The 144,179-nt window shown below is 34.9% G+C and overlaps 4 protein-coding genes and 1 long non-coding RNA gene across 8 annotated transcripts; 2 read left to right on the top strand and 3 right to left on the bottom strand.

Annotated features, from left to right (window-relative positions):
• Positions 1-17,665: 17,665 nt before the first annotated feature.
• LOC123560294 (keratin-associated protein 6-2-like) lies at positions 17,666-19,277 on the bottom strand. Its single transcript, XM_045352513.2, has 3 exons — positions 18,868-19,277; positions 18,310-18,416; positions 17,666-17,744 (listed from the first exon to the last, which is right to left on the bottom strand). Exons 1-2 carry the CDS (start codon positions 19,208-19,210, stop codon positions 18,319-18,321), a joined length of 441 nt encoding a protein of 146 aa, XP_045208448.2. The 5' UTR covers positions 19,211-19,277; the 3' UTR covers positions 17,666-17,744; positions 18,310-18,318.
• A 5,335-nt stretch (positions 19,278-24,612) lies between these two features.
• On the top strand, positions 24,613-25,551 carry LOC128548728 (uncharacterized). The gene has a single exon (XM_053524115.1). The coding sequence runs from the start codon at positions 24,613-24,615 to the stop codon at positions 25,549-25,551; it is 939 nt and encodes a 312-aa protein (XP_053380090.1).
• A 3,333-nt stretch (positions 25,552-28,884) lies between these two features.
• LOC123560305 (sulfur globule protein CV1-like) lies at positions 28,885-30,035 on the bottom strand. Its single transcript, XM_045352522.2, has 2 exons — positions 29,698-30,035; positions 28,885-28,996 (listed from the first exon to the last, which is right to left on the bottom strand). The coding sequence occupies exons 1-2, from the start codon at positions 30,032-30,034 to the stop codon at positions 28,899-28,901; spliced, it is 435 nt and encodes a 144-aa protein (XP_045208457.2). The 5' UTR covers position 30,035; the 3' UTR covers positions 28,885-28,898.
• A 6,358-nt stretch (positions 30,036-36,393) lies between these two features.
• On the top strand, positions 36,394-42,685 carry LOC123524739 (uncharacterized). The gene is made up of 2 exons (XR_008367378.1): positions 36,394-37,132; positions 42,299-42,685. It is a non-coding gene; the product is annotated as an uncharacterized LOC123524739 (long non-coding RNA).
• Positions 42,686-53,005: 10,320 nt separating this feature from the next.
• Positions 53,006-142,645, bottom strand: LOC123546745 (protein crumbs-like). 4 transcript variants are annotated; one of them, XM_053524748.1, is made up of 30 exons: positions 142,402-142,645; positions 134,358-134,948; positions 123,294-123,518; positions 122,564-122,680; positions 121,748-121,884; positions 120,635-120,848; positions 118,994-119,174; positions 116,355-116,487; positions 115,327-115,483; positions 114,492-114,836; positions 108,382-108,687; positions 104,956-105,093; positions 101,764-101,959; positions 99,837-99,951; positions 97,946-98,159; positions 96,217-97,272; positions 93,845-94,538; positions 92,584-92,696; positions 91,231-92,035; positions 86,709-86,841; positions 82,980-83,057; positions 80,664-80,820; positions 79,713-79,826; positions 73,230-73,364; positions 72,044-72,271; positions 67,631-67,744; positions 66,513-66,746; positions 65,642-65,787; positions 62,840-62,921; positions 53,006-59,533 (listed from the first exon to the last, which is right to left on the bottom strand). In XM_053524748.1, the coding sequence occupies exons 1-30, from the start codon at positions 142,466-142,468 to the stop codon at positions 59,394-59,396; spliced, it is 7,365 nt and encodes a 2,454-aa protein (XP_053380723.1). In that variant the 5' UTR covers positions 142,469-142,645; the 3' UTR covers positions 53,006-59,393. The 4 variants fall into 4 exon arrangements, with proteins under 4 accessions (XP_053380723.1, XP_053380725.1, XP_053380724.1 ...); XM_053524750.1 differs by lacking the exons at positions 134,358-134,948; positions 142,402-142,645 and adding exons at positions 127,691-128,061; positions 132,010-132,145; XM_053524749.1 differs by lacking the exons at positions 134,358-134,948; positions 142,402-142,645 and adding exons at positions 127,691-128,061; positions 131,931-132,120.
• Positions 142,646-144,179: the final 1,534 nt, after the last annotated feature.

The following is a 144,179-nucleotide window of genomic DNA, read 5'->3' as shown; positions in this document are numbered from 1 at the left end:
TTAACTAAATCGTTAAATTCAGTGTAGTTCGATCGCCTTTTCAGGCCACAAACGTTCAGAGATCCTACTTTGAGTTTGTCGGTTTTGAAGTTTTTCTAGTTTTTATTCACATAAGCACTGTTCTGGGCATTTGTATTGGGTTTAACAGTTTTTTGAGTATTATTTTCGAATGAAATGTTCAGGGCATCTCCCCCAGCACTCTAAGTATTGTTGGTTGTAGAAAGGTCAACTCCTACACTGTCTGTGGTAATAGGAGCAGAACCGCGCGTCGGTGTGACACGCAGTGAAGCCGTTGATACAAATTGATTTGCTCCCTTCCGGGATTCGAGTTCACGCATCGACTGGCTGTAGGCATCAACGTGATCAGCCGGAGATTCGGCCAACATATCGCTCTCCGTGTCACTTTCAGAACTGTCGTTTGCTTGCGTTTCCGCCAAAACACTGAACGCGTTACTCGTGGTCACGTGGTTGCGAGTCAACGGACGCTGCACGTGCGATTGGGTCTGGTGATTATGCGCCGCTTCTGAATATGAAGAGCTTACTGTCGTTCGATCAACTTGTCTCGATCCTTGCATAACGGTGCGCCATTGTGGAAATTCATCTTGAACTACCTTTTTCTGCACAATGAGTTTCGCTGGATAGCCGATATGGACAGTTTTTGGAGGGTTTTTCGATCTTTCCGCTTTGTATTTAGGCCAGATGCGCGACCTTGCCTCCATAATCTCGTTGGATAATCTCGATTTATGCCAAAGTTCGATTTACCTTTCAGTTTAAAAGCGCATGACAAAATCTTCTCAACATCTTGGTGGTCTCTGAAACAGACTATAATTGGTCGTATTTTGTCCGTTTTAACTGTTCCGAGTCGGTGGGCGCGCTGTATACAAATACTGTCGGGGTCAATATCTAGTTCATCTTGGAGGAATGTTTTTACAAGAGAAATACAATCTTCCGACAGGTAAATTTCATCGATACCACGGAAAACTAAATTGTTCCTTCGGCTTCGAGCTTCAGCATCGATGCTCTTATATTCTAGTGTTTTCACACGCGCATTTAACTGGTCATGGGCTGAAGCTAGGGTTTGAACATTCCCTTCCACGCTGGCAACACGCGCACTTAAGTTATTTGTACATGCTAACATCTCGAACAATGTGACAAGTTTATCATCCGTGGACAGAGATTTGAAGTCTTCGGTTGAGAATGAATTGAACTTACATGTTTCCTGATAATTATATGACCCATCGGTAGAACGCCTCTGCCTTTTAGAACTTTGTTTAGTTTTCCAATCATATGGGCTGAATCCAGTGTCCACGTCACCGCGTGTGAGTGATCGTTAAGTGATCAGAAAGATCGGACAGTGGGATGTTATAAAAAAGTGATGCTTTATTTAGATTAGAAAGTCAATCGTACTCTACAATAAGGAAATCTAAGGTAAAATACTCCTTTTATTTCGTTCACTGAAGAAAACATGGCGGACATATTTTTGTAAAAGAGCGGTGCACGTGTGATTCGTGTAACACAGTTTAACGACGTTTTCTTAGAAAACTAACTCTCAGCTCATTTACGCTGACATATCCTTTATTGAAGAATATATATATTGTATATATATGAGAGACTTACGGTACCAAATACTTACCCCGAAAATTTCTATGCATTTTCTTCTAGTGCACTACTGGGACCATTCTCGCATACCAGAGGTCTACCGTGGTTCCCCGGATGAACCTCTGGCACATTTCGCCGATATTTATGGTTTGGTTACTTTACAGGTAAAACGTTTCAGCCAATCAGCGTCGTTCCGCGACAAATCGTAGCGAACCAATCAAAATCGTCCGTGAAAAGCGTGACCGCGTCCTTTCCATATTATCGAGGGAATACGATGTCCATTTACGACGAATATTATTATTTCTTGATGTAAATCTCTTAACGTCGAATTACAGTAATAAATCTTTATTTATCGCAATCATGGAATACAGCCTTTATCCATCGTAAGCAAGTATCTTGTTTACATATTTTTTGAAGTTTCAATTCGGAGTTCCAAATAATGGCGAACAATGATTGGCTGAAACCACTCCCGATAGTAATTACGAGTGCGCATGCTCACCAAGTAAACGATGGAAATAAATCAGAGGTTTGTCTCGGGATTTTGACGAACCTCTGATGGATGAGAATGTACTGGGACATGTTTTTGAGTGTCATTGATACTTTATAATTGATTCGGAGATACATTTTTTTATTATTATTAGTTTCTTTTTGATCCCCGTGCATTTCTCGCGTTGTTACGACAATTTCAGTTTTACATAGGAATTTTGCATTGTCAAAATAGCATAGGCCATAATGTAGCAGTGAATAAGGTATAGGCAGTCGTTAGTTGAAAATATTTCACTTAATGAGCACACGTGCTACGCCCCTGTGATTGCATTCAAACGCCAGCCAATAGTTTATTCACTGATATAAATAGGGACACATTTATTATATCTTAAATAAAGAATAAATACTCGGTAGCCGGGTTAAGCCAGCAAGGAGAAAATTGCAATGATCTACATGATAAGAAGCAACGCTGCTGAATTTTCAGCACTATCAAATGACCCATAATATTTGTGGGATTTTCTTTGCGTCAAAAATATAATATGAACCACACCAGTTTCTTTTTGTGTGTAATATCATAGTTGTGTGTTTAAAACATGCAAAGTGACATCCGGAATGCGATCTATTAAATGGCATGACTTATATTGGAAGCAGACACGTATTTTCAAGAGAGACTGAATGTTATGTACTAGCTGATTACTAAGCAACGTAAGCATAAGTGTCAGGTAGACAGGCTCCCGTCCCTATGTTTGTTCTTATTTACATATATTAGTTTTCTTCATTAAGAGGGAAGTAACTCCAGAAGGTTGTTTCTACATTGAGATTTTTTATTGCCCCTGGCTCCTTGTATGGTTCAGCCATCAGATAAAATTGTGCTATTTTAGAGGCGTAAAATTTTCTTATAAAATGTTTCTAGTATTTATATAAAAATAACCATGCAGCCAGGGAGCCAGGCTAGTGTTCAGGCTCAAAGCAACAAACGTGTTTATTTTAAAGACACATATAGTAAGCAAAAAAAAAAAACAACATAAAATGATTTTTTTTTTTCAGTTTTTATTTTACCATAACTTAACGACAATAAATACATTGCAAATATTGCAGACGACTGTGCTGTGATCAGAACGCACGTGCACTGTGTGGCTGATTACTGCTCGAGAAAAACCAGAAGGAGAATCTGAAAAGAACCAACTGAAAATTATAAAAAGTGCAATACCCATTTTGAAATGGGAGGTTCGACACGGCATTAGATGTTTATCAAATATAATTATATTATAATAATATAAGATTAACTACTGCATTTTCAGGAGTTCTTTAAAGCATGATTCGACAGTAATTGAAAAAAGTAACGTTGAAAGATTGTTCATTGTACTTGTATATATCATTTATCACCTTTTTAAAGGCATGCGGATATATTGAATGCAGTAAATAGTATAATGTTGGAAGACTGTACACGGATATCTTGTATATACTGCCCAGAGACACCCTTGTATATATCATTTATCACCACTTTAAAGGCATGTGTATATACTGAACGCAATAAATAGTATAATGTATAAAAACTTACATATTATAATTGGTTTAACCCTCGAGTGTTGAGTTGAGGAGGATAATCTGGTCCTGGTTAGATGTGTTGAACAGGCGTGGGAGAAGGAACAACAAGAAGAACAGAGGTACTGAAAAACAATATGTATAGATATATTGAACCGCTCTGTTGAAAAGGTTAGAAATAATAATTCTAATTCAGTCGACAATTTCTATAAAATATCAATTAAATCGATATTCCATACATTTTAAGGTCTACACGAGAGTAAAACTTTGTACTCACTAAATCACTAATGTTTTATTTGAAATGATTTTTTTTTTTTGATTTTCAATTACTTAAGAAATAAAACGATTGAAAATGAGTCTTTATAAATCTCATGCGTGTTCCTGTATAACAATGAATTTAGAAAAAAATGATTCATGTAAAAAAGCTTTTGAAAAAGACGAAGATGTAAACTTACAGAAGGAGCCAATACCGCTTCCGCCCTTTGGCATAGCTGGGACTGGGATATAAGCTGCCTTTGCTACACCGTATCCTTTGCCGTATCCGGATCCATAGCCAAGTCCGGATCCATATCCTGAACCGTATCCGGATCCATATCCTGAACCGTATCCAGAGCTATATCCTGAGCCGTAGCCAGAGCTGTGTCCCATGCTTTGATGTCCGAAGCTCCCGCCACCCATCTGTCCTATACTTCCAACGGAAGCCATACCGAATCCGTCGTCATTGTTGCCCCATCCATTGTTATTATTATTGTTCCAGTTATTGAATCTTTCGTCGGCGAATACCATACCGACGACGGCGGTCAAGGCGACAGTGACGAAAATTGTGATCTTCATGGTTGTTCTATGAAATAGACAATTCGCAAAAATCTGTACTCTCCTGTTTTCTGTGATGTTAAGAAGTTTTATCAAAATAAAGAGAGGAAATACTCATTTTGCAGTTATATGTTTAGAACAAAAACACAAACGCGGATTTTGCAATGGATACATTATATTCGACCGAATACTTTTATTAAAAATAACTTTTGCTTTATGTATCCTGTATACATAATACTCAGTATATCTTAGCTCTAATTATTCGTATTTAGTAAAGATGTGGTTGATTTTTTAAGTCAAAACACTTTAGCCTAAGAAAGTAAAAATAAAAAACAGATAGTGAAATCCTTTTCTTTACATGTTTCATTTTGGTAAAAGTAAATATTTTGCCTTTTTCTATTTTGTAAAACATTTTTCATTAAAAATTTCTTCAAAATTATATTTACAAAATTACAAAATAAATTTTAAAAAATTATTAAATACACTACAAAAGCAAACTTACGATGTTTTTGGTTAGACGTTCTTTGGCAGAAGTGATTTTAACACGGTATGAGCGAGTTTAAATAGCTAAGACTAAACTGAAGGTGGACACGACACCGGGACATAACGTAACGTAATCAACTCAACCCGCCAGACAGCCGGATGTAGCGAGGCAGTTAATGTTCAGATTGCGTTACGTTTTGACATATTTAACACCCTTGGCGTTTTTAATTATTTTCGAGTTTGTACCTTGTGATCCAGTTTTGTAGAAGAAAATAATATAACTTCATTTTTTTTTTCAACTTTATTGTATGCATTCAGTGCGTATATAGTATGAAGTATATATATATTATTATTATTATAACAAAACGGTTCAGTACGTAACTGCTGTATTAGATAATTACATAAGACAACTTTGGTGAATTTATCAGAAAATGATATCTAATAATAATAATGTGTCCTTCAAAAATACCTACATATAAAGTACAGTTTCGTAGCATTACAAAATATATCTACAATTCAATCGTTGCCAATATCGTTATTGCAAAAGGCACATCTTCTTTGACACTTCTCCAGCGCGATTATATGGAGATGATAAATTGTATTTTATGTGATGTATTTACCAGCGGACTCTGTTGGGAGAGAACTCGGTATTTGGCTTACCGCCTAGCTAAAATAGTTCATTGAATGTCCAATGGTAACGGTTTTAGGCCAGTTAGTAGTATACTAAAACAAAAAAAAAAACAAAAAAAAAACACCACCATTTATGAAGAAAGCTGCTGATAGAAAGTGTGTTTGAATAGACTACAAGTAAATTTTCCAGGCACACACAGCCGTAAAAATATTGTCAGCGGATTGGGAAGAGATAACCATTACTTATTCGACATTCAAAGATTCTTTTTTTTTCTTTTCCGAGGCAGATTTAACTGAAAACGGTTTTTAAATAGGTTACAAGTAAGTTTCCCAAAATACAAAATATTTTCCGCGAATCGGGAAATATGTAATCATTGCTTATTCTCATTCATTTTCTTATTCAGGGGAATTTAAGTTAGTTTGTATTGTAATATGGTGCTATTAACTGAAAAATATGTTTGAACAGTTGTAGAACGTCAGGCCATCAGACATATTTCAGCTTTAGAATGTTGGCGTCCATATTTAATATTGTTATATGTTTTATTTCCCAGAATATCAACTATCAATATAAAATTTTGTATCTATTTTTTTTATTTGAAATGAATACTTGTCCCTTGAAAAAGTAACAGGAGTAGCAAAATATAAAGTTTTGAACAATTTTAAAGGACAATGATACTTGAACCGGGTATGGTTCGCATATATATTCTGACACGATGCTAATATCACTTCATAGTCATCCATTTTAAAATCCAGCAAGTAGTAAAAGCTATCAAAGATTTATGTTGTTTGTTTGCAAGCGTATTTGTAACCCCAGAAGACTGTTGGTAATGCTAGCGGATACAGAGGGCTTCAGTCCCAGAAGCTTCACTGATTCTTTAGCGTGCCAAGCGTAAAACACCCATACAAGAGACTAATTTCATGTTACTAATTTTTAGTTGGAGGAGCGGGGACTTGAACTCACGACGACCCCCCCCCCCCCTCCCCCACCGGTAATTTCGAAGGCAAACAGTATTACTCCTAGACACCTGTGTTAAGATGTTTAAATATATCCCTCTATACATAAAGGGGAAGTGAAAGGAATGAAAGTATTGCACCTGGTGCATGTGTATTGCACCTGGTGTGCACTCAATAAAATAAATTTTGATCTTACTAATGCATATCAAATTTCTTTTGAATTGAATGGAAATTGTAGGAGGAGTTGAAGAAGTGTGGCAGATGGACTGGCGATGGATTGACGGGCTAATGGACGGACAGTTAAATAAATGTATGCCTCTCGGGTCTTCCACACCGGTAGCATAAAACACGAAAAACGCTTTTATGAATTTAGTGAACAAGTCAGTAGAAAATATAGTAATGTTCTTCATAACTACTCAGTCAAGTGTTATTATCAAAGAATACATCACAATTTGTTTGAAAATATAGCCGTATAGATCGCACGTGCCTTAGACATTTTATCATTAAACATTCAAATACTTATCTTATATAACTAAGGCAAGTCTAGAGAAGTTTCGTCTTAAAATAACCACTATTTAGGACATGCATAATTTAGTTTTACGAAACCGTTTAGAGTATAAATCAAATTTGACATTCCTAGGTTTCGTCTTGAGATAAAAAAACGCAAGAGATAGTTTGGGGCTTTTCCTTAAAAGGGGTCAAAGGTAACATGACGTTGGCAAATACTAACTGAAGAGCAATAACTGGGAGAAATCATAAACAAAAGCTAAGGTGCTCACTTTCACATGAAGAATATACGTAACATTCCTACCGTTTTATGATTCTATGTCAAATACGTTCTGCGTAACACAAATGTAAAGGGTCGTCATTCTGCTTTTGGGTGAAATCCTGGACCGCAGGTGCACAACATCGCATGCTGAATGGTATTCCTTCATGAGATATGTGCGATAAAAAGCCTGTCGAACGGACAGACGAACAAAGGCAATTTCCTTTAAGAGAGTGAGAAAATAAAAAGTAAATAGTTACAAGAAACTTGACTCACTACCACCTTATGCTTTTAGCATACATGCGCTATCTGCAGTTCCTATACGAGTCAGAGTTTCAATAGGTAGACAGCTTGGACCATTTTTGTCCTGAAAGAGATATACTGGTCTTCATCCTATGAATTACTGAATGGGCAGTGTGAAAATGGCATGTGATCAAGTGTTCTGTATGTCTTATACTTTGACCTACTTTTCCGAAACAATTATCACACCAGTATCAACGTTTGTTTTTTTGCAGAATTTTTAATTTAACTTTACTATCCTCTTCCTATATGTATTTATACACCGTGCTTAAAGACACTTGCTGCAGTTTTTTGTATGAGAGCTGGGGCAAAAATTTCCGAATAATAGAATATGTTCAAACTTTGTATACGAACACAGTTTCATGTTAGAAACAGAAAAAAGGGTAAAAACAGTCATAAGTCACCGTGCTTGTTTAGGAGTTATCTGCCCTTACAACTGGATTTTTCTTCAAAATTGCATATTCAAGGGCAGATAACTCCTGAACAAGCAGAGTGACCTTCGATTTTTTTCATAATTTTGTTTCTAACATGACACTGTGTTCATATACAAAGTTTGAACAAATTCTATCATTGGGAATTTTTTACCCAAAACTGCCGTAACCTCCTTAAAGTTCAGCTGCTCCTCGTATATCTGCAAAAAGAGAAAATCTCGTTGGGCTCATCCTTACAGCTTAATATACAAGATTCTACGTATTTTTACATGAACATGAATTTGCTAACTTGATTTGATTAAATTAAATATGTATTCTAGTTACTGTCTTCATTTCTATGAGGGCTGCTCCAAAATGCGCCGAATGATATACTGTTAGAAAAGTAAACAGCAGTATAACTGACCTCGTTTGATTGTGGTAATAAATGTTACAATTAGACCTTTGCTTGGGGTTAAATAAAAATGTATTTGCATACGAACTTTAAACTGTATAAATGTTCAATCTACTGTACACACGCATACACGCCCGCCCGCACGCACGCTGGTACGCCCGCAAATCTTGAAAGTGTATTTCTGACGTCTGGCTTTCTGGTCAACACTTTTCTAATTATTGTAAGACCACAGTAGTGTTGTATAGATAAAATGTTGCCATTAACACCCTTGTTCACTTTGTTTTACAACTTATTTCCATTTTTCATCAAAGTACGTAATTTCAGATAAATCTGGAGTTGTTTTTGATGGCACAGATAGTTTATATTTCTTTTTATAAAAAGGCTATGTGTTCGATTATTTGCCACTTGACACTATTCGTTTGTTTCGTATTTCTCTGTTAAAAGTAAATTATTCTTTGGAAATCCGTCATTAGAAACCCCCTCACACACACACACACACACACACACACACACACACACACACACACACACACACACACACACACTGTTATCATATGTTTCAACACAGGGGTGCTGAGTACAGATTAGAATAGTTCTCTTCTCAGAAATACATTTTTGAAAGTTTCGACCAAATCTTTTGAAAACTGTTATCAGTCAGGATTGAATTTAGTTTAGCCATTGCAAGTCAACTCACCTTTTATCATTCATAGGAATTCTTGATGAATTTGTTCATCTTTTATTTTTTTCATTACTTTCACATTGTCATTTGATAATGTTCTTTGGTGCATTATTGTTCGGTATTGCTGGTACTGTAACTATAGTAGCTATTATGTTTCCACTTTTTGTCTTTTTTTGTAAGGCCATTTCGCCTTGACAAATGTCACAAGAGCTGAAAGTAATATTATAGGATAAACATATTGAAACCTTGATCACCTTGATTAACAATTTACACATGCCTTCTCAATAATAATACAAAATAAATGACAGGTTACATAACATTTGCTCTCATTTTGTTGAAAATATGCCCCTTTTAGTCAACAAAATTCTGTTTGCGATTGTCAGCAAGTTAGTATCTCAGTAACAGCACATCACAGCATGTCAATTTTCTTGAAATTATGCATCTTTTTGTACGTAGCCATTTTTCTTCTTCAAATTTTGTGATTGATATTTTGTTTGTCAGCCAATAGCCTAGTAACTACACATTGCTTCACAACCTATACCAACTAAATGATACAGGTTCCGTAACTCTTTCTGTATATTTGATAAAATCACTCTTTTTTGTACTTAGCCATTTTCTTCAACAAATTTGCGATTGTCAGCTAGCTAACATAATATTAAAGTCAATGTTACTTTAGACTTTTCATTGTCATTATGATTCCCGTTGTATGAACTAAGTATTTATTAGCTCAACTATTTGAAAATTTTCAAATAGTAGAGTTTTTGTTGCCATCAAAAACTTTCGTCGGCGTTCGACTAACGAAAGTTTTTCTTGTAAGCAAATTTCTTTTGGTAAGCCTTATCACACATATAGTTAGCATCATGAGCTGACCTCACAGGACAAGACCTCTAGTTTTGATTGTGTCAAAATTTATGCATTTTTATGCCCCCACTTTGGGAGGGGTGGGGGCATATAGATTTGCCCTTGTCCGTCCGTCTGTCCGACCTTTCGAGAATGTTTTGTCGCGCCTAGCTCCAAAAGTATTTGACGTAGAGTCACAAAACTTTACAGGAATGTTGGTCAGCATGTTCAGTTGTGCACCTGGGGTTTCACGTCCGGATTCATTCAGTCGTGTAGGAGTCATGGCCCCTGACTTAGTAAAAAACTGGTCATTTTAATGTTGTGTCGCGCCTAGCTCCAAAAGTATTTAACCTAGAGTCACCAAAGTTTACAGGAGTGTTGGTCAGCATGTGCAGTTGTGCACCTGGGTTTCGCGTCCGGATTTAGTCAGTCGTGTAGGAGTTATGGCCCCTGACATAGTTAAAAATTGGTCATTTTAATGTTGTGTCACGCGTAGCTCCAAAAGTATTTCAAATAGAGTCACCAAAGTTTACAGAAATGTTGGTCAGCATGTGCAGTTGTGCACCTGGGGTTTCGCGTCCGGATTCATTCAGTCGTGTTGGAGTTATGACCCCTGACTTAGTTAAAACTGGTCATTTTAATGTTGTGTCGCGTGTAGCTCCAAAAGTATTTGACCTAGAGTCACCAAAGTTTACAGGAATGTTGGTCAGCATGTGCACTTGTGCACCTGGGGTTTCGCATCCGGATTCATTCAGTCATGTAGGAGTAATGGCCCCTGACTTAGTTAAAAATTGGTCATTTTAATGTTGTGTCGCGCGTAGCTCCAAAAGTTTTTGACCTATAGTCACCAAAGTTTACAGGAATGTTGGTCAGCATGTGCAGTTGTGCACCGGGGGTTTCGCGTCCGGATTCATTCAGTGCCCCTGACCTAGGAAACAATTGTCATTTTAATGTTTTGTCGCGCGTATGTCCTTTGTCATGTAGTGGGGGGCATCTGTGTTCCATGGACACATTTCTAGTTTATCTAGAATTTGGCATGTAAAGCAGGTTTCTCAAAAACTACCGGGACAGATGTTTTAAAAATTCACACATATGCTCGACATTAAAAGACAATCTTACCTGACAAGTTACATATTTATATGTACATGTATTGTGTGTAACTTTTATTTTGTCAAAATGGTGCCACTTTTTAACATAAAATCTTTTTCACAGTTCTGTATGTAATCATGTTTGTTATTATATAGCACCCCCCCCCCCCCCCCCCCCACACACGCACACATCCACATTACTCCCCACCTACTACATCTGAACCTTGTGTACTCGTCATACAGAAACACCAACATGAACTGCATTTTGTATTTTGACACTTTTCAAATCTGGATATTTTTTCTTGATTAATGTCCTCTTAGTGCTTACCAATATTACAAATGCATCTGTACCTTGTGCACTCAGCTCCTACAGATTATATCCAATTTTAGATGAAACTTGGTATACATCAACAACTTGGATTTAGACATGGGCATAATGTCAAAACTTTCATACCTGATTTTGTATAGATAAGGATTTCAGGGGTGATGTGTCATACATGTCCTTTTTTCCTCGATACAAAAGCAGCTTCTAATACTGTTAGCCATAGCTACTTGATTTTGAGAGTTTATCGTACAGGAATAACAAAACTGTCTGAATGTCCATACCACTTGAACCGTGGAGACTTGTTGATAAACAGTTCGTCTTTCTTTCTTTATATTATAGTCTACGTCATTCTCGGCTGTTGAGCTCAATGTTTCTGATCGTTTGACTCCCAAATGTGTGCTTATTTTCTGCTTTTGTTACGGGGTTGTCATATACATGTATTTGATGCTATTCAACTTTCTCGGACTCCTCACTGTTTGGTAATACAATGTACTTGAAAGGTTTCTGTCTTGTTTAGGCTGTAGTATATATCTCTCACAATTTTAAAAATCTTCTGTCATTCTAAGTAAAATTTCCGTATCTATTATTATATAATCTGCACAGGCACTTCATTGCATTCGATGTTTCCAATTAAACAACCAAATCTTGAACATTTTAGCCGATCAAGTAGAGGGTTCGCGTAAAGTTTGTACAAGTCAGTCGGCGGCTGATGACGCTACCTTTACCAACTCCATGTTAAATGATGAGGGGTTCCGATCTATAAGTTGACCATTTAACCATACTATGAGCTCTGGAATGTATGCTATGTAACAATGACACACTTTAACAACAGATGTCTCCGAAAAGAAACAATTAGCAAGACGACAAGTAACTGTTAAGACTGTAAAAAGTGCAAGTCGGTTTGTAGAACCAGACGAATTACAGGGGAAAAAATGTGGAAAAGAACCGTTAACCAGTCAGTTACACAAATTTGAACAGAACATTCATATCCAGTGTAAATATTTAAAGAAAGAAGAAAAAACAACAACTTTAAAACTATGTGTATAGGTTAGGTATGCCTCATCACTGGTGGCAAATACATTTTATATCAATACATGAAGCCAATCGAATACTAGTCAAATTGAAACTTACGCGTGGAGTTTATATTCTGCAAACCAACAGGGCAATGTTCAATCAAAATACGATTGATGAAACATGTAAATTATGCAAAAAAAAACCCCAACAAAAACACACATACAAGGACATTAGTGCATTTTATACAGAACTGCCCATTGCTTTCTGTTACGCGAGATCCTATCTTGAATGATCAAACATGAAATCCGCAAACTTAGTTCTTCATTACGAGGGCTCAGAGCGGAACTAGTCTAAGTGTATATAGAAATAGAAGCAGATAGACTAGTTTCGCTCTGAGCCCTCGATTATCTGAGCAGAAGGGATAGATATTATCACAGACTATACACACCTAAATATTAAGAAATCATATCCTCAAAAGTTCAGAAATGCGGAATTACAATGTAGAACAATGAGAGTATAGGGTAGCACAAAACTGCATCGTCCAAGCTATCTCGTATAGAAGTTCAGTTCAGTGCTAAAATCTAACACAATCTAATTTATAACTTAATATTTCTTTTTGTGGACGAGTAAAGAGGCACTTGTGTGTCTATTGGATTAGACGTGAAATCATAAGACATTCACGGTTCGTCTTCAAAAACGGTCAAGGCTAGGAATACAGAATACATTCATGTTGATGTCCTTGTTTTTGATATTTTCTGTTTCTATCCTTGATCATCATTATGCAAGCCCGCAAATCCACGTTACTCCCAACATATCACATACATGACTCCCCATGCCTAGTCCCACCCCCTCCCACCCCCACGAAAAAAAAAAACCCAAACAAACTTGTCTTCATATTTCTAATACTGCAATATTGTTTCGTAGAATCCCATCAGCCCTTCCACTTCTCTTTCTTTCTTCCTTTCTTTGTGTTTCTAAACTATATTGTTTTCACTTTTAAAATTGCTTAAATATCTTCTGTTGTTTCTTACCCCAGCAATTTCCATCCACCAAATAACACACCCTCAAAATTACCCCAAAACACATTGCACCCACAGAATGTTCATTTATACATTTGTTTCTGGTCGTATTTTAAAAGTTCCACAATGCTAAAATATTTTATGTTAATATTTTATATTAAAATAGACAAAGCAGCTGTCTACAATAGTGGATATGCATACCTACATACTGTCAGAAAAACTCTACTTTCGATGCTGCGCACGAACTTATATTGTCATAGTCATAGAGGAAGGTAACATAAGATTTGATTCAATAAAACTTTCCACTATGAGAATCCAATATTCAAATTTATTGATGGAAGTTACAGAAAATAGGATATAACAAGACATAGATTCATTTCATATATTCAAATTTTAGACAGAAAGATGATTCTCGCATAGATGGGCCTCAAAAAACATTAGTTGTGAACAATGGGTTCAAGACAATCTAACACAATATTCTTTAATATACTTATTGTTGGCCAATTATACTGAGTGTGGTTACATAATAGCTTCAGTGCTGAAAGTGCATTTACATTTTCTCAGGACATGCATATAGTTAAGCAAATGGAACGATTTTTTTTTAAATCTCTTTTGTTCATGTAATTTTGCTTCCAGAGACAGTAGGACAGAATTATGGCAAATGAGAATCACAAAATCTTTCATTAATATTACATTGCATCTGCACAATGCATTTCTGAACAAATGTTATATTATACTACCCTTATATCCATGCTGAACTCAGTTTGTATGTAATTGGTATCATATTTAAATTTTAGACGCAAACTGATCAATTACATTACAGTTTCAGTCAATACCCTGTTCCAGTATGCTTTAGGAAATACATGTTACACGTTTTTCGGCGAACGCCGTCTGAGAACGAATTCGTTACCTATGCCACGTGACTTCAGTTTGCAAATCAAACTACTTGATAACGCATTATAGATAATTTATCAAAATGGAAGATTTATGCAACACTCTGTCTGATTGGACGAGAGTGTCAATTTCTTTCACTCTGTTGATTGTGCTACGCTGAGTGAAATGTAGACAAAGCGTTTATCCTAAACGACGCTGTTCACAGTTTTAAAGCTAACTTTGGCTCAGTATATTTAGCAAGAATATTGATATATCTCAAAATGATAAGTAAGTTTAATAAATATGATAAAAACCTGTTCAAATACCAACATATATCAAATTAAAGAAAGAGCTGAATACGGTCTGCGTATCACATGAATAAGGGTGTGATAAGAGTCTTTTATGTAGAGAAGTGCTTTTTAAAAGATTTTCCTTGTTACAATTGCCGTCTGTATATGAAAAGGTTTCTTGCTTTTGTGACTTATTCAGATTGCATATTAAAATGAGTACTTGTTTGCTTTGATATATTTGTTATAAATTATTTAACTGATTTATTATATGAATATTTTTCTTTGGTATGGTATGCAAATATTGAACTCGGTTGAAATCTGTTTTATTATGTATATGCTATATAATGACTGAATCTCATTACACTGAAATAAAGGTACGCTGCATACAGTTTATCTACGTGATATGACTACAGTCAAACTTTGCTTATGAAACAGAAATATTGAAATAATTACAATTGTATGTTTTGCTTGACCTTCACTTTTTTATAGGTGTGACGTCATTGTCCAAAGATTCATGAATAGCGAATATGCATTTGTTAAAGCGGGATCAGTTGGCCTATTTTAGAAATTAATAAAAATAATAAATAAAAAAATCCTTTGATCTTTTCTCATGTATTCTAATCAAACTTGATTTGTGGCATCTTTATTAGGCCCGCAGCCAACTTTGTTCAGCTGGGACATTTGACCCCTTTTAGGGGCTGCTAGAGCTAAAACTAGAAATGCCTTTATACAGCGTCTCATGAACAGCTTGGTGGATCTTTGTCATACTTGGTCTGGAGCATCATCATAAGGTCCTCTTCCAAATTTATTTATATAGGAACTTGGGCCCTTTAGGGACCACTATAGCTAGAAGTAGATATGCCTTTCTTCGCATTAACCACTAAAATGTAATGGATTCTTATCAAACTCGATGTGTAACAATATCGTAAGGTCTCCTGCTATTTTGTTACAAATGGGGATAGGGACCAATTTAGCTAAAAATATAAACACGTTTAATGACCTCTTCTCATGAACCGCTTCATGAATCTTCATCAAACTACTGCTGTAATTATTCGTCTAAGGATAAACGAAACAAAATTGCAACCCTACGAAACCTTTGCGAAAAATTAGAACCATTTAAATTGTTAAAGTGCGGTGTTTAGTTTTGCAATTGGAAAAATGTTAGATGAAAGATGAATGTTAGATGAAAAATTCATAAACTTCTTTCCTGGTTACAATTCGCCGACCATCATTTTTAAAGATATTTCTTGTTTCATTTATAATCTTTTATACAAGGAGCATTTTTTATAGTTATCAAAGTTTCAACTTATGAATGGGTATATCTAAAATGACATTCTGTGTTTATGTTTGTACAATAATTTGTATTTTTACAATGTGGTATACATGTACATTCTAATCAATTACAGCTTAAATATAGTCCAAACATTCCCTTCGTATTGCAGGACAAAGTTCGACTGGGCAGCATTTGACGGGACGAGGTACAGTATTTTGTGTACAGAATGAGGACGCTTTATAGATTATGAACAATTACTCGAAAAGGCTTTTCTTTCGACTCGAAGAGATGAAACAGTATACGTGAGGCGATTCCATCGTCACAGATTACAGCAGGTTATTAATTGCTAAGGACGAAAATCTGACATTGTTATACCAAAGAAAACAACCCTTTTCCGTTCCAGGCCATGAAAAAAATCAAGAATTTCGATAATTTTGAACATAATGCCTCAGCATGATTGTTTTTTCCCTCAAAAATCCAGCTAATAAGAAATCATTTTACTTAGTCTTCAAAGCATATTTTCTGCTGAACAAAACGTTTGGATTTCATAGTATATGTTTTAAACAGCTGCTTGGTTGAATCTTCATTGATATATATGCTAGCACGTATTTCATCTGTTAACACTTTGTCCATTTACTAGTTTTTCGCTGTTTAATTATAAAAAATTGACCGTCTTCTTTCAAGCCAAGTTTAATTCATCTATAATGTATGTGGCACCGTTAAATGTCGCAACACTGCTAAATGTCACAACCACCGCTAAATGTCGCAACCACCGCTAAATGTCACAACCACCGCTAAATGTCGCAACCACCGTTAAATGTCACAACCACCGTTAAATGTCGCAACCACCGCTAAATGACGCGACACCGCTAATATCGCAACCACCGTTAAATGTCGCAAACACCGCTAAATGTCACAACCACAACTAAATGTCCAAGCACCATTAAATGCCGCAACCACCGCTAAATGTCACAACCACCTCTAAATGCCGCAACACCGCTAAATGTCGCAACCACCGTTAACATTGAAAATTGGTAAAAGAAAGTGAATACCGGTATGGAACATTGTGAAAATCCCAGCAAGGCTGTTGATTTTTTTTCATCCCCTTTCGGAGCTGTTTTGTACTTTTTTGTACTTTATCAGTCTGATCACCTCGGACTTTATGGTACGGAGGATTGCTACTTTGCAAAAAATAATGTGTCAATTTACAACAACGGCCACTTTTTGTTTGCATCTATTTAAAGTAGCCAGTTGCCATTTTGGCGATTCCACCAGAAGAATGTTTTGGATGATAAATCAGCGGATACGTGCGAATGGGGAACACATAATTACTTTTCACCTGAGAATGATGTGCACTTATTATTGAGCTGTAGTCGCATGTATTTAAATGACATATAATAGGGTTACTATAATAGTGCCTTGATCTGTAATGTTGTTTCCGGCTCGAGCGGATTTTGGCAGGCCAGGATCCCACGAGACGCTTGCTTCGCGTATGGTCCGCCCTGGCAAAATCCACGAGATCAAGGTACTATTTTAATTACCCTTTTGTTATAAACATATACCTATTTCTAGTGTTATTTCAGTCAAAATTTACTATACTTTTAGATGAATAAGATTGAAAACTCGTTTGAAATTAACACATGGAATGTCGAGACGCCATCATTAGGTCATTTCCATTGAATATTTTTCCGTATTCGTTGGGAGCTGAATACAGGGTTTTGTATTTGTTAGTGAAATATATGCTGTATGACCCCGGGAGTGATCATATTGAAAAAGGATGTAAATTTTCAAAGCAAAGCAAGATCAAGCTTTTTTTCTATTTTTATTTTTACATAATGTAATAACAATAAATACGATGTAAATATTGCGAAGGTTGGCGCTGTGATCAAAACGCACCTGCACTGTGTGGCATTGGTAACTGCTGGCGAAGCATGTGGTGAATAATCTGAAAATAACAATTTTAAAATGATAAATCATGACTGCTCGAGCGGTAAGAGAGACATAAACAGTGGAATTTGAGCTTTAGCACATGTTCCTTTACTTACACCTTTCTTTGATGCAACTATAGATTGTCGCAAATTTAGAAAAATGAATACAATTTAAGGAAAAACAGTGTCTTTAGATAAGTGGGCGAGTACCTTAGCCTAACAATTTAAAGAAAAAACAATGCATTTAGATAAGAAGTGGCGAGTACCACTGCCTACTGTTATTTTGTATGGTATCAATTATTTCCATTATTTTCATTTAGGTCATATGGCAACATTTCAAGCTTGTTGACAGTGGAAGAAGACCACAGGTGTCTCCCGGGCATTTTTATGCATGGACGGGCACCCGGCTAGAACCACTTAAGTAAGCTGGATGGCTCCCTCACATGAAGAGTTATATACCCAAAGCCAGGCTTTGAACACTCATCGGCGAGGGCAAGTGATTTGTAGTCAAAGAACTTAATCGTTTGGTCACAGAGGACCATCTAAGACTTTGAAATAAAACACATGTAGTATAAAACTTACATAGATGATTTAACCCTCGAGTGTTGAGTTGAGGAGGATAATCTGGTCCTGGCTGGAAGATCTGTTGAACAGGAGTGGGAGAAGGAACAACAAAGCAAAGATGGACACTGAAAAACAAATGGAATGAACATCATACAGCAATCTTCACTTAGAACTTATAAAACATGTTATATTCAACAACAGTATTGCCAAGTTTGATGAAAATGCGAAAATGCCACCGTGTTCACTTTGTTTGTAAGTTACCCAACAAATGCACAAAACTGAAACTTTGGCTTATATGACCTTAAATAGCTTCGAAGTACCAGCTTCTTTGTTTCTGATACAAATGTGCTATTAATAACAGAATCTACTGATAAGAGAATTTAATACAAATGTGCTAATGATAAGAGAATCTGATATAAATAAGCTATTGACTAAGGAATGTCGTTCAAACAAACTATTTATAAGAGAAATTGATACTAATATGCTATTGAAGGTAGAAACTGGTACAAATATGCCTTTAGGTTGACACAAACCCTGTTGAAAACATCAAGTGTAGAACAAAAGAAGCAAACTTACAGAAAGAGTTGCCAGAGCCTCCGGTCTTGGGCATAGCTGGAACTGGAATGTAAGAAGCCTGTGCTACACCGTATCCTTTTCCGTATCCTGAGCCGTATCCTGATCCATAGCCTGAACCGTATCCTGAGCCGTATCCGGAACCGTATCCTACTTGTTGTCCGAATCCTCCGCCACTGATCTGGCCGATACCTCCAAATGAAGCACCACCGAATCCTGAAGCACCACCGAATCCATCGTCATTGCCCCATCCGTTGTTGTTGTTCCAGTTATTGAACATTTCGTCGGCAAATGCCATACCAACGACGGCGGTCAAGGCGACAGTGGCGAAAATTGTGATCTTCATGTTTGTTCTGAAAGACAATAATTTGAAAGATGAACCCGTTTCCCAAATGTTTCACTTTTCACTTCACACTGAGTTTCAGGCTGTATTCATCCGTATAAAGCCAACAAAATATAAAATGTAAAATATGAGTACTGCGTTATCCACGCGGTTGGATATTGATGAAAAACGGAAGTTAAAGATAATGTTGCTGTGTTATAGCAAAATATTAGAGTAATATCACTTTTATATATATATATATATATATATATATATATATATTTTTTTTTTTTTTTTTTTTTTTTTTTTTTTTTCATTTTGAAAGAAGTTACTGTCAGTTCACTTGTTTGTTTAAACTACAACTTGTGTGTAATAGCAGCTGTCTTACGATAAATAAAGCCGCGAAAACATATGACCAATGATGCAATTAGTAAAAAAAAAACAGTAAAATTCAGATAGAAAAATATTTCGTTCAATGTCTTTTTTAAACAAATTCGATATTGTATGCTACATCAGGTGGTAATTTCCAGTAAAAATATACACATTTAAAGTGTATCAATACAAATGTTGAAGATAAAACTTTTAATTCTAACCATCACAATTTATTTCTTTTTTTATCTATTCATGTGCAGTAACGCAGCGCATTCACTAAAAGAATTGTTTAAAAAACATGAAAATTTTAAAGTATTATTTATTTCAAAATTAAGATAAAAAAGTAAAATTTTAAGCATCTCAATATAATTTTATAAACGTATAACTAAACATTTTATCGGTAACTAAAGATAATTTCTAAAAAAAGAGTCAAAATTGGAAAACTTACGATGTTTTTGGTTTGACTTTCCGTTGAAGAAGTGATTTAAACTCGGTCTGAGCCAGTTTATATAGCGAGGACAATTTTAGACAAACCCGACACTGCGACGTAACATATCCTACCCAGCCTTCAGACAGCCGGACATTGCAAGATATTATGGCATATATTTTGAAACGTCTTGACAGTTTTAACACCCTTGGCGTTTTGAAAAGTCTGATCGAAGTCTTACGTTAAAATTAAAAAAAATCTGTAGATACACAAAATATGAATGGTTAAAATGAAATGAAAGAATATTTATGCAGATACGTTCTCAGGGCATGTTCCAAAAATGCAATATTCTGATGTAAAAATAAAATGTTTTACTTTCTTGGTGAGAAAAGACTTTTAAAAAATGTTTCATGTCTAAATTTGGTTTATTAGCGTTTAGCCAGTTTTGGACTGGAAACTAAAAAAGAATAATATTAAACAGACAGAAAAGTACACACACCAGTATATAAGTAATAGATGTGCAAAAATCATACAATTGGCAAGATTATCCTTTCTGCTATGGAAAATTACATCAAATTCCATTCGATTGTACTTGGTTAATTTTTATCTTGTGTACAACATAGTTTGAAGACATTAATTTGGGTGTTATTTATAAGTAAATACATGATATAATTCATAAATAATAAATAATAAATATATTTCTTAATGCAGAAAACTAGTAAAAAGATAAGCAAATCAAAAGAAACACGAAAAGTAATTAGAAAATGTAAAAATGAAAGTGCGGGAAAGCAAATGACATAAAATGAAAACAAAAAATACATTTACAAAGATTCTTTTTCGGTGTAAATATTGCACTTATTTCAACATTGTTTTGTATTTTGGTGTTAAAATATAAGCATTTACTGTCTGAAAACTAGCCATTGCAAACAAGTACATTTCATGCCATGTTATTGTTATTCTCGCTATAAAACAATAGCGGGGTATGTTATATTATAAAATAAATAAATCATAAATCATATATTTGATTTTACAGCAGTATGCCTTGCCATCTTGCACTAATGCCTTTTTAAACAGGAATACAGCGATAAAATAAAAATGTTGATAGTCTTGGTAAATTCACAGTGGTCCTCAATTCATTCCACAGTGTACCTATATTCATTCCACACTACACTCGTCATTTGATCTTTACATGTTTTGTTGTTTTCATTATATCTTTAAAATTATACCGCACTGAATGGCTTGCCAGTCAAAAGTCAAAAGTATAGTCCGAGGTCAATAAGTGTTTAATTACATGACATTATAGAAATTAATTTTCAAAGTCTTATTTTTAAATTCTTGACTTCTTAAATAAGTAAACATTGTGTTGAATATAGATCGGTCATATTGTACAAACTTTGGACCGGGAGTTTATGTATGGAGTCGTATAATTATTGTTGACGAAAAAAATGTACGACTTCTGAATGCAGTGGAAATGTTGCTCGACTTTCGGAACGCAATATAATTCTGCTAGAGAATAAGTGCATTTTTCTCGGCGCGAAGATAATAATCTTTTTATAACATATATATTTACACACATTGTCATAAAATTGTTCGATAGTATTCAATGTACCCAATATGAAATTCAGACGTCAGTATGAAAAAGAAAAATGACGTTTCCGGTTCCACTGTAACTTAACGGAATGTAAAAACGGGTGTGTAATTATAAATTGTATGTATATCCTTCGTTTCAATTAATGAAAATATGTCATAGTATTTTACTAAAAATACTTCAACTTAATACAGTACGGTGTCCCGTTAGGGCAATCACCGTATATTTTGAGCTAAAAACTGTGAAAGAACGATACTACGATGTAGAAAATCAAAACAACGAAAATAAATTGTTAAAAAGTCGAAATTATTTCGTATTTTCAGCATTGTACTTTCGACCATTCATCACCGTAGTTTTGTTATTTCGACTTTTCAACATTGTTTCGACCACACAATATGCGGTGATAGCCCTAATGGGACACTGTGATATAGTATAGTGCTTTAGTTGTATGTTATGTACTGTTTTTCCCGGAGTTATTATTGTGACAGGGAAAAAACAATTCTTGCACAACTTCAAGACTCATAGATGTAAAAAAAAAAATAGGAGCGAGGAGTAGGGGGAAGATTGTTTAATATAATAATAGAGGTAATTTCCTCAAAACAGGTGTATTTTTTTTTCATTTTAAGATCGTATATAAGAATTAGTATTTCAGATGCAAAACAAGTTTTAATTGTCTCAATATAAATATATCAAAGTCACTTAGTATCGAATTGCCACCCCGTATTATGGCTCCTTCAATAGCAGCATCGTATATAGCTCCAAGAGGAGTTTATAGAAGAATTCTAGACGGAGAAATCTGTATAAGGAGAAGTTATATACGGCGGTGATGGAGGAACTATACACGATGAAGCTATAAACAGCGGGGATAGATGATCAGAACACGGAGAAGCAACATATGGATAAGCTAGATACGGCGGTGACAGAAGAACTACATACGGACAAGCTATATACGGCGGTGATACAGGAACTATATACGGAGAAGCTATATACCTAGGTGATAGAAGAACTATATACGGACATGCTATATACGGCGGTGATACAGGAACTATATACGGAGAAGTTATATACCTAGGTGATAGAAGAACTATATACGGACAAGCTATATACGGCAGTGATACAGGAACTATATACGGAGAAGCTATATTCCTAGGTGATAGAAGAACTATATACGGACAAGCTATATACGGCGGTGATACAGGAACTATTTACGGAGAAGCTATATACCTAGGTGATAGAAGAACTATATACGGAGAAGCTATATACGGCGGTGATACAGGAACTATATACGGACAAGCTATATACCTAAGTGATAGAAGAACTATATACGGAGAAGCTATATACCTAGGTGATAGAAAAACTATATACGGACAAGCTATATACGGCGGTGATACAGGAACTATATACGGAGAAGCTATATACCTAGGTGATACAGGAACTATATACGGACAAGCTATATACCTAGGTGATAGAAGAACTATATACAGAGAAGCTATATACCTAGGTGATAGAAGAACTATATACGGACAAGCTATATACGGCGGTGATACAGGAACTATATACGGAGAAGCTATATACCTAGGTGATACAGGAACTATATACGGACAAGCTATATACGGCGGTGATACAGGAACTATATACGGAGAAGCTATATACCTAGGTGATAGAAGAACTATATACGGACAAGCTATATACGGCGGTGATACAGGAACTATATACGGAGAAGCTATATACCTAGGTGATAGAAGAACTATATACGGAGAAGCTATATACGGCGGTGATACAGGAACTATGTACGGAGAAGCTATATACCTAGGTGATAGAAGAACTATATAAGGACAAGCTATATACGGCGGTGACATAAGAACTATATGCGAAAATCTATTTCGTATTTACAGAGTAATAATTCGTTTGAGACAGTAAAGTTAGCGCACTGAATAGCGCTCAGGTTTCAATCCCTTGTCATCGCGTTGTACAGTTTGTGTTTCTATGTAAAAAATTACGCGTTCTAAATAAATGTTGAACTTCCTTAACAATAACTAGTATGAAATATACAAATGAAAGATATCAATCGAATGTATGTGTAATTTAAAAACAATGTTTTTGTATGATTATAAGACTCTTTTTACTTCAGTATTGCATGTAGTAGAATCGTCCGGTTCGCTGTGAAACAAAAAAGATGCGATAGTGTAGTCTGCTGAGAAGTGAACCAGTTTTCATTGACTCTTTGAGAAGGCGATTCCGTTCATGTCTCTTTATTGCGACATTCCGACCCTCCTCACGCCGCCCCTCCTCATTCCGCCACTCCACTCCTCATTCCGCCCCTCCTCATGCCACCTCTCCTCATTCCGCCCCTCCCCTCCTCATTCTGCCCCTCCTCATTCCACCACTCCCCCGACTGAATGATTGCTTTATCCATTAAAACACTAATATTCTGTTTTAAGTTGTTATGCCTTTATATGGACTGTTTGTCCATTTACCCCCGACCTCCATGTTGCTCATACACTCTTAACGTGTATGCAGAATCCTAACATATCTGTATCGGTCTATCTGAGTAAATAAGGGTTTCTGCGACACAAAATGTTTGTTTGGGTCTCTTTATTACTAAACTGAATAATACAGTTACAATTTCTGTTGTATTTGAATGAAAATTCAACTGTGTGGTTTCAGTCATTATTAAATTGTTTATAGCTTTTTACTTTCTCACGCTACATGTATTGAAAGCTAACCTTTGGAGCTTTCATCCATCTACTATGGACGACTTCATCAGCCATCACTAGTATTCTGGTATTCTGGACAATTATAGCGAAACACAGTCCAGTCAGGTCATACTATGCTAACTCCACCCAGGCCCATTCTCCTGGACATACTGGTCCCGGTGACCTCAACATGTGAAAGGTAACAGCTATGTTATTCCCTGTAGATTACCTGAAAGAAATCAGAGAGAATAAAGAAATTGACTTTGTTTTAAGTTAGCACCTTTATCCGACCACTGAAACTGCTCCTAAATTCAATGGCCTACCCAAGGTGCACAAACCCAACATGCCCTTGCGCCCAATTGTGAGCAGTGTAGGATCAATTATGTACAACAGTGCCAAATACCTTGCAAAAGTTATGTCACCACTTGTGGGGAAAACTAACCATCACATTAAGAATTCAAAACATTTTGCAGGGATAAAAGACAAAACGGTGAATGAGGATGAGATCTTCGTGTCAAATGATGTAAGTGCGTTATTTACAAGTGTACCCGTGGGCAAGACATTGACGGTCATTAAAGACAAACTCTCTACAGACACCACCCTTTCTCAAAGAACACCGCTATCAGCAGATCGGGTAACTAGACTGTTAGAACTTTGCCTAAAATGCACCTATTTTGTGTACGATGGACAATACTACCTCCAGATTCACGGAGCTGCCATGGGATCGCCGGTATCCCCCATAGTATGCAACCTATACACGGAACATTTTGAGTCGTTGGCACTTTCAACAGCACCCACCCTCCGGGTTGGTGGTTCCGTTTTGTGGACGACACTCATACCAAGCAAGCAGCTGAGGCAGTATGTTAATGAATTTACAGATCACATCAACAGTATTGACCCGGATATTAAGTTCACCATAGAGAAGGAAGACAACGGGACTTTGGCATTTTTAGATACGAACACTGTAAGACTCATTGATGGTCATTTGAAAACAACAGTATTTCGGAAACCAACACATACTGATCAGTATCTGGATTTTAACTCAGCGCACCCAGAAGAACACAAACTTGGAGTTATAAGAACTTTACACCAAAGGGCGGAAGTGGTGACCTCAGATCCTACAGATCTAAAGGCCGAAATAAAACATGTGAATAAAGCCCTAAATGTGTACAATTACCCAAGATGGGCAGTTAACAAAGTTAAGAAACATCTGTTGAAAAGAAAAGACCAAAGTAGAAGGAAAACATCGGATAGAAAAGACTCAAAGGGAAGTGTCACATGAAAGGAAAGAGTGAACATCTGAAGAGAATTTTCAATAAACACAAGATAAATGTGTGTTTTAAACCACAGCGCACACTTAGACAAATTCTTGTAAACAAATAAAGAAGAAATCAGAGGCCGAATTTACCATATAAAATGTGACGGACATGAAAAGTAACAAGGACTACATAAGTGAAAAGGAACGAACACTGAGAGCAAGATTCATGGAATACAGACGACCTAGTTCTAGTAGTATCGAAGTATCACGCCACATACATCAAGAAAGCCCAGGTCACGCTGTCTCATTGGAATCCGTGAGTACTCTTGACCGGGAACCCTCTTGGTTTGAAAGAGGGGTCAAGGAGGCGGTGAACATCAAAGCATACAAACCGGCGCTAAACAGGGAGGGGGCTGTTTCCAGTTATCGCACATGTGGGACACAGCATTAACATCACTCACGCCCTTGGGTGGTGTTAATCCTAATCCCCAGTCAGTGTAAAGAAGATCAATTGGCTGATGAGGATGAAAGCTCCCAAGGTTAGTTTTCAATACATTTAAAAGTAAAAAGCTATAAACAATTTAAAAATTTTAATTGTAAATTGCCGATATTCAAGATTATTGTCCAAAATGATCTTCAAAAATGGTTTAGTTTCTCAAACTTTAGAAATAAAAACTAAATAGCTGGAATTCTTGATTACAGCAAACACCGGGACTCTTTTTGAACGCCTGTAAAATAACGTACATTTTCTTGATGAACATTATAAAAATCTTTCATACATACATTTATTGCGGTAGTATTTGCTAACCTTTAGACAAAGTGTTGCTTTAGACCTCGGTCAACAATTTCCTAATGAGGGTCAATAGACCGCATAGATCTAATTTGGTTACTTGAAGATATTGATTGTTGTATCTTTGATCTTGCGAAATTATCTAATACTTGCATATTTTAATGTTTTGAAAACACTTAAATTATGGCACAACGGTTCACTTTTTCACGTGTAACTTAAACAAAGCAATGATGCATGCTTGCCTTCTCTAAATTATGTATGAGTTAGGTATGCCGTGTAAAATGCAAGCTTTACACAGAGAAGCTCGTTGGAATTATATCAAAATAATCTATAAAAATCAATAAAAATGGCAGTAGAACTATAGATCGATGCATGATATGATTCATATGAAGATGATTCATATGAAATGTGATTTCAGCGTACGATGGATGTCATAAAGCATTAGCTTATAACGGCTACATAAAGTATATATTAAATTGTTAATATAGTTCTTAAGTTCCTTGCTTGTTTAGCTTACTTTTTTCAAATCTATCAAATCATTTTTGAAGAAAAGTTAGAACAAACAGTATAACATTTGCAACGTGTGACGCGTAAGGTCATAATATTTTGTCCACTGAAAAAGTTTTGCTAATCAATGCAAGGCTGATCTGATCGCCAGGTTTTGGGTCACCTTAAACCATTTTTTTTTTAATTATTGAAGTGTGTAAAATAGTACAAATTTTCATTTTCAAATATTATTATTGTTTTATGTAGTTTTTTAAAAAAAATATTTAGTTATTTTTTAATAAGATACTTATGGATTAGCAAACAAAACTAGTTCGGTTATATTGTCTTATAGTTTTGTAAAAGCATTGATGTAGATATGACTGTGCAATAATCTCTTATACTAGCAGTTCCAACATGGAACGGCGTACAACATTTGTAATAACTGTTTATTTGTTGTAGGTATTACGATGAGAATAAAGATTAAATTTTGTAAGCAGATCTCATTTCACTGAACGATTGACACCAATAACCAATTTTAGAAGATGTAGATTGTGATATTATCAATCAAGTAATTGGCGTGATAATTTGTTGGAAGGTTGTATTTAGCCAATGGCTGAAGGTTGAGTTTCAACATACTATCATTATGCAACTACGTGTTCACCCTCTTGATATGAGTGATCAAAATATCTGAATTCAGTACTCAGTCTGGCCTAGTAGGCCTAGAATTTTCTTATTGGGTCCGATAATGAAAAGTCATTTCTGTACCTTTTCCCTATTTTGATACATTCAATGTAATCACATGAAGTACCTTTTTATCTTAAGATTTTTCTAACCTTGTTGCTCGAATTCGACAAGAATGCATGAATATCTATACTGAATTAATCAAAAGAATAACGTTTGATATTAGCGTTTCTCTTAAAAGCAGGTAATAATATATAATAAAATTTCAATAAATGATTATTTCTAGTAGGAAACTGGCTCAGTGAAATAATCATTTCCGCATAAATAAGTTTCTAAAAGAATATACGAAAACTGAAAAACGATGTAAAATAAATGTTGCTTAAATGCGATTGATCACCTTTAACCGGCAAGTGTTGACCAGCAGGCTGATCATGGTCTGCACTGTTCGTTATTCAGTCAGAAAATTTTCAGTGAACAACCCTGTGAATAATAAGTGGTACTGCCCAAATTGGATGATGGACCATTCCATTTTAGAAATTTAGCAGGGTAAATGTTAAAGTGGTTTTCTATAAATCAGATGCACGAGTACTTTGTCTTCCACCATTGTCAGCTTCGAATAAAATGAAGCTGTTCGATATTCAGTATATTTATCTATTACATAGACTGACCTTTTAAAAGAAAGACAATATATAGATTTTTTTTTCGTTTTTATTTTTATTTTCAACGTAACGATAATAAATAACATGGATATATTTGCAGAAAATGGTTGCATGATCAAACTGCACGTGAACTGTGTGGCACTGGTAACATCTCGTGCGGAACGAGATAAATTGATCTGCAAAGAAAAAAGATTCTTAACTATGAAACCAAAACAAGCAAAGAAACACTTCAGAGATAAAGATTAAAATGATTTGAATATCATAATTACTATTGTCACATAGTTTAGAACGATATTTACATGATTTAAATATACTATAAATAAATATTCAGGTTTTAAAACATCAGAGCAAGGATTATGTCCCGGCAGCATATGTCGGCTCTTTGTCAAAGAATAGCAAATTCGGATAGCATCGGTAATTATAGTATGTATCCAAAAAAAAAAAATACACGAATTTAATATTTATCACACTCTCGATAAAGACAACTTAGAAAATAAAACATTGAAGGAAGACAGTAAGAATAATTCGACTACTTGATGATGAGTTGACGACAGTGAACGAATACATTTTCGGTGCATCGGCTCATTGGCAATAAATGGCCGTGCGAAATCTATTTTACGGAGTCGGAAACGGCGCACGTGTAATTGATAAACATGTTAACTTTATGAAATATCAGCTGTTTGATTGTACATGAATGTAAGTTCTAAAAGACTTTGAAAAGAATATGCTATTCATACTTACAAAATATAGACTTTTTAACCCTCGAGTGTTGAGTTGAGGAGGATAATCTGGTCCTGGCTGGAAGATCTGTTGAACAGGAGTGGGAGAAGGAACAACAAAGCAAAGATGGACACTGAAAAGAGAAGAAAACATTGAATGGTAATGATTAAAGCATTGCCACTAGTTTTTTTTTCAAGTTAGAACATACCCTCTGCTAATTGTAAGACCATGAAAAAAGGCCCAAATTTTAAGTATCATATCTTGGTCCCAATATTTGAAACCATACTTCGAACAATAGTGTTCTTTTTCAAGAGAGTGATTTCTTTAACTTATACTTTCTTACAAAACAATGTGAAACACAATATTTAAAAACGAATGACTACGATAGATTCTAACATTTGAAGGCAGTGAAAAAACAGGCATATGTGAACGTTCCAATGCTGAACCCGTAATGAACATCGGTAATTTCCGTCGATTTAATTTTCTCCGTGTATGACTTCGGTATTTTCCGGCTGTTACGGAAACTGTTGCTTGTGTGTCGAAGGATGCCGAAATAACAGACAAGAATACGAAATCGCACGGAAATTGCCGAATTTCATTACAGCTCTACTACCTTAACAACTAGATAAATCTGTCTTAAATATAGAGTACTAGAGCACTATGACGAGAGAAATGTTGTTGTTTACAGCTTAAGGGAAAAATCCAAAAAGACAATGATATGTATTTCTTAATCTAGCAAACATACAAGAATTACAGAGTTATTACAAAAGACCAGTTGGTTCAAGAAAAAAAAAACACCGATAAGATAACAAAGTTAGCAAGAAAATAACTTACAGAAAGAGTTGCCAGAGCCTCCGGTCTTGGGCATAGCTGGAACTGGAATGTAAGAAGCTTGTGCTACACCGTATCCTTTGCCGTATCCCAAACTTTTGCCGTATCCGGATCCATAGCCTGAAGCGTATCCGTATCCTGAGCCGTATCCAGAACCGTATCCTACTTGCTGTCCGAATCCTCCGCCACTGATCTGGCTGATACCTCCGAACGAAGCACCACCGAATCCGTCGTCATTGTCCCATCCGTTATTGTTGTTCCAGTTATTGAACATTTCGTCGGCAAATGCCATACCAACGACGGCGGTCAAGGCGACAGTGGCGAAAATTGTGATCTTCATGATTATTCTGTAATAAAATGTAAGAGCAACTGAGGACTTACCCTTTAGTCCTAAAGGTCGATACATCGTAAGAAATCTCAATCAATTATTTGAAGAAGTAAAAATAATTGTACCGGATTATAATTTATATATCAAAAAATAACTTCTTAAATCTAAATCATTATAGTCATATAGATCTACCATATATTACGTTTTTAAACGTAAATGATCATGAACAAATCTTTCTTTTTTTCGTGTTGAAATATTAAAGAAAAGAAAAAAAAACATGACAGAGAACTATTGGATTTGACGAGTTCTGATCATCAAAAGTATATTTGTATCAAGATGGGAAAATAAAAATGTAAGCTAAACAATGCCTTTCAGACGTTTAATATATCTGCAGGTTAATTTTGCTTATTCTTTCAATCTTAGGTAGAGATTGGTCTATAAAAATGAAATAAAAAAACAAAACGAAAAACAAACTAAAACTAAATGTAAATGAAAACAATCTTTGAAATATAAATATAAATAACTTACGATGTTTTTGGTTTGACTTTCCAATGTAGAAGTGATTTTGAATTAGTCGTGTCGGCTTTTATAGCGAAGACAATTTTGAACTAGACATCCGGAAATTATATAACTGCCTACCCCGTCTTCATACAACCGGACATAGCGAGCAGTTAGGACATCATTTTGCTGAGTTTTTGACAGGTTTAATACTTTAGGCGTTTCAGTCCGTCCAGTCGGAGTGCCGATGTAACAATATTTGACAATTCACCAAATGTGTATTGAAATGAATTAGCAGTGAAAACAATTGTCATTTTTTCTTATGTATTTGCTAAAAAAAATTACAGAGATTTTGGCTGCACACTATAAACATTAAATTGTAATAAAATGTTTATCATTTTCCATGAAAAATTTCTAAAGCGGTTACTTGAACTGCAATTCGTGGACAATTCCTTGTATCATTTATGAAAGTTTATCCGACACAGGTCCCGTGTACTTCTTTTTTTTTATTAAATGCGGCTTGATGATACAAGATACAGCTTATCATTCTAGGTGTAATAGTCACATTGAAAAATCTGTCTGGAATATTGCTAACTGATTTCACATATACAAACAGACCTTTACAATAGTTTTAATAGTATGATAATTCAGTTCAAATAATTTTATTATATATGTATATATATATATATATACATATACATGTATAGTTTCTTGTTACATACAAATATCATTAACATAATTATAGCGACAAGTTTACACAACACAAAGATCACAAATATCATATACATTAGAAAATAAGTAAAAGCCAACACCGCGTAATGAAATGAAAATGAAAATACGCAAGGTTGAAACTCAAAGTATGTAACATTTCTTAAATTTGGAAGAAAACAACTATGTTTATAAATGAAAACAAAATGAAATGTTTTATCATGATAAAGTTTGATAGACATATGAGCTGCTGACGCCACAAAACAATGGGTAAAGTTTGAAAGTTAACCAAGAGCCCGGAAAACGTAAGTAAAGTTGTTGTCCTTGTAACCACGGTCTTTGAGCCACTTATTAAAAAACAACAAAAAAAAAAAAAAAAAATAAAAATAAGGCCCTTCTTCATGTGGTACTTAGACATTGTATAAAATTAAAAAGCAGCAGCTATTACACTTTTCTGACTTCGGATCCGTAAACGAAAATACTTGGGAGAAAATAACTCTGGTCTATGTCGTATTGAACTTTGATTCACTGACATAAAAACAATATATGGACCATCCCCGAGTGGTCCTTAATTAGCCGTAAATATATAATAATAGGCTAATAATAAATATGACTTATGAAATCCTGTATGACTTTGTGTCTGTTTAAAAAAATCGGTGTTTATGCCCGTGCGATCTGGAGCAGTGGAGCCAGTAACTCAATAAGAAATAAGGTAATTTTTCATCCATTCGTAGATTTTGAGGCTTTCTGACATTTCCCACTTGTTCCCGTGTATAAAGCTGATTCGTAGTGTCGTCCTATTCAAAAAGGCACGACTTTCTCTTTAGATTAACATTTCATAATTTGATATGGAAAACACAAAATGTTCTAAGTGTATGGATCGTCATTTTGTCTAATCTATTTGTGTCAGTTCGATTCCTCACGATTTATAAGGTGAGTGTTCCTCGGTTATTTTCGTTTCGAAAGAAAATGTAAGCAATCGAGTGGACGCTATCTACATTCAAGCCGTTCAAGGTCAATACTGCTTAAATATTTTATTTTTCATTTACAACAAAATCTAAGATGTAAATAACTCGCAATATCTTGAAAAAGGAGATCCATACTTCTTGTCTAGAGACACGGATCCGTACAGCAATACACCCCCTTTTTGAAAAACTGCACTCAAAAAGTGAAATATGGCTTCTTTTGGCTGGGTTTTGGTTGCGGGAGAAGACCAGATTTGCAAATCAATATAACAATAATAATAGCCCGAATTTTTACAAGTTACTATCATGCAGTAATAAATTTTATTCATTTTACATCAACACGATTTGAAAAATAAGACAAACATATAAATATTTGAGCAAATATCATTTTAAAATGGCTTATTGTCAAGTATTGTAGCAAATCATTATCTTCCCGCCTTATACCTGTAAGTTCTTGACATTTTGTATATTTTTGTGACTTCTCTAAATAAGGTTGAAGTTGTAAAAATAGATAAAAAACATATAATATAAACTATAGTTTTGATAGGTTATGAGTTACATAAAATGGCCAAATTAAAGTGTACTTTATGCAGTTACAACCATAATGTTTGCGTTTGAAGATTTGGTGAATGTATAGATCCTGAATTTAAATGTAAATTATATGTACGTACTTTAATTATCGAAACTCTATCTAAATTCCTTATGCATATGTGAGGTGGGTGGGGATACGGGTGGTTCTCATCGCGATTACTTCTTAAATTGTGCACGAAATGGTGACGTGTTGGACGTCCCATCAAGAATCATTATATTTTTGTGTTAAGTTGTGAGGTAGAAATAATTCGACGGTCAGATTGTTTTGTTTTTGTGACGGGCAATCGGACAATCTAAGTGTGGAGTTATTGCCCATAAGAAAAACAACTCAATATTTCCTAGGATCGCGTCAAATTAGTTGAACTAAGTTGTGAGGTAATCTGTATTCTTACATTTCAGTTCCAGCTATGCACAAGGTCGCCCCGCTTCACGTCCCCTCTACCCCTATATGGTATTACTAATTTTGATTTTTTTTTATCAAAATGAAAACTTGGATTTTTTTCACGACCTCATGACTAGGTATTAAATATGGTTGTACATGTTGACACCGTAAAGCGTGAGATTAAAACTTGCCGCGTTACTTTATTAGTATAGGATTATAATTAAACGGTTTATGTCTTGCACAGGACAGGTTATGCTATGTCATTATGTTAAAATGAGTGCTGGTTTGGAAGGTGAATCATCTTATATATTGCAGTGAATGGTAATTTTAAACTCAGTTTTGCATCTACTATAAACACATACAAACAGGATCACAGTTTGTGTCATTTTAAGAAATTATTTGCCCTTCCGTGAGTGCCTATTTGTCATTTACTTAGTATCGTTTGATGTCCAAATCCTATATTTCAAATTCCTTTGAAAACAAAAGTCTTACACAATGCTGTTAATATTTCTGAGCACATCTTTAAGTCATAAGCTTTGCTAACTAATGTGACCCTTGGAGCCTCTGTTCTTATGCACTGATGATAACATGCCATCAGTCTAAATAATGATTCAGATGCACATAAGGTGCATAAGCAATATATTCAACTGGCCTTTGACACCATGGATACACTAGGGGATTCTGCCCTGAGCTTCATTATGCTTAGTGAATTCATAGGTCCTAAGCACAATTATTTTCAAAACCTAGGAGAAGAACTCTATAAGACTAATCTTTCGTTCTAATCCTTTCCATCAACTGTACTTTTAATGTTGGTATAAAAATATAATTATGTATAGTGTATTGTTGGGAATAAATATGTTCAACCTAGGATCTAATCTAATGTCACTGAAATAATACGGGTCAGTTGACCTGTCGACCGTCTTATCAAGTTTCATAGCCATAGGCCCATACCATCTCCACTAAAATGGTAGGGAACTGTTTTCAATCTCAATGTTACTGAGGCTTTGATCTTGTGACCTAAATAATCGGGGTCATCTACTGAGTGGAAACCATTTTCAGGCTGAAGAGCATTGTGACCTTGACCTTTGCCCTATTGACTTTAAAAAACAGTTGCAATTGTCTTCCAGTTATTGATCAGAAACTAAAATGACTACAAACAGGAAGACCAAGCAACATGGGCAAAATAATAAATATCCCCAGTAAATAATTCTATGTCATGTCTTGGTATGACAAGATATACAATAATACATAGCAGCACAAGACTTGTCCACTCATTGACTAAAATTGTTTTCAGCCTTGACGTCATTATGGCCTTTGACCTTACCTCAAAAATAAATAGGTTATCTTCTCATCCAAAGATATAGTAAAACTGTAAGGCAAAGCATGCATACACCAGTTACTTATCAGAAACTGATTTCATGCGCAAGGTTAGTGACATTGACCTTTGACACACTGCCAGTAACAAAATCATAGGAGTCATCTGAAAACGGACAATCATCCTATGAAGAATGACCCATGTATAATACTATGACTGTATCGTTATTGTAATTAATAAGATTTTGATTTTAACTATTTTTTAACCTTGAAATCATATTCATTTTCTTTAAAGTAGCTAGACTATAGTAAATGCGAGACTAATTTAAGGGTCAGCAAGGTTAGATAAAGCGTGACAAGTGCCACCGTGGTATCTATTCGGCGTGTAGATATCTATTCATATTATAAGATGTTACTGGATAGCTTTCCTTAAATATACCTTGTTAGAATATATTATATACTAATTCCACTAAGGTGGCATGAGAAATGGTCAGCAGTTGACACATCATCTTTTACGGTTTTGCTATATAACTCTGGTCTCCTCGACAGACTGCAGAGCGCCTTAGCTTTCGAACAGAGCTGTAAGGTTATTGGTGTCTCTCAGTTTTGGCATTTAAGATTCTAAATTATAATTATTATTATTAAACTTATTTTATTTTAAAGGACTATTTTGGAACTATGGATAAATTAATTTAAGAAAGATAGAATTATTTATTTTAAATGTGCATCTAGAGAGAGAGAGAGAGAGATTTTATGTATTAATTAATTCAGGATAATTTTGGGATTTGGAATGAATAAATCATATTTAAAGAACTTTGTACCTCAGATGTACTAAATAAAATCCACTATACGATCGACTAAGGAACTATATAAAACGGCTGATAGGGGTACACATGATACCAAAGGTGCAAGTATCTTCCAGCTAGTGACTGAAACCCAGTGTATCAACAGATAGACAGAGATGGAACAAGAGCTCGTAGAACACGAAATGACCCCCCTTGATGCATTCAGTAATTGCACAAGGAACAGACATTATATGGTCACTGTGCACTGTATGTTTGACGTACTGACCTCAAATCAATAATTAAGGGTCATTTACCAGTAATAAGGAAACTCCATATCAAATGTGATCTAGGACCAAAAAAATTCTCTTAGTTATTTGGCAAAAAAAATCTACTGTTCTGGGTCAATGTGACCTTGACCTTTGACCTACTGATCTCAAAATCAATAGGGGGTCAACTGCTGGTCATGATCAACATCCCTATTAAGTTTCATGATCTTATGCCCAAGGATTCTCAAATTATCGTCCGGAAACGGTTTTTCTTTTCCGGGTCACTATGAACTTGACCTTTGACCTATTGATCTGAAAATCAATAGCGGTCATCTGCTGGTCATGATCAATATCCATATTAAGTTTCGTGATCTTAGGCCATAACGTTTTCAAGTTATCATCCGGAAACGGTGTAATTGTTCAGGGTCACTGTGACCTTGACCTTTGACCTCAAAATCAAAATGGATCATCTGCTGGTCATGGCCAACCTCCCTATCCACTTTCATGATCCTAGGCCCAAGCGTTCTCATGTTATCATCTGGAAACAGTTTTACTGTTCCAGGTAATTGTGACCTTGACCTTTAACCTACTGACCTCAAAATCAAAAGGGATCATCTGCTGGTCATGGCCAACCTCACTATCAACTTCCATGATCATGGCCTACATCCCTATCCACTTTCATGATCCTAGGCCCAAGCATTCTCAAGTTATCATCCGGAAACAGTTCAACTGTTCCAGGTAACTGTGACCTTGACCTTTGACTTCAAAATCAATAGGGGGTCATCTGCTGATCATGACTGACCTTCCTATCAACTTTCATGATCCTAGATCCAAGCGTTCTCAAGTTATCATCCGGAATACTGAGTTTAATCGCTAAAGATTAAACTGTTTATCTAGCACAAAGGAATTATTAGCTAATTGGTTTTTAATATGATGACGTAATATAAGGAGAAGATTAGCACGCGCTTACAGCGCCCTCTATAATGAGAAGATCAGCACGCGCTGGGAGCGTCCTCTTTCTCGCTGACTTCCAACGAAGGTAGACGTGCTTTTAGTGCTCTGTCAAACTATTTCAATTTAAGTCTCTAAAGAAATATTTATAAGTTTATATTTTGTGATGTATTAATGTAAACACTATCTAAATGTGTTGAGAATATATTTTTTAAGTAATTTGGTTGCACGTTTGAAATAAATTAAATTAGTTTTTACAATTATATTTCGTGGCACCACGACTTCATTGATACGGGATAAAAATTGCATCATAATTTGTGATTTATGATAAATAATAAGAGTAAAATAACTGTGCAGTTATTTAACAATTTGAATAATAATAATAGTAAAACAGCAACAAAATAAAAACAGTAAACATACAAATAGATTCTATATATATTTTTTTTCTCTTTTACATATATCTACACCATGCCGAAATCCAAACGTAATAGATCCTGACCTTGGCGGACCAGGTACAAAAAGAAGGCACGTACAAAGCAGTGCCGGCTGATAACGACGACGTCGGACTGATAAGAACTCAGCCACCGGCTTCAGCTAGTATTTTGTTACAGACGTTAAATGCCGCATGAGCAGTACCGGATACATACCAGGTGATATGATCATAATTCATAATTTGTTTAAATAGTATGATTGGTGCTCATGTCAGTCTTTAAAATGAAAAAGAATCTGATTTGTTTATTGATTTACAGAACTTGTTACATATTAAAACCGAAGAACTTTCCAAGAAAAAATTCAATTGTCAATGATATGAGTGTGAGAAGTGGACCAACGCTTTTATCATTTTCATTTTCATTTTCATTTCCATTTCCATTTATGTGACCAAGTGTCCTGAAGAATATCTTAATCTATCGCAAATAAAATAATAATGCTTGCTGCATCTAAGCATCCTGGCTGGCAATTAGATCTCTGTGATTCTAGTTACCTCCCCTAACTGTCCGTCCACAGAGTCACAAGCAGCTATTATTTAAAATCGGCGTAATTTAGGTACTTCGGTCTTTCAGACATGAATGCAAGCATAATGATGATAAATGGATCTATCAAATTTATACTTGTGCTTGTCTTGTGAAATACACGATATGAGCTGTCATGAGCACTTCGTAGTACCTGTAGAAAGTCAGTCATTGACCTAAATTATCGATTTGTTTTGCCATTTGTGTCGTCACGTATTTATTACGTCACTTGGTGCATTTCATTTATAGTCATGTACCGTACAGGATGAGCACAACGTCTCAGGCTGATTCTAAATGTATAAGCGCAATATTATTTGTACATTTACTACAATTAAAAGTTGAACTATAGAACTTTTTGACAAAACAAATAGATCTATTCGAAAAAAAAAATTATTCACATATTATATTCTCATGTGCGTGTTCCTTCACGAACACCTGGAATAAACATTGGTGGACAAATAGAGTACAACTTCACACTGTGCAAAATGCTGTACGTTCATGCATATATTTGATAGCAGTTTTTCTATAGTTTTTTATGAAGAGCATGTCAAATAGCGTTTTTGTTCACTAGATAAATGTATTACTAACGGCAAATTAAATATTTCTTTTGTTTTTCATTATTTATTTAATAATTAATATATTTATTTACGACCCTCATAATTTATGTCCATATTTGAATACCTAATGATAACGCCTGTGTTTGGACGTGTCTGAGTTGGACGTAAAATCAGACTGTAATGAAATGAAAGTGATAATTAGTCACGAGTTGGACTAGCAATTATATGACAATGCCGGTTACAATGTTCAACATTTACACTGAGTTGTGGATGCTATCTATGTTTCCATTACAACTATCGTGTAGAAAAATCCGCAACCAACATATTGGATCTATATAGATCTCTCTCTCTATATATATATATAACAAGAAATATTTTTAAAGATGGTCGGCGAATTGTAGTAATGCAAGAAGTTATGAGGTTTTCGTATCATTTGTGTTATTCTATCATCTGTCTAACATTTTGCAATTTTTATAGCAAATCTAAACACTATACTTTAACACTTTTAAATGCTTTCCACAAAGGTTTTGTAGGTGTGCTATTTTGGTTCGTTTATTCTACGACGAATAATAACAGCAGTCGGCTAATCACACTCTTATTCATGTGATACGCAGACCGTATTCAGTTACTCTTTTTTTTTGTATTTGACAAGGTATTATTATATTTATTAAATTTACTTACCATTTTTAGATATATCAATATTCTTGCTAAATATACGGAGCGGAATATAGCTTTAAAACTGTAAACAGCATCAATAAGGATTTACGCTTTGTCTGAAAATTCACTCAGTGTAACTGCTTGCATTATGTAGTCTGATTTGCAAACGTAAGTCACATGGCATGGGTCGGTCCAGGTCACGAAATAGTTCTTTGTACGGCATTTGCCAAAAAAACAAAAAAGCTGAAAGAGTTTGATAATATTTTAAACAGCTCATTGTCCATATGCCAATGCATGCCTAAAAGCGGTTGTAATCACACAACTCGTCTTTAGTGTAACAATTATAGACCCTCAGTATATAGTCATGTTAAGCATTCTTAAATTGGTAATGCGGTAAAGATGGTACAAGAAATGGGAAATCTGAACTTCTTGCAAAAGCTGACATATCATCCGCATTTAATTATTAATGTCCCATTTGGCCGGGAGACTTCGATCTGTTAGGTATTAAATCATGTGAAGGCTAATGGGACCCAGAAAACGGTACCACAAGGGGTGTTTTGCTCTTGCTTCATATCCGAAAAAGTATTGAGCTTTTTTCAATGGTTTGTAAATTTTGATATTTTTATGGTTAATTCATATGACCTAAGGCAAAAAGCAGCATCATTTCATTCGGGTAAAAATGGACTAAGATCTGACAATCTTGCGCAGGTAGATCTTTGAATAAAAGATCCGCTAAAAATAAGTTATGATACTCACGACATTAAATGGTACTCATGATTCTTGAGAAAAATATTCAGTTTAAAGCAATACTTGTAAGCGGAAAAAGAATGTGATTTGTGTCACTGTTAGTCTCGACTCATTCAGGCAAAGCCTTCAAAAAATACTTGGAAAAGTATAATACAGCGATAAATTATTATGAACATTTTTGTAAACAAGTAGGAGAGAGCGCTGGCCACCAAGTCTCGAATCTCAGCTATAATGAACAAAATAAACAACTTCCTTGACAACACAAAGGAGGGAGCCGATATTTTTGCAGTAACGCGATCCTAAAGATCTGGGTCTGCAGATCATAATTTTATATCATTCACGGCTTCCTTTTGCTTGGCTTCGAATCGGAGAGTTTCCTGTTTCACACAAACGTTCAGACAGCTAATACGACTTTATTTCAAAACCTCTAAAACCGACAAAAGGAGGACCGGTTCTGTTGGTGATATTGCGATTAATTTACAAAACAGGATTTGTATAGATAATGTACAAACGTATTTGAAATACCGATCTAAAGCAAATGGTCCTCTTTTTGTCACTCTAGGCTAACCACTTACCAATTTATTGCTGTCAAAAAGGCCTTGAATTTTTCTGGATTAGAAGAGCGTAATTTGAAATCGCATATATTTAAGATTGGGGAAGTCACCACTATGTTTAAAGATCGCTATGGGATGAATGATGTCAGTCGGAAGATAGAGGTCTAATGCCTAAAGGTCCTACATCCGTTAAGGTGCGAGTCCGTTAATGGTTCGTACATCTTAAAATGATTTAAGTGATGAGCGGCAGCCAGACCCTATTCCAATGTTAATCCTATATTTTCTATGTTATACTGAGTCCTATATATCAACACATATAACATAGTAGCCTATGAAATACGGATACGGGTGTATATATTTTTATGTATATAAGGATAAGGATATAAATATAAGGATAAGGATGTTTATATAGGAATAAACATATATATAAGGATATATGTATAAGGATAAGAATGTATATAAGGATAAGGATATATTATGTAAGGATAAAGATATATTATATGGATTCATATAAGGATATATACATAAGAATATATATATATATATATAAGGATAAGGATGTATATATAAGGATAAGGACATATATATAAGGATAAGGATATATTATGTAAGGATAAGGATAAAAAAGAAGAAAATTATAAATATATATAGCCCAAAATTTTCAAAATTATAAGGATAAGGTGATAAAAGGATCTGCCATATTGCCATTAATATACTTTGATGTATAGGCCCGGCGATCCGCATTTGGCAAAGTAATATGTCCATGTTACCCCACGCTCTGTTACCGGTGCCGGAACAGAGCGTAAATTCCAATAAATCCAATACCCCTCCCCTCAACCCTCACCTAAATATGTTTATTCATATAATTGACAATCTATATATATGGTACATGACATACATGACACCTGCTCTGATACAGTTGCCGGATCATAGCAACACGTATTTTGATTACATCCACTTTAAATATTAAAGCGATATTTTGCAGATTTTATGTTTTAATTGTTTACTAAGTAGCTACATAAACCCCACTTCAAGCCTTTAATACAAATCGTTTAATTTCGAATTTGCTTCACAGAACTATCTAAGTTTTTAATCAAAACGTTATTTTTCTAATACTTAGGCTATATAGTTGGATAGAAGGGTCTACACTAACACAGTATGTGCCATACAGGGCTTTCCAATCGACTAAAATTGAGAATCTTGGCCTTATGTCCATATGTGGGACAGTTTGTTTGCGGAAGGCTTAATGGTATGAAATGGGAGAATGTGCAGAAACAGCACAGCACATTTTGAATTTTAAAGATCCTCCAGAAATTTCGATTTTGCGTTACACAAAACCTACAATAGAAATAATTTGGGAACTGAAAAAGTTGTTCTAGACACCGGAACTTGAAGCTACAGCTTACGCAAGCTTTTACCTACACCCCGTCCATTGCCACGAAGAACATGGCGCTACATTCAGTTTAATTCCGTTGCAATAATAAGACAGCGGGTCAATAATTGTAGTACCTATGTAAAGATAAAATGATAATAATAAAATGATAATAATAAATGGAGGTGCATACATTAGATATATCAGAAGACAGCCCAGCGATTATTATGATATGATATTATGCTGAATACAATTCAGATGCAATTTCTTTACTAGTTACAACGGAAACATGAATACCCCTCGAAGTCATAGTGTTATTTGGTTACAGGCCATGGCTGTTGGCTTCATTTTTATGCTTTCCCGCTTTGGCGGAAGGTCCACTTACAATGCTCGTTTTTTGTAAGTGTACCTTATGGCGTTTTTAACGCATAAAAATCCGCTCTGCTACCGTTTCCGGAGCAGAATTTTAGGTACAAAGACTTCTAGATTATCATCATTGCATTTATTCATAAAGTTATTCAATATTATATATTCACAGCCATGGCCAATATATGCCACTATCTAAGAATAAATTTCATCAAACTTTATTTGTATTCTGTTTCTTTTGTTGCTGGATAATACTGAGTTTAATCGCTAAAGATTAAACTGTTTATCTAGCACAAAAGAATTATTTGCTAATTGGTTTTTAATATGATGACGTAATATAAGGAGAAGATTAGCACGCGCTTACAGCGCCCTCTATAATGAGCAGATCAGCACGCGCTGGAGCGTCCTCTTTCTCGCTGACTTCCAACGAAGGTAGACGTGCTTTTAGTGCTCTGTCAAACTATTTCAATTTAAGTCTCTAAAGAAATACCACCCACCCTCCCCCTACTTTGTTTCAATAGTTTGTTGTCCTTTTTTCTTTTGTATATTTCAGCTCCAACTCCACTTTGTCATGGCTGGATGCGTCATAGAAATGCATACTTTCTAAAAAGATATATTGATCTACTTATGGAAGAACAGAAAACAATATATACAGACTATACACTATATAGTTTAAAAGTTTTGCTTCCGTTGCCGGAGCAAAAAAGTGTGGTATAATCTAGTGCATTAACAAAAGAACATTAGCTGCAAGATTTATGACATTTGTTGGCGTTTTTAACGCATAAAAATCCGCTCTGCTACCGTTTCCGGAGCAGAATTTTAGGTACAAAGACTTCTAGATTATCATCATTGCATTTATTCATAAAGTTATTCAAAATTATATATTCACAGCCATGGCCAATATATGCCACTATCTAAGAATAAATTTCATCAAAGTTTATTTGTATTCTGTTTCTTTTGTTGCTGGATAAACGGTTTAACTGTTCCAGGTCACTGTGACCTTGACCTTTGACCTACTGAACTCAAAATCAATAGGTGCCATCTGCTGGTCATGATCAGTCTCCCTATTAAGTGCCAAAGCGTTTTCAAGTTATCATCCAGAAACGGTTTAAATGTTCCAAGTCAATGTGACCTTGACTTTGACCTACAGACCTAAAATCAATAGAAGTCATCTGCTGGTCATGACCAACGTCCTTATCAACTTTCATGATCCTAGGCCCAAGCGTTCTCAAGTTAATGTCAGGAAATGGTTTAACTGATCCAGTTCACTGTGACCTTGACCTCTGACCAACTGATCTCAAAATCAGTAGGGATCATCTGCTGGTCATGATCAACCTCCATATTAATGGTTTAACTTTTCAGGATCACTGTGACCTTGACCTTTCACCTACTGACTTAAAAATCAATAGGGGTCATCTGCTGCTCATGATCCTAGGCCCATGCGTTCTTGAATTATCATCTGGAAACCATTTAACTGTTTCGGGTCACTGTGACCTTGACCTTTGACCTACTGACCTCAAAATCAATAGGGATCATCTGCTGATCATGACCAGCCTCCCTATCAAGTTTCATGATCCTAGACTCAAACGTTCTTCACTTAACATCCGGAAACCGATTGGTCTACAGATGGACCGACATATCGACTGACATCTGCAAAACAATATACCCCACCTTCTTTGAAGAGGTGCATAATGACCAATATGACAAACAATGTACCCTCTCTTTCATGATACAGGTGAGACCCCAGGTGCGTCTCTGCATGCCTTCTGGATAAGGAAATAAGAAATAACAATCAGTAGTTTTTGTTCATTTATTTTTTTTCATTCTTAATATTTTCAAAATATAATGGGAATGAATAATTGTATAAATCTACTACAGTAGAATGAACATGTATATATACAATGACTGATATGTAAGAAATATATATATCATAAAATAAGTTTAATATTAATATTACAATATTGTTCCTCCAAACAAACACATCACAAGATACCAAACTTTATGCAATTAGTATATTCCCAGTTAGCTCTTTCTCTGAATCTATCTTATCAGAAATAACTGACCAACATTAAAGATTATACTATGCTGATTTTTCATTGCAATATTTCATCATCAGAATTTATTTCAAATCTAGAAAATCCTCTTCAAATATATCTTATTTAACTAATAGATATGCTGAACTGTGCATGTCGACAAGCAATCACAATAAAATTCCATATCTTATATTTGTTTTGTTTTTTTGTGTTTCTTTAACATTTATTTGTGCGAAGTATTTTCAAATCTAACACTACTGTGTACACACATAGATATGGTCATCTTATGCTTATATACACATGAATACTGTGTAGTAACTGTTAATATTTTCAAAAACAATATACAATTTAACCAGTCAACTACCCTCTATATAGACTATTACATCCCAAGATAATCACTACAGTTACTTCACAATGAAGAAATAAAACTATGAAGGATGAAGAAGTGTATAAGCTTTCTGCAACATAATGTTTGGTATAATGTGATTTCAGTCGATAAAATACATGATGATGATGATGACGATGTTGATGATGATGATGATGATGAAGGCGATGATAATGCTTTTGCAGTAACTATTGCTGTAGTGATAATGATGATAAAGACGATCAGAATGATTTCAAGAATGTCAAGAAGACATTGCTGTCTGTAGTGATGAGAATGATGAATGATGATGCTGAAGACGATGAGGATGATGATGATGAAACTGCTGGGACAGCAACAAATAATTTCAACTAAGTTGTCAGAACTACTGACAGTCAGTTATATAATCTACATGCATTAGCTATGCATAGTAAACAATATATTTATATATAGAATCAGAAAAAAACCCACAATTTAGGCCATAAAACTTCCGTGTTATCAAATATTTACTGGAGTATAAATCTTGTGACTGCTTCTTTCGGCAGACACAAACAATACATTCTGTCAATATAACCAGTGATGTACAACTGTCATTATAAAAGCTGTTTACAGGTCCAGAGATTATCACAAGAATGTAAATGGTTGGAAAACATTGGACATTTTTTTTTTTTGCATGAGTGCATCATATTCTAGTTCATTGTTAAAATTTTAATTGTCTATGTTATTTTAGGTTGCATTATCATCAGTAATACAAAAGGTTGCCAGTATAAAACTTGACTGTGTGTTCACTGAAATGAAACTCATTGTTACTCTGGCATGGCACAGATTTCAGAGATGAGCCGTGCCATGGGAAAACCAACATAGTGGCTTTGCGACCAGCATGGATCCAGACCAGCCTGCGCATCCGCGCAGTCTGGTCAGGATCCATGCTGTTCGCTAACGGTTTCTCTAATTGCAGTAGGCTTTAAAAGCGAACAGCATGGATCCTGACCAGACTGCGCGGATACGCAGGCTGGTCTGAATCCATGCTGGTTGCAAAGCCACTATGTTGGTTTTCTCATGGCGTGGCACACATTATGTTATATGCTTCTGAAATAAACATTGTTACAAAAAGACAGAAACACATGCAGTATAAGATGACACAGTATTTGAAAAGGACATAACCAAGATCATGTTGTTATTCTTATAAAACATGACTGTTCAATTCTTTCAACTATATCCAGTTAACATAAAATAGATCTAGGTTTATACAATTATAATGCACAGTTTTAACACTTTCTATAAAATATTCTATAAAAAATAATTCTATACACTCTTTGATATGTTAATACAATGGAATGATCCTTCTACATGTATAAAAGTGTCTACAAAAATGTTATTAAATCACTAATACAGAAACTGTATTTAGTGACAACTGGAAATACACAGAAATAATACTTGCATCCCTTGATATGTATAATGTTAAATAGGTACACATAAACATTTGAAGTGTTTCTTTACATTTTACAGATTTTTTTTTTTCAAATTAAAGGTGTATTCAAATTTAAGGTTTATTCAAATTTAAGGTGGCCAAGAAACTATACTATTTACCACTACCTACTTCCAAATGAAAAGGCGCTTTTTTATATAATCAGACTATGGTAACTCTAGTGACAAATTTTGAATGGAAGGATAAAATGAACAAAACTTAGTAAGAAATTCTAAGTAAAAATGCGTAACAATATTGTGGAGTATGTTCTGTTACATAAAAACCAAACACTACCCTTGCAGTTATTTATTAACATCAAGTTTTAATGTATAAAATTCAAAATAAATTCGATTGTTTGGAAGTTTAAAACAGATTTCTATATAAATCATTATGAGTAAATCTTTAGATTAAAGGAAATGTACAAACTGATGAACCATATCATATATAAAACAAGAGATCACAGAGTGATCTTGGCGCCCACCAATGTGCCATTTTGGAGTGTTCCAAATTTCAAGACTTACTGACTAGCTCAAGGTCAAATTTCATTTCCGTACACAACACTGTGCATGTGGTCCAAATTCGAAAGCTGTAGCTTGAGAAATGTGAAAGTAGGTCACTAGATCAATCTTAAGGTCAAAGTTTAATTTGGTACACAAACTATGCAAATGGTCCAAATTTGAAGGCTTAGCTTGAGAAATGTGTAAGTAGGTCACTAGGTCAAAATCAAGGGTCAAATTTCACTTCAGAACACAAATCTATGCATGTGGTCCAAATCTGAAGCCTGTACCTTCAAAAATGTGAAAGTAGGTCAATGTCAAGGTCAAAGTTTGTTTCGGTACACAATCCTATGCATGTGGTCTAAATTTGAAGCATGTAGCTACAGAAATGTGAAAGTAGGTCTCTAGGTCAATCTTAAGGTCAAAGTTCATTTCGGTACACAAAACTATGCATGTGGTCCGAATTTGAAGGCTGTAGCTTGAGAAATGTGAAAGTAGGTCACTAGGTCAAAATCAAGGTCAAATTTTATTTCAGAATACAGAACTATGCATGTGGTCCAAATTTGAAGCTTGTACCTTCAAAACTGTGAAATACATATTAAAACCGAAGAACTTTCCAAGAAAAAATTCAATTGTCAATGATATGAGTGTGAGAAGTGGACCAACGCTTTTATCATTTTCATTTTCATTTTCATTTCCATTTCCATTTATGTGACCAAGTGTCCTGAAGAATATCTTAATCTATCGCAAATAAAATAATAATGCTTGCTGCATCTAAGCATCCTGGCTGGCAATTAGATCTCTGTGATTCTAGTTACCTCCCCTAACTGTCCGTCCACAGAGTCACAAGCAGCTATTATTTAAAATCGGCGTAATTTAGGTACTTCGGTCTTTCAGACATGAATGCAAGCATAATGATGATAAATGGATCTATCAAATTTATACTTGTGCTTGTCTTGTGAAATACACGATATGAGCTGTCATGAGCACTTCGTAGTACCTGTAGAAAGTCAGTCATGACCTAAATTATCGATTTGTTTTGCCATTTGTGTCGTCACGTATTTATTACGTCACTTGGTGCATTTCATTTATAGTCATGTACCGTACAGGATGAGCACAACGTCTCAGGCTGATTCTAAATGTATAAGCGCAATATTATTTGTACATTTACTACAATTAAAAGTTGAACTATAGAACTTTTTGACAAAACAAATAGATCTATTCGAAAAAAAAATTATTCACATATTATATTCTCATGTGCGTGTTCCTTCACGAACACCTGGAATAAACATTGGTGGACAAATAGAGTACAACTTCACACTGTGCAAATGCTGTACGTTCATGCATATATTTGATAGCAGTTTTTCTATAGTTTTTATGAAGAGCATGTCAAATAGCGTTTTTGTTCACTAGATAAATGTATTACTAACGGCAAATTAAATATTTCTTTTGTTTTTCATTATTTATTTAATAATTAATATATTTATTTACGACCCTCATAATTTATGTCCATATTTGAATACCTAATGATAACGCCTGTGTTTGGACGTGTCTGAGTTGGACGTAAAATCAGACTGTAATGAAATGAAAGTGATAATTAGTCACGAGTTGGACTAGCAATTATATGACAATGCCGGTTACAATGTTCAACATTTACACTGAGTTGTGGATGCTATCTATGTTTCCATTACAACTATCGTGTAGAAAAATCCGCAACCAACATATTGGATCTATATAGATCTCTCTCTCTATATATATATATAACAAGAAATATTTTTAAAGATGGTCGGCGAATTGTAGTAATGCAAGAAGTTATGAGGTTTTCGTATCATTTGTGTTATTCTATCATCTGTCTAACATTTTGCAATTTTTATAGCAAATCTAAACACTATACTTTAAAACACTTTTAAATGCTTTCCACAAAGGTTTTGTAGGTGTGCTATTTTGGTTCGTTTATTCTACGACGAATAATAACAGCAGTCGGCTAATCACACTCTTATTCATGTGATACGCAGACCGTATTCAGTTACTCTTTTTTTTTGTATTTGACAAGGTATTATTATATTTATTAAATTTACTTACCATTTTTAGATATATCAATATTCTTGCTAAATATACGGAGCGGAATATAGCTTTAAAACTGTAAACAGCATCAATAAGGATTTACGCTTTGTCTGAAAATTCACTCAGTGTAACTGCTTGCATTATGTAGTCTGATTTGCAAACGTAAGTCACATGGCATGGGTCGGTCCAGGTCACGAAATAGTTCTTTGTACGGCATTTGCCAAAAAAAAAAAAAAGCTGAAAGAGTTTGATAATATTTTAAACAGCTCATTGTCCATATGCCAATGCATGCCTAAAAGCGGTTGTAATCACACAACTCGTCTTTAGTGTAACAATTATAGACCCTCAGTATATAGTCATGTTAAGCATTCTTAAATTGGTAATGCGGTAAAGATGGTACAAGAAATGGGAAATCTGAACTTCTTGCAAAAGCTGACATATCATCCGCTTTTAATTATCAATGTCTCATTTGGCCGGGAGACTTCGATCTGTTAGGTATTAAATCATGTGAAGGCTAATGGGACCCAGAAAACGGTACCACAAGGGGTGTTTTGCTCTTGCTTCATATCCGAAAAAGTATTGAGCTTTTTTCAATGGTTTGTAAATTTTGATATTTTTATGGTTAATTCATATGACCTAAGGCAAAAAGCAGCATCATTTCATTCGGGTAAAAATGGACTAAGATCTGACAATCTTGCGCAGGTAGATCTTTGAATAAAAGATCCGCTAAAAATAAGTTATGATACTCACGACATTAAATGGTACTCATGATTCTTGAGAAAAATATTCAGTTTAAAGCAATACTTGTAAGCGGAAAAAGAATGTGATTTGTGTCACTGTTAGTCTCGACTCATTCAGGCAAAGCCTTCAAAAAATACTTGGAAAAGTATAATACAGCGATAAATTATTATGAACATTTTTGTAAACAAGTAGGAGAGAGCGCTGGCCACCAAGTCTCGAATCTCAGCTATAATGAACAAAATAAACAACTTCCTTGACAACACAAAGGAGGGAGCCGATATTTTTGCAGTAACGCGATCCTAAAGATCTGGGTCTGCAGATCATAATTTTATATCATTCACGGCTTCCTTTTGCTTGGCTTCGAATCGGAGAGTTTCCTGTTTCACACAAACGTTCAGACAGCTAATACGACTTTATTTCAAAACCTCTAAAACCGACAAAAGGAGGACCGGTTCTGTTGGTGATATTGCGATTAATTTACAAAACAGGATTTGTATAGATAATGTACAAACGTATTTGAAATACCGATCTAAAGCAAATGGTCCTCTTTTTGTCACTCTAGGCTAACCACTTACCAATTTATTGCTGTCAAAAAGGCCTTGAATTTTTCTGGATTAGAAGAGCGTAATTTGAAATCGCATATATTTAAGATTGGGGAAGTCACCACTATGTTTAAAGATCGCTATGGGATGAATGATGTCAGTCGGAAGATAGAGGTCTAATGCCTAAAGGTCCTACATCCGTTAAGGTGCGAGTCCGTTAATGGTTCGTACATCTTAAAATGATTTAAGTGATGAGCGGCAGCCAGACCCTATTCCAATGTTAATTCATATTTTCTATGTTATACTGAGTCCTATATATCAACACATATAACATAGTAGCCTATGAAATACGGATACGGGTGTATATATTTTTATGTATATAAGGATAAGGATATAAATATAAGGATAAGGATGTTTATATAGGAATAAACATATATATAAGGATATATGTATAAGGATAAGAATGTATATAAGGATAAGGATATATTATGTAAGGATAAAGATATATTATATGGATTCATATAAGGATATATACATAAGAATATATATATATATATATAAGGATAAGGATGTATATATAAGGATAAGGACATATATATAAGGATAAGGATATATTATGTAAGGATAAGGATAAAAAAGAAGAAAATTATAAATATATATAGCCCAAAATTTTCAAAATTATAAGGATAAGGTGATAAAAGGATCTGCCATATTGCCATTAATATACTTTGATGTATAGGCCCGGCGATCCGCATTTGGCAAAGTAATATGTCCATGTTACCCCACGCTCTGTTACCGGTGCCGGAACAGAGCGTAAATTCCAATAAATCCAATACCCCTCCCCTCAACCCTCACCTAAATATGTTTATTCATATAATTGACAATCTATATATATGGTACATGACATACATGACACCTGCTCTGATACAGTTGCCGGATCATAGCAACACGTATTTTGATTACATCCACTTTAAATATTAAAGCGATATTTTGCAGATTTTATGTTTTAATTGTTACTAAGTAGCTACATAAACCCCACTTCAAGCCTTTAATACAAATCGTTTAATTTCGAATTTGCTTCACAGAACTATCTAAGTTTTTAATCAAAACGTTATTTTTCTAATACTTAGGCTATATAGTTGGATAGAAGGGTCTACACTAACACAGTATGTGCCATACAGGGCTTTCCAATCGACTAAAATTGAGAATCTTGGCCTTATGTCCATATGTGGGACAGTTTGTTTGCGGAAGGCTTAATGGTATGAAATGGGGAGAATGTGCAGAAACAGCACAGCACATTTTGAATTTTAAAGATCCTCCAGAAATTTCGATTTTGCGTTACACAAAACCTACAATAGAAATAATTTGGGAACTGAAAAAGTTGTTCTAGACACCGGAACTTGAAGCTACAGCTTACGCAAGCTTTTACCTACACCCCGTCCATTGCCACGAAGAACATGGCGCTACATCCAGTTTAATTCCGTTGCAATAATAAGACAGCGGGTCAATAATTGTAGTACCTATGTAAAGATAAAATGATAATAATAAAATGATAATAATAAATGGAGGTGCATACATTAGATATATCAGAAGACAGCCCAGCGATTATTATGATATGATATTATGCTGAATACAATTTCAGATGCAATTTCTTTACTAGTTACAACGGAAACATGAATACCCCTCGAAGTCATAGTGTTATTTGGTTACAGGCCATGGCTGTTGGCTTCATTTTTATGCTTTCCCGCTTTGGCGGAAGGTCCACTTACAATGCTCGTTTTTTGTAAGTGTACCTTATGGCGTTTTTAACGCATAAAAATCCGCTCTGCTACCGTTTCCGGAGCAGAATTTTAGGTACAAAGACTTCTAGATTATCATCATTGCATTTATTCATAAGTTATTCAAAATTATATATTCACAGCCATGGCCAATATATGCCACTATCTAAGAATAAATTTCATCAAACTTTATTTGTATTCTGTTTCTTTTGTTGCTGGATAATACTGAGTTTAATCGCTAAAGATTAAACTGTTTATCTAGCACAAAAGAATTATTTGCTAATTGGTTTTTAATATGATGACGTAATATAAGGAGAAGATTAGCACGCGCTTACAGCGCCCTCTATAATGAGCAGATCAGCACGCGCTGGAGCGTCCTCTTTCTCGCTGACTTCCAACGAAGGTAGACGTGCTTTTAGTGCTCTGTCAAACTATTTCAATTTAAGTCTCTAAAGAAATACCACCCACCCTCCCCCTACTTTGTTTCAATAGTTTGTTGTCCTTTTTTCTTTTGTATATTTCAGCTCCAACTCCACTTTGTCATGGCTGGATGCGTCATAGAAATGCATACTTTCTAAAAAGATATATTGATCTACTTATGGAAGAACAGAAAACAATATATACAGACTATACACTATATAGTTTAAAAGTTTTGCTTCCGTTGCCGGAGCAAAAAAGTGTGGTATAATCTAGTGCATTAACAAAAGAACATTAGCTGCAAGATTTATGACATTTGTTGGCGTTTTTAACGCATAAAAATCCGCTCTGCTACCGTTTCCGGAGCAGAATTTTAGGTACAAAGACTTCTAGATTATCATCATTGCATTTATTCATAAAGTTATTCAAAATTATATATTCACAGCCATGGCCAATATATGCCACTATCTAAGAATAAATTTCATCAAAGTTTATTTGTATTCTGTTTCTTTTGTTGCTGGATAAACGGTTTAACTGTTCCAGGTCACTGTGACCTTGACCTTTGACCTACTGAACTCAAAATCAATAGGTGCCATCTGCTGGTCATGATCAGTCTCCCTATTAAGTGCCAAAGCGTTTTCAAGTTATCATCCAGAAACGGTTTAAATGTTCCAAGTCAATGTGACCTTGACTTTGACCTACAGACCTAAAAATCAATAGAAGTCATCTGCTGGTCATGACCAACGTCCTTATCAACTTTCATGATCCTAGGCCCAAGCGTTCTCAAGTTAATGTCAGGAAATGGTTTAACTGATCCAGTTCACTGTGACCTTGACCTCTGACCAACTGATCTCAAAATCAGTAGGGATCATCTGCTGGTCATGATCAACCTCCATATTAATGGTTTAACTTTTCAGGATCACTGTGACCTTGACCTTTCACCTACTGACTTAAAAATCAATAGGGGTCATCTGCTGCTCATGATCCTAGGCCCATGCGTTCTTGAATTATCATCTGGAAACCATTTAACTGTTTCGGGTCACTGTGACCTTGACCTTTGACCTACTGACCTCAAAATCAATAGGGATCATCTGCTGATCATGACCAGCCTCCCTATCAAGTTTCATGATCCTAGGCCCAACCGTTCTTGAGTTATCATCCGGAAACCGATTGGTCTACAGATGGACCGACATACCGACCGTCCGACTGACATTTGCAAAACAATATACCCCACCTTCTTTGAAGAGGTGCATAATGACCAATATGACAAACAATGTACCCTCTCTTTCATGATACAGGTGAGACCCCAGGTGCGTCTCTGCATGCCTTCTGGATAAGGAAATAAGAAATAACAATCAGTAGTTTTTGTTCATTTATTTTTTTTCATTCTTAATATTTTCAAAATATAATGGGAATGAATAATTGTATAAATCTACTACAGTAGAATGAACATGTATATATACAATGACTGATATGTAAGAAATATATATATCATAAAATAAGTTTAATATTAATATTACAATATTGTTCCTCCAAACAAACACATCACAAGATACCAAACTTTATGCAATTAGTATATTCCCAGTTAGCTCTTTCTCTGAATCTATCTTATCAGAAATAACTGACCAACATTAAAGATTATACTATGCTGATTTTTCATTGCAATATTTCATCATCAGAATTTATTTCAAATCTAGAAAATCCTCTTCAAATATATCTTATTTAACTAATAGATATGCTGAACTGTGCATGTCGACAAGCAATCACAATAAAATTCCATATCTTATATTTGTTTTGTTTTTTTGTGTTTCTTTAACATTTATTTGTGCGAAGTATTTTCAAATCTAACACTACTGTGTACACACATAGATATGGTCATCTTATGCTTATATACACATGAATACTGTGTAGTAACTGTTAATATTTTCAAAAACAATATACAATTTAACCAGTCAACTACCCTCTATATAGACTATTACATCCCAAGATAATCACTACAGTTACTTCACAATGAAGAAATAAAACTATGAAGGATGAAGAAGTGTATAAGCTTTCTGCAACATAATGTTTGGTATAATGTGATTTCAGTCGATAAAATACATGATGATGATGACGATGTTGATGATGATGATGATGATGAAGGCGATGATAATGCTTTTGCAGTAACTATTGCTGTAGTGATAATGATGATAAAGATGATCAGAATGATTTCAAGAATGTCAAGAAGACACTGCTGTCTGTAGTGATGAGAATGATGAATGATGATGCTGATGATGATGATGATGAAACTGCTGGGACAGCAACAAATAATTTCAACTAAGTTGTCAGAACTACTGACAGTCAGTTATATAATCTACATGCATTAGCTATGCATAGTAAACAATATATTTATATATAGAATCAGAAAAAAAAACACAATTTAGGCCATTAAACTTCCGTGTTATCAAATATTTACTGGAGTATAAATCTTGTGACTGCTTCTTTCGGCAGACACAAACAATACATTCTGTCAATATAACCAGTGATGTACAACTGTCATTATAAAAAGCTGTTTACAGGTCCAGAGATTATCACAAGAATGTAAATGGTTGGAAAACATTGGACATTTTTTTTTTTTGCATGAGTGCATCATATTCTAGTTCATTGTTAAAATTTTAATTGTCTATGTTATTTTAGGTTGCATTATCATCAGTAATACAAAAGGTTGCCAGTATAAAACTTGACTGTGTGTTCACTGAAATGAAACTCATTGTTACTCTGGCATGGCACAGATTTCAGAGATGAGCCGTGCCATGGGAAAACCAACATAGTGGCTTTGCGACCAGCATGGATCCAGACCAGCCTGCGCATCCGCGCAGTCTGGTCAGGATCCATGCTGTTCGCTAACGGTTTCTCTAATTGCAGTAGGCTTTAAAAGCGAACAGCATGGATCCTGACCAGACTGCGCGGATACGCAGGCTGGTCTGAATCCATGCTGGTCGCAAAGCCACTATGTTGGTTTTCTCATGGCGTGGCACACATTATGTTATATGCTTCTGAAATAAACATTGTTACAAAAAGACAGAAACACATGCAGTATAAGATGACACAGTATTTGAAAAGGACATAACCAAGATCATGTTGTTATTCTTATAAAACATGACTGTTCAATTCTTTCAACTATATCCAGTTAACATAAAATAGATCTAGGTTTATACAATTATAATGCACAGTTTTAACACTTTCTATAAAATATTCTATAAAAAATAATTCTATACACTCTTTGATATGTTAATACAATGGAATGATCCTTCTACATGTATAAAAGTGTCTACAAAAATGTTATTAAATCACTAATACAGAAACTGTATTTAGTGACAACTGGAAATACACAGAAATAATACTTGCATCCCTTGATATGTATAATGTTAAATAGGTACACATAAACATTTGAAGTGTTTCTTTACATTTTACAATTTTTTTTTTTTCAAATTAAAGGTGTATTCAAATTTAAGGTTTATTCAAATTTAAGGTGGCCAAGAAACTATACTATTTACCACTACCTACTTCCAAATGAAAAGGCGCTTTTTTATATAATCAGACTATGGTAACTCTAGTGACAAATTTTGAATGGAAGGATAAAATGAACAAAACTTAGTAAGAAATTCTAAGTAAAAATGCGTAACAATATTGTGGAGTATGTTCTGTTACATAAAAACCAAACACTACCCTTGCAGTTATTTATTAACATCAAGTTTTAATGTATAAAATTCAAAATAAGTTCGATTGTTTGGAAGTTTAAAACAGATTTCTATATAAATCATTATGAGTAAATCTTTAGATTAAAGGAAATGTACAAACTGATGAACCATATCAATATATAAAACAAGAGATCACAGAGTGATCTTGGCGCCCACCAATGTGCCATTTTGGAGTGTTCCAAATTTCAAGACTTACTGACTAGCTCAAGGTCAAATTTCATTTCCGTACACAACACTGTGCATGTGGTCCAAATTCGAAAGCTGTAGCTTGAGAAATGTGAAAGTAGGTCACTAGATCAATCTTAAGGTCAAAGTTTAATTTGGTACACAAACTATGCAAATGGTCCAAATTTGAAGGCTTAGCTTGAGAAATGTGTAAGTAGGTCACTAGGTCAAAATCAAGGGTCAAATTTCACTTCAGAACACAAATCTATGCATGTGGTCCAAATCTGAAGCCTGTACCTTCAAAAATGTGAAAGTAGGTCAATGTCAAGGTCAAAGTTTGTTTCGGTACACAATCCTATGCATGTGGTCTAAATTTGAAGCATGTAGCTACAGAAATGTGAAAGTAGGTCTCTAGGTCAATCTTAAGGTCAAAGTTCATTTCGGTACACAAAACTATGCATGTGGTCCGAATTTGAAGGCTGTAGCTTGAGAAATGTGAAAGTAGGTCACTAGGTCAAAATCAAGGTCAAATTTTATTTCAGAATACAGAACTATGCATGTGGTCCAAATTTGAAGCTTGTACCTTCAAAACTGTGAAAGTAGGTCACTAGGTCAATGTAAAGGTCAAAGTTTGTTTCTGTACATAAAACCATGTATGTGGTCCAAATTTGAAGGCTGTAGCTTGAGAAATGAGAAAGTAGGTCACTGGGTCAAAATCAAGGTCAAATTTCATTTCGGAACACAAAACTATGCATGTGGTCCAAATTTGAAGACTGTACCTTCAAAAATGTGAAAGTAGGTCACTAGGTCAAAATCAATGTCAAATTTCATTTTGAAACACGGAACTATGCATATGGTCCAAATTTGATACCTGTACCTTCAAAAATGTGAAAGTAGGTCACTAGGTCAAAATCAAGGTCAAAGTTTTTTCAAGTGCACAAAACTATGCATGTGGTCCAAATTTGAAGGCTGTAGCTACAGAAATGTGAAAATAGGTCACTAGGTCAAAATCAAGGTCAACTCATGTCAAGGTTCATCTTGCCACTCAAAAATATACATTTCCAAATTTGAATGTTGTAGTTATTGACAAGAAGATTTTAAAAGCTTTTCCCTATATAAGTCTATATGAACCATGTGACCCCCAGGGCGGGGCCATATTTGACCCTAGGGGGATAATTCGAACAAACTTGGTAGAGAACCACTAGATGATGCTACATTACAAGTATCAAAGCCCTAGGCTTTGTGGTTTGGACAAGAAGATTTTCAAAGTTTTTCCCTATATAAGTCTATGTAAACCATATGACCCCCAGAGTGGGGCCATATTTGACCCTAGGGGTATAATTTGAATAATCTTAGTTGAAGACCACTAGATGATGTCACATACAAAATATCAAAGCCCTAGGCCCTGTAGTTTTGGACAAGAGGTTTTTCAAAGTTTTTCCCTATACAAGTCTATATAAATCATGTGACCCCCAGGGCGGGGCCATATTTGACCCCAGAGAAATAATTTGAATCATCTTGGTAGAGGACCACTAGATAATGCTTCATACCAAATATCAAAGCCCTAGGCTCTGTGGTTTTGGACAAGAAGGTTTTCAAAGTTTTTCCCTATATAAATCTATGTAAATTATAGAAATAAACAAAGGGCCATAACTCACTCATAAATTGTTGAACCAGTCGGATTTTCAGGGGGACACAACTAGGGTACCAATACATCATTCTGACAAAGTTTGGTCAAAATCCCCCCAGTAGTTTCTGAGGAGATGCGATAACAAGAAATTGTTAACGGACGGACGGACGGACGGACGGACGGACGGACGGAATGACGGACGGACGGACCACGGACGCAGAGTGATTTTAATAGCCCACCATCTGATGATGGTGGGCTAACAAGCAACATGGTACAATAATTAGTAGAGATAAATGAAACCACCTTTTCTTATATTAAACACATTGTGTACAGTCTTGTTAATTTTCATTTTAAGTTAATATTACAAAGAATGAATGAATTATCTCCCCTTTATTAATGTATCATATACACTTTGTTGTTTTTCTTACTTAAAGATTATACAAAATTGTTTTCCTGTAGCGTCCATCATCCCACACTAAAAAACCTGTTGACTGCTAAATCAAATAAGTCTAACAAAATCATATATTAAAATACTGAACCTTACCGGTACTTTAAAGTGCGTAAATTTAGTCCTACAGTTCTCAAATCTGCAGTATCAAATAAGTAAGAAAATATTGTGGTCAAAAGTCAAACACATGTATTTAAATGTTTCACAAGGCAAAGTTGTTGAACTGTTCTCAGTCGATATTGTTCCGTCAGCAAAGGACAAAAGGATTGACAATTTGGTATAACCTAGGGTATAAATAATTTACAAGTAGAAAATATACAATCATGCAGCTTAAATTACAATTATTAACAACGTTCAACTTGTTCCGAATGAGTGGGATGCCATAATTCTATTCATGATATGCAAATGTACATGTATTTAAGATATAGACTGTTACAGACAAAATATTTGACACACACTGTAAAAACAATGGAAATGAAAGGTGTTGTAATACTGCATGTTTCACTCAAAATCTGAATACTAAAATTTGTTATATTCTTTCTTTTTATCCTTATACTAATATTCACACCTTGATCAATTAAAGCATATATGTCATGAGTGTATCATAACTGATATTATTTTCCTCAAAATTTCTTGAATATAGACCATTAAATTTTCAGTGTCCAGATAAACGCTGTCCATATAACTTCACAACATACTAGGTATATTACGCTCCAAATAAATAGGCTTCCTTAAAGGTATTTTCAATAGCACACTTTTCATAATATAACCTTGAGAAATTCTACACAAACATGAACAAGCAAACATATAATATTGCAGATATTCAAATTTGATATGTCCTTAAGTTGTACCATATATTTTCTTATAAACACCCCAGTTTGCAAATTGGTGGTATTTCTTAAGGCTTCAAAATGCTTTGTTTAAAATGTTTTCTTATAAATCCAACCTTTATAGTAGGGTTCAATCCTACTTTAAAGCAGAATTCAATCCTAACATATGTAGGATCCTGTCCTAACATATTAGAGCAGGGTTTCATCCTAACATATAGAAGGGTTCAAGGTAATAAAACTGAGTTTAGAAAGGTACTTAAGTGCCCAGTGGGTTACTTATCCCCAAATCTGGAAGGTAGGTTACCCCCCTCCCCCAAATCTGAAACTAGACAGACTGCTTGAATTAATTTTTTGACTCGTCTTCAAACTCTAAATTTATAACCTTGAGCCCAACATTCCTCAATGGCTAAGTATAACATACATCATAAAATCCTCCTTTAGTGCACTCGGCAATTTCTGAATTTCTCCTCCTACATACTGGCACTTCAAGCACTACATAAACAGTCCTTGTAAACTTTACAACCTCACATAATGATAATAAATGCATAAAGTCATCCACCTGGGACGTCCATATAGTCCTGTTAATATCACAATATACTTTCAATATCAATATATTTGGATATACAATTGGTTGTATATATGTAAAGTAACACAAATACATTTCCATGAAACCTTCGAGTTCAGCCAGCCTATATATACTGACCTTGCCTCAGATCTTATCTGACCAATTCAACATCATCCTGGTGACACACAACACTTGCACTATAGCTAACCTTGTCATTATCGTCCTTTAACTCCAATTGCGAAATTTTTTTTTGGCATATTCACAGTCATCACATAACACCGTGTTTCATTGTAAGTTAAAATCTTATTGCAAAGTAGACCCGCATTATGAGTATCTATTATGTTAATATAAACACGATCTCTGATTGGCTCATATCAATCTTTCGAGTGGAGGTTTCTTCATAACATTTCCAAGTTCTACTCTCGAGCCGGTCACTTCCTGTCTACTGGGACTGTATGCTCCGCGTGTCGCTCGCTTGTTACGTACACAAAGCAAGAACCAAATAATTCCTGTAAATAAATCACAGTACCATTTTACTACCTAAATTAATACAAGTCAAGTAATATAATAAATATTTGGGAATGAAGATATGATTGTAACATGACTCCACTATGCTAATATAAGTTATGATTTTATATTCTTTTATATAAATTTTATAATCTTGCTCTAATGCTCCTTGTACTGTGAAATCATTAGTTTTTGTGGGGGACTAATTTTCGTGGATTTCGAGGTTGAGTCAGTCCACGAAATTTAATCCCAGCGAGCAAGCAAAATTCACATACATTTTATGTTCAAAAGTTGAAATCCACGAATTCATATCCCCATGAAATTGCCGTTTTGACCAAAACCACTAAATTTAATGCCCACGAAATTAAATGATTTTACAGTATTCAAAAATAGTTTTAATGCTTACAATTTAATGGGTATCATTGATGTATATTATGATTATGTCACCCAACATGCACTTTGTTATAAAAGCTGTGTTTGAAACACACTCATCACTAGAAAGGCAGATGTTTAGACTGCTGGAATCTTAAACACACTCACTAGAAAAGTAAATATTCAGACTAAAAAGGTAGATATTCAGACTTGAAAGGTAGATATTCAGATAAAAAGGATAGATATTAAAGACTTGAAAAGAAGATATTCAGACAAAAACGGTAGACAGTCATACTAGAAAAGTAGGTATTCAGACAAAAAGACAAACAAGAGGACTATGATGGTCCTGAATCGCTCACCTCTTCCCACATGACCCTGTTATGAGTATGACGTCATTTTTTCTATTATTTGACTTAGTGACCTAGTTTTTGAGCTCATGTGACCCAGTTTTGAACTTGACCTAGATATTATCAAGATAAAAATTCTGACCAATTTTCATGAATATCCATTGAAAAATATGGTCTCTAGAGAGGTCACAAGGTTTTTCTATTATTTGACCTATTGACCTAGTTTTCAAAGGTACGTGATCCTGTTTTGAACTTTACCTAGATATCATCAAGGTGAACATTCTCACTTATTTTCATGAAGATCTCATGAAAAATGTGGCCTCTAGAGAGGTCACAAGGTTTTTCTATTTTTATACCTACTGGCCTAGTTTATGACCGCACGTGACCCAGTTTTGTAACTGACTTAGATATCATCAAGGTGAACATTCAGATCAATTTTCATGAAGATCCATTGAAAAATATGGCCTCTAGAGAGGTCAAAAGATTTTAATAATTTTAGACCTACTGACCTAGTTTTTGATCACAGTTGACCCAGTTTCAAACTTGACCTAGATATCATTAAGATGAACATTCAGACCAACTTTCATACAGATCCCATGAAAAGTATGGCCTCCAGAGAGGTCACAAGGTTTTTTTATTATTTGACCTACTGACCTAGTTTTTTAAGGCACGTGACCCAGTTTCAAATCCGACCTAGATATCATCAAGTTGAACATTCTGACCAATTTTTATGGAGATCCATTCATAAGTATGGCCTCTAGAGAGGTCACAAGGTTTTTCTATTTTTAGACCTACTGACCTAGTTATTGACCGCACATGACCCTGTTTCGAACTTGACCTAGATATCATCAAGATGAACATTCTGACCAATTTTCATACAGATCCCATGAAAAATATGGCCTTTAGAGAGGTCACAAGGTTTTTCTATTATTTGACCTACTGACCTAGTTTTCGGCGGCATATGATCCACTTTCGAACTTGACCTAGATATCATAAAGATGAACACTCAGACCAACTTTCATACAGATCCCATGAAAAATATGGCCTCTAGAGAGGTCACAAGGTTTTTCTATGATTTGACCTACTGACCTAGTTTTTGATGGCACGTGACCCACTTTCAAACTTGACGTAGTTATCATCAAGGTGAACATTCTGACCAATTTTCATGAAGATCTCATGAAATATATGGCTTCTAGAGAGGTCACAAGGTTTTTCTATTTTTAGACCTACTGACCTAGTTTTTGACCGCACGTGACCCAGTTTCGAACCTGACCAAGATATCATCAAGATGAACACTCAAACCAACTTTCATACAGATCCCATGAAAAATATGGCCTTTAGAGAGGTCACAAGGTTTTTCTATTTTTTGACCTACTGACCTAGTTTTTGTAGGCACGTGACCCAGTTTCGAAACGGACCTAGATATCATCAAGGTGAACGTTCTGACCAATTTTCATAAAGATCTTGTGAAATATATGGCCTCTAGAGAGGTCAAAAGGTTTTTCTATTTTTAGACCTACTGACCTAGCTTTTGAAGGCACGTGACCCAGTTTCGAAGTTGACCTAGATATCATCAAAGTGAACATTCTGACTTATTTTCATGAAGATCTCATGAAATATATGGCATCTAGAGAGGTCACAAGGTTTTTCTATTTTTAGACCTACTGACCTAGTTTTTGACCGCACGTGACCCAGTTTTGAAACTGACCTAGATATCATCAAGATGAACATTCAGACCAACTTTCATATAGATCCCATGAAAAATATGGCCTTTAGAGAGGTCACAAGGTTTTTCTATTATTTGACCTACTGACCTAGTTTTTGAGGGCACGTGACCCAGTTTCAAACCTGACCTAGATATCATCAAGGTGAACGTTCTGACCAATTTTGATGAAGATCTTGTGAAATATATTGCCTCTAGAGAGGTCACAAGGTTTTTCTATTTTTAGACCTACTGACCTAGTTTTTGAAGGCACGTAACCCAGTTTCGAACTTGACCTAGATATCATCAAGGTGAACATTCTGACTTATTTTCATGAAGATCTTGTGAAATATATGGCCTCTAGAGAGGTCACAAGGTTTTTCTATTTTTAGACCTACTGACCTAGTTTTTGACGGCACGTGACCCAGTTTCGAACTTGACCTAGATATCATCAAGATGAACATTCTGACCAACTTTCATAAAGATCCCATGAAAAATGTGACCTCTAGAGTGGTCACAAGCAAAAGTTTATGGACGCACGGACTGACGGACGGACGGACGACGGACACCGCACGATCACAAAAGCTCACCTTGTCACTTTGTGACAGGTGAGCTAAAAAGGGTAGATATTCAGGCTAGAAAGGCAGATATTGAGACTGCGAGAATATAAAACACACTTTCACCAGAAGGGTAGATATTCAGACTGCTTAAATCTTAAACAAACTTTCATTAGAAGGGTAGATATTAGGACTGCAATAACTTAAATGCACTTTAACTAGAACAGATATTTATCCTGCAAGAAACTAAAACATACAATATAGAACAGCATCATTTTGTATCAACAGTAGATGTAGAAAGTGTGTAAAGAAAATGAAGATATGACTTACCAATAGTTATAAGAATAAGTACAAGGGCAACAACCGGGCCCACAATGTACCATGTTATATCATCCTCCATCAATGCATCAGACTGAAATAAACAATTTTACACAGTTTTACTGGATGACCACCCAATGACTTGACTGAGTACATGTTGAACATTACAATACCTTTATCTATTATATTCCTATTACAATTCTGTCAAAAATATGGCTTGTATTTTACAAGTAAATATGAATAAGCAGGAAAAAATTCCATATTGTACCTTTTGTATTGTATGTTGCCGGACTACTTTCATTTAATATGCATGACCTGATACAGTTCTATAAATAGCGCACATTAAAACTTCACTCAGCTCTATTTTAACATTGATAAACATTGAAAGTTTCGTTTGATAACAAAACATCAAACAACAAGAGATCACAGAGTGATCTTGGCGCCCACCAATGTGCCATTTTTGAGTGTTCCAAATTTCAAGACTTACTGACTAGCTCAAGGTCAAATTTCATTTCCGTACACAACACTTTGCATGTGGTCCAAATTCGAAAGCTGTAGCTTGAGAAATGTGAAAGTAGGTCACTAGATCAATTTCAAGGACGAAATGTGAAAGTAGGTCACTAGGTCAAAATCAAGGTCAAATAACACTTCAGAACACAAATTTATGCATGTGGTCCAAATTTAAAGCCTGTACCTTCAAAAATGTGGAAGTAGGTCACAAGGTCAAAATCAAGGTCAAATTTTATTTCGGAACACAGAACTATGCATGTGTTCCGAATTTGAAGCCTGTACCTTCAAAAATGTGAAAGTAGGTCACTAGGTCAATGTAAAGGTCAAAGTTTGTTTCGGTACACAAAACTATGCATGTGGTCCAAATCTGAAGGCTGTAGCTTGAGAAATGTGAAAGTAGGTCAGTAGGTCAAAATCAAGGTCAAATTCCAATTCAGAACACAAAACTATGCATGTGGTCCAAAATTGAAGCCTGTACCTTCAAAAATGTGAAAGTAGGTCACTAGGTCAAAGTCAAGGTCAAAGTTTTTTTCAGTGCACAAAACTATGCAAGTGGTCCAAATTTGAAGGCTGTAGCTACAGAAATGTGAAAGTAGGTCACTAGGTCAAAATCAAGGTCAACTCATGTCAAGGTTCATCTTGCCACTCAAAACCATACATGTGGTCCAAATTTGAATGTTGTAGGTTATTGACAAGAAGATTTTAAAATCTTTTCCCTATATAAGTCTATATGAACCATGTGACCCCCCAGGGCGGGGCCATATTTGACCCTAGGGGGATAATTTGAACAAACTTGGTAGAGAACCACTAGATGATGCTACATTACAAATGCCAAAACCCTAGGCTTTGTGGTTTGGACAAGAAGATTTTCAACGTTTTTCCCTATGTAAGTCTATGTAAACCATGTGATCCCCGGGGCGGAGCCATATTTGACCCTAGGGGGATAATTTGAACAATCTTAGTAGAAGACCACTAGATGATGTCATATACAAAATATCAAAGCCCTAGGCCCTGTGGTTTTGAACAAGAGGTTTTTCAAAGTTTTTCCCTATATAAGTCTATATAAACCATGTGACCCCCGGGGTGGGACCATATTAGACCCCAAGGAAATATTTTGAATCATCTTGGTAGAGGACCACTAGATGATGCTTCATACCAAATATCAAAGCCCTAGGCTCTGTGGTTTTGGACAAGAAGATTTTCAAAGTTTTTCCCTATATAAATCTATGTAAATTATAGAAATAAACAAAGGGCCATAACTTACTAAAAAATTGTTGAACCAGTCTGATTTTCAGGGGGACACAACTAGGGTACCAATACATCATTCTGACAAAGTTTGGTCAAAATCCCCCAGGTAGTTTCTGAGGAGATGCGATAACGAGAAATTGTTAACGGACGGAAGGACGGACGGACTGACGGACGGACGGACGGACGGAAGGACGACGGACCACGGACGCAGAGTGATTTGAATAGCCCACCATCTGATGATGGTGGGCTAAAAAGGTGAATGTATATAATAAAAGGGTCATTATAACAGTAACTAGATCTGGGATTTTGTATTCGGCTCTCTTGGATTTTGCAAGGTCGAGATGCGATCTCGCAAAATGCACTCAAGCTGAATACAGCATCCCAGGTTATAATATCCCTATTATATTACTTCTAATTACAAAGATTTGGCCATTTAAGTTGAACAGGTCTTTAACCGATAAGGCATTAAAAATATAGTGAGAACAACACCTTGTACATTCCAACAAAAATATTTCTGCAGACTAGTGAAGATGTAAGAATTGAATGTTATTTCTTGTGCATTTATATGGTATAAACCATACTGGGACTTCTAGGATGATTTGCCAGAAGTCCCATTGTAGTTTATACTATATAAATGCACAAGAAATAACATTTACATTAATATTTATACAGTATGAGGTTACTTTCCATAAATATTAGAAAATTATACAATAGCTCTTAGAGAATCGATCTTTACAATAAATGGAACTGCCAAATAGACTCGCCCATTTAAAATTTCAATTCTTCTTCTGATGAAAATACAGTTCCTGATTTTAATCTAAAACATTCTTAAATCCAAAGAAAAATCCCACAGTCATACTTACCCAATTTTGATTTTTACCATTTTTCTTTTTGGAATTTTAGTTGTATTTCCAAGCATTTTTTAACATGATTTTTTTCTTGATATTACTGCAACAATGTTGTTCATATGAAAGTATATAATTTACTTTTTTTGTATAAAAATATAAAGTGACAAAATAGGAGTTCTACAGAAAATGTTTTGAAATGCTGTCATACCTTTACTTCACAATTTTTCCCCTCAAATCCATTTGTACACTGGCACTGGTAACTTCCAACAGTGTTCTTACAAGCAGCTCCGTTATAACATGGGTTGTTGTCAGCACATTCATCCACGTCCACCTCACACGTTAAATTCTCATAACCTGTAAGCAAACATTTCAACATTATTACGGTATGACCTAACTATACAACAACAAAAAATCATTTTTGTAGTTTTCATTTGCAAATGAAGTATTTATCACATGCTGAAAGGGTGTGAAGGCCAATATCCCATTTATACTTCAAGGAAACCAAATGTATTTCATACAAGTGAAAATTACTGCTTGAACTTGAATACATGTGTATAATATTCACAGATTTGCTTATGTTCATTTTAAATTACTAAATATGAAAAAGTCCCTAAAGAATGTTACTGGGCATTGATATTGGCTGTTGGTAAAGTGATCATTCTTACATTATGCAATATCAACTACACAGTATATAACATGACATTGTGAAGCATGTGTCATATGTATACAGTTAAGCGGGCGCATCAACTCATTCTCTCCAACCCATATAATATATACACTACAGCAATGAGGCCAATAAAAGTCATTATAACTCACAATCACTGCATATATATTTGGAAATTACATTCATTGAAAATTTTACGTTTATGATGATCCTGACTTTGACTTAAGATTCTTGAACTGTCATATTCATTACAAAGCCTGCTATTGCATATTATGAAAACTTTTATTCATTTATGTTATTACAAACTAGAAATGTGTCACAGACACGCATGCCCCTGCAACATGAGAAAGGTCACAGGCATGGTACTGCCCTCAAACTAAAAGAATACAGATTATATTTGATAGATAATACTAACCAGTTCCAGTACAGTTACATTCAAACTGTCCTATTCCATCAAAACAATATCCATTATTTTTACAAGGTGAGGATTCGCACTCGTCAATGTTGGTCTGACAATACTGATCTGTATATCCTAGAACACAGTCACATCTGAATGATCCCTGGTTGTTGATACATGTAGCCCCGTTCTGACAAGGAGCAATATCTACACATTCATCTTGATCTTCACTACAGATTTGTCCTTTCCAGCCTGAAAGACGTATACATCAACATGTTACACTAAAACTCCATCAAAGAGAAGCGATGTAATTTTTTTTTTTTGAAGAAGAATAACTCAAATGGTACAGTATTTTGAGTGTAGTAGGTAGGGGGTTAGAGCTCTGGCGGCATTATACCAAAGATGTAAAAAAAGGTACCAACAGCTCCCTTGCTTGACACTCAGTCTTTAAAGGGTTGTACCAGGTGGTAAAATAAACATAGCCTGGTAACTATTTGCTACTGAATACCTAGATGGCTGTATAGGAATTTTGTAGTTCATAATGTCTATTGGAAGGGGATGGCAGTCCAATGGTTAAGGTGCCGGCCACTCTATATAAGAGTTGTGGGTTTGAACCCCACTGGGGTCATGACCATGCCTTAACATATCAGTACTGGTTTTTCCAGGAAGCAGTTATGGGAGTGGTTCAAATCAGCTTGAAGGGTTATCATAATCGAGCTAATATAAATTATTATAAACTAACTATTGACTATATGCCTTTACTTACCTACCTTCAAGTCTACTGTTAGTCTTTGTCACATTTTACAAAGTACAAAGGTGAAGACAAAATTCTAAATGACTGTACTAATCAGTCACTGTAGTGTTCTACAGTTCTAGGTGATTACATATTAGTTCAGGGCTAAACTGCAATGAAAGCTTCAAAGCTTCAAGCTCGTTTAGATCACTCTCGAGATCACTTCATGGCATATGAAAAGCTAGAGGTGATCCCAAGTTGGACTCCAACCAACAAGCACCGGACTGAGTAGCTGACATCTTTACAACTAGACCACCACTCCCCTTGCTTTGAAAACTGGTAAGAATAAGATTCAGACAACAAATTTAAAAGAAGATTTTCACAAGGATAAAAAGAGTTTTACCTGCTCTACACTGACAATTGTATGTGTTTGCTGTCACATTCTGGGTACACTGCTCTGTGTTAGCAGCCAGACAAGGTTCATCAGCACAAGGTCCTTTGATCTCACACAGATCTCCTACAATATTATTGTAATTACTGGTAGTAATAGGTACTTCAAAATTCTGTCATGATTACCTCCCTTCACAAAAGTATAGCAGCCATTTTGAGGGTCAAAACAGCATACAAGTCAGAGATAACCTCATATGGGTTGTCAAGGGAGATAATCAATGCCCCGAGAAAAGCATATATTGAAACAAGAACAAAACCATGGCACATGAACGGAGTTAAAAACATTTAAAGCTACTCGCCCACAAATGGGATGAAATTGTTAAACATGTTCAATTCCACCAAGTTTGGCATAGAATGTATAAAAGACTCTGAAAAATGACAAAGTAAGTGAAAATAAGAGTTAGACATTTAATTTAGTAAAAAAAAAAGCAAAAAGAATATTGATTTACCTCTTCTGCACACATTTTTTGTTAATCTATCATGATAGTTATCTTCCAAAATTCATTTGTCTATATGTTTGTACCACTGTTTACTTTTATAGCACATTATGTTGATTTTCGAGAGGAAAAGAATTAGGCTAAAAAGTGTAAACGAGTTGCTATAAGGTGGTCAATTTCATCTGTTACAGTTTGACCAGTGTTTCATAGAACTTAAAAACCTTACCTACCTTATATTATAATGTATAAAACAAAACTCCAGCTCACTTTTACATGGCTTATTTGAACACATCAAAATCCTGTCTACAGGACTACAGGTATAAATCAAGACAACAAACGTTTTTGTAGGTATGGTATTATAGAATACCTCCTGCACAGTGAAAAAACTGTACAGACACTCAACTGTTTCAAAAATATAATTTATCAACATTGTAAATAATTGTATCAGATCTATCTTTTCATGTGTTAGAAACTCAATTTAATAAATTCTAAAAGTTATTTTTTCTATTACAGTGTATTTGTTGTTGGTTATATCTGCACAGTTTCAACAGATGTAAATATTGACATTTTACTGCTGTAGGCAATTATATATTTTGTGTGGCTTTTACATGACATTAAACTTCATAATGGCAAGTTTATAGTTCAACATTTTTTCTATATTACAGGAAAAGTTTTTTTTTAATTTAAATGTAACTAGCTAGAAGAAAATTACAAGTCCCTGTGATCAATTGAAGGCAGTATTGAATAAATCATTTGATAACAACAAACACTAATATTTGGCTGGATAATGAATTATTTTAAGTACCAATATTTCTATAATAGGAACATTACAATTTCTATAAGAAGAAATTACAGAGTATTTTTCAAGATAAAGTTTTGTTTAATGTTCATTTCCTAGTCCTCCCTAAAAATACAATACAGGGGAACTAACTCTGGAAATGAGGGTTCTTCATTACTTCCCCTTTTAACCGGAGACTGAACTTACTCAGACTCTATCAATGAATAATGAGTATGTCAGACTGAATATTAAGGATGTACCAAAATACATACTATTAAATTTAAACAGATTAGAGACAGGAAAAGCTATGTATGTTTCCCATATTAGGTAAAAATAAAATCCCACTAAAGCATGTAAGTATAGACAAGTCTCTTGACTTTGAGGAAGTAAATCTGTAACAAAATTACATAGAGAAATTCCAAAGGCTTCTGTTTTTCTGTATCAGAAAAGGGAAATAACCCCAATGACTGACAGATGTAACTATAAGGATTCTTTAACACACCAAAATTAGCAAGAATCTTTAGTTTCTCAGCAATTTAAGGCGGCACATATCTGGGTTTATGTCATAGTTTTAACATTATTTGTACAATATTCGTAAATCAGTAAAAATATGTAGAAAAGTCAAGTGCTGCACAAGTCACACAGGAGAAGTTTGATGTAAAATAGAGGGAATTTGGCTGTACTGTATACACATGATCAACTTTAACCCTTAAAATGCTGGACACAATTGACCAGCTGCCTTTGCGACCAGTGTAGATCATGATCAGCCTGCACACTGGTGCAGTCTGATCATGATCTGTACTGTTCGCCTTTTAGTCGGTATCTTTTTTGGTAACCACCGCTTTTACCAGATAATGGAACTATCCAAACTGAAAGATGGACAAGATCATTATAGAAATTTAGCAGGGTAAGGGTTAACAATAACCTTTTTTTTTTATATATTTTACAGATTTTGCTATCTTTTAAAAAGCAAAAACAATAATATTTTGTGTCAGATATACAGCACAATTCTCTTGAGAAAAAAATGGTAAAATAAGGTAGTGGCTTTTCTCTTTATATTAACAAAATTTCTAATGTGGTCATGTTACACCTGAAATTTTGAGTAAAAAGACTTTTTTCCTTCCTAGTAAATTATTCTTCATAGTAAATTATGAAACAAAACTTTGTAATACAGTTTACACAAAAAAAACTTACAAGTAAACCTAAATTAAAGACGGTACACTATAAAAATATCCACAACTGAATTAATACACATGTATATATATCCAGGCTGTAAACATGTGACTAATCTAGAAAATCATCTAAAGTTGTTCAGTATACAAGGCAGAAATCAAGTTATTAGCCAAAGGGTCAAATGGAGAGTTTTATGGTAAAGACATATATTATACCTGTATAAACTATGCTTAATACACCTTGTTTACATTTCAACATCTAAATAAATATTCACCTCTAATTGACTTGGTCTAAGTACCTAATTTGGAGTTACAGATATAAATTACCACCCTTTTATTTGTGAAAGTAATTTTATAGGACTATATTATCCAATCAGAGTAAACTATCAATGCAGTAAAATGATTACAATTTTATTTTGATCCATTTCAAATGTTAGGACATTTTAGACTGTACCTTTCATTATTTTAAAATAAGAGCAATTAAAAAATAAGCAGGAATTACACCAAAAGATGAATTTATAAGCTATTGCTTTTTTGTACCAATTCCAGTATTGATTTTTCACAGATCAGAGGGAGATTTTTTACTATTTTATTCAATATCACTCCTAAATGTTTAGAAAAATACTCTCTATGTAAGATCTAAGAGAAATAGAATGATATTAAAACAGTTACATAGTGATTTATAGGAAACAAAACTGCTTGAGTTAAGATAAAATCAATTCTACCTGAGACATTTAATAAATCACCAGACAAAACATACTGCATCAAAATTTATATCCTTGAGGGGATATTATCAATCTGTATATACATGCAGATAACAGGTGCAACAAAATGTCTCTATGTGTCATACTGACATACCAACATGCACGAATAAAATTAAATATAAAATTATAAGTTAGGAAAAACAGAAAATCAATTTGTTTCAAACAAGGTAAAAAGAAGCTTCTTCATTTTCGTTTTTTTCCTCTTTTTCTTTGTAGTAATGGAAGCTTGAAGTCTTCCATAAGGCCAAACTTAAAAGATGTGTGGTTTTAGGTCAGGATGAAAATGCATGTGCATCTAATGATTCTGTCTGTATATTGTTGTTGTTGTTTTGTTTAGGAGGATGGAGGGGAATGGGGGGAGTCATCTCAATGGTTGAAGAAGACTCAGCATATCCAAATGGATAACCTTTCAGGCTTATGCAGGAACTGGTAAGAACTGCTGACCTTCTGTAAGTTAACTGGATAACAACCTCACATGAAAGAATACCACACTCTTGAGCAGTTTGTTTGGATGCACAGTAGTGAGGTGGGTAACTGATTCCAAGTCAGCTACCATAATTGACTGACTGTGAACGTCCTGCTAAGCCATCTAATGGTACTGTCCATATAGTCAACTATAGTCACATTCATTAATCTAGCACCTAGTGCAGTTCAAACTGTCGTAAAGGAGTAGTAGTTGGAAAGATATCTATTGTATGATTTTTTTCTAAAACATATTCTATGGCTTCTTTCAAAGCAGAGGCACAATGTTGAAAAACAATCCCCGAACAGTTTTTGCCAGTATTTAAAGTGCATGGATGAAACATGCTGACAGTATCTTCCATTTGGTGTCTGCACTGTCATAAATGAAATTGATCCCAAGCTATGGGATAAATAGCCCCAGTGTTCCCAGGGTAGGTTATGGACTCAGAACTAAGGGTGAGGTAACCCTGACAGAAACCTAGGGAGTTGAAGACAGAGATGCTGGGCCATTGGCACTCTCTTAGCCAACCACAGCACAATGCAATATCGCTACGACAACACAGCCATAAATAAAAGGATTTCATAAAACATATTCACACTTTGTGGAACATTTTAAAATTGGGTGTACAATAGTGCAGATATATTTAAGTATTTTATCAGTGCTATAGCTCTATTATGTAGAACTTAAGCAAGTGTGATTCTCTAAGTTTCCATGGAATTTGGTATAACATTATGAAAACTTAAGTTGCTTACCTTCATAAAACTGCGGACATAGACAGTTCCATTTGGACTGTGATATTCTACATGTGCCACTATTTTGACAGGAAATGAGGCCACAGTCTGGGATTTCACAGTTCTTTCCCTTGTATCCCAGAGTGCAAGTGCACTCGTAGCCACCAACTGTGTTATTACAGGCAGCACCATTCTGACAGATACCTGGCGAACTTGTACATTCGTCAACATCATGCTCACAATACAGACCTGGAAATGTGCAAATTTATTCAAAAATTTATAATTTTTTCAGTTAATAAATTAATTTGTTGAGTTTCAAATCACACCTAAGCAATTTAAATCATATGATGACTTTCATTTGTGGTGGAAAACCAAAGGAGTCGCCCCATCCCACTCCCAAACATTATTTCAGATACAGGCGGACTCCTGGGTATAAACACGACCCTCTTGCAAGCCAGATGGATGCGTTGCTGCCTCACATATATTTGTCTGTATTAGATTTTCATTCTATGTCAAACTGAGAATATTTGAGTACAATGAACATTTTATTCCATTTGTGAATGAGTTACATTTGTAGTCTCTATGAAGTTTTGAAAGGCTATATAAGTACATCAACTACAAAGTGGGCATCTAAAATCACTGTGTCTAAAATACTATTGATACTATATTTGCAATAGCTTTATTTTCCTTAATATTCCTGAACAGAGGGGGTGGTTGTGGGGAATGATACATAATATGGAGAAGCATAAGAAAGTTATGAAAGTAAATTTGGAAAATTTAGGTGTTGGATGGGTAAGTTATCCCTAGTGCCCATGACCATATTGTATTTAAACCAACAGCTATCTCCTGTCTCACTAAAACAAATCCCAATGTTAGCTTTAACAACAACAGAGGCAGTAGTCAGGAAGATATAGTGAAATAACAATGCTGCCGTTAAGTTTAACCAACACTATTTCAACATCTGACCCCAGTGACCTCGACCTTTGAGATACCTGACCCTAAATAAAAAGATGCCTGCCCCTTATCAAGATCAACCCTAATGTAAAGTTTGATGATAACAGGGGCTACAGATAAGGATATATAGTGACATCTAGAAGCTTACCATAAAACTTTAACTGAAAGGATAGGTGATGCAGGGCAAGTACAATTATCCTCCTTATTCCTAAAACAGCCAACCTTAAAGAACTGAAACACATAAATTACCAACCTTCAAATCCAGTTCCACTACAGATGCAGGAGAAGCCAGGTGAACCCTGTGTGTTGATACATGCACCTTCATGCTGGCATGGTCGTGTAATCTCACACTCGTCTATATCAGTCTCACATGTTGGTCCTGTATAAACTGAAATAGAACAGATCATATTTTATTATTCAAAGTTTGCTCATCTTTTCAATAATTATGTATTGCCTACTCAACACCAGATTTAACTGTCCTTTTGTTATGTGTTAACCCTAAGGAAAATAACTTTTACAAAATGTCCTCAAGCTTATTGTATTTAAAAGCTGTTACACAACTTACACATTGCTGTTAACAAGCAGAATGTAATTCATATTTCTGTTAACATTACATTTTACCTGCAGTTATATCATAACATCAATACTCCAACACTTTCACTTTATTCTATCATATAACGCTATACAGTCGAACTTGGTTCTTTCAAACTTGAATTCATTCAAGCTACCTGCTTAGTTCAAGCCAACTAAGTTTCCAGTAGTGACATACATAATTAGGTCAAACTTGCCAGAGAAACATCCATGAATTTTAAGATGAACTGCATATGGAAGTAATTAATTATATAATGGAGGATGTAATATATGAAAATGCTATAAAAACCAATTTTATGTTATATAGTTTTACGCTTATTCAAAACTATCACACCGTCAACTTAAAAGCAATAATTTCATAAGGGCATGTTCTAATCTCTGGCCTGGCCTGGCCTGGCCTGATGAGCCCAATTTTCGACTGGGCCGGGCCAGGCCAGGCCACAGATTTCAATTTTGTTAAAGATGAAAGTGATTTCTACAGCATCTTTAAAATCTGACTTTTGAATTTGTTAATTGAAGAATATGTTTGGATATTTCAGACATTATATAAATACATTTTGAATTCCTACTCAGCAAAATTATACACCTGGGAATAAGCCTGTAGCTAACAAGAGCTGTCTGATGACAGCGTGCTCGACTATTCGAAGAATTGATTGAAGAATGGGGTCAAAATATTTCCATAGATATTCAGACAAAAGAAATAAATAGATTAGACAAACAATGTTCCTGTATTTCTTTGATTTCGATAAGTCTTGCACTAAATGGCAATGTATGAACCAATTTCAAAGTCCAAAAAGGGCCATAATTCAGTCAAAATAGTTATGTACTCTTGCCTACAGATGGAAATCATAATGATAAACAAGTGTTCAAAGTTTAAAAGCCATATGTCAAATAGTTTTGACAAAACGTGGACTTATATAAAAACAGAACCAATTTCAAAATCCAAAAAGGGCCATAATTCAGCCAAAACAGATGACAGAGTTATGTACTCTTTCCCACAGATAGAGACTATTATACTAAACAAGTGATAAAAGTTTCAAAGCCATATGTCAAACACTTTACAAAAAATATGAACTGGTACAAAAAACTTAACCAAGATTTCTAAGTCAAAAAGGGCCATAATTCAGCCAAAATCCATGACGGAGTTATGTACTCTTGCCTATAACTGGATATGGTGATGGCAAACAGGTGCTGAAAGTTTCAAAGCTTTATCTCAAAAGACTTTGTCAAAATATGAACTGGTACGAAATATTAACCCAGATTTCTAAGTCAAAAAGGGCCATAATTCAGCCAAAAACCTTGATGGAGTTATGTGTTCTTGCCTATAACTGGACATGGTGATGGTAAACAAGTGTTGAAAGTTTCAAAGCTTTATCTCAAAAGACTTTGTCAAAATACGAACTGGTACGAAAAACTTAACCAAGATTTCTAAGTCGAAAGGGGCCATAATTCAGCCAAAATCCTTGATGGAGTTATGTACTCTTGCCTATAACTGGCCATGGTGATGGTAAACAAGTGTTGAAAGTTTCAAAGCTTTATCTTGAGAGACTTTGTCAAAATATGAACTGGTACGAAAAACTTAACCATGATTTCTAAGTCAAAAGGGGCCATAATTCAGCCAAAATCCTTGATGGAGTTATGTGCTCTTGCCTATAACTGGTCATGGTGGTGGTAAACAAGTGTTGAAAGTTTCAAAGCTTTATCTCAAAAGACTTTGTCAAAATGTGGACTGGTACGAAAAACTTAACCAAAGTGTGACGCCGACACCGACGCTGTGGTGAGTAGGATAGCTCTACTTATTCTTCGAATAGTCGAGCTAACAAAACTATTAAGTCTAATTTAAAGGTGATGCCTGGATTGACTGTTATGACTATTATCAGGGGATCTCCACCTCAATTCACTCTTGACTGGTGTCTTGGTTTTACCCCAATTGAATATTTAACCTGCATGTAATTTTTTATCTATTGAGGATTATTTAGTATTGTCCGAAACTATTAAACTGTCACTCAACAATATTCCATATGCTTCCGTAAATAAATTTTCGGTGCCAAAACTTAAATAAAAATGTAAATATTGAAAACCAAATAAAATATAAACATTTCTTTATCACCAGGTGGTATATGCAGATTATAGTTGTGCTGACAAAAAGTTCAGCTACCAATCTTGGGGATGTGAGTTTGAGACACCTGTCTGACCATTTTTTTTTTTTTTAAATATCATCTGTAAACTTAGAATGCAGGAAAACTGTCACACTTATCGTGATTTATTGTTCATTTATTGAAAGAAATACACAAATTTTTTACATTCTTCTATGTACAATTTATTACCAAGAGTGTTAGATATATTTGACAAAATGCTATAAGAATACAAACAAGAGGACCATGATGGTCCTGAATCGCTCACCTCTTCCCACTTGACCCAGTTTTGAGTATGACGTCATTTTTTCTATTATTTGACATAGTGACCTAGTTTTTGAGCTCATGTGACCCAGTTTTGAACTTGACCTAGATATTATCAAGATAAAAATTCTGACCAATTTTCATGAAGATCCATTGAAAAATATGGTCTCTAGAGAGGTCACAAGGTTTTTCTATTATTTGACCAATGGACCTAGTTTTCGAAGGTACGTGACCCTGTTTTAAACTTTACCTAGATATCATCAAGGTGAACATTCTCACTAATTTTCATGAAGATCTCATGAAAAATATGGCCTCTAGAGAGGTCACAAGGTTTTTCTATTTTTATACCTACTGACCTAGTTTTTGACTGCACGTGACCCAGTTTCGAAACTGATCTAGATATCATCAAGGTGAACATTCAGATCAATTTTCATGAAGATCCATTGAAAAATATGGCCTCTACAGAGGTCAAAAGATTTAAATAATTTTAGACCTACTGACCTAGTTTTTGACCGCAGTTGACCCAGTTTCAAACTTGACCTAGATAACATCAAGATGAACATTCAGACCAACTTTCATACAGATCCATGAAAAGTATGGCCTCTACAGAAGTCACAAGGTTTTTTTATTATTTGACCTTCTGACCTAGTTTTTTAAGGCACGTGACTCAGTTTCAAAACTGACCTAGATATCATCAAGGTGAACATTCTGACCAATTTTTATGGAGATCCATTCACAAGTATGGCCTCTAGAGAGGTCACAAGGTTTTTCTATTTTTAGACCTACTGACCTAGTTTTTGACCGCACATGACCCTGTTTCAAACTTGACCTAGATATCATCAAGATGAACATTCAGACCAATTTTCATACAGATCCAATGAAAAATATGGCCTTTAGAGAGGTCACAAGGTTTTTCTATTATTTGACCTACTGACCTAGTTTTTGATGGCACGTAACCCACTTTCGAACTTGACCTAGATATCATCAAGGTGAACATTCAGACCAACTTTCATACAGATCCCATGAAAAATATGGCCTCTAGAGAGGTCACAAGGTTTTTCTATTATTTGACCTACTGACCTAGTTTTTGATGGCATGTGACCCACTTTCGAACCTGACCTAGATATCATCAAGGTGAACGTTCAGACCAATTTTCATGAAGATGTCATGAAATATATGGCCTCTAGAGGTCACAAGGTTTTTCTATTTTTAGACCTACTGACCTAGATTTTGACAGCACGTGACCCAGTTTCGAACTTGACCTAGATATCATCAAGATGAACATTCAGACCAACTTTCATACAGATCCCATGAAAAATATGGCCTTTAGAGAGGTCACAAGGTTTTTCTATTATTTGACCTACTGACCTAGTTTTTGACGGCACGTGACCGAGTTTCGAACTTGACCTAGATATCATCAAGGTGAACGTTCTGACTGATTTTCATGAAGTTCTTTTGAAATATATGGCCTCTAGAGAGGTCACAAGGTTTTTCTATTTTTAGACCTACTGACCTAGTTTTTGATGGCACGTGACCCAGTTTCAAATTTGACCTAGATATCATCAAGGTGAACATTCTGACCAATTTTCATGAAGATCTTGTGAAATATATGGCCTCTAGAGAGGTCACAAGGTTTTTCTATTTTTAGACCTACTGACCTAGTTTTTGACCGCACGTGACCCAGTTTCGAACTTGACCTAGATATCATCAAGATGAACATTCTGACCAACTTTCATAAAGATCCCATGAAAAATGTGACCTCTAGAGTGGTCACAAGCAAAAGTTTACGGACGGACGCACGGACGCACGAACGGACGGACGGACGACGGACGACGCGCGATCACAAAAGCTCACCTTGTCACTTTGTGACAGGTGAGCTAAAAAGAATCGATAAAATGACATTATATCGAATTAATGAAAACAGTCTGAATTGAAATCGAACCCATGGTAACGTGCGTGCAAGTCAGAGAACTTATCACTACGCCACTGTGCCATTGGTAAACTATGCAGGTTATTTTGGTCAATTTAGATATTTTTAGGTTACAAATATGGTGTAAAATAAAGAAAACGCTCGAAAATATTGGCAAAGATTAATGAGTGCCACCTGTCAATACTTACGGACAACAACTGTTATCCCCGTTCCGGGATCTGGGATAATATGATGTGGGGAAGTGATAAATAAATTTTGTAGTCTAGGTTATATACATACTGAAAATTTTTTGTAAGACTGCTTTTATATTGTTCTAAGTATGTGAAAAAAAATCCTGGCTCAAGAGCATCTTTTAGCATTTAAATATATCAATTAGAAATAACATAAACACAATGATAAATATTTTTGCAAAATATAACATAACAACATATTACATACTAAAATCATTTACATGCATATATTATAATCAAGAATAAAGATTAGGTTGCTTCACATATCAACCACTAGTTCTCCATTGGCAATGAAGATAGGCAACAAAGATGAAAAGACTCTGAATGGCATTTATTGGGGATGTGTTGTGGATGAAGTCTTGATGAGTAAGAAACAATACTGAGAAACACAGTCAAGTAAAAGTAAAAACTGTCAAAAGTAAAAAAATAAAACAGGACTCATCTCAAAACAAATTTAAGAACTGCAACAAAGATGGGAGGGAGTTGTGAAGGGACATTTAGAGACTAAGTGAAAACCATTACTTCCTTCCGGATAGACAGATGAACAGACAAATGCCGGCGCCAGTAGTTGGGTGGGGGAGGGTTTCAGCTCTGTAATAGCTCTCGTGACTTTATCATAGGAAGTGAAAAGAAAACTTAGATGCTAATTAGTTTTTGTGTTAGAAAACTAGCAAATAATCTAAAATGCCAACACCCTGACCACTTATAAGAGGCTCCACAGTGGATATTATTTTTATTACTCAACCATAAATTGATCATCAGCTTGATTAAACCAAACACACATTAAAAGTTCAACTGAACAGTTAAGAGGTCAGCTAAGGATAGTAGGGACACAACCTGTAATTACAATTCCCAAAGAGATGCATTCACTGCATGTAAATATTCAGCTATATTGCAGCAGGTAAACTTATTAATGAAAGTATCCATTAGTTTTAAAACTATATGTTATAGCTGACTTTAAATAATTTGATTACAGAAAAACCTGGTAGTTATCATTTAGTTACACCATTTTCTTCAGTGCAAATCCCTGTTTCAAATAAGATGAATGATGGCTAATTAATGATTCTCCAGAGGACTGGTTTCTCATTCTGTTTGACCTGCAGCAAGTAAACAATACAGGTTAATACTGCCTGCTACTGTAATTGTATATTTAGATTTTATGTCATTCATTTCTATATGTACAATAAAATCTAGCCTGGCCTTGCCTGGCCTGGCCTGGCCCGGCCCAGTCGAAAATTTGGCTCATCGGGCCAGGCCAGGCCAGGCCAGAGATTAGAACATGCCTTTCATAAGATGTGTTTAAGTAGCACGTTCCAGTCTCAAATTAGACTGTGTTAAGCATGCAGTTCTGTCATGACATGTGCATTTCTGAGTTGGAGGTAAAAAATTTGTTAATACACAACTGCAATTTGTACAAATAAGTCAAACTACTTTAATAACCTGTTACAACACTTTGCCTACATATATATTAAAACTTTAATTTTCTTCAGCCTAGGCACGGTATATTTCATGCTACTTTATACATCATTGTCTAAATGGAGAATGAAAATGACACTATGGCCCCTCAGTCAATCCTTAATACTTACACTGCGTACAGTTACAAACAAATGAGTTAACACCATCTACACATACACCTCGGTTCTTGCAGTACTGACTGGGACAGTCATTTATGTTTTCCTCACATCTATCTCCACTAAAGCCTGAAAATATGTGCAAAGTCCATTCCATACATTTGTTTTTTTTTAAATGTTTGTTTTGTTATGTCCATTATAGTATCCCTTTGTTTGTTTAAATACAATTTCTGTTTTAAATATATTCAAAATGTCAGTTAACCTAACCAATGCTTCTAAGTATTAACTTTTTCTCCACATCAAGTAAGGGACAATTTTCTTCCATGACCTGAAACCTCTTAAGTACTATCCCCTTTCAGATTGTCATAAAAACATTCAAAATGCCCAAAGACAGACAGACAGATGAACAGACAAACTTTTCCATAAATTTCACTATAAAATGTGGATCTCCAGATAGAAAGTGGTAGCACATAAAAAAATTTCAAACACTGTTTCAACAAGTTAAGGTGATTGTAGCATAGGAAAATAGGTGTCTTTTTTGTCTTTTGGCATAAATTCAAGCAGAAAATAAATACTTCAAATTAAGAAGATGTAAATAAGTAATTACACCTTTCTTGATTTACAGTAAAATATTGTATTAACTCTTATCATGCTGGACATGACTGAATCTACCTTTGCGACCAGTGTAGATCATGATCAGCCTGCACATCCGTAAAGTCTAATCATGATCTGCAGTGTTTGCTATTCAGTCAGTACCTTTTTTGGTTAGCACCCCTTTTAACAGTTAATGGTACTGTCCAAAAGATGGACAAGTTCATTATAGAAATTTTGCAGGGTAAGGGTTAAATACTAATCAGTTTTACTAGTATGATTATGAGAGGTTGTATTTACTCTCTAAAATTTATATGAGCTTTTGTATAAAAGCATGTTGTGTATTTAATTAAATAAAGGTATTAGAAAATATACCTGTAGGACAGTTGCAGGTGTACGTCTGTGTGTCAGTATGTGATTCACAGATGCCTCCATTTTCACATGGGAAGTTACTACAGTAATCTATAGGAGAATCACATCTGTAGCCTTCATAACCCGCATTGCATGTGCAGTTAAAAGTCTCCACCTGAGTCTATATAAAACAAAGATATAATAGTATTTCTGAGTAATCCACGACTTTGGCTGTTTGTCAATCATAAAGTTAAACACTAAAAACTACAAATAGTATTATCCTAAAGCTACAAAACTCCATTTGGGCACACAATATATATCAAGACAAAGGGCAAAATTTACATACAGAACCAATACCCTCTTTTCTTTTTTGATACTGGCAGACAATTACTAACCCCTACCCCACAAAATAATTTTCAATACTTGTTTAATGCTAAAATCGATTTTAAATAATCTATCAAATCAAATGTAGTTATTTATTTCATTTTACTTAGTACACCCTGTATAAAAATGAAGATGGTACTGTGGGCATCTATGTATAATAAGAGCTGTCCATAAGACAGCATGCTCCACTTTTCCCAGTGCTTGACTCTGAATTAGAGCTTTGCAAGTAAAAACTTTATAAAAAAACTTTAACCGAAAAATTCTAAATTAAAAAGGGGCATAACTCTTTCAAAATTCAAATCAGAGTTATGGGGATTGTTTCTCCTGGTGTAGACTTTGATAATAAATAACTGTTTTAATCTTCAAGTCAATAGCTTTGATAGTAACAGAGATATTTGACTTTATCAAAAACTTTAACCAACGGCGACGGTAATGCTGGGGCAAGTGCAATAACTCTACTTTTTCTTCGAAAAGTCGAGCTAAAAATGAGCAGGTGGTTGGGGGTGGGGGAATAAATTTTGTTCATAAACCTTAGGAAGACCATAATTTATAAGCTTATTCTAACATGGCATGACATGTTTGTCTGTCATTCAAACAAAGAGGGAAGAAAAATGTTTTATATTCTGCAATAACAGGTGATGTGCATACCGGTAACAGAACATTTACATAAAACAGCTGCATGACCTCCTAGTCATTTCTAGTCTAGTATAATTTTCATCATCATGTTTTAATAAGCATGTCTGAATGAAATAAGCAATGCCTTTGCCTTGCTTACCATCTGATTTACCACGGTTCATCATTCAGATGCTTGGTTATTTAACCATTTGGGCTAACACCTTTGTGGTTAAATTCCAGTGCATCCAAACTCAGAACCCAATAAACTCAGACAATAAACAATGAAAATGACTTAATCATTGATGAATGTAGAGACTTACATTGCTGAATATTTGGTTGTTATTACCTTTTATCTCAAAACATTTCATGATTCAGTTATGACTAGATGTGTGTCCATAGGACACAAGTGCCCCCACGTCTGTCACTGTACTTGGCTTCATGACTCAAGATGAACTATATTTTAAGATATCTTAAAAACAAACTTTTAAGCACTTTATGTGTTTTTTTCATAGTCAAGGACAGTAACTCTGGGCTAGCCGAGTGAAATCCCAAAGCAAACATCACAGACACAACTTCACAAGCTATATAACAATCCTCTAATGTTCGATGACTCTAGGTCAAGTACATTTTGAGATACACAGGACACAAAATTTTTTTTGACACAAACTTATATTTTTAGACTGTCAAGGGCCATAACTCTGGTCTTGCAAAGTTAAATCAGAAAAAAAACTCAGGTGTACAACTTCACATGCTGAATAACAATCTCGTGAAGTTTGATGACTCGGGGTCGAATACTTTTTTAGATAATTATGCATTGCACAAATTCAGATGGAAAGACGGTTGAACAAGGACAACTCTAAGCGCCCAAACCCCTAAGATTTTATGGGGGCCCAAAAAATAACAATTAAAACAACATTAACTTGATAGATTAATAAACATTATGTTAGGCTTGTAAACATAAGAAAACCAAGGTTTACAAGAACATTTTGATTTATATTCAAACTCTTCTTGAAATTGGAAACCAGTTACAAAGTCTACTTGCTAATATATATATTTGACATTACATTTTTTCTAAAATCATGTAGGAATTATTAAAGACATTCCTGAAAAGCAAATACATCCTTACAAAGACAGATATAATATTTCCGACAATAGAAAAACAAGAATGCGAGTTGTTGTAAAAATGGTTTTGCTCTGAGAAGGTTTAATAGTTTATTAAAAATAAATCAGAACTGGAAGTAAAATCTGTCTTTGAGGAGAAGTTTTTGGTCTTAACAGGTGTCATTAACGGAGGTATTAAACACTGTGTGCCAATTTTCTCTCTGCAGAAAGTGAACTTACATTTAACACAGGATGTGTTGTATTGATCATAGCACAGGTTCCATGGACACAAGGATTTGTACTGCAGTTTACTGTCAACTGAAACAAACATCATATAACATGATAAATAAAAAATTCTAACAGGACCAGCAAATAACCTACATACATGTAGAGCAAAATCTATCTCGGGTTATTCTGCAATAAACCACTCGCGTGCGATGATGTCATCCGATCCAGCGATCCAGGTGCGTAGCACGGTCGTAAAAAGTAGTTACCATTTTTTCTAACACTGTTGATACCAGTATGTCGTGTTAGAATCGAAATAATAAGTTCCCAAGTGTGATTTATTGTTTTTCGTTCTTATGCGAAACAATATATCATTCAGGCCTACGGCCTTCGTGATATATTCTTATGCATAAGAACTCAAAACTCGGGTTATTCTACAATAAACCACGTTTGGGAACTTATTATTTCTTAAATAACCAGTGCATTCCATAGCACTGAGCTTCAAATATACTCCTCTTTACTTCAGTGGCTTAATTATATTCAGGATAGAAATGATTCAAACATTATAGACTGGAAGGAGATCTAGGAATGCAAGCTAACCATTGGCCAATTTTATGCTGGTGCCTAGGATTAACCAATCGGATACAAGGGTTTTGAGACTGGTTCCCCATTTTAGCTTTATAGAATTGGCATTAAAAATTCCCATTCAAGAAGAACATGCTAACTGAAAAATCACAAGTTTCATTAAAATCAAAGCAGATAATGAACAGAACAACAGAAATATACAAAGATTATACTATGAACCGTGATCTGTAATGTCACTACAGTATTTGTCATTACATAACTTACCAAATCAAAAACTAAACTTCCAACCATAAACAGGAAATGTGAATTATTTCCAAACACACTCAATTTTGAATTCTCCAAAGTCATTTCCAAATCACAAAAATTTCTTTACTTAAAAAATCAAAATTTTCACGGCAGCTAAGTTTATCAAACAAGAGGACCATGATAGTCCTGAATCGCTCACCTCTTCCCACATGACCCAGTTTTGAGTATGACGTCGTTTTTTCTATTATTTGACATAGTGACCCAGTTTTTCAGCTCATGTGACCCAGTTTTGAACTTGACCTAGATATCATCAAGGTGAACATTCTCACTAATTTTCATGAAGATCTCATGAAAAATATGGCCTCTAGAGAGGTCACAAGGTTTTTCTATTTTTATACCTACTGCCCTAGTTTTTGATCGCACGTGACCCAGTTTCGAAACTGACCTAGATATCATCAAGGTGAACATTCAGATCAATTTTCATGAAGATCCATTGAAAAATATCGCCTCTAGAGAGGTCAAAAGATTTTAATTATTTTAGACCTACTGACCTAGTTTTTGACCGCAGTTGACCCAGTTTCAAACTTGACCTAGATATCATCAAGATGAACATTCAGACCAACTTTCATACAGATCCCACGAAAAATATGGCCTCTAGAGAGGTCACAAGGTTTTTTTATTATTTGACCTACTGACCTAGTTTTTAAGGCACGTGACCCAGTTTCAAACTTGACCTATATATCATCAAGAAAAACATTCAGACCAACTTTCATACAAATCCCATGAAAAATATGGCCTCTAGAGAGGTCACAACGTTTTTTCATTATTTGACATACTGACCTACTTTTTGAAGGCACATGACCCACTTTCAAACTTGACCTAGATATCATCAAGATGAACATTCAGACCAACTTTCATACAGATCCCATGCATAATATGGCCTCTAGAGAGGTCACAAGGTTTTTCTATTATTTGACCTACTGACCTAGTTTTTGATGGCACGTGACCCACTTTCGAACTTGACCTACATATCATCAAGGTGAACATTCTGACCAATTTTCATGAAGATCTCATGAAATATATGGCCTCTAGAGAGGTCACAAGGTTTTTCTATTTTTAGACCTACTGACCTAGTTTTTGACCATACGTGACCCAGTTTCGAACTTTACCTAGATATCATCAAGATGAACATTCAGACCAACTTTCATACAGATCCCATGGAAAATATGGCCTTTAGAGAGGTCACAAGGTTTTTCTATTATTTGACCTACTGACCTAGTTTTTGATGGCACGTGACCCACTTTCGAACTTGACCTAGATATCATCAAGGTGAATGTTCTGACCAACTTTCATGAAGATCTTATGAAATATATGGCCTCTAGAGAGGTCACAAGGTTTTTCTATTTTTAGACCTACTGACCTAGTTTTTGATGGCACTTGACCCAGTTTCGAACTTGACCTAAATATCATCAAGGTGAACATTCCGACCAATTTTCATGAAGATCTTGTGAAATATATGGCCTCTAGAGAGGTCACAAGGTTTTTCTATTTTTAGACCTACTGACCTAGTTTTTGATGGCACGTGACCCAGTTTCGAACTTGACCTAGATATCATCAAGATGAACATTCTGACCAACTTTCATAAAGATCCCATGAAAAACGTGACCTCTAGAGTGGTCACAAGCAAAAAGTTTACGGACGGACGGACGGACGCACGGACGACGGACACCGCACGATCACAAAAGCTCACCTTGTCACTTTGTGACAGGTGAGCTAAAAACGTTCTTTTAATCAAAAGCAAAGACATGTAACTTAATTTTCATCAGAAAATTCAAATAACAAGACAACAATATCACAACTGTTTGCAATAAAACGCATTTTTCAAGGAAAGTTTTACACCTAATAATTATGAATAAATTATTTACGAATTCACATAATAAGTAAGTTGTAGCAAGCCACTGTACATGCCAGTGTAACTGTGAACAATGCATTAACCGCACTTAATGATGAAAACACAGAAAATACAATTGGAATGAATCACTTATACCTTTTAAAAAAGTATATCCTGACTTTTATATGATAAAAGCAATAAACGATATACACCTTAGTGTTTTACCATTGATCAATGTATGATTACATTTATTTATGACTTGTAGGTACTAGGGCTATAATGCATCCTAACTTGTACTTATCCAACCTTAGATATTTATTTCTGATAATTAAAAAAAAATATATATTAATCAGGTATCATTCATGTGATCATTACAAATTTTAGCATCTTGTAACCTTTACCCTGCTAAATTTCTAAAATGGACTGGTCGATCATTCCATTTGGAGTACCACTTATTATTCAAAGGGATGTTCACTGAAAATTTACAAACTTAATAGCAACCAGTGCAGACCATGTCCTCGGTCAGTATGGGTTGCAAAGGCAAAACAACTTGCAGCCAGCAGGGTATTTAAAGGTTAACACTGTCAAACTGAGTACATGATTACAAGTTGGCACATTCATTTTATAGAGTTTGTGAGAAAAAAGCAAGACATTTTTTAAGATTATAACCTTTATATGAGCCACGCCATGAGAAAACCAACATAGTGGCTTTGCGACCAGCATGGATCCAGACCAGCCTGTGCATCCCGCAGTCTGGTCAGGATACATGCTGTTCGCTAACAGTTTCTCTAATTGCTATAGGCTTTGAAAGCGAACAGCATGGATCCTGACCAGACTGCGCGGATGCGCAGGCTGGTCTGGATCCATGCTGGTCGCAAAGCCACAATGTTGGTTTTCTCATGGCACGGTTCAATTATGATAAATCTGCTAAAAGACATTTCACTAATTAAACTAATAATAAAATTGATTTGACTTAACAGCAATACATATATAATGGTTTTGAACATATTTGAAAAACTTACCGATATTTCGCACATGTCTCCAATGAACTGCTGTGAGCACTGACATGTGTACGTGCCATTCTCATTCTGACAGGAGGCGTTGTTCTGGCAAACTGTTACATTACTGTTACATTCATTCACGTCTGTGTCACACCTTATGGGTAAAATCACAAGTAACGTTATATATACAGTAACTGATATAACATACACAGAGAGAAAACTTCTTGTATCCATCGAGTTCAACAGCTATATGTCCGTTATATAAACAGTTCATTCACATCTTATTCATTTTCACTGTATGTATACGTATGTATGAGTTATGACAACTCATAATTGCATTTTCTGTTCAGATATAACTGTATACAATGTCCTTCAATCAATCCGATATCTATAAGGTTCTTTAAACCCAACAATAAATATATTTAAGAATTCCTTAGGAATAAAACAATGTTATGTAGACTGTTCCAGCCCTATAGTCAATAAAGATTTTGAAATAATACCACAGGCAACTTTTTCACTTAGCATTAAATTTAAAATATTTTCCATTAGGTGCAGGAGCTGAATCATATATTAGACGATAACACGAAAGTATTTCCGACAAGAATGCAGTGCAGTACATTCCTACATAGACTGTTCCCCATGTCATATGCAATCTAAATTCAATGTTCATATGACATGAAATATGTCTCTTCCCACTTTAACGCTGATAAATGACAACAAATGTTAATCTTGAATCTTCTTCAAAGAAAACAAACTGATAAAAAATTCTTCTTACATGTGTGCACATTTATCAAGCTTTCAACGCCTTCTATTTTTTGACCTAGTGTTTCACAAATTTAAAAGTCCATTTGAATGCACTAAACAACACTCATGACAAATCAAAAACTGATATTCATATCTTTAACTACAATGCTTTTTTATGATTTCAATTCTCTTGTTATGAATTGCAAAAGCTTTAAGAATAAGAGAAAATAGACAGCTTTTCACGAAATAGTCCATATTACTTTCTTTTTGCACGAGAAACTTTCTCTTTGAAAGTATTCTAAAAAGGCTATTTTTATTGCATCTAATAAAATATGTCCTTTTCATTTGGCAGGACAATTTTTTTATGCACATTCCTAGTAAAGAAACAAACTAGATACTATCCTTTTAAGGAAAATAATGTTTTGTACTTCACATGTTAACAAACATATGATCAATATTGCATTCCTCCGTCATGCAGTCAAGCTGTGACATGTTTCGCTAATTAAGCATCTTTTTATAAGCTTCCATAGACATTATTAGAAGAAAAATCCACCCAGCCCTATTGATTTTGACATAAATTTAATTAATTTTTGACATTTATTACCTTACAGGTAGCCAATTAACCTTATCTTTTTATGGAATTATAAGTAAGCTACCTTGTATATATTTATAGATACCTGTCAATTAACTTATCTATACCTACAAGGTGATGTGGAAATATTTAAGCTGAAGTTGTCCATATAAATTTATTCCAAGTCAATATTGGAAAACTTTGTCTTTTGAATTATTAATGAATATATAAGCATGTCTAAAGGGAAACACTCTTCTGTATTACCTGAAGCTATCAGGAGAATTTGCCTTATGATGTGCACCATACAATATTGATACCAACTAAACATAAAATATCCAAAATTTTAGAAAATCAACTTTTTGACCCAATATTTACTGGTCCCCAAGCTCTCTAAAACTAACCACTGAAATCTTATTATTATTTATAAATCCATGACTAAACTGAACTCCAAGAAACACATAAAATGAATGTGTTTGATAGATGAGAAAAAAGGCACAGCATTACAGGAAAAAATACAGTTCTATCATAAGACTTCACGAGAGACGGAACAATTGTATTTAACCATCCTAACAGAAAATGTCCTTACAACAAAACTTGACATGTAACAAATTTAACATGATAAAATCACTTTTTTCATCTTGTTTTCAGTCAAAAAATATTTAAACAATAGGTTTTGTAAACTTCCTTCAACTCCAGTTCAAACAATGCACTTAAGGTGAATAATTAGACTTTATAATCCCTGCGTCCAACTAACATCATTGTTATCTCCAATTATAATGAAATTCATGCATTTTCCATCACACTAATTGTGTATTACTGTACTGGGCTGAATCTGTCACCTACTTTTTATGTTACATCTATATGTTTGTTCACTGAAGCAAGCCAAAGTATACATAGAAAACATCAAACAAAAATATAAATGATAAATTTCTAGGACATCTCAAATTACGAACCACTGAATAACACTTTTTTCTCCCTATATAACCTTGTATACAGAGATTTTAATTTTCCGCTCGAAACAAGGAAAAATACTTCTTTCAAAATGATGTTATACCTATAATATATCTATATCAAAAGATTTATTGATTGGTGGGATTATGTTTAACCTAAACAAGGGCAAAGCAAACATCTTATACAGATTGAAGTAATTCCATTTACATATTTTGTCTGAAGGTTCAATTAATGGTTTAAGGCATTCTCCACAAATTCGTAAACATATGATTTGCCTGTCAATTTGTTCTTCTCTATATTGACCCATTTTCTGAAATATGAACAACTACATCTCCATCCTTTTCTGTCAAATGTGACTTGTCCTACATTTTCTGTCAAATACAACTTTACTTATTTTTATCTTATCTTTTTCTGTCAAACACATCTTGTTGTACACTATCCCATCCCCTATTTGTATAATACAATTTGTACTTCACTATGTTATTCATTTCTACCAAATACAACTTGTCTAACATTACCTCATTCTCTTCCTGCCAAATGCAACTCATGAAAAGAAGTCTATTCAAAACATTTTCAAGAATCAATTTTAGCTATAGTGGCCCCTATTTACATAAAATTGAGAGAGGACCTTAAAATAATGTTACAGATCAAGTTTGATGAAGATCCATCAATCGGTTCCTGAGAAGAAGTTGTTTAAAGCTATTTCTATTTTAAGTTCCAGCAGCCCCTAAAAGGGACCAACTGCCTCCATTAATTTTGAAAACATTAATGAGAGGGCCATATAATAATGCTCCAGACATTCATCAGGTGGTTCATGAAAGGAAGTTGATTAAAGGCATTTTTAGTTTTAGCTCTAGCAGCCCCTAATAGGGGTGACTATCCCTATATGAACAAGTTTGGGAGAGGACCTTACAATAATAAAACAGACCAAGTATGATGAAGATTCGTGAAGCAGTTCATGAGATGTTTTTCTATTTTTAGCTCTGGCTGCCCCTAAAAGGGGCCAATGTAATCCATTTGAAGAAACTTGATAGGGGTAAATACCAGGTTGCTACTGACCAAGTTTGGTGTAAATCTGGCCAGTAGTTTCAGAGTAGAAGATGTTTAAGTAAAAACGTTGACAACAGACAAACAGATGATGGGCGCCGGACCAACTCATGCTGAACAAAGTGCAGGTGAGCTAAACACATAACTTAATGTTGACATAAATGGTACATCAGGAGAACTGATCCGAATTTTTAAAACACTTCTTTTATGCATTTTAAAATGCAATAGAATTTGTGCAAGTATATCGGTAAATATACTGGAATTACAAGACAGAGAGACTGTTTAAATACTTGCACAAAATGAGTGAAAACTGTTCATATAACTTGTACAAAACAAAGAGCAAAACTTTAAGATAGAAACTTAAAGGAAGTGAATTGATAAGCTGTAAGAAAACAATAATGACAGGTGCAATATAAAGTTGATAATTTTGTCAACTTGTCTATAGCCAGCGGCCAATTTTCTACTGATCATTTATGATAATGTGACATCCTTATACCATAATATACAAAGACACATTTTCAAACATTGGTTCTACCTGAAACACTACTGTAACAAATAATTTCTTCTGATACATTCCTTGATGAAGTCATTATTTCCATAATTTTATATTTTTAAACAGGTTTTCAACCAATACCTGTAAACTTTTATTTGTGATATGTGTAGATTCTAACTGTTTTACATTGAAAATAGTTTTGAATCCCCTTCCCCATCCCTCCCCCACCCCCTCCAAAATCTGAATTATAACAGACTGATATAACACCTAAGATCATCAGAAAAAAAACAAATTCTGCTGCAGTTTATGAGGAGGCAAGGCTATATAATCTCTTCTTGCATGCTGGACAGGATTTTCTAGTGTTTTTGTCAGTGAAAAACTCATCTTACACGGCGGGGAGAAAGACGAATCAAATGCTGTAATTCATGAATTTATACGCTACTATAATAAAACAGTGCTTAAAATAGCTGAAGAATACAGCATGCATGAGAAGAATCTGTCACCAGTTGAGGGTACGGATGAAAATATATATGGATCTCATGTAACTGTTTTGCAGTAAATCGGCAGAATTTCGTTACCACCTAAACAGTAACCATGAAGGCAGATATTTCAATCCACACCTTCATCCAATGGAAGATTCTTATAATCTGTTACTTGGATTTAAGCAGATGGCAACTGATCGGTTACTTGTAATATTACCTTAAAATGAAAAGAAACTATCTTATTTCGTTTCATACCTGTCTCCAGTATATCCAGAAGGACAGACACATTCATAATTGTCCAGTTTGTTTTCACAATGACCATTAACACACTGATCTTCTTCACAATAGTCGACACGATCTTGACACCATCTGCCTGTGTAGCCAGTGCTACAATTACATACATATGTGTAGAAATCTGGAATACATGTTGAGCTGTGCCGACACTGATTAGTGTTACACCCTTGTCCTGCCCTGCAACCATGGGTAAAACTGTACCCTTGGAGTAAAAATTTTTGCTGGCTGGTATTGTTCACAAACTGGTCATCTGGGAAAAATGGCAACAGTATACCCCCAATACGGAGTTCACTTAAACATCCTTCGTATGCGAAAATATTCTGTACGGTACTAACTCCCAACACGCGTGTACCCACAAATATTTCATTACTGTCTGACTTAACCAGATCATTCATATCAACACTATTCACACGCTTCTTACCACTAACATTTGTAAACAGATTGACCCCTTCAAGGTCATACAAGGTCAAGGTCACAGTATCCTGGGAATCTGCAACTTTAGCCATAAACCACCTGGAATCGCTAACTGGATACGATGCTGTTAGCACCATTTCTTCAGAGTCATCCAGTTTATAAAGAATAGTCAAATCAGATCCAACCAGCCTCGTTCTGAAGTAGCGTGAATTATTTCCGATCATAAAAATGTAGCCGTTCATTGCCAATGTTCTAAACTTGAAGGAGAATGAGCGGACTTTAGTAGTATTTGCCAGTGTGTGCGTGTAGACAGCGTAGCTTGTTTCTCCATTAAATGTTGCATTGCTTATACCTGAAAGTAGTTCAGGAAGACATATATAAACATTACACACTGTATGAGAAAATATGAATTCTGTAACTACATTATAAGAACCAAGTTATTCGCATGTTCAACAGAAAATCTCTATAAAAGGAAAATGTATATTCTGTTATCATATTTTATAATCCATTCAGTTTTTATTGATCTCCAAACAAAGAAGAAGTTCGCTGTGATTAGAAATAAATTCATTAAAAACTCTGTCATTGATCTGGCTAGGACATTTTAACCGCATCAGTAGCCTAACGGTAGAATGCCCGCTCCGAGTGGGGGAGGTCATAGGTTCGCAGGCTGGAATATACCAAAGCCATGAAAAATGATATAAGTAGTTTCAGCATCTAGAGGATAATACTTGGAATGGTCAGCCCAGTGTCAGTATAATGTGAGGCAGCACTATAAAGCTGGGAATTGCCATCATTGCCACAAGCAGACACCGTCGTTTATATGACTGAAAAGTTGTTGAAGAAGACACATAGAGCCCAAACACACACACAGCTAGGATATTTTGTACAAATAGAACTTACATTCAAATCCATCAAGAAGACTCTGGCAGGTAGAACCATCAGGACAAGTTCCTGTCACACAGAAATCTAGCTCACTGCAGTTCTTCCCTCTATATCCTAGCAGACACTCACATCTGAAATAATAAATAATCACAAATGATAAATTATTAACTCTCCAAATGGAAAAGAAAATATAATGTAATACAATTGATAAAATAAAATATGCTTGGATTACTTCCCCTGGTATTTGAGATAGCATTTTTTAATAGAATCTAGTAAAACACATTTTTACAACACAGTAATGAGTAGAACAATTTTATGTTGGATGAAAGAGAAATTTCATAAAAACTAGAACAAACTTAAAGATTTCTTTTGTTACAAAGTACATGTATGAGCTTTACACGGGTCTAAGAAAAAACAATACATTCAGGCTTCTCATAAATAGGATAAATGTGGCTAGTTTCTTTAGACTGCCAATGAGACCCTGGCCAAGAATGTAGCTCTCCATTCTTGGTATTGGTTTGTGTTTTGTTATTTATCTTCAATGAAGAATATTTCAGTTAATGACTACATTCACTAATTTTTGTTGTTTTTTAATCTAAAAGTTCCTACATGAAACATGGTGAATGATGTCTTAAAACTTGTCCTTTGTCGAGCCAATACTAATTTGTTGGCATGATATTGTAGCTATGTATAGCTATTTACTGACATGAAATGTTCGTGATACTCTAATACCTTATCATTTTTTTTTCAATGGCCTTATATTCTAAATAGGTTCATTTGCCATATCCATTTGAAAAGAGATACTGTATGGGGCTCCAACACGAGCCCTTGAAGGTCACATGGTGCCATACAGAATTAATAGCTGTTCTTTTGTTGCTAGGCAACAGACAACTGTCGACAAAATGTATGGAATGTTCAAGCAATTAAGGAAACTAGATGACAATTATAAGATATACTTTTAATGATTTAATTTTTATCTAAAACTGTAAAGAACTGACAGCAATAGTTGCATTATATATTGAATGACCAATATGTATATATGATGCTGAAAAGGGTAAAAATTAACCTTTAGCCTGCTGGCGGCAAGTGACTGCCTTTGCCACCACTGCAGACCAAGATCAGCCTGCAAGTTCGTCAGTGCAGTCTGATCATGGTCTGCACTGTTTGCTATTCTTCGAATATTAAATGGTATTGCCCAAATTGAATGATGGACCAGTTCATTTTAGAAATTTAGCATGGTAAAGGTTAAATAAATCTGAAAATATAGATTGTGTCCTACCTGTAGTCATTGAAGAACACATCTGTACATGTTGAGTTGTTTTCACAGGGTGTGATCATATCACATACTGGGTCTGTCACTTCATTCTGTGTTAATCCCGAGCTAAAGGCCACTGAAATATTGAGAAGGTCGGACAGGCTTGGGTCAGCTAGCGGATAGAACTGCAGTGAGTATTGGTCAAGCTGTACATCTTGTATAGTTCCTTTGTACGGAGAAACTGCTGAAAAATCGCCCACATTTTCATCTGTGATGATGGTCTGCCGCTTTTTACGTCCAGAGACAGTTTGTGGAATATTTCCACCAAAATATAGATACTGTGCATTAAAGTTACAATTGTCAGGTACATTCTCCGCATGAACCAAGTTCTCATCAGCATAAAACATGAAAATATTCGATTTTCGGTAAAATTTTACAAGATGCTGCTGGCCATCACTGTAACCGTCATCGTTTGATAAGAAAATCTTCTCTAGTGAGCAGAATTTCAACCTGACTTTCAAATGTCCACTTTCTAACTCCAATGTCACAAATGTTTGTAGATCACCAAAGAAAAAAATCAGTGAAGATTCCTTCCTAGACCTTAAGAAAAACGATATATCAAATTCTTGCAGTAGGCCCTTTCTGATATCCGATACAAGGCTGAATTCTGCTGTGCTGACAGGTATGTTGTTGTAGCCAAATGTTGCCGCTATATACGCTGAAAAGAAAAATGGCTAGTGTGAACAAAATGCCTTATAAAAACATACCATGTTGCATATGTTTCAGAAGTTATTGCAACAACTAAACAAATCATATTTATATTTGTATTGTATAATTTTATATGTATGGGCAGGTGGCCTTTAATGCAATAAACTATTTTGAGTTTATGTCAGTATTTTGCCAATTTACATTCTTTTTTATTTCTATTTTATAACAAGAGCACCGCCTTGCTGGTGCAGACGCTCATCTGATTTTTTTGCCTCTGTATAATAGAAATATTGTCCTACCCATGATTTTCTAAGTCCAAAAAGGGCCATAATTCTTACAAAAAGCAGGATGGAGTTATGTTTCTTGACATATAGAGTCAGCTTATGATGGTAAACAACTGATGCAAGTTTCAAAGCAATAGCTTTGATAGTTTAGAAGAAAAGTTTACCTAAACATAAAACTTAACCAAGAAATCTGATATTTTCTAAGTCCAAAAAGGGCCATAATTCTTACAAAAAGCAGGATGGAGTTATGTTTCTTGACATATAGAGTCAGCTTATGATGGTAAACAACTGATGCAAGTTTCAAAGCAATAGCTTTGATAGTTTAGAAGAAAAGTTTACCTAAACATAAAACTTAACCAAGAAATCTGATATTTTCTAAGTCCAAAAGGGGCCATAATTCTTACAAAAAGCAGGATGGAGTAATGTTTCTTGCTGTATGGGGTCAGCTTGTGATGATGAACAAGTGTTGCAAGTTTTAAAGCAATAGCTTTGATAGTTTAGGAGAAAAGCTGACCTAAACAAAAGTTTTAACCAAGAAATCTGATTTTCTAAGTCCAAAAGGGGCCATAATTCTTGCAAAAAGAAGGATGGAGTTATGTTTCTTGCTGAACAGGGTCAGCTTATGATGGTGAACAGGTGTTGCAAGTTTCAAAGCAATAGCTTTGATAGTTTAGAACCTAAAGTTGACCTAAACATAAAACTTAACCAAGAAATCTGATATTTTCTAAGTCCAAAAGTGGCCATAATTCTTACAAAAAGCAGGATGGAGTAATGTTTCTTGCTGTATGGGGTCAGCTTGTGATGATGAACAAGTGTTGCAAGTTTTAAAGCAATAGCTTTGATATTTTAGGAGAAAAGCTGACCTAAACACAAGTTTTAACCAAGAAATCTGATTTTCTAAGTCCAAAAGGGGCCATAATTCTTGCAAAAAGCAGAATAGAGTTATGTTTCTTGCTCTACAGGGTCAGCTTATGATGGTGAACAAGTGTTGCAAGTTTCAAAGCAAAAGCTTTGATAGTTTAGGAGAAAAGTTGACCTAAACATAAAACTTAACCAGGCAACGCCGACGCCAACACCGATCAAGTGATGACAATAACTCATCATTTTTTTTAAAAAATCAGATGAGCTAAAAAAGAAAAAAATGCATCATAATTTGAGCCACGTCCACGAGAAAACTAACATAGTGCGTTTGTGACCGCTTTCAAACCCTATTGCAATTGGAGACTGTTAGCCAACAGCATTGATCCTGACCAGACTGCGCAGGCTGGTCTGGATCCATGCTGGTCGCAAATGTACTATGTTGGTTTTCTCATGGTGCAGCTCAAATTATTTTAATGAAGTAATTCTCATTGACCATAGTACTCTAAATCATTTTAAGTTTTGAATATTAACACTGTAACTTACCTGTTTCACACCTGTCACCTAGATTTGGTCTGTAGCAGTCACACCTGTACTTATTCCACAGATCCACACAGTCACCTTTTGAATTACAAGTATCAGAGAAACACTGCTGAGACCTTGGACATCCTCTTGTCAGGTTAATAAAATTATGGTCAACAGTATTTATATCCAGACTTAGTCTGGTTCCCCGAATTGTTACATCCTCCATACAACCTACAAATTTAGTTTTAGACACAGTCTGCTGATGCAAAGTTTGAGTTGTTAAACCTCCAAAATAACCTTCCTGAGTGGACTGAATTGTAGAATCATACATAACTTCAATATTACATCCCGAAACACATTTACTTCCTGTAACTAATACTGTAATTTTGCTGTTTGTTTTTGTGAGAACAACTTTATGCCAGTTTCCGTCATTTAATTTTCTGTCTGTAATAGAAGAGTTTGTGAGACTATCTGCACCAGCCCCGTGATATCCCAGAAATACCTTTCCCTCCTTTAATTCTACAGTTGTGAAGAGTCGTGTTAAACTACCATTCTGTCCGATCCAAGCGAACAAAATGGATTCCTGTAAAGTTGTTCGGAATCGAAATGAAACTGTTACATCAACTGACATATTTAGTCTGGCTTCTATGTAAGATCCTGAATCAAAAGACATAGTTGTGGAAATATTACAGTATTTTCCAGTAAATCCCTCCGTACATAGACACTCATAATCCTGAATTCCTCGGGTTTCGTTGATCAAATATGGCTGACAAGTTGCACCATTATGGCACTGATGATTTCGACACGCTGTTAATTCAAATGTACAATTTTTCCCTGCATATGGTTTTCCATTGTGCAACGGTGGACATTCACACTCATAATCAGCAATTTTGTCTGTACATCTAGAACCATACCGGCAAGGGAGATAACGAGCACATTCATCAATTTCCACATTACAGTACTCTCCCTCAAAACCTGGGAAGCAGTCACATCTATAGGCATTGAGGAGATCATAACATGTCCCATTGTTACAATTATCATGCTGACAGTCATCAATGTTTATTTCACAATTAACTCCTGCAATAAAAAACAATAGATTTATTCATAAATCCAATAAAAAAACAAGAGCTGTCAGAGGACAGCAACCCTCAACTATTCAACAGCTTTGTCAACCAAATTAATATAAAAGCTGAAAAAGGGGCACAATTCTGTAAACATGCAAAGAGTTATGAAACCTGTGCAAAGTTAGTCAGTTTATCACAGTGAATAAGTGTTAAGTTTCAATCCATTCCCACAAGTGGTTACTGAGATACCAGCTTACATACAAAAAACTTAACCGAATCGGGACACCGAAGCTAGTCTCCAATTAGTAAAATTTATTCATCCAAACTCCACACGATTTAGCGGGGATGACTTTCTGTACAGTTGACCTGTAAGATATCACTTTCTAACTGCATTGTTTCAATTGGTACTGTGAAATCACCTATACTCATGGGAGATTCATTCTCGGGAATTTTGCTGCATCAATTCACGTAATTAAATCCCAACAAGAAAATAAAATTCTCATTTGATTTATTTTTTCAAATTTGAAAATCTGCTTATTTCATCCCAATAAAGAAGACTTTTGAGTCCAAACCATAAAATTCAATACCAACAAATGTTAAAAATTTTACAGCCAGCTATTGCTAATTTTTTGGAAATTGATATAAATCAACATTTTTCCACACATCTTTTTGTACACAAAGCTTACCTTTAGATCCAGCTACACATTCACACAGGTATCCTGAAGCATTGGCATAGGAGAATGTCAAGTTCTCAAATCCTGGATGGTCTATATCATACAGTGTTTTGTTGGACTTCTGTAGACACGTACTGTTAAACTTGCAGGGAGTGCTAGCACACTCGTTGATATCATTTTGACATTCCTTCCCATTGTAACCAGGGAAACACGTACAGTTGTAGTCCTGTAGTGGACAACATTAATACCGTATACAGTCAAACCTCTCCTAACAAAGGCAAAAATTTTCATTCTAACTTAAACACTTCCTTTATCCTCCAAAGACAATCGCTCCCATTTAAACACTTTTTAAATAACTTAACCTCCTCTCTGTAACTTAAAATTCTCAGACAATCAGTCCAACTTAAACTTGAGGTAAATAAACAGCCTCAGAGCAATAAGCTCAGACTGTACCACTAACAGCAGTCTTCCCATGCACTTTTAAATTATTTGTTTTACAAGGTATATCTTACAGAGTAAGCCCTTTTACAGTTATTCCAAATTGTAAATAATTATTGTTTTATATCAGCATGCAAATTACTGGACTGGTTTATAATAATTGTGAAACAAATATTGCCAAGTCCAATGCACCTTTTTGTGTCTTATGACATATAAATCTATGGCAATGCTGCGTAGTTTATAATGTCCGAATACAAATATATGATAACTTTTTGTTGCAAAGTAAGACTATTTTATTGATATGTATTTGACTTAAAACTCTTAACCCTTAATTCCATGCTGGACACGATTGATTCTGCCTTTGCGACAAGTGTAGACCAAGATCAAAATCTGCACTGTTCGCCATTCAGTCATTATTATTGTGGTGGTAAACACCCCTTTTAACAGTTAATGGTACTGCCCAAATTGAATGATGGACAAGTGCAATATAGAAATTTAGCAGGGTAAGGGTTAAAATTCAAATCACACATAAAGTTCCGCAATATTTTGTAAACCTGTATATTATTAAGTCTACAGCAGGTGTATTGTTAAAAAGTATACATATTAGTTACAATTCATTCAGAATCTGTACCTCATACTTATGAGCAACTAGAGCTATCACTAAAAGTGATGAATGTACCCCTCACACGCACTAACACAGTATACTGCAATTTGACACACGCAAGATTGCATAATTATGTGCACTGCATGTATATAGACTGTATGCATACAGTATAGTTACAAAAAACAAAGTCCTATAACTCTGCAGTATATTTATCTAAAGGAACGTAACATGACCATGCACAACTAGTGTTGGTACTGATCACTTGTGTGAAGTTTCATTAAATTGTGTGCAAGGGTTCAGAAGATTAGGCGCGCACAAGATTGCATATGCAGACTGAATGTACATAGTATGTTAACAAAAAACAAAGTCCTGTAACTCTGAATTTGTTTTTCTGAAAGAACCTAATATGCCCCATGCACAACTACTGTTGTTACTGATCACTTGTGTTAAGTTTCATTAAATTATGTCAAGGGGATGAGGAGAGATGGTATGCACAAGATTATGTCTATGTATATAGTATAGTAACAAAAAACAAAGTCCCATAACTCTGCAGAAATTTTTTCTGAAAGAACCTAACATGCCCCATGCACAACTACTGTTGTTACTGATCACTTCTGTGAAGTTTCATAAAATTGTGTCATGGGGATGAGGAGAGTTGGTGCGCACAAGACTCTATGGAAAGATGGACAGACATCCTGAAACCAGTATACCCCCCTTAGAACTTTGTTGTCGAGGGGTACAATAAAATATTTGATTATTTCATTGATTCCTTTTAAAAAGTCTATTACTTACTTTATGCACACGACATTGAAATTTTTTCAATAAAATGTCAGAAAACTTATTACCTGCAATAAAACTTACCTTTATGAGATCATAACAGGTTGCTCCATTTTCACACGGCTTGGGTTCACAATCATCTATGTTGATATCACATGTATCACCTTTAAACCCAGTGTCAGTACAGTTACATCCAAAGCTGAAATATAGGAATAACAGGGCATGATTTCCTGTCAAATTGCCATGTAGTGCCAGCAAAAAGCCATCCTATACTTGGTTCCAGTGTTGATTTTCGAATTATGGAGTACATGTGTAATAGAGTTTCTCTTAAGGCCATAAAAGGTTATTTGAGTGGTGTTTGCACATTTCATTACCTCTAATGAACACTGGCTCAATCAAACCAAGTCTGCTATGCCAAGCTAGACCAAAGATTTACCAAGTACTGGGCTGTCCATATTGTACTTTAATAATGTAAAGGACCTAAAAAAATTAATTCTTGATTTCAGAAACAAGAGAAGCAGTAAGTCTGGAATTTTTTTGCAGACATATAATTTCATTATTTTGGCAAAAACAGTAGTTCATGGAGACAAAAATTCCTGCATTTCAAAACTTGATGATAAAAATTTTGCTTACCATTTTGAACTGAATTCTCAGATTCACACAACCATGAAAATTAGTCCCCTACAGATATTAATGATTTTGTGGTATAGATATGCACACTAATGTATAATATATTAGTTCAAATGAATTTATCATAAACTGTTAAATTTGTTAAACCACATACTATATTTTATAGTAACAACTTGTGGTCTCTAATCAGCTTTACAGGGTAATGTAATGGGTAACATAGACATATTTACATCAGTGGGAGGGAAATGATAAAGAACATGTTAACAAACAAGTGTTTTCATCTAGATTTCATGCAAGAGACAGATGGATCAGGACTGATATTAAGGCATACACTGTCCCTAGTCACAAAGCCAACATAGCCAATTTTCAGATTTCATACTTCAGCTATGTTGAAGAGTGGTATACAATGTATATAAATACACAACATGCAAGAAGCATGTGCGAGGAAACAAAGAAATGCATTTCAGGCTACTTGTGAAAACTTAGGAATTCTAAAGGTGAGATGTAGGGAAACATTCTCCGGAGTACCAGTAATGCTCATTTTGTACTAACAGACGAACCAGGAGTATTACTTTGATGGATTTTGAAAAGTTTAACATTTCTTGCAGGCTCTCATGCAAGAATTAATAATATTACCTTGATGCATTAATCCAAGGCCTGAAGTCATCAATAATACCTTAGAACATTAGAAAGATTAAATACCAAGAAAGATTGAAATGGGTTTCGAATATTCTTGGGTGTGATCTGAAGATGTTAATTTACTAAGACACTGGTCCAGCAGAAAAGATATGTGTTCTTTAGGCCTGTCAATAAACTGAGCAGAAATATATTTATGGATAATATTACCGACATTGTCATTCAAAACAATGGATTGACCCAGCTTTATATGATGTACATTTCCAAATTTTTAACCTGAACTTTGTGTATAATAAATAAATTTCTTGTAAAAAAATTTATGGTTGGTGGAGCAGGAGCAGAAAATCCTTTAAGCGGCTTCAACTCACATCACTTTGTTGGCAATGGCATGATTGTCTTGATATATACTAAGTTTTACACTGCTTTTCAAGACTAGTGTTGTGCAAGTTCCTAATGTCCATTGTTTTTGAAACAAAACCACTTTCCAATAGGAAACACTAGCTGAAAGACATACAGGTCTAAAGATATTTGGCATGTCCTACAACCTTTACCCTGCTGGTGGCAAGTGATTCTGCCTTTGCGACCAGTGCAGACCAAGATCAGCCTGCACAGATCATGAGTGCATCGTTCGCTATTCAGTCAGGAAATTTTCAGTGAACACCCCTTCCAATAATAAATGGTACTGCCAAAATTGAATGATACACCAGTCCATTTTAGAAATTTAGCATGTTAAAAGTTAACCTACCTGTTTATATGATCGATACATTTTCCAGCATGAAGACAAGGGTTTGATGCACATTCATCTATATTGGTCTCACAGTCTTTTCCCGTTATTCCTGGGATACAGTCACATGTATATCCATTTATACCATCAACACAAGTCCCGTTATACTGGCATGGGTTAGATTCGCATTCATCTATATTTGTTTTGCAGCGGCGACCTATTTATAAAGGATAAAATATATGCATGCTTTAATGAAACTTAAAAAGTCCACATTTCTGTGACAACTACCTTTGGCAAGATTTATGTACTGGCATGAGAACAAGATGGACTATCTGGGCCTAAATCTTTCACCTGAGTAAGATGTGAACTAGGGTACTAATTAGTAAACTATAATGAAAAAAATGAGGTTTAGAAGTTTGCAACATTTTTCCAAGTCTGGCTTTTTCAATACACATTTAGTTTTGATAAACCTAGAAACAGCTTGGTGAAAATCTATCACATCAGTCATAAGGGAAGGTTCTAGTAACCTGTGTGTGAAGTTGAACAGAACAATGGAAACAAAACAGACAAGAGGGCCATGATGGCCCTGTATTGCTCACCTGAGTACCATTGCTCAAAATGATATGATCAAGTTTTGACATAGAGCACATAGGCATACACATTAAATATCATCAAGATAAACATTTTCTTGTAACAGTCCCTTTTGACCTAGTCAGGGCCAATTTCCATACCAAGTTTGAGGGTCCTAGGCTCAAATGCTGCATTTTTGTACTAGCATGACTATTCCTTACCCTGGAAGACTTAAATAACATTTAAAACCAATCTCATTAGATGCTTCCGAGATATATTCCTTTACATAAAATAAAGAGAGGTAATTTGTCATAAATTCAGTCAAAAGTTATCTACCCTGATTGTCCGAGTCCATCTGATGGCACAAATGACATTTCAAATCAGTATCTTCATTGGTTACTGAGATACACCCATTTTAGTTTGAAACAACGGGAGGTAATTTGACATAAAATCAGTCCATAGCTATCTACCCTGATTGCCTCAGTCCAACTAAAGACAATAATGAAATTTCAAATGAGTTCTATAAATATTTACCAAGATAAATCCATTTTTATTAAAACCAGGGGAGGTAATCATGCATTGGTATATGCATGTAGAGGATACAGAGTACACGCCTAGTATACAACAATATATTAGTAAAGTATTCATATCAATAAATGTTCAATCAAGAGTTATGTAATATGACTATTTCTTACCATGGAAGACATAAATAACGTTTCAAACCAATCTCATTAGAAGCTGCTTAGATAAAAAATTAAGGGAGGCAATTTGTCATAAATTATGTCAATATGTATCTTCACTGATTGTCCAAGTCCATCTGCTGACATAAATGAAATTTCAGATCAGTATCTTCATTAGTTATGGAGATATACCCATTTTAATTTGAAATAAAGGGAGGTAATTTTAAATATAATCAGTCCATAGTTATCTACCCTGATTGTCTTAGTCCAACTAATGACAATAATGAAATTTCAAATAAGTCCTATAAGTACTTACTGATATAAATCCATTTTGATTACAATCAAGGGAGGTAATAAGATGTAAAATAACTCTGGAACCTACGATTGGATCTGACAGATTCGTCATGGAATCCAAGATTTATTGTTGTTGAAGATATTTTGGAAGTTTGTATCAAATCAAACCATAAATGAAGTCTCTATATGGCTGCAAAAGCCAAAATAGCAAATTTTGGACCTTTATGGAGCCATAACTCTGAAGCCCATAAATTCATATCATAAATGAAGCTGCTATTGTGCAGACAAGGTCAGAATAGCTAATTCTGGCACTTTCAGGGGCCATAACTCTGGAACCCATAATGGGATCTGGCCAGTTCAAGAAAGGAACCGAGATCTTATGGTGATACAAGTTGTGTGCGAGTTTGGTTAAAATAAAATCATAAATGAAACCACTATCGTGCAGACAAGAAATTGTTGACGCACGAACGGACTGACGACTGACAAAGGGTGATCAAAAAAGCTCACCTTGTCACTACGTGACAGGTGAGCTAAAAAAGGTCAAGGACCAAATTCAGTGAAGATATATTCAGTGGTTCATGAGAGAAAGTCACAGAACAAGAGCTGTCAGGTGACAGCGTGCTCGACTACTCTCAGTGCTTGATAGTATAATATAAGCTATGAGTAAAACTTTAACATTACAATAAGCATATTCTAAGTCGAAAAGGGGCCATAATTCAGTCAAAATGCTTGATAGAGTTGTCTGCTCCTGTTTACAGAATGGAGTCATGATGGTAAACAAGTATGCAAAATATGAAAGCAATATCTCCATGGACATTGAAAATATTTGGGGCGGTACGCAAACTTTAACATTTGTGTGACGCTCACGCTAATGTTAACGCTCACACTAACACCGAAGCCGGGGGGAGTAGGATAGCTCCCCTATTCTTCGAATAGTCGAGCTAAAAATTATAGTTGAAACTCAGTATCTTGAATTCCAAAGGACCTTACCTTATACTTCGATACTGGTCACCAAAATTCAACTTATTTATTTATTTTGTTGGGTTTAATGTCACACCAACACAATTATAGGTCATATGGCGACTTTCTACCTTTAATGGTGGAAGAAGCCCCTCCATGAATTATTTCATCACAAGCAGGCACCTGGGTAGAACCACCGACCTTCCATAAGCCAGCTGGAAGCTTCCTCACATGAAGAATTCAACGCCCCGAGTGAGGCTCGAACCCACATTGATGGGGGGAAAGCGATTTGAAGTCAGAAACTTTAAACACTCGGCCATGTGCATGTGTTTTGGTTATGGGACATAAAAAATTCTTTGAGATAGGAGGAATTTCTAAAGAAGTAAGTTTGAGAGACCAAGTTTCAACAGTAGACCATTAGCAATAACAATGCAAAGTGAAAACAAGAAATTATTTTATATTTCTGGAGAAATTGATGTTTTTGCAACATTTAAATTTTAAGTAAATCTTATTACACTCATAGATACTGCCATGAAACAAACTTTTGTCATAACAGGGCATATATACAGAGTGTATAAGTTAATGTTCAGTCACTACTTTCTGGTATGACGATTTCTAGGATCAGTTTACCAATCATTGAGAAAACTTATAGACATTTCATAATTGAGAAGCAGGTGTCTAAGATTAAAGTAAACAAAACCACATATACCTGTAAATCCTGGGGCGCAATCACAGACAAAATCATTGACAAGTCCTCGACAAGTTCCATTGTTCTTACATGCTGGCTGATCATTGGTTACTTCTTGGTGTATCGTACAGTACGAGGTGGACACTTCACAGTTATAGCCTGAAAAGAAGTTTTCACTAAAACTTTATAATAATATTGCACAAGGCAGTCTGAAAGACAGCTAAGTCCCCCGCCACTGTTATGGATAGTGAAAGGATAAACCTTTGACCTTGAGCTGTGACCTTGACCTTGAACTGACATGGCTGACTCATGAATTCTGCACATTGTCTTGATGAGGTGATCATTTGACCCAAGTTTGATGGATATCCTTCAAGAGGTTTAGGAGATACAGATTTCAAACCTTTGACCTTGAGTTGTGACCTTGACCTTGAGTGGACATAGTTGACTATGAGTTCTTGATGAGGTGATCATTTGACCCAAGTTTGATTAAAATCCTTCAAGGGGTTTAGGAGTTACAGAGTGGACACAAAATGGAAGGCTCAAACCTTTGTCCCTAAGTTGTGACTTTGACCTTGAGCCAGCATGGCTGACTCGTAAGTTCTGCACAACGTCTTGATGAGGTGATCATTTGACCCAAGTTTTATAAAATTCCTTCAAGGGGTTTAGGAGATATAGAGCGGACACGAAATGGAAGGCTAAAACCTTTGACCTTGAGTTGTGACCTTGACCTTGAGCCGGCAAGGCAGACTCGTGTGTTCTGCACATCGTCTTGATGAGGTGTTCATTTGACCCAAGTTTGATGAAAATCCTTCAAGGGGTTTAGGATATACAGAGCGGACACAAAATGGAAGGCTCAAACCTTTCACCCTAAGTTGTGATCTTGACCTTGAGCCGGCATGGCTGACTCATGGGTTCTGACCATCGTCTTGATGAGGTGATCATTTGACCCAAGTTTTATAAAATTCCTTCCAGGGGTTTAGGAGATACAGAGCAGACACCAAATGGATTGATATATCGAAGGCTAAAACCTTTAACCTTGAGCCTACACGGCTGACTCATAAGTTCTGCACATCGTCTTGATGAGGTGATCATTTGACCCAAGTTTGATGAAAATTCTTCAAGGGGTTAAGGAGGTATGGAGCGGACACGGAAGTGTTAGGGACAGACGGGGAGACGGACGGAGACCATTCCTATAACCTCCCCCACCACCGGTGGCGGGGGATTAAAAATCTAAAGGGAGAGCTATGTATACAGACTTTATATATGTAAATTGTTTCTTCCTGTTGAGAAAAAAGACTTGTGTGGCAATATTATGAAAAGTTAGAAATGTATAATTTTTCACATAATTATGTAAAATGTAACGTGTTATCCTTTGAAACAGACATTGGGCTAACTTTAGAATATTTTTTAAAGAGTAAATACAGGTTATTTTGATATACTAAATTCAGAAACAATTAACCTTTGAAAATAAAAGAATATAACTTCATTCATCACTAATAAAATGATTTTATGCCAGGTCTGTAATAAAAGTATGTGTAAGGAAAACCCAACTACCGGTAATATCCTGTAAAACAAACATATTGTAAGAGATCTTTGTTGTTGAGCATGAAGATGGCCTACCTGCTTCAAATATTATTAGGTTATTTAACATTGTTCTGTACAATACGGAGACATATTTGGACGAGTACCCAGCTGAGAAAACCATATTGGACGAGCCGCTAGGCGAGTTCAATATAGTTTTCTCAGCTGGGTACGAGTTCAAATATATCCCGTATTGTACAGTACAATGTTAAATAACCTTTTTATTCTATATCTATTTTATCTTACTATATTAATAGTTTAAATTAAAAAGTTTCACTGAATATTGTATTCCTGCCTTTTCTAGTTTTTCCCAGCTTGGTATGAGTGCAAATATATATTATACAGAACAATGTTTGACCTTAAATAACCTTTTTATTATATATTTATTTCACTTCATACGTAATATACGTAATTCATTGAATGTGTTTTTTTCTACGTATCATCATGAAAAAAGGTATATGGTGCAACATCCCTACAACAGCCATTTGGCGATTTGTGGGGTAATAATACTTGGCTGAGATATTATGCCCACCGACATTGTCAGCAAGTTTAGTGAAGATCGGATGAAAACTGTTTGACTTTTAAGAGCGGACAAGGCTAAGTTCCCTGTTTTTGAGTAATTCAAGGACTATTTTAATCAAAGAGTGCGTGATACAATTTGGCTAGTTATCGAAATTGGCCGAGATGTAATGCCCACAAACATTGTCAGCAAGTCTGGTGAAGATCCAGCGAAAACTGAGTTATAGAGCAGACATGTTTTGGATGCTGACCGCCCGTCCGTTGCCATTCATAATCTTCTCCATTTTGTTTCTTAACCCTTAAATATAAATTGCTGAGGTAGCTATTCAGACAGTCATGGCTGATACCAATTTCTAGGTTTCGTCCGGAACGGCTTCTTTTAGCGACTTTTCAAATATTCCAACATCTGATGATCCTTTTTACTGTATTTTTAAGTTTTTGATTATTAACAAACGTTTTAATATCTTAATCAGATAGCATTGTTATCCCTTGAATCATTTTTGTGTGTTGTAAACAAAAAGAAAGAAAAAAAAACCTCAAATTAAATCAAGATTTCAAAGCGCATAATCAAACTCTGTACATAGAGCGCCTACTTCATCCGATTTGCATTCGGAACATTTTCATGCGTTTCGGGCTTTATCGTATGTTTAACATGGGACTGTTGAACCATCCAAATACAGAAAATACAGGATTTTTGTACGCGCGTGCGTCCAAATACACAAAATACAGGATTTTTGTACGCACGTGCATCCAAATACTGTAATATATTGTACGGTCAGGTGTTGCAAATGAACGTTCGCGATTGGATAGATAAAATAAGTATAGAATAAAAGTGAATATGACAATTTTATATAATTTCCTTGAAAAAAAAAGGGACAAAACTTCCATATCAATGCATTCATCTCATCTTATGCAGTATTAAAACTCCTACAATGATCAAAGATATTTAACATCTCATTACAGTTATTTTAAAGTTATAGCTATTTGTTTAACAGAAACAAGCTTATACATCTTATGTTCACATTTATTTTTAGTTCAAGATCCTGCCATCTTTATAATTTCAGCTGGTGGTTCTATTGATTTTTCTCTTGCTCTCCACAACAGCATTTCTACACAAATTTAAATAAATGTTCTTCTTATAAAATTGAATGAAGAAAAGTCTGGATCAGGCAATACCTTCGTACCTTAACAAGTCTATTTTTCTCTGAAACTTTGTAATATTTCTTAAATATTTCTGAAATAGTTATTGCTGGATTGAGGTTCAACCACCTGTTGCATTCAAATAATCTACATTGAACTTAAAGAGAGTCTTATATCACTTTATATCTTAATTTTTGATCTACAAACCTGAAAAATAGTTCCCATCAGAGTCTCTGCCACATTTACACTGGAATGTACCATCCTCATTTTCACAGTCACCACCGTTCAAACATATAGACGGCTGTACAAGACATTCATTTATATCATTCTCACAGTTAACTCCATCGTACCCTGTCAAGTATGTTGTTGTTGTTGTACCATCTATAACACTAGCATTTCTCTGATTACACTGACATGTATAGTTACCGATCCCATCGATACAGGTTCCGCCATTCTGGCACGGAGAACTTCCACATTCATCAATTGGGGTTGAGCAATTCACTCCCTCAAAACCTATATAAAAATGTATCAACACTAAGTAAATAATCACTCTGTTCATTTTTCCATTTATATAAAATCCTCAAAATAACACCTTGAATTCATCCTTTATCCCCATTCAGAGATAAACTATATCCAAATTGTGTATTATCTTGTTTACTCTACATAACTATATTACAATTCCGAAATCACAGTTTTCTCTTTTATGAACTTCACACTTTGATGTCAGAAAATTAATCCTACTTAAATCAGGAAACAAAATGTCTCCTGCAATATTCAGGTATAAAGCACCTTGTTTCTTAAATGATAATTATGATAAACTGGCTCTAACAATAGTTATCCTCATTTCACAAATATTCAAGTTGCTATCTAGATTGTCAAAACTGATAGTCACATATTTTATCATATACCTCAGGGCTTTTCATATATTTGCTTTTGTTGAACTTAAATTAGTCAGTTGTCATGATCTTACGTTAGTAATTTAGTTACTTCACGTATTAAATCCAACGGAAGTAAAGTAAGTCCTGCAGCTTCAAAACATTGTAAATTTCTGACTCTAACTTCAGTGACTTTAAAATATAACAGGTTACTTGTCATATGATTTTAATTTTTATATATATTTTTAGAAGCTCTCAAAAACTGCAGTAAACGTTAACTATTTATATGAAACTACATTCAGACTTCCCTGTGTTTTGTTATCTCTCATAGAACCGTAAACAAAGTTGAATTTGTGATTTTTTTTATCTAATATTTATACTTCACTCCTTTTACTATTTTTGTAATTCTTTTTTATTTCGTCCACAATACATAACTGATAAAAAACTGATTTTTCTTAAAACTGATTGATATTACCATGAAAAATAAAACAAAAAACACAAAAACACGAGCAATGAATACGAAAGCGAAAATAAACACCTCACGAAAAGTAAGACTTCAACAGCAAAATTCTTTATTATCACTTTATGTCAACTATGACCATAAATGGTACATTTTTTTTCTGCATATCTTTTCCCTGAAGTGTTTACACAAACTTTTACAGGAGAAGTCACTGTAGGTATTATAATAAATTACCTGTCTGTTACCTGTTGCAATATGAGGCTTACTATAAATAATATGTTACCATAATCACTTCATTTCTTCAGATTTAGATAACTTTAAAGCTACATTTTACTATTTCATTTCATTACCTCAACTATTATTAAAATGACCTAAATTTTACCTGCTTGTTAAATAGTGATTGAGACAAATTTCCATCTAAGTATTTTAGCTAGAGATTTTATATCCAGATACAATGTCATTCCATAAGTCTATTTTCACTGTAAATCAATTTTCACTGTACTATAAACTGAAATTAAGTTTACTTAAAATACATAGATAATCAGATAACAGGACATTTCTGGGCTACATCCAAACAATTCACATGGCTAAATAACAAGTTATATGAATTTATTTATTCTGTTTGGTCTGAAGTTACACTGGAAGCTGAAATAATATTGACAACTTTAAAATCTTTAATCTTGACAAAGCTCTTTAGTACCCCAGCTCCTTGGGCAGAATAACACACCTTCCACATGTAAGCTGTATAAAAAAATTGAACCCAAGCAAGGCCTAAGCCAGCAGGGACAACTTAACAGTTGTCACGGAAACAGTCACATGCTTTATATACCACTTTTCAGTGTAACTCTATCTTACTGACATGTCCCTGTCCAGTCTTTCATTTTGCAATTATCTTCCTAATTCTTAAAAAGCATAGCTAGCACTTCTGCTTTCTGTGATAGCCTAAAAAGCCACTCTAGACTGAGGACTCCACATTATAAGCATATGACTTAGAAGCAACTCAACAGTTAATCACCAATTCTTATTTAGGGACTAAAATTTTTGCAGTCTAAAAAGCTTACCAAAACACATATCATAGATCTATATAGTTAATTTTTTTTACTTCATTCAAACTTTCTGTTATATAAGAACAACAACAAAAGAATAACAGTTACTTCAAAACATCAAGTTTACAACAAACATAATACTACATTTATCATAAAAGAGAATCGGGATGACCACAGTTATATATACAGAAGACATTGTATAAGGACCACACAAGGGGCTGCCAAAACCTGACTTCTTGATAGAATAGTCTCATTGGTTTTGGTAATATTCTAAAGTGCTGATATACAAAGCAGTCTGATCATGATCTGCACTGTTCCCCATTCAGTCAGTATCCCTTTTATCAGTTAATAGTACTGTCCAAACTGAAAGATGGACCAGTTCATTTTAGAAATTTAGCAGGGTAATGGATAATACAGGTGGTCACATATACGATGTCAGCTGTATATATATTTCTGCACTTGACCTTGACTCTTTATTCATCTATAACTTTTATCTGAAATTTACACTTTGATTATAAAATGCTATAAATTTCTTTAGCTTGCACATACTTAAATGAAATTTTGAAAAAGAATACTGTTCCTCCTGCAGCCATCTGCACAATAAAATTTAAGGCATATAGATACCCTGTGAACAAAGTTGTTGGGAACTGATAATTTAGTGCATTCAAGTCTAAGACTCAACTTCAAATTCAGAGCACAGACGAAAAGGGCCATTTATTCATCAACATACGACATCATGAATTTAAAGCTAGACTTAACAAGAGCTGTTGGCATCACAGCGAGTTTAACTATTCTATAAAGTTTACCACTTTGCCAAAATGACAGATACCAGTGAATGCAATAGAAACACTGTACAGGTTTTCTAACCTTTGTGTGTGTTTGTAGGGCAGGGTTGAAAGGGGGTTGTAATGCACAGTTGTACTAAGAAATAACATGGCAAAGCATAAGTAACTGAGGAAGCAATGTAGTATGGGTCGGTAGGAAGTTAGAATTTTGGGAATGGATTAGAAGTGGGGGCATGTTTATCAGTACTATTGATCATGAGACATCTGTTTCAGATGATACATATTCATAAAACTTTAACAAACACTACTAGAAAATCTGACCCCAGTGACCTTGACCATTGAGGAACCGAATCCTTAACCAAAAGATATCTTCTGGTTAAGATATCTGCCCCTTACTAACACAATCCTTATGTGAAGTCTGATGATTATAATGGCAACAATTAAGAAGAAAGAATGAAATTGACAGGCTTGCCATGAAACTTTAACCAACACTGGTTAACAATATTTGACCAAAGTGACATTGACCTTTAAAGTACCTAACCCTAACCTATATCAGATACCTGCCCCATACAAAGTTCAACCCTTAATGGCCATATGTGACTTTAATTATAATAGGGACAGTTGTTTAGAAGACATGGTAAAATCGAAACATTAACCTGAAAGCAGCCTTGATGGTGACACAGGACAAGTACAACAGCCTTACTGAATCTTTGATTAGTCAAGCTAAAATTGCAAAATTCTCTTGGCATTTACAGAAGCTTATATTCAGCAAAGTTTCATGTTTTACTTAAGATGTGCAGCATTGTGGCAAACTGCAAATGAATCATTAATTGAGCCGCGCCATGAGAAAACAAACAAAGTGCGTTTGCGACCAGCATGGATCCAGACCAGCCTGCGCATCCACGCAGTCTGGTCAGGATCCATGCTGTTCACTTTCAAAGCCTATTGCAATTAGAACAAGAGCTGTCTGATGACAGCGCGCTCGACTATTCGAAGAATTGATTTAAGAATGGGGTCAAAATATTTCCACGGATATTCAGACAAAAGAAATAAATAGATACAAACAACGTTCCTGTATTACTATGATTTCGATAAGTCTTGCACTAAATGGCAATATATGAGCCAATTTCAAAGTCCAAAAACGGCCATAATTCAGTCAAAATAGTTATGTACTCTTGCCTACAGATGGAAGTCATAATGATAAACAAGTGTTCAAAGTTTAAAAGCCATATGTCAAATAGTTTTGACAAAACATGGACTTGTATGAAAACAGAACTAATTTCAAAGTCCAAAAAGAACCATAATTCAGCCAAAATAGATGACAGAGTTATTTTCTCTTTCCTACAGATAAAGACTATTATACTAAACAAGTGATAAAAGTTTCAAAGCCATATGTCAAACACTTTACAAAAAATATAAACTGGTACGAAAAACTTAACCAAGATTTCTAAGTCAAAAGGGGCCATAATTCAGCCAAAATCATTGATGGAGTTATGTACTCTTGCCTATAACTGGACATGGCGATGGTAAACAGGTGTTGAAAGTTTCAAAGCTTTATCTCAAAAGACTTTGTCAAAATATGAACTGGTACGAAATATTAACCAAGATTTCTAAGTCGAAAGGGGCCATAATTCAGCCAAAATCCCTAATGGAGTTATGTACTCTTGCCTATAACTGGCCATGATGATGGTAAACAAGTGTTGAAAGTTTCAAAGCTTTATCTCAAAAGACTTTGTCAAAATATGAACTGGTACGAAAAACTTAACCATGATTTCTAAGTCAAAAGGGGCCATAATTCAGCCAAAATGCTTGATGGAGTTATGTGCTCTTGTCTATAACTGGCCATGATGATGGTAAACAAGTGTTGAAAGTTTCAAAGCTTTATCTTAATAGACTTTGTCAAAATATGAACTGGTACGAAAAACTTAACCATGATTTCTAAGTCAAAAGGGGCCATAATTCAGCCAAAATCCTTGATGGAGTTACGTGCTCTTGCCTATAACTGGCCATGATGATGGTAAACAAGTGTTGAAAGTTTCAAAGCTTTATCTCAAAAGACTTTGTCAAAATGTGGACTGGTACGAAAAACTTAACCAAGGTGTGACGCCGACGCCGTGGTGAGTAGGATAGCTCTACTTATTCTTCGAATAGTGGAGCTAAAAACTGTTAGCGAACAGCATGGATCCTGACCAGCCTGCTCACCTCTGGTCTGGATCAATGCTGGTCGCAAACGCACTATGCTGGTTTTCTCATGGAGTGGCTCAATTCTAAAAATCTGTTCATCTATAAACTGGTCATGTTTACATTCTTCTGTCTAAGTCTTTTAACTTCTGGTAAATATGGGCACAAATTAGTCAATACACATGCAGGACGATTCTGTACAGTACAAACAACAGTGACATGTTCTGATCCCTGCCCGACAACATGGTGACATGTGACAACATGCAAGGAAAAAACATGCAAAATGCATCAAGCTATAACTCATCAACAAAACTATCCATAGCTTAACACTAACCTTCAACTAGACCTTCAAGAAAAAGAGACAAGAAATATTCAGATAATGGTAACAGAGTTCCTACATAAAGATTCTACGCTAAGAAGAGCTATGATTATGTCCATATACATCCTACATCTGTCAAACTGTCATGAAAGTTAAAGAACAGCAACACAAAGCAAAAATTACCTGACAGTAATTAAAGCCACTACTGAATCACCTGCTGAAGTAACAGGACCAGGGGAGACAACTTTTCCAAGTATGACCCTCCCATTAGTCAATTTAAAAAAAAAAAAAATACTCAAAAACAACCAAATTAGGATGATGGAGATTTGAGATCTTGATTTTATACACCATTAGATCCAATTAAAACTTTTAAATATACATTTTACAGAAATAAACTGAACAAAGAAAAAAGGACATTTGCTCTGTATCAACTATAACGGAGCAAGAAAAGACATCATCTTTTTATTCCTTTTAAATGTTCACTATTAATTTCACATTACTTCTTATTGTAAGGGACATTTTTACTGAGTGCTGCTGAGCTATGATAGAAGAGACGATTTATGAAGATAAGGTTCTGATAAACTAGAGCAGTGTAAGAATTAAATGATCTGATGATATTTCAAGGTAAAAATTCTGCTCCTTAGAACTTACCAATGGGACAGCCACAGAGGTGTCCGTCAACTTTATCAAAGCACACCAGTGGTGCCTCACATGGATCTGGTGTACAGTCATCAATGTTGGTTTCACACTGGCTTCCTGTAAAACCTCTAACACAAGTACAACTGAAATCATGCGACGGGGGTGTGGAAGCACACGTAGCACCATTTTTACAATTTTGAAATACTGGACTACATGCATCATACTGTACTGAACAGTCCATACCCATCCAGTCTGCAGTGCATGCGCACTCATAACCGTTGATTTTATTTGTACATATTGCCCCGTTCTGGCAGGGATTTGAAGAACATTCGTCAATGTCAGTCTGACATATCACACCTGAAATTTAATCAATTATACATGGACATCCTTTTTAATTTTTTTTTTTTGGAATTAGATTTTGTAAGGGATATTGAGTCATTTTTCTATTAAACAGACCAGTGTTTTATTTATACTATTTTCACTCATCCAGTTAAAGGAAACAAAAAAGAGTTGTTTTATCAAATCAAATCTACCTATCATTTATCACCACTCAATATAAAATCATAAAAACATGTGACAAATCAGCTATTCGAGAATCTTTGTTCATATAACCAAGTAAAGACATTTTAGATGCAGTTCAATAATTCTGATTACCTGTTATTGCATATCAGCTGTTTGCTGGGAGATCATCATACAGAACTAGTGATTCAGGTGCAGGTGTTCTTTCAAAGTTAGTTTCATATTTTCATATTAAGCAGAATTAATGTTTAGGATTATTTGCAACATGTTAAATAATAATGTAATAAATCAGGTGAGAAATTTACAATGTACAAAGAGGAACTCGTACCAGTATATCCCAGCTTGCATGTACAGTTGAAATATCCGATACCATCTGTGCAATCAGTACTGTTTACACCACAGGGGTTTGGAGAGCATTCATTTATATCTGTCTGACAACTGGCCCCTGTGTATCCAAACACACACCTACAGCTGTAGCCATCAATCTGAACAACAAAATATGTTCACAATTACAAAAAATATCATACAATATATTGTGTCCATTACCTCTTACTAGCAACTAGATCCAATAACTGAATCCATGCAGACTATAGGCTGTTAGATACCCAGAGGACAAAAACAGACAAAATACTCTTGGCCAAACACAAGAACAGTAAAACAGGTCATGCTAAGAATCAAACTTGTGGCTATACCAGAATATCAACCCAAGTCAATTAGCCCAGATTTCTCATTTTGATATTTAAAAAAAAATATCATGAAAGTTTGACGGTAAATAGATATAAAAATATTGTTCAATTGTCAAAGTTACTGTTTCAATAGTTGCTTTGACTGTGGAAGTCACAATCCATGCATTAACTACTGACGAATGTTTTTGACAGTCTACATAATTTTGCTTCAATAAAGCAGGTTTTTAATCAATTTTCCCGTCTTTTCATTAATTTGAGTGTATTTTAAATGTTGTAAAAATGACTGCATGCCAAACAGTTACAAGGTTGTCCTCTTCTATTGGATCCTTCTAACATCTGAATGAGTGTAAAATGTGCAACAAAAAGTTAGTGAAATGAGTATGATCATACAAATGACACATAATCTTCAGTTTTTGGGTATGCCATCAACTATTGCAGTAGTAACACAACAGTATGGTGCAATATAAATAGTATTGCAATAGTTCTTTCCAGAATATCAAAAGTATTACAAAAGTCCTTTTCAGAATATCACAGTATTGCAATAGTGTAATTAAGGACTCGCAACATTATTTGTCTTCGAACAGAAACAAAAAATAATCTTATGTCATTTAAATAACTTGACCTTTACAAGAAAGTGACAATGGAAAGCTTTATGTAACATTATGTTTACCTCATCAACACAAGTTCCTCCATTGCTACAAGGGTGGCTTGTAAAGGCACACTCATCAATGTTGTTCTCACATTGGTTTCCATTAAAACCAGCCAGACAATCACATCTGTAGTCATTCAATAGGTCTGTACATCTACAAATATCAACCAAAATACTTTTCTGTAAAAATCAGGTCTGTCTAGATCAGATGGTACTATAGTCAATATTAAGCTCTAATGCATATTGCTCCTTTTTTTCAATGTGACATCATTAAAACAGTTTACTTTATGACTGGGTCTGGTAAATTCCACTTAAAATAATATCTCATTGGTTAATAACTGGTCACATGCAGGTCCAAAGAAAGTGATATTCTTGTAAACAAAATAAGAAACTTTCTTCAAAACAAAAAAGTCTCGCTATCCTAAATATAGATATGTCACACATCAGCCAGTCATATCTGGTTTCTATAAACATATAATACAATCAGCATCCTCCCTACATTTCCATAAAACTGTGTACTGACTTTCTGAAAACATTTCTTATTACGAACACTGTAAGTGAGATATTAACCATACTGCTCCTTTTGAAGTGTAATCATAAAACAAGAGCTGTCCGTAAGACAGCCAAGCTCGACTATTCGAAATATTGTCCCAGAAGCAGGAAAATATTATCCAAAAAGGTTAAATATCAAAAGAGTTTTAAGTTCAAAAAGGGGGAATAAATTGACCAAAATGCATATCAGTTATGGGACTTGCTGCTATCAACTAGTTTTATAACCCCGAAGGGACATGTGAAGTTTCAATTCAATATCTTCATTAGTTTTGGAGATAGAAACTTGCATGTAAAACTTTAACCTGAATTTTCAAAGTCCAAAAGGGGGCATAATTTGCCCAAAATACATGCCACAGTTATGGGACTTGATCCAGTGAGGTTGGTAATTGATCTAGAAAAAGAAAAAATAAGTTTCAAATCTATATGCCTTTTAGTAATAGCTGTATGTACTTGCACGCAAAAGTTTAACCAGAATTTTCTAAGTCCAAAAGGGGGCATAATTTGGCCAAAATGAAGGTCAGAGTTATGGGACTTGCTGCTATCAACTAGATTTATAACCCCGGAGACACATGTGAAGTTTCAAATCAATATCTGCATTAGTTTTGGAGATAGTAACTTGCATGTAAAACTTTAACCAAAATTTTCTAAGTCCAAAAGGGGACATAATTTGGCCAAAATGAAGGTCAGAGTTATGGGACTTGCTGCTATCAACTAGTTTTATAACCCCGAAGACACATGTGAAGTTTCAAATCAATATCTGCATTAGTTTTGGAGATAATAACTTGCATGTAAAACTTTAACCAAAATTTTCTAAGTCTAAAAGGGGGCATAATTTGCTCAAAAAACATGTCAGAGTTATGGGACTTGACCCAGTGAGGTTGGTAATTGATCTAGAAAAAGAAAAAATAAGTTTCAAATCTATATGCCTTTTAGTAATAGCTGTATGTACTTGCACGCAAAAGTTTAACCAGAATTTTCTAAGTCCAAAAGGGGGCATAATTTGGCCAAAATGAAGGTCAGAGTTATGGGACTTGCTGCTATCAACTAGATTTATAACCCCGGAGACACATGTGAAGTTTCAAATCAATATCTGCATTAGTTTCAAACTTTTGGAGATAGTAACTTGCATGTAAAACTTTAACCAAAATTTTCTAAGTCTAAAAGGGGGCATAATTCGCTCAAAATACATGTCAGAGTTATGGGTCTTGACCCAGTGAGGTTGGTAATTGATCTAGAAAAAGAAAAAATAAGTTTCAAATCTATATGCCTTTTAGAAATAGCTGTATGTACTTGCATGCAAAACTTTAACCAGAATTTTCTAAGTCCAAAAGGGGGCATAATTTGGACAAAATGAAAGTCAGAGTTATGGGACTTGCTGCTGACAACTAGTTTTATAACCCCGAAGACACATGTGAAGTTTCAAATCAATATCTGCATTAGTTTTGGAGATAGTAACTTGCATGTAAAACTTTAACCAAAATTTTCTAAGTCCAAAAGGGGGCATAATTTGGCCAAAATACATGTCAGAGTTATGAGACTTGACCCAGAGAGGTTGGTAATTGACCTAGAAAAAGAAAAAATAAGTTGCAAAGCTATATGCCTTTAATTGGTGGCTGTATGTACTTGCATGCAAAAACTTAACCAAGGTGTGACGCCGACGCCGACGCCGACCCCGAAGCCGACGCCAGGGTGAGTAGAATAGCTAGACTATTCTTCGAATAGTCGAGCTAATAAAACACTTACTGTATGATAATATCTGTGAATATCCAGGCAAATGGAGCTGACCAAGGTAATATTCACCAAGGCCAATATCACCTTCATATGGTCAATAATATTGAATATTCATCTCCTTATCATACAGTAACTGTTTACTGAACATGGCCTGAAGCCCTATTTATATGGGCATGTTTCTACTTCAACTTCCAATTGTGGAAACACCTATTATCTGACATCTTTTGTAGACATACTTTTTTATAAAAATGCATTTTTAACTTTTATACAGATTTCAGTGCCATGCATTTTTTAAAATTAATGTGTTCTTAAACATTTAGATCTGTTAGTAGGTAATAATTTGGATATACCGTCTCGGATCATGTAAATTTACTTACGTTGCTCCATTCATGCACGGATTGGGAGAACATTCATCTATATTTGTGGAGCAGTTTTTGTCGCCGTATCCTAATACACATGTACAGTTGTAGTCATTGATCAGGTTACGACATGTGGCACCATTCCGGCATGGGCTGTATTGTTGACACTCATCAATTTCTACACAATTAGGAACAACACCTGAAAGAGAACAAAACAAATTCAAACCTTTTCATTCACTCTAATAAAGTATAGCAGTCCTAAAACATTAAAACAGCAAAACAAATCTCACAACTGAGATTTTATTCTTATTTGATGTTAGTAATATTAATAGTTTATGAACTCTCTTAGTGTATCTACTTGATTCAATCAAATCATGCCTGTGTAAAAATTAAATGTAAATTAATTAAGGTCAATTGTTTAGGCATTGAAAGACTTATATGTTTGTCTTAATTCAAGTCAATATTATTAACAAGAGTTGTCTAATGGTAGCATGCATGACTATTTGAAATCATTTTACATAATACTAATACTAACCCTTACCCTGCTAAATTTCTATAATGAACTTTAGTGTTAAAAGGGGTGCTTACCAAAAAGATACTGACTGAATGGGGAACAGTGCAGATCATGATCAGACTGCACGGATGTGCAGGCTGATCATGATCTACACTGGTCGCAAAGGCAGAATCAGTCGTGTTCAGCATGATAAGGGCTAACTTAGGTACAAAAACTGTACCAAAGTTTTCTATGTTGAAAAAGGGGCATCATGTCTTAAACTTAAAAGTAAGAGATATGAAATCTGACTCGGAATGGTCACTTCCTAATGTTGAAGACTTATGAAAAGTTTGAAAGCATTAAGTAAAACAGTTCCTGACAATCCTGCTTACATACAAAACTTTCACAAAATGTCTATGTTGATAAGGGGCAAAATTTTAACAAAATAAAAGCAAGAATTATGTAATTGCATCTATCTCATGATAGCAAAGATGTATGGTGAGTTTGAAAGCACTCAGCCTAGCAGCTTTTGTGAAACCTGCTAAAGATTTTTAAAGTTTTCAATATAAACATATAGGGAAAAGTTACCACGCCCTCCAGTGGTCATGGTTTTTTCTGACAAAACTGAATAATCTGAAAATCTTGGTAGAGGGTCACAAAAGAACCATTTCGAGGGTTCAAAACTGAATAATCTGAAAATCTCATATGTAGATACGCCCTTATTGCGTTGAACCCTCGATTTGTGTGAAATTATTTCTAAATCAGGTTAACAGTTTCATACAAAGATTTCTAAAGCTTCAACTGTATACATATAGGGAAAAGTGACCATGCCCCCTGGCGGCCATGTCTTTTGACAAATAAGAATAGTTTCAAGTCAAGGGTTACTGAAGGAACATTTGTGTGAAATTATTTTAAAATCAGACAAGCAGTTTAGGAGAAGATGTTGTTTGAAGATTTTCCTATTTTCAGCTCTATTTACAATCAACTGGAATGGTTAGATCAATTTTGGAAGAAAACCACCCAAGGAACGTCCAAGTTTCATCAATTTTAACTAAATGGTTTCAGTGGAAGTTGTTTGAAGGAAGGTGTGGATGGATGCTTAATGGTGAGTGATCACAAAAGATCACCCTGACCACATTGTGCTCAGGTGAGCTAAAAATCCCTACCTGTGTATCCTGGTTTACACACACAAGTATGACTGTTAACACCATCTCTACACTCTGAATATAGTCCTCCACATGTTATATTGATACAGTTATCAATATCTGTCTCACACATCCCTCCTGTATACCCAGTCACACACAAACACTTGTATCTATTCTCCAGATTCTGACATGTGGCACCATTTTGGCATGGGTTAGACTGGCACTCATCTATGTCCTGAAATATCACATAAATGTTTCACTATCTAAAAGCCAACATGTGGATTCATTTTGACATGGGTTAAACTGGCATTCATCTATGTCCTGAAATATCACATAAATGTTTCACTATCTAAAAGCCAACATATGGCACCATTTTGACATGGGTTAGACTGGCATTCTTTAACCTGAATTCCTAAGTAAAAACAGGAGCATAATTCATAAAATATTGGTGCAAGAATTACGGCCCTTGTGCCAAATAATGGGAGGAATAACTATATTAAGTTTGAAGCATTTCCATCAAGTAATTTCAGAGATAACGCGGAAGGACACTGACACCGTGGCGAGCAGGATAGCTCTCCATATACTTTGTATAGTCGAGCTAAAAACAGCCCAGAAAGACACTGTGTTTCAATATCCAGAAGTTGACATGTGGCAACTTTCTGACATTTGTTTGACTGATATTCATAAACAGACTGACCAACAATGAGTAAATAACCATACCCTCTCTTCTTCACTTCTTCAAAGGGGAGCATCAAAGATTTGTATTTCCTATCCTCAATGGTGAAATATTTTGAAATTTAGTATTTGCTAATTGGGTAGAGGAGGGAAATTTTATTTGCCCATAATTAAATGTACAATTTGTACTGTTTTTATGCATACTTATTATCATCTGTAAACATGCCACTCTCTAGTTGGAATGTGGTAGTACTCTTCTGGCAGAGTCAAGATAAAATTATTCCTACCCTATCTATGGAGATTTTTTACTGGTAAAATAACTCAGAAACTTTTTTATTGCAAATTTTCTGACTACTTTTGATGTAAAGTTTTCTGTTAAAATCTTACAATATTCTTCCATCTTTTTTTAGTTGTTAAAAATAGTACTGATAGCCTTGTAACTTTTCATTTTTTACTAACCTGACATTCCGGTCCAAAGAATCCGTCCTGACAGCCACATGTAAAGCTGCCTGGGTTGTTGAAGCACTGTCCAGTACCACACACACTTGTGTCCTCACACTCGTCTATATCCTGGTCACACAGTGACCCACTGTAACCTGTACAACAACAATACTGGTCAGTCTAATAACTATAAGTTTTTCAAAAGTCACAAATAAATGCTGTTTGGACAAGCTTTTATTCTACCCACCTATTTGTATGTCATCAATCTGACTTAACCCTTATCATGCTGAACACGACTGATTCTGCCACTGTGACCAGTGCAGATTATGATCAGCTTGCACATCAACACAGCCAGTCAGCTAATTTCCCAAACTATTTGTTTGTTATTAGGTTAAGCACTGATTTTCAACAGTATTTCAGTTATGTAACAGTGAGCAGTTAACCTAACCAGAGTGCCTGGATTCTGAAAAACTACTGGCTGGTTTTTCGCATGTAACTGCCAACTTCCCTATATGTATCCGAGTTGTACAAATGATTTCAGATACAATGTTTTTAATCAACTGTCATGGAAAACAAATGCCTCGCTGTAGAATCAAACCTCAGTGAACCCTGTTATCCGTAGATCTGTGCAATCTCTATTGAGATAAGCGGTGGACTTATTTCCCAAAATTGACTTTTTATTCTAATTCATACTTGTCTTAAGTAGCCACAATAAGTTAGCTCCCTTTGCTGGCTGCTTGATACAGGTTTGCCTATAGCTGTCTTAAAAGGGAGGTTATTCCTTCTTAGCATTGTTGTTACTATAAGTAACTGTACTCTGAAAGAGATAGATACCTGAGCCGGTGCAGTTGCATTCATATCCTCCAACTTTATCAATACATGGTACATCATTGTGACACGGATTGGTACCACACTCGTCAATGTTACCTTCACAGTTGGTACCAGCAAATCCTGAAATAAAGCAACAAATATAAAAGCAGTTTTATCACTTTAGCACCTGAATGTAGGATAGAAAACACTGCATTTAAACTTGATCTTTAAGAGTATTGTATAAGATCTACCTATCAATTAGTCTTCCCCATACATCAGTAATAAGCATGTTTCTTAGCCTAGGTGTAATATTACTACCTACCTGTACCAATTATAGTACTTAAGTTTATAGCATCTTCATTTATATATCTGAACCAAGCTGCTCAAAACTTTATCAATTGGTTGGACTTTGAATTATATTCTAGTTATACTAAGATCAGCTTGTCAGTTCCTTCACTTGAAAGAATCTTACATCCCAAGCAGTGCATTCAAACCACAGCAGTGTGGGGCTAGTGATTTTCAGAACCTGTGCCATTAGCCACTAAGCAATAAAGGCCCTCATAATATTATGTAGGAATGCGTATGATTTTAGCAGTACAACGTTTTAAGGTAAAATGGTACTTCACAATCTATTATTAAGGCACCTGAGTGCAGATGAAGTAAGATGAAGATTCCTGCCAAATTAATATTGCTATATATAGGAGAAGGTTCTTATCATTACAAACTTTAAAACAAGCTGAAGCAAATGCCATACCACTTAAACAATCACATCTGTAATTTCTGGTGCCGCTAGACACACCCTGACATGTTCCGCCATTCAAACATGGACTGACAGCACAGCCGTACACACTGAGGTCGTTTTCGCAGTTTGTTCCGTTGTACAGGTGCGGACACTGGCAAGTATAAGTGTTTTCTCCGTCGATACATGTACCACCATTGTTACATGGGTGAGAATAACAGTCGTTTATGTCACCATTCTCTGTAAACATAACATAAAAGCAACATTAATAAAAGACATTGTTTGTGCCATGTTTTATTCATACTAGTGAAAGCTGTTATTGACTATGTGAATCAAGTTTTCATAAATAGTCTACAGTCCTAGACTGAATTAAACACTTTAACTTGTATTTGGTTTTTCTTTTTACACTATTACATTGTATTTAAGAATTAACTGAGTTTATCAACAGGATATTTGTTTGTTTCAGTGTATTAAGACATGCATAGATGATAAAATAGCAGATGCAATATTTTCATGAGGGGCACAGTCAAAAGTGAACATTTAAGATCTGGAGATATGTTGATCTAACACATAAAATTAACATTTTTTTTATTTCTTGTCTTTTTAATGACTTTTAACAAATTATATTGGAAATATTTACCCACACAATGCCATGTGCATTGGGCAATGATTCACAAACATTAAAAGTAGATTTGAAGATTTCTGTTGCATTTCAACTCAGTGGCGTACATAAATCTTTGTGTTTTAGGTATTTTCTGTTTCTACGTGTATACTTCTAAATTTTCAATATACACATGTACATGTATTTTATTATATAAAACAGAAGACACTGGAAAAATAACAATGCTCATGTTTCATATGAAAAACATGCATTTATGCTAAATTTCTAAAATGGACTGGTCCATCATTCAATTTGGGCAGTACCACTTATTATTCAAAGGGGTGCTCACTGAAAATTTACTGACTGAATAGCGAACAGTGCAGACCATGATCAGACTGCATGGATGTGCAGGCTGATCTTGGTCTGCACAAAGGCAGAATCAATTGCCGTCAGCAGGCTAAAGTTTAATTGCCTGTCTGAAAGCATGCATGTGCTGCAACATTAGAAAATTTGCTTTCCAGCAGGATCAATTAGCGGACATTTTTGTCATGTTATAGATACATTACTTTATATAAGATCAATTAAATCAATGTAAAATTGGAATAAATAGCAGTTTTGCAGACACTATCTGGATATAAAATACACTCTGGGCTTGTTGAAAGTACAACTTAAAACAAATCATTATAATGTATTTCCAGATCGTAACTACATGCATGGCCAATTAACGTATTCCTCATATTCAAGGAAATGATAATAAATGTATGTGTGACATTTCGAAAGATGTAAGGAAAATATATTGTAACTTTTGCATTATTTTCATCCTAACAGTTCTGATATAAAATTCAAACAAAATCGAAACCCAGGGGCTGACAGCTCGAACCAAGACCAGGGCAACATTATAGCAACTCCTTATAACAGGCAACATTATAGCCATCCAACCAGACTGAAAACTAAACCAATATAGCAATATCATGAAATATTAAGGTGAATGAGGGGATAAAAAAATAAATGATTAATTTACAAGATGAATGTTTTATAAGCTTGCTACTGATTTTGATACAGATGAAGATTGTCAACAGGTAAATATTTTATGTTTTACATTCCATAGTGACTTATGCCATCACTTGAAAGTTTGCAAACAGTAAATCAATGCTTAGTCTATACAACCATTTCTTGGCCCATATTCAACCGTTGATCTAAATTGCTGGATTTCATTTTTTTTTGTCATTGCAAATAGCACTGATTGTTATGCAATTCTGCATGACCATACTTTCTGGAGCCACCAATACATATTAAGTATAAATAAGTTTGGAGCATACTGAATAATTTTAAAAAAGTCTAAATTTCAGGCCTGCTGGCGGCAAGTGATTCTGCCTTTGTGACCAGTGCAGACCAAGATCAGCCTGCACATCAATGCAGACTGATCATGGTCTGAACTGTAACTATTCAGCCAGTGAATCTTGCATAAACACCCCTTCGAATAATAAATGGTACTGCTCAAATTGAATGACAGACACTGAGACATATTAGTCCATTTTAGAAATTTAGCAGGTTAAGGTTTAATGTTATGAACAAGACCTTGTATCAGACAGCATCAACATTAATACTAATTTAGAACAATGTTGCAGCCTTTCACTTTTTAAATAAAAAAAAAGAGAAAAAAAGGAAAAATGAGTTGAAAATAATAGCTGAATTAATAGGTTGAATTATAGTAATTGGCTTTTAGATTGAAAACTTTAGTAAAAATAAACAAAAAATGCTTTCTACTTGACTGTAAACATTTAAATAACTCCCTACTAGATACAAGTAGAAAATGATGTACTCAGCAATTACTTAATTGTCTGTATTTATCAAAATAACATTAACCAGAGCAATTAAGAACTGAATCTCAAGATAACCCTACCAATTATCTAGATAACAATTAAACCTATACCACCATCTCATTGTATTATACATAAGCATTTGGGGCATTTACTTGGTCAATAATGATGCTACAAATATTTATACAGTTGAAACTCAGTATTTCGAATTCAAAGGGATCAAGCAGGGATCAAGCATTTTACTTAGAGATAACCGAAATTCGTTTTAAAATGGTATTTTGTGCATGTGTTTCTGGCACGGAATTTGAAAATGTCTTTGAGATAGCCGGAATTTTGAGAAGAGCGAGTTCGTGATATCGAGATTCAACTGTATATATTGACCAAGCAAATGCGCTGAATACGTATGGTCAAATATGTGCATACATACTGGCAGTGCTAGCCCTGGCCATTATAAGTTAATAGCCACTTTTTTTTTAGGGAAAAAATTAATAGACAAACTTGGTGGCGCGTACCTCGGGCGCGCTTAAGCATTTCGATGAAAAACATAAAACACAAAAATCATTTAATATTTTTTTCATGAAACACTTAAACACACTTTATTTTTCAGTTATCATTAATCATATTTATCACAGACTTTGAATTATCATACATTTATGCATATCTTCAGTTGTTTGCATTCAAATGTCACTGAAAATACCATTTTAGTAAGTGACATGACCCATTGTGAATTCTTGTCAAGAATGATCATTAATACTCATTTTGTGGTGAAAGTCAGGGCTTAAGCTAGGCTAAGATTTTTGGGAGAAGTCACTTCTCCCTCAGCTAAGATTAAGGAGAAGTGGAGAGATTTAAGGGAGAAGTGACAAGATTTTAGGGAAAACGTGGAAAGATTTTAGCGCTGCCAATCAACATTATCGCCAAATGGCGATTATTTTATTCAAATGCCGATTAAAATGCAATTTCTGGCGATAGAAAATGGCGATTAATTTATAAAAATGCTCAAAAAAAAAAATATTGCAAAAAATTGTCCTTAAACTGCTGGAACATACGTAATTTTGTCGACAAAAAACGTGCGAAGTCGGTATCAGGAAGTATTGTGGCCAATTACATGAACCTTTCAGTTTGACTCCTGGCTAATATGCTCTCCATGCTTGAAATGATTTCTGTATGATCATGGTGCTTCATCAGAAGCAGGCTTATGGCAGGCTATCTGTGCAATAGTCCCCTAAAACCTTGTTCTCAACTGAGAACTCGTATTACATTGAACTTTGATCCAATGTTAACAGGATTCTCCACTTATTAAAGATCATGCTGTTTTTTTCTAAAAACATAGTGCAAGATAACTTCCACACACAGTACTGTACTAATGGTCCATATTGGCTAACAATTAAACATATGTATATCATTGACCTTTTGCTGACATTTTATCACTTGTTAGGTTTTTTTATGAACAATATAACATTAAGTATCCCCTCATTTTATGACTGGGGGAACAGAGGGCAGGTACACTAATTAACCATGATTTTCACACCATTACAGGACAACACCTAATGTTTTATGACAAAATTCTGTCCTGTCATAAAAATATTAAGTGGCTGATCAGTGATCAAAGACAAAAAAGATGACTGTTTAAACCCTTTGTCTGAAGGGGGAAGACCGTCAGACTCCTGCGTTCAAGACCAGTCCTTACAAATATGTATCTAGAGTGCTGTGGATGTCAAGGGAAGCATTGCACTTGTAGGCATTCTTACTAAATCCTAATAAGGCACAACAACAATACAGTAAAATTGATGTGAAGTTATGATATGGGACAAAGACAATTAAACTGTCATCAGCGGAAATAGTGATCGAGGTATGGTACCATCCTGATGTTGCACTTTGAAATAGTCTTGAATCAAACTGCCTTGTCATTATAGCATTGGTCACTTACATTACCTTGTGCTCACCTAGCTGTCAGATTTACCATAGTTTGTATGATTTTGGTACATTACCTTGAGCAGCAGCCATTCTAACCAATCCATGATCCAGTAAGAATATTATGCATAAAAATCCACAAAATGACATCAATCTATTGCACATATATTTTTGTTGTATTTTTTCAGATCCAGTGTAACGTACATGTCCGTTTATTCCAAGAGCTCTATCTGAGCACTTTTCACATTTAAATGAGATCTGGTAATCTTTTTCACCATTCAGTATAATATTAGTTTCACTTCCATGCATTTTTTTTATTTCACTTTTCCCACTTTCACTTTGGTAACATACACCTGCCTATTATTTGTCAGCCATCAAAAAATCAAGATGTCACTGTCAAATCTGACATCTGAGAAAGTTATGAACTCCCTTGTATGATACAATCCCACTACAAAATTACAAACAAAAAATAATACTATATTCAAGAAGGTTTTTAATTAAACTACCATTAACAGCATTTTAATTACAACCATTTTTCCCTTTCAAAGATGACAGCAAGATCCAAGAACAAGCTAGGTATATAGTTTAAATCCCAAAGGAAAACTGAAGTTTCACGAGTCACACATTTCTACACCTGAATAACTTTTGCTTATTATGAAATGTGTACAAGCAGAAAACTGAAAACATTATGACACAATTTGACGACACAACAGAAAACAATGCAAAAATCGAGAACCTAAACACACATATATACTCCAACAGTTAAACAAGACTGAAGTAAATATGAAAAAATAATCGCGGGAGTTCGCCTTCTGCATAGTCAATATATAAATAATAAAATGGCCTAAAGGTGTAATACAGGTATAACAATAGGAACATATTGGGTGACAGGCCCATCATTCAATTATGAAGGTAATCAGTTCGTTATTGTGTCCTGCATGATAACGATTGACTTAACAATACCATGACCTGTACAGGACAATCAGAACTATTCTGATCAGTATCAATGTAGATAAACTCCATTACTGATATTTATGGACAAATCAATATCTTGATCAGTATACTAGTAAACCAATATTTCACTAGGTACAGCCAAAAACTTGCAGTGTGCACTGACTTAATCATCTCATTGTTTTTTTATCAGATCAATTTGTTTTCCAATTTAATCAGGCAGATATGACTGCATTCCACTGTCAAGTGGGTGTGTACAGAGACATGAATCAACTTAAACCAAACATCAATAGCACTTAGTATTAGCCAACTATAAGCTGACCTAAGAATGTAGGGCAACAGTTGAACAGCCCGCACCATTGCCACCAGCCTTAGTAACCCCACACAACATGGATAGCCCTGCAATACTGTTAATTTGAATAAAAACACTAAAATTACAAAACTATTGACTTAAATTGAAAAACTTAAATTAAGGGCTCTTTCCATACAGATATATTATACCCATTCAATAAGATAAACTAAACAGGGAGGCAAAGCAAATTCATTTCTATATTAATGAAATGACAAATCAAAGTGTAAATCAAGAAACACTGTTTGTTTAAGTGACCATCATGCATGCCTAACTGAAATATTTTAACTGTTAATCCCAACAAAAACAGATGATCACCAAAAAGCTAAGAAAACTGCTAAATATAATCCATCTTCTTTAAACAAATTATTCCATTCATTATTAATCCAAGTTTACAACTGCCTTCTGTCAAAATGTCATTTAATCCATTTAACAATTCAGAATTATTTAATTTCGAATTTATATTGCTTCATGTAAAGTGCACTTTATACATTTTAAATTACTTTTATGTATACCGCATATTGCACAATGCAGCTATGATTCATTTTATGACTCAAATTTCAAATCTTTTATACAAACTATTATGTATATCCAGATTGAACACTTAATTATAGCACTACTTTTCAATACGAAATCTCAATTCCTTAAAGCTTCTCAAAATTTGCTCTCAATATAGTTTTTGAATCCATGAATCACATGTATTAAACAAGAATTTCAACTGCTCATGCATGCACAAGCACAGACTGCAGTGAATGTGGGGGTATAGTTTGACAAATGGTTTACTTTATGAAGCAAGACAAACACCAACATTGACATTGTAACCAGATAGCTTATCTCAACTGAGCTGATTATCCAGGGAAAGTCTCCACCAGTACAGATAATCCTCAGAAGACCCTCGCCTAGTCTAAACCTCTGACGGCAGGCATGTGGAATAGCAGTGTTTCTAGTCATTCTAAGTATGTACTTGAAAGTATAGTTTAAAAGAAATTTTTGAAACAGTGTAATACTATGTACCACTCCTGTCTTGATTCCTCCAACTTTGCACCCTTGCTTCAGGATAATCATTAAAACAAGAGCTGTCCATAAGATAGCCCATGCTCGACTATTCAAATTGTTGTCACAGAAGCAGGAAATTATTATCCTAAATCTTACATAATGAGTTTCAATCTTGTGTCTGCATTAGTTTTAGAGATACTAACTTGCATGCAAATTAATATAATTTAACTTTAACTAGGATTTTTCAAGTCCAAAAGGGGGCATAACTGAATAATAAATGTTAAGAATTATAGGACTTGGTGCTATAACCTAGTTTTATAACCCCGAAGACACATCAGAAGATTCATCAATATCTGCATTAGTTTTGGATATAGTAATTTGTATTCAAAACTTTAACAAGGATTTTCAAAGTCCTTAAGGAGGCATAACTGGCCTAAAATACATGTCAGAGTTATGGGACTTGATCCAGTGAAGTTGGTTATATTGATCTAGAAAAAGAAAAAATAATTTTCAAAGCTACATGTATACGCCTTTGAATAATAGCTATATGTACTTACACGCAAAAGTTTAACCAGGATTTTCTTAGTCCAATTGGGGCATAATTAAATGGCCAAAATGCATGTCAGAGTTATGGGACTTTATTATATCACCCAGTTTTATAACCCTTATGACACATGTGAAGTTTCAATTCAATATCTGCATTTAAAAAAACAAAGTTTTGGAGATAGTTACTTGCACGCAAAACTTTGACCAGGATTTTCCAAGTCCAAAAGGGGCCACAGTTTGCCCAAAATACATGTCAGAGTTATGTGACTTGATCCTGTAAGGTTGGTTATTGGCCTAGAAAAAAGGTAAAAAAGTTTGAAAGCTATAATAATGCTTTTAATTGATAGCTATATGAACTATCATGCAAAATTTTAACCAAGGTGTGACTCCGACACCAAAGCCAATGCCAGGGTGAGTACAATAGCTCAGACTACTCAGACAGACTATTCTTTGAATAGTCAAGCTAAAAAAGGGTTAATTTTCAAGTTCTGTAGACTCTCAATATACTGTGGTATGGTACTGCATACAGACCAAAATATCATGATACTGTGGTGGAAAATTAATGCAAAACCCAACCATCCTAATGATAATAAGCTCAAGAAATGATACTGTGTTAAAGCGTTTCATAACTCTGAAGATAGACTAGCTCCTGGACTAAGAAATACATTTTTTATTCAATTTAGCTAAATAAGCCAGTCTATATTACAATTTAAGAAAATCTCTACAATAGACTGGCTTTTGTCACTATAAAATGTAATTAGACAAAAAAAAGGAAAGTAATGTAGAAATATCTTTATTATCAGTTTAGTGGCTAGTCTATTCTGGTATGATTGTGGCTAGTCTACTATGGTATGATTGTGAACTTGACAACTTGATGCATCAACTAAGACCAACGCAACTCATTCAGACCCTTAAAAGACAATAATAAGACATGTAATGAATTAAATGTCACTGCATGTTTTGACAGACTCTTTAAAAGTACATAAAGTAAATGTCTTGTACAAGGTATATTACCGGTATGTTGTACTTTTAGTGACCACTTGATGTTTATTTATTAAAATTGTCGCATTTGTTTTTAAGAATGAAAACTGAACACGCTCTAGCACTAGCATGCAGTATTGAACCAATAACATATTAGGATAGTTTATTATATATCAAAAGAATAGTTAATTAATACTTTTGTATGTCATGTGTCAATATCTGAAACTATAGTGCCATTACAAAGACAAACAAACAGCTTAGACAAGCAGCTAATTTTAGTTAACTTCCTAGTACAAACTTCAGGAAGAATATTTCTTTCAGCACCTATATAACTGATACCAGAAACCACTAAATATCCACAAATGAATAAAAGTACTTCATAAACTTGGCCCAACCTTGAACAAAACCGTTATTTCAACATTTTCTTACAAAAAAATAAGCCATTTACACCAATCCGTTCTCCAATAACAAATATTATTTCAGAATAAACCTACACTTTACTCTTTACATGATTACGACAAAAAACAACAAAAGAAAAGCCGATATTCCATTAAAAAGGTATTTCAAAATTACACAGTCAGTAATCCAGTCACATATTTGTGTCATTAACCAATTTCAACCAGATTTTTCAACATTATTTAACATAATATTCCAAATTCGTCAAGTATGACGTTGAATCCAGTATTGATGAAGAACACACGCGGCACAAAATACAATATGACAATAATTACACAGGTAATACACGCTGTGTGTAAAGGTGCAGTGCACAGGTGGGCACACAAGGAATGTCCTATTATTTATTTATAAAAGGGACTAGAAAAATTCATATCAACCAATCAAATCAAAGAGATTTAATAACAAAGCTTTCCAGATGTTATTTTTTCATTAAACAGGGCAGTTTTTATGAAGAAAACATAAATCCTTCCGAAGAGTGGCCCTTGCCTTCTAAATGCGTTGTTATGTACAAGATTAACATAATTATCAAAGTAGTATTAAGTAAACTTTATTATTATGAATTGTCTAATTTATGCTAAACACCTGTAGAAACTATTAGCATTTTAGACTTTAACACAATACACCTCAAGATTTATGTCATTTATTCATATTTTCAAGAACAGCTATCAACATGTTTGAAAACTTGATTAACAAAGTAGAAATATCAAGAAGTACTTGTTTATTATCTCCCTTTATATGGCTCTGATACATGTGCAACATTGGTAGTACTACTTTTATAATAATTTTATTAAGCACTTGAACAGCAGCTGCCGCTTTATCTGTTTTAACATAATTTTAACAAAACACTAAAGCACTATGGAACTTTAATACTTTGTACTTTAAAGTAAAGGTGGCCACTCACATTAAGCAACATTGTCTGACATTTTTCAGTTTTCATTTATGCTGATGAAATATCTTCATAGTGATTTATTAACCTTTACCCTGCTAAATTCCTATAATGAATTTGTCCATCTTTTAAACTGGACAGTACCATTAACTGTTAAAAGGGGTGAATTCCAAAAAGATACTGACTGAATGCAAACAGTGTAGATCATGATAAACATACATTTAGAGTGAAGTGTCTTTTTGTTCATTACCCTATATCTGAATCAGAATATACTAAAAGTGAACAAGGCACCAACATGCAGAGCAATACATGCCCGAAGGTATGATCTTTGATCCCTAAGTGTGACCTTGATCTTGTAGCTAGCCATCCAGAACATGCGCTCTGCACATCGTCTTGATGTGGTGAACTTTTGTGTAAAGGAACTTTTGTGTAAAGTTTCTTCGAAATCCTTCAAGGGGTTCAAGAGTTACAGTGTGATGACCTTGACCTCAAAGCGAGACATCCAGAACATGCACTCTGCACGTCGTCTTGATGTGGTGAACATTTGTGCCAATAAAATTCTTTACAATCCTGCAAGCAGTTCAAGAGTTACACAGCGGACACGAAACACACGCATATGACTATTGACCCCTAAGTATGACCTTGAGCTTGTGGCGAGCCATCCAGAACATGCCCTCTGCACATCGTCTTGATGCGGTGAACATTTGTCTCAAGTTTCTTTGAAATCCATCAAGGGAGTTACAGAGCAGACACGAAATACACTCATATTACTACTGACCCCTAAGTCTGACCTTGACCTTGAAGCAAGCCATCCAGAATGTGCGCTCTGCATGTCGTCCTGATCTGGTGAACATTTGCATCAAGTTTTTTTCAAATCCTTCAAGGGTGTCAAGAGTTACAGAGCGGACACGAAATTGCTAACTGACGGACGGACACCGGGGTACAACATAATGCGTCCCTTCGGGCGTATAAAAATGTATTCAATGTTGTATTCAGTGAGTGGCAACCTTTAAAAATTCATGAACGCACTATTTTTTAAAGCATACATTTAATTTCTAGAAAAAATAAACTTTTGTTCTGTTTTGTTCATTAGACCAATATGTTATTTGTAACATATAAAAAATTCAAAAAATTCAAAATCATCAAATCACAAAAAGATATAATTTTACTCTGAAAAAATGCCAAAGTTCATTAGAAGTATTTTCAGTAATTTTTAACATAATGGCAAAATCACTAAATGGCAGGTTAATATATAGCCATTTTGTTCATCATATTTTCATTTTCAAGGGAAGTAATTACAAATTTCATAAATACGTTTCTGATAGAAATCTTATAGCTCTTTGTAATACAGGCCTTTTAGTTCCACATAATTTGCGTAACGTGATTCATTAACCTTTAGCCTGCTGGCAGCAAGTGATTCTGCCTTTGCAACCAGTGCAGACCAAGATCAGGGTCTGCACTGGTCGCTATTCAGTCAGTAAATTTTCAGTGAACACTCCTTGGAATAATAAATGCTAGAAATTTAGCAGGGTAAAGGTTAAATAAGAGAATAAATGATACCTTAGTATCAGTGACTTACCTAGAGCACAATTAGCATCATGTTGAGGACAAGAAGTATCACTCCAGATCACATTATTCCATTCTGTATAGGCATTATTGTTAGAAAATATCACAGTAGGCCCCTCCATCAAACAGCCTGTATATTCCAGGCCAACATACAGGCCTAATGTCCCACTAAAATCTATACTAGAAAAATATTCCCTGAAAGTTGAATTTGAAATAATCTCACTAAAATACACTCTCCCACTTTTTGTCACATTTAAATATAAATTTCCTAAATATCGATGTATACTTAACGTCCACCACTCGTCATTATTTAAGTCAGCGCCTACTGCAGTACTGTTCTGGACGGAGCCAATTAACCAATGGAATTCAAGAGTTCCATTTATGAGCAAAAGTTTTAAGAAATCCCCACCCGCCCCTTTTTGGTATAAAAGCTGCCCATTTGAACATGTTCGAAATGAAAATTCTGTCTGTCGACCACTGTCCCTAACATTCCATACTGCGTTTTTCAGTATAACACTGGAACTATTTTCCTGAGAGAAATAACCGTATCTTCCACCATTTTCAGCTGATATTACATCTGTTAGACACAAGGCAAAGATCAGCCCTGAAATAAATAAAATTTACTGTTTGTAAAATATGGCATCATTAAACTGACCAAATCCCCACATGAGTTATCAGCGGAGAGAGACTGACTCCTGAGGAGGGGTGTGCAATATTCAACAGTGTACCAAATTTACCTGCATGCCCTATGTTGGTTGATAGCAGTATGCACAAAATGTTCCATTATGAAAATTATGTGTACAATGGTTATTGCAATATCAAATGCACAAAATGTACCGCTATGCAAATTATGTGTACAATGGTTATTAAATGCACAAAATGTACCGCTATGCAAATTATGTGTACAATGGTTATTGCAATATCTGATGCACAAAATGTACTGCTACGCAAATTATGTGTACAATGGTTATTGCAATGTCTGATGCACAAATTGTACTGCTATGCAAATTATGTGTACAATGGTTATTGCAATGGTTATTGCAATATCAAATGCACAAAATGTACCGCTATGCAAGTTATGTGTACAATGGTTATTGCAATATCAAATGCACAAAATGTACCGCTATGCAAATTATGTGTACAATGGTTATTGCAATATCAAATGCACAAAATGTACCGCTATGCAAATTATGTGTACAATGGTTATTGCAGTATCAAATGCACAAAATGTACTGCTATGCAAATTATGTGTACAATGGTTATTGCAATGGTTATTGCAATATCAAATGCACAAAATGTACCGCTATGCAAATTATGTGTACAATGGTTATTGCAATATCAAATGCACAAAATGTACCGCTATGCAAATTATGTGTACAATGGTTATTGCAATATAAAATGTACAAAATGTACCGCTATGTATAAAATGTTAATAATGGTTATTGCAATATCAAATGCACAAAATGTACCACTATGCAAATTATGTGTACAATGGTTATTGCAATATCAAATGCACAAAATGTACCGCTATGCAAATTATGTGTACAATGATTATTGCAATATCAAATGCACAAAATGTATTGCTATGCAAATTATGACTGTACAATGGTTATTGCAATATCAAATGCACAAAATGAACCGCTATGCAAATTATGTGTACAATGGTTATTGCAATATCAAATGCACAAATTTTTCCGCTATGCAAATTATGTGTACAATGGTTATTGCAATATCAAATGCACAAATTGTACCGATATGCAAATTATGTGTACAATGGTTATTGCAATATCAAATGCACAAATTTTTCCGCTATGCAAATTATGTGTACAATGGTTATTGCAATATCAAATGCACAAATTGTACCGATATGCAAATTATGTGTACAATGGTTATTGCAATATCAAATGCACAAAACGTACCACTATGCAAATTATGTGTACAATGGTTATTGCAATATCAAATGCACAAAATGTTTTGCTATGCAAGTTATGTGTACAATGAATATTGCAATATCAAATGCACAAAATGTTTTGCTATGCAAGTTATGTGTACAATGATTATTGCAATATCAAATGCACAAAATGTACCGCTATGCAAATTATGTGTACAATGGTTATTGCAATATCAAATGCACAAAATGTATTGCTATGCAAATTATGTGTACAATGATAATTGCAATATCAAATGCACAAAATGTTTTGCTATGCAAGTTATGTGTACAATGGTTATTGCAATATCAAATGCACAAAATGTACCGCTATAAAAATTATGTGTACAATGGTTATTGCAATATCAAATGCACAAAATGTATTGCTATGCAAATTATGTGTACAATGGTTATTGCAATATCAAATGCACAAAACATACCACTATGCAAATTATGTGTACAATGGTTATTGCAATATCAAATGCACAAAATGTATTGCTATGCAAGTTATGTGTACAATGATTATTGCAGTATCAAATGCACAAAATGTAACGCTATGCAAATTATGTGTACAATGATTATTGCAATATCAAATGCACAAAATGTTTTGCTATGCAAGTTATGTGTACAATGGTTATTGCAGTATCAAATGCACAAAATGTACCGCTATGCAAATTATGTGTACAATGGTTATTGCAATATCAAATGCACAAAATGTTCCGCTATGCAAATTATGTGTACAATGGTTATTGCAATATCAAATGCACAAAACGTACCACTATGCAAATTATGTGTACAAGTTCATTTAAGAAATAATATCTCCCAAATAGTGATTTGTCATTGAATAAAATCTTTATTTGGTGTTCAGGTGAATGACAAACAATGATTTTATTCAAGACAACATTACTGTTTGGGATATATTATTTCAATTCTAATACTATGTCAAACATTATCATCTACATCCTTGATGATGATTCAGTAAATACATAGTTGTGGTTTTCTTTTCCAGCATGCTGCTATTGGCCTTTTACGCAATGCCATAATGTGACATACAAACTGTGATTTTGTTACATAATAACACACAGTTTCAGTCTCCTTTGTTTAATCTGGAAACAGGTTGGGTTGTGTTAGAATCTGGAATAAATACAAATGTTACAACCAAGTCAGGAAATAGGTTCATTTTCAACATTACTAGGACCTTCAACACTACAGTGAGGCAATCTGACCACTGTAAGCCCATGCATTCTAAACCATTTTCAGGCACAAGGATAGTGACCATGGCCTTAGATCCACTGACCCTCAAACTATAGGGGTCATCTACTGACCACATTAAGTTCACTGTAGGTCCAAGCATTCTACAGTTACTGATAATATTTAATGTGTCAATGACACCATGACCTTGAACTCTAACTCAATGACTCAAAAGGTAAATAAAGGTTCAACTGATCATTGCAGGCCAAAGCATTCTCTAGTTATTGACTGGAAACTGCAGTGTCAAATGGCAGACTGGATGGCCAACCCACAATTTGAACTTATAAACTATTTTTTTTACCTAGATGACCCAGTTTCAAACTTTACCAAGATTTCTTAAGAGCAAACATTCTGACTAGGTTTCATGCGTGTATCAGGCAGAAAAAGCAGCTTGCCTTTGGTGTTTAACAAGTTTTTCTATGCCTTCACTAGAATTACTTTTTGTCCCCAAATGAAACAGTCATACTGATCTGGCTACTGTTACTTAACTGACGCTATGGTTGCGTCTGAAGCTAACAAAATCGCAGCCTTGAGAAATAATTCGTCAAACATTCAGAAATAGGTTCATGTGACCTCTGTCATGTAAAATTTAAAATGTTTTTTTTTTATGACCTAGTGACATTTTTTCCCCTAAGATGTTACAGTTTCAAACTTAAGACTTGATTTCATTAAGACAAACTTTCTGAAATGTTTTTTCATAGATAGGTAACTAACTGTGGCCTCTTCAGTGTCAAAAAACTAACATGACTAATATTAAGACAAGATGGCCATGAAGGCCCTGTATCGCTCACCTGACCTATTGACCTAAAGATCATCAAGATTAACCTAGTGCCAAATGACCTAGTTTCAAACCAGACCTAGATTTCATCAAGAGGAACATTTTGACCTAGTTTCATGTAGATCAGGTAGAAAATGTGGCCTCTGGAGTGTTAACAAGGTTTTTCTCGGCTTAGTTTTATATCCCAGATGACCCAGTCTAAAACATGAATCACTTGCTCCTTAGTTTTATATCCCAGATGACCCAGTCTAAAACATGAATCACTTGCTCCTTAGTTTTATATCCCAGATGACCCAGTCTAAAACATGAATCACTTGTTCCTTAGTTTTATATCCCAGATGACCCAGTCTAAAACATGAATCACTTGCTCCTTACTGATGTAGGTTTGAAACCTAACTTGTGGTGTAGGAGCTTTCATGTGAAGAAGCCATCCAGCTGGCTTATAAAATGGAGAGTCAGTTGTTCAAATGAGGTGCACACCAAGGCCAGAAACAATACCTGGAAGGGAATCAGAGGTCTTCCTCCGCCATAAAAAAGCTTGAAAAGTCACCATATATGACCTACATTGTCTTAGTGTGACAATTTAAACTGAACCAAAGAAAACAAGAGCACCGCCTTGCGGGTGCTGACGCTCATCTGATTTTTTTTTTGTGTAATAGAAATATTGTCCTACCCATGATTTTCTAAGTCTAAAAAGGGCCATCATTCTTGCAAAAAGCAGGATAGAGTTATGTTTCTTGATGTACAGTGTCCACTTATGATGGTGAAAAACTGTTGCAAGTTTTAAAGCAATAGCTTTGATAGTTTATGAGAAAAGTTGACTTAAACATAATACTCAACCAAGAAAATGATTCCAAAAGGGGCAATAATTATTGCAAAAAGCAGGATGGAGTTACGCTGCTTGCTGTACAGGGTCAGCTTATGATGGTGAACAAGTGTTGCAAGTTTCAAAGCAATAGCTTTGATAGTTTAAGAGAAAAAGTTGACCTAAACATAAAACTTAACCAAAAAATCTGATATTTTCTAAGTCCAAAAGGGGCCATAAATCTTGCAAAAAGCAGGACAGAGTTATGTTTCTTGCTGTACAGGGTCAACTTATGATGGTGAACAAGTGTTGCAAGTTTTAAAGCAATAGTTTTGATAGTTTAGGATAAAAGTTGACCTAAACATAAAACTTAACCAAGATAACTGATTTTCTAAGTCCAAAAGGGGCAATAAATCTTGCAAAAAGCAAGATGGAGTTATGTTTCTTGATGTACAGGGTCTGCTTATGATGGTGAACAAGTATTCCAAGTTTCAAAGCAATAGCTTTGATAGTTTGGGAGAAAACTTGACCTAAACATAAAACTTAACCAAGAAATCTGATATTTTCTAAGTACAAAAGGGGCCATAAATCTTGCAAAAAGCAAGATGGAGTTATGTTTCTTGCTATACGGGGTCAGCTTATGATGGTGAACAAGTATTCCAAGTTTCAAAGCAATAGCTTTGATAGTTTAGGAGAAAAGTTGACCTAAACATAAAACTTAACCAGGCAACGCCGACGCCGACGCCGACGCCGACAACCGCTCAAGTGATGACAATAACTCATCATTTTTTTTCAAAAAATCAGATGAGCTAAAAAAAATAGAACTTGAAAATGTTATTTTTAATGTAGCAAAGTTTCTATTATTTGACCTTGTGACCTTTGTTTCTAATGCCAGATAACCCCTGTTAGGAAACGTGACCCACAGTGACTTAACCTAGTGACCTAGTTTTTGACCTCAGATGACCCAGTTTCAAATTTTACCTAGCTTTCAAAAAGACAAACATTCAGACCTATTTTCATCAAGATTATATTTTCTATGATTTACCTAGTGACCTAATTTTTACCCCAGATGACCTACTTTGAATGTTTTTCATTGTTTTAATTGCTGATCAAGCTTCATATTAAACACTTGTGCCCAATACAATACTTATAGCTTAGATACACTGATTCAGGTGATCAAAATTGCTTATGGTACATCACCTCAGAAATCAAAAAGTTTTGTATGTAAGCTTTTTTTAAATGTTTTGTAACCATGTTTTTGTACTCCAAATTAAACACTTTGAAATGCTTCAGAATGTGTCAAATGAAATATTAAAAAAAAATTCTGGTGGAGCAGGCTGCACACCCCTTTCAGTAGGAAAAGAAACCCCTCTGCATTCTCCCCTTGCCCCTGTCGGCATAAATCTACATAATATTATGTAATACAAATTTCCTGGCTAAAACCAACCAGATATCAAAATTTAAATAATTTGTGAAATAACTTAAGATTAATTATATATGTCATATCTAAGTTTTAAATCTTAAATGGATGAATAATGCTAATTATGAGTCATAAATTTAAGACAGTTTTTCAGACTTTCTGCAAATTTCTATCTGTACTCTGTCTCAAATTCCCAATAAAAAGTTATGTATTTTCAATTTGACTGAAAACAAGTAGGAAAAATAGTAGGATGGAGATTGCTATGACTACCAATTTATATTCATTATGTTACTTTCTATTTACAAGTTATTTGATCATTCTACAGATGGGTTCCATTTTACTTTTTATGCTAACACTTATTCCACTATAGTAGTCCAACTAATTTGACGTGACTCTATGAAATATTGAGTTATTTTTCTTATGGTTAGATTTAGCTAGTTAGATTGCTCGTCATAAATATAAAACAATCTGACCATCGAATTGCTATAGCTGATATCATGGCTTGCCTTTTAACAGGTGATACTGTAAGGACTATTCAAACTGGTGATACCACACACTGAAGTAGTGATATTGCCAGTCGGTTACTCAGTATATCTGATTATGAAAGCAAATTAAATAGTCAATGAAACAGAGCCAATGGGTTAATTCATTTTTCATTTGCGGCATATGATGTTTCGCCATTGGCAACCAGCTATAGGCATCCATTTGACTTCCCAGCACTGCTAGGGTTTATCCAGTTTAAGCCTGGTGTACTGACCTTGCAAGACACCTGGGTATGATCGATGCAAATCATATATTTTTGCAAAATGAATTCGGACAAACATTTGGAAAATGGAAATTTGTGGTTATTACCGGTGTACAGGTAGAAACATACCACAAGAAAAAACCAATGGAACAGGTCACAAAATAGAATCATTTATAACAAATTAGAATTTTGTTACTTTTTACTAATGCGACTCACGTGGCCGGCATGCTTTGTTTCATTTGTTTGTTCTAAAGCTGGCGAGAATTTTTTTCTTTCTGATATGTGCCAATAGTTTCTTTTAAAATACACTGAGCACCAATCTGACTGAAGTACTTGATCTTCTAAACGAAGATCTGAGAACGACCCATTCACATTCGTCTTCTGTAGATTTTGAATTTCCAGTATTGCTATTTTTATTTTATCCAATCAGACGACTTGTTCGAATGTCAGAGAGTAAGAAAAATGTGCAGTCATTCCAGGGCTCGAACCCGGGACCCCTCGCTTACAAAGCAGGTGGCCTACCGACTGAGCTAGGCGGCTATCTGATACATTACGACATAAGAATTGTAAATATCAAAAGTCAAGGCTACAGGTAGATTTGCAAGATGTTGTAAGTTAGGCTCTGATTGGCTAGCGAAAGGGTCGTCAGAACGAGGCAATGAATAGGTCGTTTTCAGATCCTATGCGTAGCGTAATAGGATATGTACTTTAGTCAGATTGCACTGAGCACATATCTCAAACACTGAATAATGCTCTGTTACAAATTCAGCATGTTTTAAAAAGTATTATGTTTAGTCACCAATATCTAAACGCACTATGCAATATGCTCTATTTATTACATAGTCCGAATGAATTTTTTGTCCGTTTTTATAGAAACAAATGAAATTATGTGTAAACTTCTTTTATTTTATAATACATAATACAAAATGCACTGTACAAAATATCTGTGAGCTGTGCCATGTATATATGGATCCTGTATATTTACATAATGCTTTCGCATTCCGATCAGAAATTAAGTGTACTTCAGTCTTTCACTGAATTAAGTTTATTACTATTTGCACAAAACAAGTTGTAACAAAATTGTTTGTCAATAACTCGTTAAACTACCAAAAAAATAAATTAAGAGATTACCTGTATATGCCCCGAGGGTTAATACGGACCCCCGGGTTAATCCCTCTGTCAGTGATCTTGAACCCATCCTGTCATATTGTTTATAAATTCCCGTGGGTCAAGAATGTACGCACACAGATTTTATATAAACACCCTACAATTTTACATACATAAAGTGTCACGTGACCTACATTGTACCTGTGTACTATTTATATCGTAAAATTTACGGGTATGCTTGTATTGTTCTTTATCTAAATCTATCATTTTATTGACATAAATGGAATTTCAAGTATGTCTTACACGGTATATGCAACCTGATCAATGAAATAGGTGTGTATTCTAGCATGACCTCATTTGTAAACAACGCGCTATTGACGAGGACAGTTACAGGTGCGCACACAGGTAATTCAAGGGAAGCAAGTAGAACAAGAAAGAGTCAATGGCAAGTGGGTGTAGCAGATTTAGTTCCCTTGTATCAATGTCTATCTATCTATCTAATCTTCCGTTGACGTCAAACCCCTTGCGGGAACGTAGACGTTTTGCGCGTCAAAATCAAAAAGAGAAAGAATAAAGTGATAAAAATTTAGAGTGGAAGAAACTAAAAATAACTTTGGTGATATAAAAAGGATAAAACTTGAGTTTGCAGGATAACTAGGGCAAGGCATGTTCAAGGCTGCAAACTGCAGCACTGAACTGCTCTAGGGTAGGGAGGTGGGCGACACTGGGGATAAGCTGGTTCCAATGGTACACTGTTCTCGGAAAATAAGAAAACCTGTAATAGTCAGTGGTTGCATTAAGTAACCTATAACTTAGGGAATGGCCATAGCGGACACATCGGGTCACTGTTGGGGTCAGGTAATCTACGATTGGGATAGCAACCGGTTCATGATGTCCGCGACCCAGGTGCACTCATTTGATTTTCCCACCGAGACTGCATTCTATAAGATTACAAAATGATTTCTTAAAGAAAGTGAATGGCCAAAATTCAACAGGAAGCCCATTGATATCCTTTATAAGCCGTTCATGCTCACCTACCTTCCCAAGTATCCCGAGATTCAAAACAAATGCAAACAGAACAATAATTGTCCCCAAACGCAAACATGAGAACATCAAATGATAAGATTAAGCCATTCCATACAAATACTAAAGAAAGGGAAGATACATACTAGTCAGAAGACAATTAGAATACCTACGCCTCCGCGCGTGCACGCACGCACGTACGCACGCATCAAAACTGGCCGACTACAAACACTGGAAAATTTGTCCAAAGGCAGTTGGAGCTCTCCGCCCTTGCTAAATGTCGACTTTTAAAACAAAGTGAGCATAATCATGTTTCGATTATTAAATATGTTTTGTTAAAAATTAAACAAAAAAAAATACCACTTACTATCAATGCAATAAAAAGGTACTTAAAAATCAGGGTCTTAAATAGATTCAATGAATTTTAATAAGGTTAGAGGCATATTTAGATCAAAGAGCTATAAAAATAAATGTATTTTATAGTTCTTTGTTTAGATGTATAAAGTAAGGATTCTGTTTTATAGCTTTGCATTGTTTCCCGTGCCTTGTTTCTGCCACGCCTGTACAAAGATTCTGCCACGCGCATAACAAGTTTATACCACACCCACACAAAGGTTCTGCCACGCCCATACCAAGTTTCTACCACGCCCATACTATCCTCAACACTCGGTAAAATATACTTCGGGGCCTCCGTGGCCGAGTGGTTAAGGTCGCTGGCTTCAAATCATTTGCCCCTCATCGACGTGGGTTCGAGCCTCACTCGGGGCTTTGAATTCTTC

This window comes from Mercenaria mercenaria, chromosome 15 (genome assembly GCF_021730395.1).
Source record: "Mercenaria mercenaria strain notata chromosome 15, MADL_Memer_1, whole genome shotgun sequence".
NCBI lineage: Eukaryota > Metazoa > Mollusca > Bivalvia > Venerida > Veneridae > Mercenaria > Mercenaria mercenaria.
Note: the sequence above shows the minus strand (reverse complement) of the source record. Positions and strands in the feature narration are given on the sequence as shown.

Coding starts and splice junctions, on each gene's coding strand:
- LOC123560305 (XM_045352522.2), bottom strand. CDS start 30,034: ATGAAGATCACAATTTTCGCCACTGTCGCCTTGACCGCCGTCGTTGGT. Junction 28,997..29,697: donor AGGCTCTGGCAACTCTTTCT/GTAAGTTATTTT, acceptor TTCTCTTTTCAG/TGTCCATCTTTGCTTTGTTG.
- LOC123560294 (XM_045352513.2), bottom strand. CDS start 19,210: ATGAAGATCACAATTTTCGCCACTGTCGCCTTGACCGCCGTCGTTGGT. Junction 18,417..18,867: donor AGGCTCTGGCAACTCTTTCT/GTAAGTTTGCTT, acceptor TTTGTTTTTCAG/TGTCCATCTTTGCTTTGTTG.
- LOC128548728 (XM_053524115.1), top strand. CDS start 24,613: ATGCCCTTGCGCCCAATTGTGAGCAGTGTAGGATCAATTATGTACAAC.
- LOC123546745 (XM_053524748.1), bottom strand. CDS start 142,468: ATGGGTTCAAGATCACTGACAGAGGGATTAACCCGGGGGTCCGTATTA. Junction 122,681..123,293: donor CAGATGTGATTGTTTAAGTG/GTATGGCATTTG, acceptor GCTTTATTTCAG/GATTTGCTGGTACCAACTGT. Junction 62,922..65,641: donor GGAAAAATTGTGAAGTAAAG/GTATGACAGCAT, acceptor TGTTTATTTCAG/TCTGATGCATTGATGGAGGA.